Below are 142,542 nucleotides of genomic sequence, written 5' to 3'. Positions count from 1 at the left end.
CCCCCCACCAAAAGTGCCCCGCCCTGCTGCCAGCTCCCCTGTGGAGCATGTGGCTTGAAGTGGCCCTCAAGAGACTACTGACCTTCAGAGAAGGTGGGGATCCTTGACCTGGTCTGAGAAAGAGCCGGGACCTGCTAGCCAAGCACAGCCGTGAGCTCCAGGCCTGGCCCTGCACCCCTGGGGCCCCGGGAAACATCTCAGCCTTGGGCCTCTGTCCCTGTGTGACACGGGGCCACCGATGCCCTTGGCCAGGGTGGGGGGAGGGGGAGCCCCCGATAAAGAATATTCCGCACATAACGCACTCAGCCGCGGTCCTCTGGGCGCCGACTCGGAGCCAGGCCCTGCGCTACTCGGGGGAAAGCAGGGCAGGACCAGGAAGAGCTGAGAAGGCCACGCAGCTGGACTGACTCCGGCTCGAGCCTCCGCAGGGGGTCGCGCGAGAACTGGGCTCCGGAGGAGAATGTGGTTGTCGCATCCCAAGGGGACGGGGGTCCTGGACCGAGGACAGAGGCCACACAAGCTCTAGGGGCCACGTGGGTGGGAGGGTGCCAGGCAGAGCCGGGGAGGAAATCTAGGTCCCCAGGGAGACTGGACATTACTGAGATGTGACCCCCGAGAGCTGCAGGCAGAGTGAGACGTCCTGCTTGGGCCAGGGTGGCTCACCTGGTGGAGAAACAAACAGGAAAAAGGGAGGGAAATGTCATCCAGTTGTTCCCCCGACACACTGACGGGGCTCCCACCGTGTGTGCTCCTGCGACGTCGCCCCCTGTCTGTCAACTGACTCGAGAGCTTGAAGGCGATTAAAGATCAATCTGCGCAGCACGTGGCGGGGTAGCTGTTTCTCTCTGCACAGCCTAGCAGGCCGCTGCGGTTATAGTTTCTTCTTCACAGGTCTGAGGTCAGAAAGGAGCAGCGTCCTGGCATCAGGGACAAATGGATCCGCTTTTCTCCCGCCCCACCGGGAACTCACAGCCCCGCCGCATTGTCGATGGTCTCTAGCTACGATTTCCAGATCATTCTTGGTTTTCCTCGACTTTCCAGTTGCCTCTCCCTCTTTCCTATTGGGAGAAGAGCATCTGCCTTCCTGAGCCCATCACCGCCGTCACCAGCTCTCCCGTCCCCCCCCCGCCTGTGGCTGGACTCCGCCTCTACCTCCTTTGGGACCTGTTTCCCTGGGTCCCCTGACGGCTTGGCTGCTCTGGGTGCGGCTCCCAGGGCTGCTGCAGGCCGGCCTCTTGGCTCCTGAGCTGCGCCGTCTCTCATCCCACACACCTCCTCCTCATCCTTGGGTTTCCCCTTCCTCACCTGGAGGAAGTCCCTCACAACCTCAGGAAGGACGCACGGAGAGGCACTTCCCAGAGCCCTTTGTGCGACAGAAAATGCCTTTATTTCGTCTTAACATGTATTTGGTCTTAATTCACCTGCTACTGAGATGGGGATTATATGATTTTGCTCAGACCTGCGAAGGCACCCTCCTTGTGTGCTGGCCCCAGGGTCAGCTAGAGCGCTGATGCCAGCCTGACCCTAGTCCCTTTGTGGATAATTGGTTTTTCCCACTCTCTCTCTCTCTCTGTCTCTGTCTGTCTCTCTCTCTCTGTCTCTCTCTGTCTCTCTTGCTCTACGGTTTCCACATCTGGATATGAATTTCATCTATTCCATGGGGCTCCGTGGACCTCCCTTCAGCTCTGACAATTATGCTCCCATTATTTCCGTCCCCTCTGTTTCTTGTTTTCTTTTCCTTTTTTTTTTGCACTGATCCTCTAAACTCCCTAAAATCTTTGTCTTTTTCTGTGTTCCGAGAGAGTCCTTTCTTTACCTTCCAGTCTCCTTACCGAGTGGGTGAGTGAGGCCATGAATGTGCCCTGTGGGATGAATCACAGGAGGGCAGGAACGGAGGAAGAGAGGCCTTTTCGGTAGCCAGGTGAGGGGTGGGCGGTGCTGCTAGGAAGGTGGCCATGAACATAGAGAAGGGTGAGCAGAGCTGGGATACATTTTGAGAGAATCAATAGTACTTGCAGGTGGATTATCTGGGAGGAGAGAAAGATAAGGAAAAAATCAAAAAATACTCCAAGCTTTGGTCCTTGGCAACTAAGTGAATAATTTGTTCTTTTCTGGCTGAGAAGGGTTGGAGAAGATTAGGTTTGGGGTAGGGGTGGGACTGGGGTGGGGGGGAGAATCAAGATGCCCTTTGGGGACACACTAAGTTTGAGATGTGTCTTAGCCATAAAGGTGAAGTTTGCCCAGGCATACAGAACTGGAATTTAAGGGGAAGTCCTGGGACAGAAAACATGGGGAGATAGCAGTATATATAGAGTAGTATAAGGCCAAAAGTTCAGGTTCAATATTACATGCTGCGTTGATATCTGGGGGGAACCACGGGGGTTTTGAGTAGCTTACCCACAAGTCCCCTCCCCACTCTGCACCTGCAGGAAAGCCCCCAAACCACCTCCTTACGGAGGGCCAGGTGCCTGCTTATCTCTGAGCAGTGAACTTCAGTCTCCTGCCGGCCTGTGGGGTAGTCAAACAAGCCCATCACATCCTTCCATGGGAGCCAGGATTCACCACCCGCCTTGATACTGTGAGGCCTCCTGGCTGTCCCCTCTATTCCCAAGTGCACAGCATCCCCCCCCCGCCCCGGGCCGTGAGTCTGGGTGACCTCAGTGTCATGTGTCCGGTACTCAGCCATCCCATGACCCTAGGGCAGGGCCCCTCCCTCACCCAGTAGGGGCGATACTTAAAGTGGTAGGGGGTCAGTACTCACCCAGGGAGGGCGTAGCCAGGAGACCTGAGGCCCAGAAACAGTCCCTGCAGCCCCCAAAGTTCAGACAGAGGACGCGGAGCCTGGGGGCTGCTGGAGGGGCACTTTGGAAAGAAGGAAGGAAACAGAGAAAAGGGGACAGAGAAAAGGAGGTGTGTGGGCTTGCTGTTCATCCCCCCACCGTCCAGCACTGATTTCCTGAGAGCCCAGGAGGCCAGAGGGGCTCGTCTCAGGAAGAGACCACGTGCTGGTCAGGCTGCCGCAGGGGCAGGGCCAGGCGAGGGCACAGGAGAGGAGAGGGGTCGCGGCTCTGGGAGCGGCCGGGCCGTGTGGACGAGGTGATGTGTTGGCCACATGTCTGTCTCCACGGGACTGAGTTCACCGTCGGCCGAGGCTGCTTCTTGTTTGCACCCAGACCCCCGCATGCGCCCTCTTGCCAGCCCTCACCAGCGGGGTCACGGTCGCTCCAGGTGTAAAGGGGTAGGTGCGCTGTTCACCCGTGGCCTTCGCAACCCACCTCCGATTGTCCCAGAGAGCGTGTTATGTGTCCACCTGTGTGTCCCACAACCAAGGGCTCTGCAACCGTCAGACACCAGCGGCTCCTGCGAAGGAGCTCAGAGGCCGGGCCGACTCGTCTGCTGGGAGGAAGCTGCAGAAGCCTGCGGTCACGCTCTCAGAAGACCAGTTCTGTCCCAGAGCTGAGGCTGTGTGTGACGCTTCTCCATCCCAGCCTCGATGGTCAGAGCAGATGCGTGACCTGCTGACAGTCCGTCCATCTCCTAAAACGCCGGTGGGCTTGCTCTGTCTGATGGCAATGCGTTCCCAAGTGCCCAGGCGGCCCCCACGGGACACCGGCCATCACCACGGAGCCCAGCACTTGGATCGGCTGGGCCTCACCCCGCGGGGCCCCCGAGAGGCTGAACGCAGCTCCCTTGGGGCTGCCAGGCCAGCGGCACAACCGGCCCGGCCACCCTGCGAAGTCCCAGGAGCAGAGGCCGCCGGGGGCCTCACCCCTGCCCAGCGTCCACAGGGCGGCTGTTGTGCGGCCGGCGATGGGGACGTGGTCGAGGCCTTCTCCACGGGGTCAGGGCAGCTGTGAAAATTCCCTGTGTCTCCGGGCAAAATACCGAGAAGCAGCAAGAAGCCCGATCACCCACTGGCAGGACCTCATCTGCCTGGGCAGAGTCAACTTGTGTGTTTCCTTTAAACCAATCTCGTTTCGACACAAGTATCTCTTGTCGAGCAGGACATGCATCTCGACCACTTGGCCGGGACGCTGGTGGGACCACAAGCCAGGGTTGCCGGGGCACCTGGGGGACCCGCCTCCCAGGAGGAACGTCTGTCAGCCGGGGTCAGGGAGGCTCTGGGCTCCGACGCGCTTGCGTTTGGATTTCCCACCGTGCTGTCTGTCACTGATCCAGGCGTGTCCCGTGAGCGAGACACGAGGCTCTGCAGGTCTGCCCGCCGTGTCTCCTCCCGTGGCACCCAGCGAGGACTCTGGGGCTATGGTTCCCTGGAGCCCACAGGCCCAGCCCAGGGGCATGTTTCTTGCCCCCGTGGGGTTAGTCTCAGCCTCTGGAGCCCGAGGACGTAACTCCTGGGGGCTCCGTCCTGGGCTGTCTCCCTTCCTGCTGCTCCCCGAGCCTGCCCGCCTGCAACCGTGGAGCGTCTTTTATCAGCTGACTGACGGCCCCGCCGATATCTGGCTACAGATTCTTCCCACAGAAGTGCACTCTCTTCCCATGGCTGACATAAGTAATTCTGCTCTGGCAGCCATCACATCTGTCTCGATGGTGGATGGTGGCAGGAAGGGCCAGGCCGTCGCTCTCCTGAACCACAGCCATCCTTCCCGGGGGCCTCGACCCCGCTTCCTGCTCCATCGTCCCGTCTCCTCTGATGCCATCGCCATTCCCATCTCTCAGGCTTGCTGCGTCCATGGCAACACCCTCCGAGGGCCTAGAGAGTCGAGCCTGCCTCCCGGGCCATTGTGAGTGCAGGCATGAGCGGCCTGGGGTCATTCACAGGCCACGCCAGGCCCCTGGTCTCTGCTTTGTGTCCAGGTACAATGTAAATAGAAGCATCTGTTGTTCAAAGAAAAACTTATTCATTCTACCAAATACTGTTTGCTTTCTTGGGATGCACACTTTTTCTATGTCAGAAAAAAACAACTTATTTATCTTCATCCTCAGATGTCCTGACAATGTCTAATTAAACTTCCACTTATGGGAGAAAATGTTTTAAACACATTTCCTTGTGACTCAGGGAGTCGTTGATTATATAAATGTGTTAGGGAATAATTTAAACAAATTAAACAAATCACATGAGGGCAAAGCCGGCCTCTCGGAGGAACAGAGTGGACCCAGGCAGCGGAAGGACAAAGGTGGGTCTGAGACAGGGTCTCGTGGTACAGTTACAGGTGAGGTGGTGGGCGGCCCCCCTCTGTGGTCGGTGCCGTTGCTGGCAATGTCCCCTGACAGCCAAGGGTGTCCCCCCCTGGGCCCCCAGAGGGACCAGAGCAGAGTGGGAACCACTGGAGCTTGTAGAGACCCCGCTGCCCACCGTCCACCTAATCCTGAGCCAGAATGCGAGCCCAGGAACCAGTTTTGTATTTTTCTGGTTTTGAATTTCACTGGCGGATTCTGCTGTCCAGCAGCTTCAGAAAACCAGCTGTTGAAGGTGGGGTCCTTTCCCTTAAGGACCAGACACTAAGTATTTTTGGCTTAGCCCATCACACAGTCTCTTGCAAGGTGGCTGGGTCTCAGTGAGACTACTGACAAAAGAAGCAGCGGCCCCTGGGCTCGGCTCGCTGACCCCTCGCCTCTGGAAGGTGCTTTAAGATGCAGACAGAGGAGAGTAGGGAGAAAGCAGAGGACATGGGACACAGACTCTCCATCCGCAGTATTGACGTCAATACTCTTATTATAACTTTATAATCCTATTTTCATATGTACAAATAGTCAACAATATGACTGTAAAAATGAAACATCTTTGTAAATTAAACACAAACCAAATACAACAGCAACAAAATTCAAATTAAAAATGTAAATCCACTGTAGCAGACGATGCTGTTATGCTGACTTAACTGCTTTGTGGGAACTCAGTCCCATCGCTCTCCTCCTGCCACCCTCCTCCGTGTGGGTGCCTTTGACAGCACACGGCTTCCACTCGGCACACACGTCACGAACACGTCAAGCATGTGTGTGTTCTGAGCACACAGGCCTGTGGTCACGAGAAGAGAGCAGAGCTCAGGCACCGCGTTCACCTGGCGGAGATTGGAGTGGGTGTGCATGTGTGTGGTGTGTGCATGTGTGTTGTATGTGTATGCATGTGTGCATGTTGTGTGTGTGTGTTTGCATGTGTAGTATATGCATGTTGTTGTGTGTGTGTGTGTTGTATGTGTGCATGTGTGTGGTGTGTGCATGTATATTTGCATTAACATCAACATGAAAACAAAACTGCTTTAATTTCCACGGAGAACTGTGCCCAGCCCTGACTACAGCCCAGGGCCCGGTGTTGGGACACCTGCAGAAATTCACTCATTCAAGCCCTACCTGGTCAGACTGGCATCGCTGCCCTCGGGTGTGGACATGGAACTGCAAGTGCTTTGGTGAGGGGCCGTGGGGAAGGTCTGGGTGGGGGTGACAGCCAGGGGCTCCAGTTGGCGTGACAGGGCCACAGGCTGGAAGGACTGCTGGGGCCTTGGGGGCACCCGGACACGGCAGCAACTTCCCCAGGCCACAGGTCCCCAGCGCCCACTTCACTGATTCCCGCCTCGGCTCCCATCGGCAGCTGTGGCGGCAAAGCCATATTCTACTCTCAAAAAACAGAAACCGTGATAGGTCACACGCAGAGAGAGACTGGCAGCCCTCATCCCTCCCTGGGACCCTGGTTTCCCTCTTCGATGCCATCGGCCGCCGGGGTGGCAGCTGAGCCCGGCAGGAGAGCCCCCTTCTCCCTGGGAACCGGGCGCCGAGGTCACAGCGGGGCCGCCCCACCTTGCAGCCACTCCGTGACCCCGGGCAGACATCAGAAACCCCTTGCTTCTCATCTACAAAGTGGGGACAGCGCAGCGTCGCCCAGGCGGGCCACGCCGCCTGCCAGGCCACCGTGCGCCCTGAGCGTGTGGAGCACGTGGGGTCGGGAGGCCCCTGGGGCCCCCAGTGGGTCGTCAGCTCTGTGCTGTGGTGTGTGGGGCTGACAGGGGGTCTGAAGTTCTGAGGTCACCCGACCCTCTCACCTGCACAGCTGTGGGTCCTCAGAGTAAGGGACTCCCCCGTCCTTCTCTCCACCCGAAACCAGCTCACAGCGGCTTGGACAATATTGCAGTGAAAGAGGGAAGGGATTTCCCAAGAAACAGGATTTCTGCGTGGGTTCGTGAGGCACACCTGTCTGGGGTGCCCAGGCTGCGCTGTGCCCACGCACACACACACACGCACGCACACACGCACGCACACACCAGTCCAGCCAGGGGGGACGCTGGGTGGGGCGTCAGAGAGGGGACCCTGGTGCAGGAGCCCCAAGGGACAAGGGGGAGTGGGGAGAAGAGCAGTGTCTGCTGGAATGTGAAACCTGTTGCCATCATGATGGGTATAAATCCCCCAGCCCCTCCCACCAGACCCATCAGAGCGTCTGAGCTGCACACGGTGCCTCCCTGGTCCCTGGGCTCCCAGGACACAGGCAGCCGGACCACAGGCAGAGGTGGTGCTGCTGCAGGGGGAGAGGCTGAGATGGGGCCGAGGGTGGACTCAGCGGAACAGGGTCCCCGGGGGCCCGGGGGCCTCTCAGAGCGGCGTCCGCCCTCCCTGGTTCTCCTCTGGGTCACACACAGCAGCAGGTGGTGAGGAGCCTTGGAACAAGGGACAAGGCAGAGGAAGGCTCAGGACGGTGTCCGAGCTCTGAAGGGGCTACAGGGACCGAGCCGCTCATCCCACGTGACTCCCCCCACAAGGAGGGAGTCCTCCTGTAAATAAGAGCAGGCGCTGCTCTCCAGACTGCTTTTATTATTGGTTTAATTTGTCTTCTCTGATATTGATGTAAATATGTTTTGTCCGTCACCTAGAGACTCAATTATGACAATCACGCCTGGCTTACTGTCAACAGAAGCACCTGAGCGGGGGGACTGCCCCCCCCATCACCCTGGACTGCTGGCCGCCCTGCAGGGTGAGGGGCATTCCCATCAGGGGAGAGCTGTGAGATCACTAGGGAACATCAACGCACCTGTTCCTCAACCTCGGGCGATTCAGTCTCCGAGTCAGCCCCCCATGGAGGTGGAAACTGAGAGGGGGGAGGTCACACAGGGGTCCTGACCCCTGTCCCTCAGGGCATTGCCCGCTGCCCCACTGACCTTGCCTATTTAGGTACCATCCATGGAGGTGACTCCTACAACGGAATCTAAAATCACAGCAATTAAAACCCAGAAGAAAACCCCAGATGCCCTGTCACCATTGTAGAAGTTCTAGCAGTACCATAAAGTGTCCTAGACGTGTAATGTCTAATTACTGCAGAGGAGAAGTTAAAATTAACATGATTTGTCGATGCAATGATGGTATGCCCAGAAGATTCAAGAAAATCAGAGGAAAACCTATGAGAATTCATAAAAGAGTTCTGTAAAGCTGTTGAAAATATGACCATGTAAATAAATCAGTAGTTTTTCTACGTAGTAGCAATAATCAGGTGGGAGGGGAAAATCCCAATACCTTTCATTATAGAGGCAGAAAATATACATTTTTGATAGGATTGTTTCTATAAAATTGAGAGATTTGTTTGTAAGAAAATTATACAAGTTTACTGAGACATATGAAAGAAAAATAATAGAGGCATGCCGTGGGTGGTAGAATAATGCCCCCCCAAAATCCACCTCCTGATCCCCGGAACCCGTGAGTACATGGACTTATGTGGCAAAAGAGATTCTTCAGCTGTGATGAAGTGAAGGATCTGGAGATGTGAGGCTGTCCTGGGTTCCCTGGGTGGGTGTGGTGCCAATCACAAGAGTCCTTCTAAGAGGGAGGCAGGAGACGGGAGTCAGAAAAAGGAACTGAGAGGAGAGAGCAGGGGTCAGAGAGACGGTGAGCTTGGAAAACATACACTTGGGGCTTTGAAGTTGGAGCAGGGGCCGCAAGCCAAGGGATGCAGGGCCTCCAGATGCTGGAAAAGGGGAGGGAACCGATTCTTCCCCAGAGCCTCTGGGAGGAAGCAGCCCCGCCACCCACTTTAGACTTCTACCTCCGGAGCTGTAAAATAATACATGTGTGTTCTTTTAAGGCACCAAGTTTGTGGTAATTTATTACAGTAGCAACAGGAAAAAAAATACATGATTTTTAAGGAAAAGAGCGAAAAGGAAAAATGTATAAAACTGAACTCTTTCCAAAGTTATTTATAGGTTTACCATAATTGAATTAAAATCCAAGCAAGTTTTTGATTAATATGACATGATTATAAAATAATATTGAATAAATAGGTAGAAAGTTGAGAAGACTTTGAAAAGTAAAAAAGCAATAGCGGGGTGCCAGGCCTCCCATTTTAAAGCATATTCTGAAACCCGGATGCTGTACCCGGGATGGTGCTGCTGCAGGGGGGAGGGGGGGGGAGGGGGAGGGGCGGGGGAGGGGAGGGGAGGGGAAGGGACACCCTGCAACGCTCTCCCCTCTGGTGACTGCACAACGAAAAGCAAGTGCATCTGGTTGTCACTGTTCAGGAAACAAAATGCCATCTTTCCTGCCACATCAGTGAAAATGTAAAAAAAAAAAAAAGGAAAAGGAAAAGCGTGCCCCTGCTGCTGTACGGGGTTCCACAAGGAGCCAGCTGTCTGAGGTGCCTGGCGGGGGGAGGAGGAGGGGGTTGCGGGGGGAGGGAGGGCAGCACAGGCTCAGTGGGGCAGGAGGGGCGGCTGTGTCTCGGGAGCCCTCTCTGGGGTGAATTGGGGCTGGAAGTGGGTCCAGGACAGGGTCCTTGCAGGCCCTGGAGAAGGACCTGTGAGGCTGCAGGACCCCGGGGGGCAGCACTGGGGTCTGAGGGGAGTGACGATGATGCTGGCCGCCCCACCTGTGGGTCTGGTAGTCGGGGCATTTGGGATCCAGCTCAGGGTCAGCCAGAGGCTTGGGCGGAGCCCGTGGCCACCCAGGGGAGATGTCCAGGGGGCGGTGGGCTCTGCTGGGAGGAGAGGTGGTGGGTCTGGCGGTAGGGGTGGTCTGTGAACACGACAAGCCTTGGTCATGAGTGGGAGGGCAGAGGGGAGCAAGGCCTGACCCTCAAGGGCGGGCGAGGACACAGCTCGCAGCAGCCAGGACAGCGGAGGAGGGACGCCCACCGCGGGGCACGTGAGGCCCTTGGAGAGAAATAAGACGCCTCTGCTCCTTGCCCCTCAAGTCTTTCAGCAGAAATAAAAGAAGCTTAATTACTTTTTAAAAATTCGGCTGATGCTTTTATATTTAAATGTTAACCAGGAAGGAAGCCAGATCCTTGACATTAAAATGAGCTGTGCCCCCCAAGCAGGGAAATGTCCAAGGTCACCCAGGACTTGAAGGGTTCTGCGTCATCAGGGCCCCAGCACCCTCCTCCCTGCTCACCTGTCTCCGCTGTTTTTCACGGTTTCAGGGCTTTTAGATCAAAGCTGTGGAAAGATTGTCGAGAGCCATGAAGTTCTGGGGTTTGGTTTCAGATCACAGGTAGGAAACGAGGGAGGGGAGCCTGCAGTACCTGGAAAGAGGGTGGACCTGCACGGTCCCCAGCTGCTCCCTGTTCCCAGCACTCCTGTGATGCTGACGCAGACCAAGCCACCACTCCCATCCGCGGAGGCTGTGCTGCCCACCAGGCCCAGTTCTCAGAGCTGGACCACCGCCCTCCCGGCGGCCCTCAGAGGCAGGGAGTCCCAGCACCCGCTCTGCACCGAGAGTCAGAAAGGTGCAGTCACAGCCCGAGGTCAACTGCAGGCGCCTGCGCAGGCGTGGACACCGTGGCCGGGCCAGTGCCTGAGTCCTTGGCCGCTATTCCAGGAAGGAGACCAGTAGGGCCTGAGTCCCCACAGCAGGATCCCACCTGCCCGTAGCAGGTACCTGACGCATTTTCTTGGTCATCAGGGGCACGGACACCTGGAGAGACACGAGGTGGCCTGGGGGTGAGGGGTGCTCTGCTAGCACGTGGGCCTCCGGGCTCCTGCATGCGGACGGGGTGCAGAGAAGCCTCCGCTTTGTAAAGTAGGGAGAAAGGACCCCAGGGGAAGTCCAGACTCATTGGCGACGTGGGTGTGGGTGCCCAGGGGCGAGGAGGGAGCGGAGCCGTCCCACCACCGGGTTGGGGTGTAAGCCTTGTGCTGGCCGTGGACCAAGTTACCGCCGGGCTGAGCAAAGGCGCGAATGCCCACGGACAAACAGAGGCAGTAAATGCCGTTCGCCTTCTTCTGAAAGCTGGGGGGGCTCCACTCAGAATGCTGAGGGGCGGGCTTAGCTCCTCGACTTTGACAGCATGGAACCCTTGGTCCAGGGCTGGGAGGAGAGGCTGAGAGGGTGGGGCTGCAGTTTCAGCATCCAGCGTGAGGGCACGTGTGTTCATGCGTTCATTCAACAAACGTCTACTGCGCTCCTACCTAGGGCTGTGCACGTGGCCGTGACCAAGACACGGCCCCTCCCCGAGGAGCTCACAGGCCAGGACCCCGATGGCAGCCTTGGCATTGCCCGAGCACCAGGGAAGGCCTTTAGCAGCCCCAGGTGCCTGGGAAGACGCCCCATAGGAGGTGACCTTGAGCAAAGGGTGAGGGAGAAGTGAAGCCTGAGCAGCCTCGCCCACTCCCAGGCACCCCCATCGCCACGTCGCCCACAAGCACAACGCCCACCCCCCAGGCACACTCATGGCTGGGACCTGGGACTCCTGGGCGCACCAGGGCTCCCACCTCACTGCCTTCGCACACTGTTTCCTCTGCCAGGAGAGGCCTCCTGTCCCCCTGAGCCTGTCAGATGGGACAGGACGTGAGGGCAACATTTATTTTCATTTCTTTTTAAAACTCTGTATTGGAGTGTAATGTCCATTTATCATCAGTGAGCAACTCAGTGAATTTTCACAAAGCAAACGTTCCCATGTAACAAGCACCCAGATCAAGAGACAGGACCTACCACCACCCACACTCCCCCCCATGTCCCTTCCAGCCACTACCCACTCCCTTCAGGATGACCACCATCCTCAGTTCTAACATCAGAGTGTGGCTTGTTTGGGTTTCTTTTAAAACTTTATTGAGATATAATTAATATACTACAAAATTCACTTTTTTAAGCGTACAATTCAAGGGGGTTGAGTATATTCACAGAGTTGTACAATCATCAGAACTATGTAATTTTAGAACAATTTATCACCCCAAAAAGAAACCTCACACCCTTATCAGTCACTCCCCGTTCTCTTCTCACCCAGCCCCAGCCCCTGGCGATAATCTACTTTCTCTATGGATTTGCCTGTTCTCGACATTTCTTGTAAATAGCTTCACTTTCGTCTTATTCCTGATTTTAAAGGTAAATTACTGACTCTTTCACCATTAGGTATGATACGTTAGCTGTGGGTTTTCCATAAATGGCCTTTATCAGGTGAGACCTTCTGTCCCACTTATAATTTGTTGAATAATTTCGTTATTAAAGGGTATTGGATTTTGTCAAATGATTTTTCTGCATCTATTGAGATAATCATATGGTTTTTGTCCTTTATTCTATTAACATGGTGTATTACATTGACTGATTTTCAGATGTTAAACAAGCCTCGCATTTCTGAGATAAATCTCACTTGGCCATGGAGTACAATCCTCATATGTTTCTAGATTCCACTTGCTATTGTTTTGCTGATGAGTTTTGTGTCTAAATTCATAAGGGATATAGATCTTTAGTTTTCTTTTCTTGTGATGTCCTTGTCTAGTTACGGTGTCTTGGTAATAATAGCATCAGAATGAGTTGTGACGAGTTTCCTCTCCTATATTTTTGAAAGAGTTTGTGGAGAATTTGCACTAATACTTCTTTAAATATTTTGTAGAATTTACCAGAGAACCCAGCTTTTCATTTGTGGAAGTATTTTAATTACCCAATCAATATATTTCTTATAGGCTATAGGTCTTTGTTATAGGTCTTTTTTTATCTTCTATTTCTTCCTGAGTCAATTTTGGTAATTTGTGTCTTTCTAGGAATTTGTCCATTTCATCTCATTTATATAATTAACTGACACACAAGTGTTCGTATTATTCTCTTATAATCCTTTTATTTCTGCAATGTTAATAATAATGTCCCTTCTTTGATCCCTGATTTTAGTAATTTGAGTCTTTTTCTCTTTTTTCTTTTGTTAATTAGTCTAACTAAAGGTTTGTCAACTTTGTTGATCTTTTCAAACAACCAATTTTTGGTTTTGTTGATGTTCTCTGTTCTATATTTTACTTATTTCCATTCTAATTATTACCTCCTCCAATCTGCTTGCATTGGATCTAGTTTGCTCTCCTGATTCTACTTTCTGAAGGTGGAAGGTTAGGTTATTGATTAGAAATCTTCTTTTCTGACATATGTGTTTACAGCTATAAATTTACCCCTAAGCACTGTTTTAGCTGTATCCAATAAGTTTTCGTATGTTTTGTTTTCATTTTCATTCATCTCAAAGTATTTGCTAATTTTCCTTGTGATCTCTTCCTTGACCCAGGGGTTATTTAAAAGGGTTTTGTTTAATTTGCATGTACTTGTGAATTTCAAAAATTTCATTCTCTTACTGATTTCTAGTTTTATTCCATTACAATCAGAGAAGGTACTTTGTATGATTTCAATCTTTCAAATTTTATTGAGGCTGGTTTTGTGGCCTTAACATATGGTCTGTCCTGGAGAAGGTTCCACGTGCACCTGAGAATATGTGTGTGCTGCTGTTTTTGGGGGGGTGGGGATGTCTTATAGACGCCTGTGAGGACTAGTTTATGAATAGAATTGCTTGTGTCTTCTATTTCTTATTTATCTTCTGTCTGGGTTTTTTTTTTTTTTTTTAAAGGATTTTTCTTATTTATTTATTTATTTATTTATTTATTTATTTATTTTTGGCTGTGTTGGGTCCTCGGTTCGTGCGAGGGCTTTCTCCAGTTGCGGCAAGCGGGGGCCACTCTTCATCGCGGTGCGGGGACCGCTCTTCATCGCGGTGCGCGGGCCTTTCTCTATCGCGGCCCCTCCCGTCGCGGGGCACAGGCTCCAGACGCGCAGGCTCAGCAATTGTGGCTCACGGGCCCAGCTGCTCCGCGGCATGTGGGATCCTCCCAGGCCAGGGCTCGAACCCGCGTCCCCTGCATTAGCAGGCAGACTCTCAACCACTGCGCCACCAGGGAAGCCCCTGTCTGGTTTTATATCCAATATTGAAAGTGTGGTAGTCAAGTCTCCAACTATTACTGTTGAATTGTCTATTTCTCCCTTCAGTTATAAATCCGGGATGATCTCATCTCAAGATCCTTAATTTAATTACATCTGCAACGATCCAAATAAGGTCACATTCTCGGGTACCAGGTGGTGTTGTGGAGGGCAGGGGGCCACTGTTCAACCCACTCCAGGAGGGCACTGAACTAAACGCACAGACAATAAGGACCTTGCCCGTCATGGAGCTGTAAGAGGTCATGGGGGCCCCACTACTGGGCCCTCCAGCTGCCTCTCTTGGCTCCACCCACCAGAGCCTTGGGAACAGGTGGCCCATGAGGACCCCCTCCTCCGGTGTCCTACACATGGACCCTTGCTCTCACCTTCAGGGTGGCACAGGCACAAGACTTGGCCGAGTGGCTTAGGTCCCTGCCTCCCCTTCAGTAGTCCCACCTGTTGAGCACAGTGACCGCAGGTGAGGACTCTGCACTTCCCACCTCCCGCTTCCCCTGTGGGCTGGGGGACGTGTATGGGGGACCCATCAGGCCTGGACAGGTACTTATGTGAGCACCTGAGGGTCAGCAGCAAGGGCACTTTGGGATAAAAGACTCTCAGCAATTTTTTTCTCCCCTTTCTGGTCTCCCTTTCCAAAGGCTTAAGCCATCACGACTCCAGGCAGAGGAGTCACCAAAGATCAAGGGCTTGCCCCTGAGCCCCCATCCTCCCAATGTGGTCGAAACTGCATCTACCCAGGAGCCCAGCCCAAGGGTGGGGTCCCCTACTCCCCTAGGCCTTCCTGCCCACCCTCCTTGGCCCAAGCAGACAACCATGGGAAACAGCCAAATTTGACTTCCTCTTCTACTGGCAGTTTCTATTCCAGTTTCCATGGAAACAGATATCTGAATGTGAGCAAGGAAGCAGGGAGCGAGATTCTTGAAAATAATGATAGTTGAAAAACTTTCATGGGCCTGTGTTTCCTGCAACAGGGGTTTCCATGGAAACTCAAGCCAAAGACAGACTAAAACGAGAAGGTGCTCGGTGTCCCCCACCACGGGTAACTGCTCTCGGGGGCAGGCGGCCTCGACCACAGCCCTCCGCCCGAAGGGGATGCCCACCACTCCCCAGCTAGGGTGCAGGAGCGTCCCTCCCACATCACTGACGGGGCCGCGTTCCTCCAGAGCTCACAGCGGAATGGACACGCCCTGAGGGAGGAAAGGAGAGGGGGTGGGGCAACTGCTTCCCGTCCTGAAATAGGACCTGAGGCACCATTCTCCTCCACCCCGGACCACAAGGCCTGCGGCCCACGCTGCACACAAGCAGGAAGGAGAAGGAACTCCGGGATATAGGAGCCCTCCTCCCTGATCTGCATCACGCACACACATATACACACACATGTGATCACACACCCTGGCATCCACCTGCTTGCAGGCTGGCTCACTGATGGGTTGGGGGCCCACTTCACACTCTCTGGCAGTTGCCAGGGGTGGACCTGCGGCCTGGAGGCTGGGAAGGCTCCGGTCAAGGGGCAGATAAAGCCAGACAGCTGAGAATGCGGATGCAACCATGCCCATCTCATGGTCTCGCTTTGAGACGGACGCTTGCTGCTGCCCCAAGACCTTGTCCAGAAGCTTGTCCACTGCGGGGCTGTGGCCGGGCATCTGCAGCAGCAGAGGGCAGACACAGCACGTGGCCCGAGGTCGCAGCTGCCGTGGATGCTTGCGGCCTGATGGCAGTGATTCCCAGTAGGAAGCGGTCACCCTGGGCTCCCCACACCCTCTCAGCATCCTGCCACGAGATTCCGCAGAATGGACGCAGCCTGGGCCTAGCGGCCCTGCCTGGCCTAAAAGTGAAGTGTCCGAAGTTCTCTCCACATCCTCTGGTCTCTCCTTCCGTTAACAAAACACCTTCGAGGCCCTTCTCCTTTAACAAGGTCCCCGTCGTTAAAGCAGCTCCTTGATTTCCAAGCAGTTGAACACTTGGCTTCGCTCCTCTCCGCTTCCCACCACGAAAGTCACGTTGGAAGGCGACCCTACCATCACGAAGCAGTGAGCACGCAGGCTGCATCCACGGGGGTGTTCTGGGCTGTCACTCACCGGCGGTCATGTCTGTGCCCTCCACACGTGCCCCCTCTCAGACTCTCAGCATCCAGAGGCCTCCTGCTGCATCCCCTTGGGACAGAGGAGGACACCAGGCTCTGCGCTCGCTACGTCCACCCCACCCGCCGCGTGGGAGCTACCGCAGAACCGGCGCTTTGTGCCAGCCCCGCCAGACACGCAGAGCAGGAATGCTTTCACTAAAGAAAACATGCCTCGCACTTTCCCTCTTTCATTAACATTTGAAGTAAACATCTGTACTTAGTGCATCAAGCCTCATCTCAGACACTTCACCTTGAGATTTCCATTTGTTGACTGGATGATTTTACAGAATTCTACAAATGAGGAATGAGGCCCCAGGTAGGCCGTTTGCTGGAGATCACAGTGATCGTGTGAGAGACCCATAGACGGCAAAGCTCATGTTCCGATCAACTGCGCGAGGGTTTGTCTCTTCCGGAAGGAATGAACCATGTGAAGACATGTAGCTTCTCAGTCGGGAGATTATTCTGCCCTCAAAATAATCGATATCAAAGCACAGGCCTCAAAGTCACACAGTGAACCGTGGTCGGGATGGACCGTGTGTTCACATGCGTTAGCTCCTGGGCTACTAGCCCAAGGCAACTACAGGTAAGAGTGCAAAAGATGTGGCCTGGTTTCCACGGGAGAATCAGAAGAAACCAGCTCCACGAGCAGGGCTGACGCAGCTGGGCTCCAGGCCTGGAAAGGAAGCGGGCTGGCAGGGCTACTCCTGTCCCAAACAGCCCCAGGGAGGGGGACAGAGCCAGACGCTCGGCCGGGAGGGTCCCCCCCCGCACCGGGGAGCCAGCTGTCTCCACCTGGGGTTTCAGCACTGAGAAACCCACAGGCCAGGATGACCCGAAGCACCATGAGGTCAGGACTCAGCCAGGGTACCTGCCAAACATGGCTCATCGGTGAGGCCCCGAGGGCCACGGTGGCAACTGCAAAGCCAGGCAGAAAAGAGAAACAAAACAAAACAAGGTAGACCCCCCCACACAAATCCTCCCCTTGACAACGAGCCTGTGAAAGTCAGATTCCAGATCAAATGAACAAATCCAACGTTAAGGCATTAAGAAGGACAGCACAGACTACAGTTTCAGCAGATAACCTAGCACTCCCCCCTGAAACCACTGAACACTGGATAAAACATCTTTAATCTCATTTAAATGGATGGCTGGGCTGGGCTGGCACGACAGCCAGGGTTGGACAGAAGCTGAAACTGAAACGAAGTTGCCTCACACGAGGGCGTGTGACGGGCCGAGCCCAGCTCGAGGGCTGTGGGGAGCAGGAGGGGTGCCAAGCGTCTGCCCTCCAAACCAAAGCCATGGAGACCCGGGGACAGATCTGGGCCTCCATGGGTGAGGCCGGCAGCACAGGAGTGAAACGAAAGAAACCCACACTCAGAGGGGCAGGAAGAATACCTGCTGGTCTCAACCCCGGCATTACGGAGAGGGATAAAGCAGTCTCCCCTTGAAGGCCGAGCAGCAGATGGGCCCTCCCGAAGGTCTGTAGTGCAAATACACCCGCTCCAGTGACCCTGGAAACCTAGGGGCAGACGATAACTTAAAGTAGCTGCACGTATAGACCCTGCAAGTAACTGACCAAGCTCACAAATAAATAAATGAATAAATAAACAAGAGAGAGAGGGAAGGAGGAAGGAGGATAGAGCATCCTCTCACGGGAAGACGATTCCCTCAGACAAGGCACACAAGGAGCAAAGGTAGCACGAGTGAGAGAAAAAGTGCACAAATAGACTCAGTGAGACTTCAGATGTTGGAAACACTAGACTGTAATATTTTTCAAATTTTTTATATGTTTTAAAAATTCAGAGGAAGCTTAAAAATACCAGCAGGAAATGAGATGATTTGAGAAACAATAAAACTGCTAGCAGAACAGGAGTGTAACGGCAGCAGGTTAGACAGCGTTCTAGGGGTCCGGGACCCTCCCAGGCCTCTGACCGTCCAGGCTCCCAAGCAGAGCGGCTCCAGTGGCCGAGGGCAGCCCTCCAGCAAAGACACGGGGCCGCCTGTTGCGGGGGAAGGACCCCCGGCTGGGGTGCCCGAGTGGGTAAAGGCTCAGGATGGGGACGGCGGCGGAAGAGGAAAGACAGGCCACACCTGTGGGGGAACCGCGCGGCCGCTGCCACCTCCCAACAGAGCTTCCCACACGCCCTGGGGGTCTCACCCCACTGGGACGGAGGGGAGGACCCAGACCAATGGGCTGCCCACAGGCCCTCGCTAAGAGGACCACTCAAGGACGCACTCCAACAGGAAGAAACGGAAGCGGGTAACCAGAGCCTCGTCAGGCCACATGCATGGCCACTGGAGGAGCCGCTTTTCCAAATCAGCCTTCTCGGGGTCCTTGGACCGCCTTCCCACCCCCCGGGGGGGGGACCGGGGTTTACCATCCCTTCTGGAGGAGGAAGGGCTGACGATCAAGTTGTAAAGCCTCAGTTAAGGATTCTCACCCATGATTCTAGTCTAAATTATGTTAATATGATCCACACAATATTTTGACTTTGTACACACCCCCTCTTACCTGCTGAGACCCTTCAGGTGGTGGCAGCACGGCGCAGGTAGGGCCCTTGGTCAGCGGGCTGCCACTCGGGTGCCCGGTGTCATGACGGGGACCTCGTTTCCTCTCCCAGCTCTGCCTCTCACAGGCTGTGTGACCTTGGGCCAGCTACTTAACCTCTCTGCACCTGTTTTTTAATCTATTAACAGCAGTGCAACTATCCAAGCCCCGTGGGCTGGGGGGAGGGTTAAGGTAATTAACATGTGGAAAGCCCTTACAACAGTGCCTGTAAGCACTCAGGAAGCGTATTACCCATTTGCATCATCAGTATTGTTAACTGTGTGACTGCCAGAATATCCTAAACATGAGTAGGTTTTCCCACAACCAGCAGAGCTAGAAATGGAGCTTCCGCCACTCCTGTCGAGACTTTTGTCCCCCCAGCCAGACTCCAAACATGCTCCTAGCTAACGTCATTCTTGGAATCACCAGTGGGTAAAAGTAATTCAGATTGCTGCCTCTTCATCTCGTTTCTGCCGGCCAAATATCCAGCCCTCGCCCTCCATCCGGGTGGCAGCTGCCCAGCACTTCACCTGCTCTGGAACTCGGCTGCCTGCGTGCCTTCCGCAAACACATCGCTGTTTACGCTGGAGCCGGACGTCTCTTCTGGGGCAACTGTTACTGATCTTGTCACCACAAACTCTGCTTCGCTTTACCAGGTCTGTGCATCAATAATATATTGTCTTTAAAAACTCAAACCTCCACATCAGGAAGCGGTCATCTAAAGGCAGTCATTTAAATCACCTGATTCCATTCACATTCATGCCTCAGTCCTCGGGACCAACACTCTATGTCGATGGAAACAAGGTCACCCCGTGAATTGTGGACCTTCCCCCTCCGGCCCTATGTCTGCTCTGCCACTGGCTTTCCTTCCAAAGAAACTGCCAACTCCTTTGAGCCCAAAGAAAAATAAAACAAACGCACATGCATTAGCCCTTCCATGCGCCGAGTTTTAGATGACCACTGAAAGCCACTGTGTCCTGGGGCCTGCGGTGGACACCCTGGCCAAGAACCTTCGGTCTCCCACCACCAGTCAGAGAGGGTGCCTGCTTACTTTTCGGTAAATATAAGAAACAGTAAGAGAGACATCCAAGGCCCAAGGCAGAGGATCACAAAAGGCAATGCTTGATATTGAAACCATCCTTTTTTTTAAACCATATTTGTTTTTTCTAAGAAAAGTTTTGCAGTGAACCAATGTTGCATCCGTTCCAATCAGAACGTGCAGAACGTGCGCCTTCCATTCCAGCCCCGCCGACCCCTCGGCCTGCTGACCACTGACCGTGGGCACAGCCCCTGCGGAGGCCCAAGGCGAGGCTGGCCCTCCAGCCCTCCACAGTGGCCGTGAGGGTCCCTTCCTTCTAACTGGCTGTGGCCCCCAATTCCTTGATCATTCTTGGAAATTCATCCTAGTCCTGGGATGAGGCTGATTTGATTTTGTTTTAGAGTCAGTTCCATTTAACGTGCACTTATCAGGTGGTTACTGTGTCTCTCCGACACTAATGTTTCTGGAAAGCGCAGGGTCCAAGAACCAGGTCTCTCTAGAGAGGGGAGCAACCAGAAGGTGCTGCGGGTCAAGAATGCCCCCCACAAGGTAATAATACTGAGGTGAGCGCCCACAAATAGCTCCCTCCTGCTTAATGCCCCCCCGCCCCGTCCCCACCCGGAGCCCAGCTTTGCCTGGGAGCTCTGCATATGTAATGATCTGTACATATGTAATGAGCTCTGTGTATGTGTGTAATGAGCTATGCAAATAGAAAGAGTGAGTTGTGCGTATGTGATAAGATTTGCATACATAATGAGTTGTGCATATGTGATAAGGTTAACATATGTAACGAGTGAGTTTTGCATATGTGATAAGGTTTGCATATATAATGAGTGAGTTTTGCATATGAGATGAGGTTTGCATATGTGATGAGTGGGCTGTGCGTATGTAATGAGCTCTGCATATGTGATGACCTGTGCATATGTAACAAGTGAGTTGTGCATATGTGATAAGGTTTGCATCTGTAATGAGTGTTTTGCATATGTGATAAGATTTGCATATGTAACGAGAGGGCTGTGCGTATGTGATGAGCTCTGCATTTGTAAGCAGATTGCACAGCATACATAAATGAGCTCGAGCTCCACCCACACCCCTGCACTAGGGGCCATCATCAGGGTCTCAGTCTACTCGTCTAAGTCTATTCGTATAAACATTTATTCGAGTAATATCATCTGACGCTAGAGGTGGCCTCCATACTGTAAATGTGAAGACTTTTGAAGGCTGGTTTGTAACCCGTTTCAAGTTGTTTACTGCCTTCTAACACAGGGGGTCTATCAAACACGCTTCAGTTCTCTAAGCTAAATGCAAGTCGGCAACTCTTGCGCTGGTGAAAACGCACCGAAGGCCTGGAAAGCCAACACCCGCTGCAGCTCCGCCCTGGTTTCCACAGAACGCCCTCCCGGGGAGCCGTGCGTCTTTCTGTGGGCTGACCGGCGGGCTTGAAGAGATCCCAGGGCCTGGTCCAAACATCTGCAAATTGGTTCATTTTCATGCTCAAAAAATAGAAAAGAGGCGCGTTAATATTAATGAAACTGCTGCTATAAAATCTACAAGGCACTAGTGTGAGTATCGTGACTGAAGTCGACTTGCTTAGAGCAGCCTCAGAGCCTCGCTGGGTGCTGACGCGGTGTTGACCAAAGCAGAGCCTCGCTCTGGCCTCCTCTCCACAATCCACGGAGCTGACCGGGTGTCAGGCCGCCTCCAGCGCGCTCCCTAAACCAGCAGGTCTGTACCGGCAAGCTGTGGGCCTGCCTCTTCTCTGTGATTTGCTGAAATGAATGATTTCTGGCTGTAAAAACCCAAATTACCATTTCACTCGAAGGAACACTTATAGTTTTTGTCTCCCAGATCATGTTAACGTCATTCTCAGTAGCCCTTCGTGGGACACAACCGGCCGGGGATTCCAGGGACAGCCTGCCTACGGGCAGCCTGAGGCAGGGGGAAAAGTGGGTGCTCAGGACCCGAGGGTAACAGGCTGTGGGCTTGGCACCTGCATCCGTGCTTCCAGAGGCCACCATTTCCCCCCTTCCTCCATTACTGCCGGTACCTGTTTGAACGGGACGATTCCATCCTTCATACAAGCCTGGGCTCTGCGTCGCTTTGGCCTTAATGCTGGAATTTGGTTCATGTAAACATTGTTTGCTCTTTCCTTCCTTCTGATGGTCTTCATGGGATCCAGCTATGCTGGGCGCTGGGCTACAGGGCTGGAGGCCCCGTCTCTGTCCCCGGAGCTCACCGAGGTGGGGGTCAGCTCATCGAGGGAGGGGATCTTGGGGGATACAACCAGAGCCCTGAGGAGGCCCGCTGAGCAGAGCTGGGGGACCCCGGCAAGAGGCTTGGGGAGTAGGAGACACAGAGCTGGCCAGGCTGAGGACAGACATGCCATCGAAAAGGCACAGTGGGAGGAAAGGCAAGTATTTCTGGAAAGCAGCAAATACCCAAATACTCAACGAGACAGGTGGTGAAAGGGGGCAGGTGGGAAGCAGGGGAAAGTCTGGCTGTAAAGATGCCTGGGCTCCTGGGGGCCTGAGCCTCGACCCAACCCCTGCCCTGCAGAAGAGCGGGCCACAGAGGGGCCCGGGCAGGGCGGGGGGCTGCCAGGCAATTGGGGCGGCATGCCGGCCAGGGCAGTGCAGCTGGCAGGGGGCCCAGCGGGCCTGCGGCAGGGCCTCGGGACATGCACCCTGGCTGGTCCGAGCGCCAGCTGCAGAGTTGCCCAAGGCAGTGCTCCAGAGTGGCCACTGGCGAGGAGGCCACGGTGCAGGGCAGGAGGCTGGGGTCTCTCGGGTTCCAAGGCCGCAGGGCATGCCGGGGGCCAGCTCAGGAGCTGCAGGGCGTGGGAACCAGGAGGAGGGGAGATTCACAGGCTTAAGCCGCGGAGGGACGGGCAGGCCCAGTGCCCGCCCTGGAGCTTGTGTGGGGCTTCTGGAAGGTGCAAGCTCCCTCCGCCCTGCGAGCCAGGCGCTGTCTACAGGTAAACAGGTGGTAGTCACCTCCCGGCTCCCAGGAATCAGGCAAAGCTCACCAGCTCTGACAAGCAGATCATGGAAATTCTACTTGAAACATCACCAGGGGTGGGGGGTAAGGAATGGAGAGCTCCGGCCCGGAACAGGAGGAGGTCTGCTCGTCGTCCTGCCCCCCTGCGCCTCCTCGGGGCTGCAAGAACTGCTGCTTCTTCCCCCTCTTAGAGAAAACTCACATGCATCTCTCCTGAATGAAAAGTGTTCCGTCTAACCCTGAAGAATGTCTGCTCACGCACACACATGAACACGCACACACATGCACACGCACACACATGCACACACATGCACACGCGTGCACACGCAGACTTTCACGCCAGTACGGACATCACTCACGACCATATCCTAACCTCCTCACACACCCCCCCATGTTTTGGTCCCTGAACCTGTCAAGCAGGCCGCTGTCTACACTGGATTCACCACATCCATCCGCTGGGCTTCATGTAATCTCACGTATATAATCTCAACTCCATCTGGGCAGCGCTTCTTGGAAGACACCAGTTTCATATACAGCCCCCCGACCTCCGCCCAGGAGGAGTAGGGATCCCAATTGTTGCATCTGAGACATTATTTGAAAAGGATTAAACCAGAAGGAAAGACAACCACCCAAGCTGCCTTGGGCTCCCGCAGGGAAGCACCGCTTTCTTGGTTTCTGAGGAGAGAATACAAGCGTGTGACCCAGAAGTTCAACTCCATTTGTTCTGGGAACTCCATTTGTTCTGGGATTTAAAACTCAAAAGCCCGTTGGGAGTTTGAGATAACTTCCAGGAGAGCCTCCAAAACGAAGAAGCTTGTGCTTCTGGAAGAGCCAGGCGACGGAGCATGTTCAGGGGCAGCATAATTAAATTAGCCCATCTGCGGGTGAAATGGCAATATTTTAATAACTTTCCTTGAGAAAATATTGCCATCTTCTCTTCTGGTTCACTGTCAGCCTTGGTTCTGTCCCTCTGGATGGTTCGGCTGAAGGAGTCTGGTTGTAGCCATTGATTCCTCTCTCCCCGCCCCCGCCTCTCCCAGCCCCGCTGCGGGGTCAGATTAGAAATAAAGTTAACCAGGGTCAGACCATGAAGGTGCTTCAAAGGCCATTTGGAGCTCTGGGTTTATATTTTCATCTGAGTGACAAGAAAATGAGACCACTTTTGCAGTTCAATTTGCTTTAAAATAGCTGTAGCAGCAAAAGCACACTTTCCTCACACAGGGGAATGAGCGCACACACATGTACACACACACACGCATACACGTACACACACGCACACATGTACACACACACGTACACATGTGCACACACGCGCGTGTACACGGACACACGCGCACACACATACACATGCGCACATGCGTACACACACGGACACACACACACGCACTTCCCGGACCCGCAGTGAACCTTCCTCCCCACAGGGAACCCGGGCAGGGGCCCCGTGCCCACAGCCAGACACTGCTCTGGGCCCCGCAGCCTGGTCACCAGCTACAGATCAGACATGCAGGGGCCGATGGAGGGAGCAGGGAGGGCCTCCCTGGGCCAGGAGATGGAAACCTTCCCTCCGGAAAGGAGGGACACAGACACCCCCCTCCCCCGCCCCTACCTCCTAAGGTGGGGGGCCTGGGAAGACAGACGATGATTCTTAGGCATCACTTTTGCACCCGTGAGCAACTGCACACCTACGCGCCCACCCCCCATCCAGAAGCGGGGCGGGGATTTTACAAGCCAAACTTCAGACGTCAGAGGCCACGGAGTAAACCCCACAGGTGCTCCTCAACCCTTGCAACGCTCACTGCCCGGGACCTGGCAGCCTCTCCAGAGCCACCCACCCCCAGGTCCTCTCCAGGGACACACAGGGCAGGACACAGCACGGGGAGTGATGTCCCAGCCGTAAGCAGATGGGAAAGGGGGAACAGTCCGCAGTCCCTTGCCCTCCGTGGGCCTCTGGGGATGCCCACTGCCTCCCCATCCCCAGGCCATTGAGCTTGGGGCCCCGGCAATGTCTGCTCACCTTACCAGCTCCTTTCCATTCCATCTCACCCCCCCGCACCTGGCATTCCAGAGATACCCCCCGGCAACAAACACACATCCTGCTCTGGGCCCTGCTTGTGGGGGGCCAGGCCATGACATCCCGGGACTGGCACCTGGCTGGAGAGAACCAACCACGTCATTAACAGCTTGAGGACAGTGGTGCCCACGGCCAGCTTCCGCCTCTGAAGTGACTGCAGGACTAGATGGTGGATAAACCACTGCGTCTGGCCCTTCAGCTCAGGTTCCAAAAGCAAGATCCCTCAGAGACTGGGTGAGCAGAGAGGGGCTAAATGCCCTTTGCCCCCAGAAAGACAAATACTGCATGATGCCACTCACAGGAGGTATTTTAAATCGCCGCATTCCAAAACCAAAAACTGGGGTGGCGGCAGCGGGGGGGGGGGGGGTTGGAGGGGAGGGGGGCACGGTAGAAAGTATCAGTGAAGGAAGACGGAGAAGCTCCGAGATCTGCGGTAGGACCTCGTGCTGCCCTGTGCACTCGAAAACAAGAGGGTAGATCTCGTGTCTCAGTATAATAAAATTCTTTAGGAAAGAATGAAATCAAGAAATATAAACTATAAAACTAGCCTACTTCAAAATGGGTAAAAAAGAAGGAAAGGGGCACATGCCACCTTCCAGGATACATAGTGGGGGGCAGGACATCTGCAGATGGAGGGGGCAGGGCTGGAACAGCATTCGCCCCCAGGGGACAGAAACGCTAAAAGGACGGTGGCCTCTGCAGCACAGAGTTCTGGCTGGGGAGTGAGCTGTCTGCTCCTGGGTGTGGGGACGGGGTAAGAGCGAGGGCTTGAGAAAACGAGATGGGGGTGGTAAGCAGGAGGAGAGAGAGCACCCCCGGAGGCATGCTGGGGGGCCGGCCGCAGTCCCTGGGCAGAATGTGGCCAGGACCCCAAGAGCGGAGCTGGGACCCTCCTCCACGGACCTCGCTGCCCATCTTGCACACGGGTCAGGTCGGCTCCTGGGTGACGGATGGTGTGTGACTCGGGGCCCGTCCCGGGCAGCCCCTGTGCTCAGCAGTTCAAGCGAGCCTCAGCTGCGGCATCTTTCTGAGGACGACACTATTAGAAGAAACCGTTCTCCACAGGAAGGCTTTATCGAGATTTCCGTTCTCTGATTTCCTTCAGGACCGTCAAATATTTCAGAATTATCATTTTGGTACTGTCATTCATAGTTGTTTGGATTGTTCCATAACAATAATGCAAAAAACAAAAAGAAATTCATAACAGGACTTGCAGGAAACTAAAAATAACCAAGAACACATATACCAGCCTTGTCTGAGGCAGAGATAAGAGCTCCGCTGATAATATTTCCTCTACATTTTATTTATTGATTTGTCTCAAAAACAAAGTCATAAACATAGAAAATAACTGACATTATACCCTTAGAGAGGGAAGGAGAATTACAACCAGAACCAGGGACGTAATGGACACAGACCTGTACGTGTCTCTCCCCGACTCCTGACCACACTCCTGCCCAGGGGGCTGGGAGGGCAAGAGCTCACCTCCCTGGTGTTCAGGTTATTCCGTTCCAGGTGGCACTTCTCTGCATCTGTGCCAGGTGAGTGGGGGGGACAGACACAGGGCCCCCAGCCCTGACGCCCTCTGGTTCTGAGACCACCACTCCAGCAACAAAACTCCGCAAACAAGACCTGAGAGGGGCCTGGACGGGGTGGGGGGCGAGGGGATCACCCAGGTCTTGGGACTTGTCAGCCTCTGTAATGCAGGAGCCAATCCCTAATCATGAATCCCCCTATGTCTCCTGTTGGTCTGGTTTCTCTGGAGAACCCTGACTAAAACAGATACCAAGAAAGCAACGCGTACGGCAGTGCATCTTATCAAAGTCCTCAAAAAGTTGACACTCACAGAGAACACCTCTCTCTCTCCCGCTCCCCACCCCGGTACACACAGACCTTCACTGTCTGAGGACCTTTTGCCTGATTTCAGGATCCAGAGGGGGACAAGGAACCAGATGTAGCGATGTTGGGAGGACTATAGGAGGAGACCCTGGGACTTGGAGGTTAAAGTTTTCCACTGCGGTGGTCGCAGTCTGGGCATGGCCTCGATCTGGGCGTGGCCTCGATCTGGGCGTGGCCTTGATCTGGGCGTGGCCTCGATCTGGGCGTGGCCCCTGCTCCTGCAGGCTGGACCCTCCCAGTCACCCCTGGCTCTCCCCGGCCAGCACTCCCAGCCGTCCGGCTCCGTGTGTTCTCCACGTCACCATTTGTTCCATCCTCACAAGCTCTTGGGGATGCCATCTCCATGCGAGCCCATTTACAGAAGCAGCAACTGAGCCCTGGAGGGGCTCGTCCACGTCACACCCCGAGCACGTGTGAGCCACATGCTGCCCAGCCCTCCTCTGCTGGCATGTCTCCCACGGCTCTCCTGCTTCACTGCAGGAGCTGGGCTGGACCAGCTTCCAGAAACGTCACTCTCTGATCACGCTCTGAGCTGCTGCTTCTTCAGTGGCACCTTATGGCCCATTGAGTTAAGCCAAAATCATACCCAAGATCACATAGAAAATTGATAACCTAAGTCATCGGCTTCTACTGGCTACTATTCAAAACAAATATTGGGATAAACAACTCTACAACTTAATATTTACCAGTGACTTATCTTGTTTAATCCTCACAACAGTCCACGAGGCAGACACTGTTATTATCCCCATTTAACAGCTGAAAAAACACGATGCAAAAGTAACCTGCCTGAAGTTGCCCAGCTCACAAGTGTCAGAACCAGCTCTCCACACGGTGGCTGTAACTGCAGCATACATCGTCCTAATTCCCAATGGCTGATGGGAAGGTTAGTGAGTGGGGGAAAAGCCAGGGAGCTTCCGGTCCCTGTGTGACCCACAGAGACAGAGTGCGGCTGTCTCTGCTCCACACGCCAGGCAGGAGCCCGGCTACAGGGCACACCCGCCACGTGCCACCTTGCCCTCCCACCCTGCCCCGTTCACAGTCCACGGCTCTGCCCTCACTTTTCATGTTGAGTCTGCACTTCACAACTTTTAGCCAACTAAAGGCTTGGCTAAAAGGCAACTTTTAGGCACCTACTTTTAGCCCCTTTCCCCTTGCCCTAAGGTCTCACATGTAAGGATAAGTTCTGGGCAAGAGGCACCTTGTTAAGGAGGAATCGTACGGCTCTACGGCTCCATTGCGGCCTACACAACCTGACCTTAGCGTCCAGCACGTGATGCGGCCGGAACCAGGCCCTGCCCCCCACCAGGCCTGCTCTACCCACCAGAGGGCTCCTGTGCTTGTGTTGATAATTCACTCACAAAATCTTTATCAAGCGCTTCCCGCCACATAGTCCCAGGTAGGAACTCATGGGTACGAATGTGTACTTGACAAGGAAACATGAATCTACAAGTGGCTGCAAATGTGGTGTTTTGTTTTTTTTAATAGTTTTTTTGGCTTTGGGTTTTTCTTTTTTCTTTTCTTTTTTTTTTTTTTTTAACCCCACATTTGTTTATTTATTTATTTTATTTTGGCTGTGTTGGGTCTTCGTTTCTGTGCGAGGGCTTTCTCTAGTTGTGGCAAGCAGGGGCCACTCTTCATCGCGGTGCGCGGGCCTCTCACTATCGCGACCTCTCTTGTTGCGGAGCACAGGCTCCAGACGCGCAGGCTCAGTAGTTGTGGCTCACGGGCCTAGTTGCTCCACGGCATGTGGGATCTTCCCAGACCAGGGCTCGAACCCAAGTCCCCTGCATTAGCAGGCAGATTCTCAACCACTGCACCACCAGGGAAGCCCTGCAAATGTGGTTTTTAAGGCCAATGATTCAATGCTTTAAGGACAGCACTGAGTGTGTTTTTTCAAAAGAATATGATTTTTTTTTTCCAACAGAAAATGTGCAGACTTGCATAAGTCTGAACATCTTAGATAACTGATCACCAAGGAACTGTTTAACTGTAAGGTGAGCTTATAGCCTGCCACCAATTGCTCTGCTCTGAGGGTCTTGGTGGTCCCGAGCTGAGCCCCCGCCTGCGGGGAACTTGGTCATTCGGAAACAGCAATGCATCCCATGCCGCCCTGGGGATCGGGGCTCTGCCTTGTCCTGGGCCTTGCCCAGCAGCTGTGGCCAATTCAGTGCACAAGAAAAATCAGCGAAGCCCATAGTTGACAAGTGGCATCCATCAACGGCATTGTACCTATCACAGTTTACAGGTGCCATTCTTTTTTCTCAAATCTATTCACCACTCAGAAGACCAAATCGGCCATTAACTGTGCTGCCACCATGGGTTGCATGTTCCAAAAAGTGAAGTTTACGCCGTGGACCACTGCTGGTGAAATCAGTAAACACATTCTTCCCAGTTATTTAGAAGAAAATAGTAAAATGGGTGAATTTATTCAATGTTAATCCTTCAGGTAACAAGTATAATCTAATGGATTATAGGTCATGGATACTTTGAAGAATCCAATAAGATTTAGGAGTTTCTCTCCAAGGAAACGTACACACACGCACCTTCAAAAAATGTCTCATGCAGCTTGGAAGGAGTGTGATGCAGAATGAAAAATATTTGTTTTAAGGAAAATATCTAGAAATTGACCTTATCAGATGACTGCACATCAAAAGATCCTGATAACAGTGAAAAAAGAACTAGTGGCTATGATCCCCTGTGAGTTTTTTAAGTCACACCAAATGCATCTTTGTTCTATTTTGTTGTTAATAGACAAAGGTATATATAGGAGATATAGATATAGATATATACAGAGAGAGAATAAACCCATTAAGTATTTGTATGTTATGTGTATTTATTCCTATCAAACCTATATTTTATATAATTATTGAGCACAACAATAAATTTAATCCCATGTGATAGTTATCACATAGTGGGCTGGCCACTGGGCCAGGTGCGGGATGCTCAGAGATTTAAGATCCAGTTCCTGCCCACAAGAGACGCACAGCCTGGCAAGGAAAATGGATGTATCTATAACGACTATAATCTGATACTATGAGTGTTTATGCAAAAAGCGCTGCGGGAGCAGAGGACAGAACCATTTTTTCTATCTGGTTTGAGGAGGTAGGAATGAGGGAAAGGTAGAGAGAAAATTTTCCACCAAAGCTGGGGAAAGAGGAGGCGGGGACCCGGTCCGGGTGAGAGGCCGTTGTTCTGAGCAGAGGGGCTGCACCAGGGGAAGCTCAGGGGCGCCAATGCCCAGCTGTAAAGACCAAACAGTGTCCCCTTGGGTGTGGACTGGTCACTTATCTGACCACCTGGTATCATTAGACCCTTAGGATCATTCCACTTTTTTATTTTTAAAATGCTGTGATTAATATCATTTTTTACAATTTTCCCCAAATTCTTTGTGAGGAGATGATTCATAAAGTATAAGTGTAAGCGTTCCTTGCCCTAAGACTATTCACAAGCATAATTGCAATCTTATTGGCCATTGAGTTGTTCACAGCCCAGAATTAAAGTCCCATAAAATGACACTGGGCGGTTCTAGAAGAGAGAAAAGTCCCTTGAAATAGCTCGAACAACGTATTCGGATCAGAATAATTTTCACCATGAAATAAAATTTAATTTTTCATTCATATGATAAAAGATTGTATCAGATTTCTCATTTCTTGGAAAATCAGAGAGAACTTAATAACAAATACCATAATTATCTGCAAAGACCGAACCGTGATTAAATTATCAGGAGGCAGTTCCTACTAAAACTATTTCTTTAATTAGCTAAAGCTGGCAATATATATGAATATTTCCAAAGATATTTGCATACACTCACAACAGGCTAACCAGATATTAGCTGAAATATAATTTTTCTAATATTATATTAGAAATACTTTTACGATTAAATCATATCATCATGTTTCTTCTATGATTATTAGGGTAGACGCTCTTGATTTATTACCATAAATTCTCTAATTTAGAAGCTGAAAAAGCTTCTCCTTTTCCTTGATGATTTTTCCAATTCCATTTACAGATAGCGGGAGGCTCTCTTGACCACCAAGATCTGCTCCGTAGAATGTGATGAACCGTCCTCGTGCCCGAGCTGCTCACACGCGGTCGGAGCAAAGTCCGCCCAGATGCGCAGCCGGCCGACCCTGCTCCTCAGCCCGTCTGGGCGGGCGCAGGACCGGCCACGGGCACCTCGGGGCCGGCGAGCAGGTGGCGCCGGGTTCCCACCTGAGGAAGAGGGCGCGCCCACAGGGACGGAGCCCCAGTGAAGCCGAGCCCTGCCGGCAGGTGCGCGGAGCCGCTCGGAGGAGGGGGCACCCTCGGATCCGGACAAGCCCGTTTCTGAAAGGCATCGGCCGCAGGTGCGGGGAGGCCTCGCCGGCTCCCCGCGCACTGCCCGGCACCACCGCCGGAGGGCGCCACCGAGCAGGCAGGGGTCGGCGCCAGCGGGCCGTGGGGGGCTGGGGGATGGACCCCGCTCCCGCCTGGCTCCCCCGACCAGACCCAGCACAAGCCAGCGGCCCACAGGGGTAGCCCCCCGCCCGCCAGGCCGGCATCCAGGCCCGAAAGGGGGCGACCAGCGAGGCCCACGGAGGCACTGGACGCCCAGTGACTGCGTCTCGGCGTGGAGACCGGGGCCCCCACCTGGGGAGACCCACGCGCAGGGACCCGAGGCCAGGGCTCCCTGCAGCGGCACCGGCCACCTGCTCACGGGAGGACTTTCTTCTTTGGGTCGGGGGAGGCCGGGGGAGGGGTGACACAGGAAGACGTCGGGCCCTGGGAGCTGCCTCCACCCCCAGAGGCCGGCGCCCGGCGGGGTCCTTAGCTCCAGGCCGGCTCCAGCCGGATGCTGGGCTCAGTTCTGCGAGTTTACCTGGTGGACCCCTGGCACCAATGGTGGCGGGAAGAGGAAGGCAGGGATGGGATGAAGCCCATCTTGTTGGTCCCCCAGAAGCGTCAGGAGGAAACACTGTTACTGCAGCTCCTCATCTGATGCTTGCCTTCAAGTGGCATTTGGATGACATCTGTGAGCCAGCAGCCCCTGACTCAGGCAGGGGTGGCCGCTGGGCAAGGGCGCCGCTGGGACCCCCACCAGGAGAAGCCTGCCCCAGGAGGAAGGAAGGGACACCACCTCCGGAGGCATCGCCTGCCCAGGACCATGAGGAGGCTTGGTCTCTAACCCTTGTCCCACTCCCACCTCCTCCTCCCGACAGACCGCAGGGGAACGTCGTGGCTTAGAACTCCTCGCTGGAGAGGAACAATTTCTTTGGCCTTTGCCAGCATGTCACGACGCTTGCAGATGTTCAGCGCCCTGTGGAGGCCCCGGGCTGAGGCTCAGGTTTGTGTCCGCCTCAGAGGCTGACCGTCCGGCGCACCCTTTTCCTGTAGGAGGACGTGTCTGAGCCCGGGGCCCGGTGGAGTGGACGCACAGCTGCCCACGGGATGTAGGGGCCGGCGGGCCTGCAGGGCCACCCAGAGTCCCCTGGGCCACAGGGTGCTGCAGAGCCCCTTCGAGGCAGACACATCCATCGCAGAAAGTCTGCTGGCTCAGAACAAACATGTGTCCCCGAAAAGATACTTTTCCCCTCTCCAAAGACTGCGAAAAATATTTTAGGAATTAAAATGCAGTAAATTCAAATTAAAGTCTATCCAAATCATGATACTAAAAAGGAAATGTAATATTCATACTCAACTTGTCATCTTAATTAATTTGTCTGTATTATTTCAGAAGTTCTAAAAAAACAGGGTTGTCATCAAGAGCAAACAGCAGTATAAATAAAGCAAATCAGTTAATTCACTATCCATCTAAGCAGATTCATGGAAGGAAAACCTTTCCACTAGGAGGAAAAGTGGGCTAGACAAAACACCCCCAGAGAAAGATGTTTGAGAACAATTGCTTTATAATGTGTGACTTTTTAAAGTGATATACGATATTATCCAATCTGAAATTTCAGCATGCTTTTTTTTCTGGGATTTTTTATCAATAAACTTTATTTTTTAAGAGGAGTTTTCACAGCAAAACTGAGTGGAAGGTACTGAAATTTCCTATATACCTCCTACCCCTCCACACACGTGCACAGCTTCCTTCACTATCAGAACCCCCCCCCAGAATGGTCATTTGTTTCAATTAATGTGTCCACATGACACATCGTAATCACCCAAAATCCATAGTGTACATTGGGCTTCGCTCCTGGTGTTGTACGTTCTGTGAGTTTGGACAAACGCATAATGACACGTCTCCATCAGTACAGTGTCCGACGGAGTATTATCACTGCCCTAAAAATCCTCTGTGCCCCGCCTCTTCATCTCCCCCCAAAACCCTGGCCACCACTGATCATCTTACTGTCTCCGTAGTTTTGCCTTTTCCAGAATGTCATAGAGTTGGAATCACACCTATGCAGTCTTTTCAGACTGGCTTCTTTCACTTAGCAATATGAATTTATGGTTCCTCCATGCCTCTTCATGGCTTGGTAGCTCCTTTCTCTGCAACATTGAATAATATTCCATTGTCTGGATGCACCACAGTTTATTCATCTGTTCACCTACTCAAAGACATCTTGGTTGCTTCCAAGTTTGGGCAATTATGAATAAAGCTGCTATAAACATCTGTGTGCAGGTTTTTGCATGAAAGGAAGGTTTTAGTTCATTTGGGTAAAATACCAAGGAATGTGACTGATGGATCACAGTATTGTAAGAAACCGCCAAAGTGTCTTCCAAAATGGCTCTACCGTTTTGAACTCTCAAAAGCAATAACTGAGACTTCCTGCTGCTCCACACCCTCACCAGCACGTGGTATTGTCAGTGTTTTGGGTTTTGCCATTCTGATGTGTATGTAGTGGTATCGCATTGTTATTTTAATTTGCAATTCCGTATCACAAATGATGTTGAGAATCTTTCCATATGCTTACTTGCCATCCATATAAGTCATTTGATGAGGTGTCTGTTTAAATCTTTTGGCCAACTTTAAATCATGTTGTTTGTTTTCTTATTGTTGGGTTTTAAGAGCGCTTTGTATATCTTGGATAACAGTCCTTTATCAGATGTGTTTTTTGCAAATGTTTTTCCAAATCTGTGACTTGTCTTCTCATTCTCTTCACACTGTCTTTCGCAGAGCATAAGTTTTTAATTTTGATTAAGTTAAGCTTATCCATTATTTCTTTCATGGTGTCTGTCTTTGGTGTTGTATCTAAAAAGTCACTGCCATACCGAAGGTTATTTAGGTTTTCTCTTATGTTATCTTCTAGGAGTTTTATACTTTTGCATTTTACATTTAGATCTATGATCCATTTTGAGTTAATTTTTGTGATAGGTGTAAGGTCTGTGTCTAGCATTTGTTGAAAAGACTATCTTTGCTCCATTGTGTTGCCTTTGCTCCTTTGTCAAAAATCAATTGACTATATTTATGTGGGTGTCCTTCTGGACTCTCCATTCTGTTCCATTGATTTATCAGTGCGGCACTGTCTTTATTACTGTGGCTGTATAGTAAGTCTTGAAGTTGAATAGTGTCATTCCTCCAACTTTGTCCTTCTTCGATATTGTGTTGGCTATTCTGAGTTTTGTGCCCTTCCATATAAACTTTAGAATCAGTTTGTCAACATCTACAAAATAACTTGCTGGGACTTTGCAAAATTGCAAAAATGGGAGCCGATACAAGTTCTACAAAGTTAGAAATTAAACGACTGTTCTTTTTCTGAGACATATGTTAAGCTAATAGCTCATTAATCTTCTTTCTGCTCTAAGCCTGAAACAACCTGGCTACTAAATCTTTAAGTCACTGAATCATTACTCTTTTATAATCCCCAGCGCAGGGGCTCGGAGGGAAGTTCATCTTTCTTAAAGCATTCCAAGAGAAGCCGGTTCAGACGGGGCGGAGCGGGATACAGCCGGATAGGTTGGCCTGATGGCTGTCGGGGAGAAAGGTGCATCGCAGGGGCTGTGGGCCGAGGCCAGAGCGGAACCGCTGACCAGCAGCACCTGACCTGGTGAACAGAGATGGGGCACGAGAACAGCACACAGGGGAGGGTGATAGAATCTTTACACACTCATTGGGGGTTACGCAGAAACGCCCACAGAAGAAAGCAAAAGCCCCTCTCAATCAAAGCTTTTGGAGAGAAAGCTGGTTTCTCTACTCCAGGGGTTAAACTCTGGCCCGAGGGCCAAATCCGGGCCCTCCTGTTACTGTCTGTCTTTCCTGAAAGTATCCCAGCGCATTTTCACATCAGAACCCCTGCCTCACAGCTCTCAGGCACGGCTTCCTCTGACACAAAATAAAGAACCCTCCTCTGTTCCCCTGTCCCCTGGGGATCTCTTAGAGGGGCCTCCTGCTTGTTGCTCCTTCCCTGCCTGCAGATACCCTGTGCGTGCCCCTGCCCGCTCCCTGCCTGCTGCTGGACAGCGCACACTTGATCTCTGTGCCCAGTGGTCCTGCAGAGGGTCCCAGCATGGTTTTGGTTTTTCCTACCTGCATAGACAGTCAGCTGATATATCAATGTTCACAACATCACTTACCAGTTTCCTAGTAATGAACGTTGAAGTGGCTTCTACTTTTTCATTATTATAAGTATTTTAATTACTATCCTATGCAAAAATTACATCTAATAATTTCTCCAGGATCAACCTCTGGATTTGAACCTACTGGATGGGAAAGTTTGCCCTTCTTAAAGCTCTTGCCACTGACAGCCCTCCAGAGGCTCGGACCCCGAGCCTGCCTTCCCCAGTCCCACCCACCCTAGGCTGCATTCTTTGCCAGGATCACAGTTAATGATAAACAGGTGAAACGTGGTATCGCTTTATTTTCATTTCATTTGCTTGACTGCTAATGAAGTCAACATTTTCTCAGGAACGTGGATTTGGGTTTCTTTAACTTGGGCTGTTAGTAGCTGGGGGAAGTTGAACCCACCGACCAAGACCACCATCAAATTCGTGGTTTGTCTTCCATTTATCTGTCCCTCCATCACCCACACTCCTCCCTTATCTCAGCCCCCTCAGCTCCGACAATTAGTAAACACAACCGTTACCAAGGCTACCGGGTAGGGGATGCTCCCAAACCATCCTCTCGGCCACAGGCAAATGCCAGGGGGCGACCTGGGCATGCTCCCCACCCCCCACCCTGCCTTAGATTTACTGTTGTTGTTGCTACCTTGTTATTAACAAAGGGAAACCTCCTGGAAAATCATGCTGCCTAACCCACTTAACATTTAATAAGGTGAGAATACCAGGTACCTGTGAGATGCAACTAGGATTCCCAGGGTGTTCATTCCTTAGGTAATGAATCCCCAGATTCTTACATTTATTTTATTTTATTTATTTATTTTTGGCTGCATTGGGTCTTCATTGCTGCACGTGGGCTTTCTCTAGTTGCGGCGAGTGGGGGCTACTCTTCGTTGTGGTGCGCGGGCTGCTCATTGCAGTGGCTTCTCTTGTTGCGGAGCACGGGCTCTAGGGCACACGGACTTCAGTAGTTGTGGCACGCGGGCTTCAGTAGTTGTGGCTCGCAGGCTCTAGAGCGCAGGCTCAGTAGTTGTGGTACACGGGCTTAGCTGCTCCGCGGCATGTGGGATCTTCCCGGACCAGGGCTCGAACCCGTGTCCCCTGCATTGGCAGGTGGATTCTTAACCACTGCGCCACCAGGGAAGCCCATGAATCCCCAGGTTCTGACTTTGTCTCTACATCCCAGGACACAGAAAGCCAAGGACAGAGGCTATTGATAGAGACTTGAGTATCTCAGAGGGAAATGAAAGTCAATACAATTGCTCTGCAATCTTTATTTATATTCTCGGAACCAGCTTCAAGTGGAAATACAGATAATGAGAAGACACTGATTAAATTGTCCATATGAATATTCATCAAATCACCTGGATGTTCGTGTAATTTTATTCTTTCTCCCACCGCTGTCTCTGAATAACAAAGCTTCCTACCTTCTCCAAGGAAGGGAGTTCAGAGCTGATTAGAAAACAAAGGGAAAAACTGAGTTTGAATTTCTGGTAGAAAAAAACAGTCTTTAGTAAACAATGTCATCAGTTTCAGGGTCTAAACTGATATTTTAATTTAAGTTCCACCTTCAAAATCTAACCTGATCTATTGTATCTTCATACAATAAATACAAGAAATAAGAGTTACAGTCAGCCCTCAGTATCGAGGGTTCTGCATCCTTGGGGTCAATCGCTGAGGATCAAGAATATTCAGAAAAAAATTCCAGAAAGCTACAAAAAGCAAAACTTGAATTTGCCACTCAATGCCAACTACTCACCTAACATTTCCACTGTATTTACAATTATTTACATAGAATTTACATTGTATTAGGTATTTAAGTAATCTAGAGGTGATTTAAAGTGTACGAAGGATGTACATAGGTTATATGCAAATACTTTGCCACTTTCTATAAGGGATTTTGGTGTCCTTGTGAGTCCTGGAACCAACCCCCCATGCATATGGAGGGATGACTGTATATCATATGAATGGACGTATATTTCATGAGCGTGGTGAGAATATTATATTTTAAAGGATTGTCATATTACCCTATAGTGCTAGAGTTTCCTTGATAAATGTTAAACCAGTGTCCACGTTTGACCAAATATTTAAAGGGGGAAAACTCCTGAAACTTTTTTAAGCTGAATATTTGAATGCACCTGGATTTTGATGGAACTTCCATGTCCAAGCAGATGTCTGATCTAACCCTCACCTCCGCTTTGGGGGCTTCTCATCAGTCACTGGGGAGGGGGGTGCAGTCGCCAGGTGCACTTTGGACTCTCATCCCTCCTGTGAACTTGTGTTCAAAACAGCACCCCCAAATCCCCCTTCTCCCTGTTCTCCGGACTTGCCCGGAGTTGGCCATAGTTTGCTTGTCCTGAATTGCAGTTCCTCAGCAATTCCCCAATCAACTTGATTTTGCTGGCTGAATCACGTACCTTTTTCTTTTAAAAGGTTGATGGGGTAAAGATGAAAAGAGCCCAGGTGAGGCCGGCCCATCAACAGCTGCGCCACTGTGCGTGTTCCCCGGACCTGTGCCGTCCTGGAGGGCGCAGAGCAACAGACCCCACGGTGATGTCATCATGGGGCTCAGAACGGGGTCCTGAGTCAAGGGCCCTGTGAGTTAGAAGGGAGCCGGTGACTTGGGAACTTGGCTAGCACACCTGCTCTGCACTCGGGGGCCAAGGAGCTCCGCAGGTGAGCAGCCCTGGATAAAACAGTCCTGACCAGGTTGCCCCATGTGGTGCTGTTAGGCTGATGTCCATGTGGGTCTGCTTAGCTGGCTTCCTCCTAAACAGTCAGAGGCAGGGCTGGGGACAGGTGGCTTCCCAGGGGGCTGACAGTAAAAAGTAGCAGGATTGCCAGAAGGAGGGAGATCAGCCAGAGGTCCTGTTCTCCAGTCAATGCTGTGGCCAATGGCCAATTCCGAGGGGCTCTCGGGAATGTGCCGAATTCTGCCAGATGTCGCCCGGGCGTTGGCCAGCTGGGCACTGACCACCCACTGGGCACAAGGCCATGCGAGCTCGCCACCCCTCCAGGCTGTGCTGTGCACTCAGCCAACCAAGACACTCGGGACTGAAGCAAAGTGAAGGGCCGGTCGTCACGGTAAGTCCCGTGTGAGGGAGGACAGACAGACCTGACAGACCAAACGCCATCACTCAGAGGGGACACTCGGCCAGTTATCACAGGGGTCCCGGTGACAGTGTGGACCCTGCCTGCAGAGAGGGAGGGTGAGGTCGGAGGGTGGTACAGCCAGTCGTGTGAACACATAACCCAGGCTCACGCCATAATTGTCACATCTTTATTTGTTTTTTATATCAGACTATCATGTCTATGCAGTAGTAATTATCCATCTTAATTATGAATAATTACTTCCAACTTTTAAGACCCATAGAAGCAATACATTTAATTTATTAAAATTTGGGATGAAAGGATCGCCTTGAGTTACATTTCCAAACAGTTAGAAAAGGCGACCTCCTGTCCTCGACACCGTGAGCGGAGCCCCTGGCATAGCACCATCCGTACCCCACCCCACCCCCGGTTTCTACATGCTGGTCCAGCTGCCCGGCTGCCCCCTGAATCCCCGCTCTGCCCACGCACGTGCCAGGTGGCCAGTGCCCGAGCTGACACCGCAGCAGCCCTCAGCCAACGGTGACGCAGTGGGGCAGGGAGTCCCCAGCCCCTCACTCCTGGAGAGGGGCTGGCTCTGAGGTGCACGGTCCACAGTGGCTCAGAATCCCCTTCCCTGCTGGGCCCCAGGTGTCCACACAGCTCACTGCCCGGTCATGGACCCTTGTCCACACTCCTCCCTGCTCACTTCCCCGCCCGGCTCCTGTTTCCTGGTGTCAGCTCCCGTCCCTGCGGCAGAATCTGCTGCTGTTTATTCCAATAAAGTGCAGCCATGACCTGCTGCGTCGTCCACTCAGCCTGTGTTTGGAAGCGGAAGAGCCCTTCCATGTAGCGGCAAGATGGTGACTATTTTAAAGTGACCTTGAAACAGAAAATGATGAAGAAGGCACAAATTGCTCTCAGCATTTCCCGCTCCAGAGGATGCCACTTCCACCCCCATCAGGTGAGATGACAAAGCACGTCGGCCACCCCCAGAAAGCCGTGACGGGGACGATGGCTAGAACAGGGGCACGGGGGGGGTGGTCCTGGTGTCCTGCCCGTGGAATCAATTCACGGAAAGGGCCCAGGAGTCCTGACGACAGACTGGCTGGGGTGCCTCAGCGGGGGTGTCCACTGACGTCATGGGTGTGGCGGGTCCCCAGGGAGAAGGGAACCACACTAGCCGGGAGATGGGAAGAGGCCCCAGAAGGCGGGAGCGATCGCTAACCAGTGCCCGGAAGCAGGGTCCTTGGAACCCTCTCTGCTCCCCACAGCACGCATACGGCCTATGCCAGTCCTGAGCCCCCCTTTCTCATCAAAAACTGGGGACGGTAATATTTCCCCAGGTTGGTGCGATCAACGGGATAATGGGGACCCAGCACAGCAGCTAGAGAGTGGCCAACACGGGATGGGTACCAACTGAGGCAGATGGGGCTCACCCCAGCAGACTGAGACGGTGCCCGGGGGGCAGGACAGTGCTGGGGAGCCCCTGGGAAGGGAGGGAAGAACGGGGTTAGCAGAGGGGCCTGGAGCTGAGACGCGGAGCCCCCGGGGGCTCTGGAGCTGCAGTGGCTGTGGGAGTCACCCCGAGCTGGGCCACGCAGGCCAGGGCCCACACCCACGCACACCTGGAAGGACGTGACCTTGGAGGTCCCTGCAGCCCCGCCCTTCCGGCTGGCCACCTCTGGGCCCCCCGCCCTGTTGTCTGTGGGAACACCCGGGCTGCACGCAGCCGGGGGGAGAGCGGGGAGGGGAGCTGAAGTCCACATGGGACCAAACATTCCCCCAGGCATTCTCCATCCCTGAAAACGCAGCAGAAAAGATGGAGCACCTTGGAGCCCGGTAGGGGCCCCTGGGAGTGAAATAAACTTTTGTTGGGTGAGAAGCATTCTGGAAACACATCGGAGACATCTCTCTGGGCCACAGACTGGCCAAGGTGGACGAGGATGATCGATAAGGCGGATGGATGGTGTGATTAGGAGCGAACACAGAAGACAGACGGCTGGCCCGGTGCGCCTCAGTCACAGCCGAGGCACTCCCGGAGGGCGATGGCTAGGGGTTCGGCTCCGATGCTCCAGAGACTGCCGCCCCTGGAGGTTGCTCGTGGGTCCCCACGGAAGTGCGCCTGGTGCCTGGACTCGGCCGGGTCTCGCCCTCTCTCTCCCTTGTTTCATCGTAGACGCATCTTCAGAGAGTGGTTCCTGCAGGACGCAGCCAACGAGCATCGCATCCATCAGCCGACGACCGGCACTCCTCTCCTCCAGGCGGGGGGCCCACCTCCTCCCCGAGGAGAGCCTTCCCGCAAGAACCGTGTCCTGGGTGTGCGAGAGGGGCTGCAGGCAGCCTGGTCAGAGGTGCGGGGAGGCGGGCAGGGGTCCTCGGGGTGCAGCCTGCTGGACTCCCATATCCCGGGGGCTCATTAAAACGGAAGCAAAGAGAGTGCACGTTCGTGCATGTACGTGTGTGTGCATGTGTGTGACCCAGGGGCTCGGCAGTGGGCGGGAGAGAGGAGGCCCAGCTCAGGCAGAGGCAGACAGCCCCTCCCCCCCACCTTTCCTTCCACTCGGCCTGGGTGGGTAGGATTCTGTCCACCCTGGAGAGGGCCATCTTCGCTACCGGTCACTGAACCAACGCCAGTCACCTTCGGAAACACCCCACAGACACACCCAGGAGCGGTTGACCAGCCACCCGGGCACCCTGAACCCCATCATGTTGACACATAAAATGAACCATCACGATGAGTAACATCAGGACGGGGTCCTTGCGGGAGGGATGCAGGGGCAGCAGAGCAGACGGAAAAGAGATTGGAGCTGCCAGGCGGCCAGCTTTGAAAGCGGGGGGCTGGGCCCCCGAGCCAGGGAACGCCGGGTATTCTAGAAGGAAGAAGGCGAGGAAACGGGCTCACTCCAGAGCCTCCGGAAGGAACCAGCTCTGCCCACACCTGACCTCAGGCCACTGAGACTCACTTCAGGCTTCCGACCCCCAGAACTGTAAGATAATCCATTTGTATTGTTTTAAGACGCTGAGTTCATAATAATTTGTTACAGAGTAAAAGGCACAGTACACCAGCTTCACACCATTACCTCAAAGTTCCCTTTTTTCTGACATTCTTATTTTTTTACTCGACCTTTGTTGGAGTGTAATTGTCCGTATTAGCTGTCAGAGCCGTGGGGGGTATCTCAGGACATTTTGCTTGCAGTTCACTAGACTTTTCTTTTCCTAAACAAAATTATGTCCCTGCTTTGTCTAAAGGAACATCCTCCCAGGCTGATCTAAATTCTGAGGAGGTGGATCAATCTTAGTAAACTTCACAGTAACAGGCGGGTCTCAGTGATGAAAGTCATTTAAATTAAATTATTTATGCAGATTTATGAAACCTAATGGAATTTCATGACCGCGGTATTAGAGGCTGGAGGCGTGGACAGCATGGGGCCCTCGGACACCAGGGGAGCTCGGGCGTCACCCTTGCGGGTGCAGTGCTACCCCCATGGGATGCCAGGCACAGCGTGGGGAGGGGATAGTGGGGGGCCTTTGAGGTCCCTGATGTTACCAGAACAGCGAGCCCTAATTTTACATCTCACACCTCGTGTCCTTCTCCTCCCTCCTCTCCTAGGCCACCTCCCCCCAGACCCCACACAAAGATCAAAGTCCAAGTTTTCCTCCTATGGAACCAGTTTAGGAGACAATCAATTAGCTCTTTATTTGGCTGATTTAAAGCAAGTCTAATATGCGGTGCTTCACTTGATATTATAGACTTTTGGCACACCTCTGAGAGGAAGAGGATGATGGAATGTTAATGACAACCAGAGATCGGAATCAAACACTGGATGCTGTGATTACTTCAGAGTTCAAATTTTTGTCAAATACTAGAAAATGCGTATTTCTTAATCCTGTGCTAGACATGGTATCCCAAGTCAGATTACTGCTATGCGCATGCGCTGAGTAGCTCGCTTTCATGCAAGACTCCGATTGCCACTTTTGGGCAAACAAGTCCCTCTGGTCTAATTACAGGACGACCCCCAGGTGTCCAGGGGGCTCGCATCCACAACACTTTGCCCCCCCCGGGAGCAAAGGGGGGACATTTTCCCTCGACTCTGGAGGCAGAGACCCCATGTCCCAGGACCTGGGGGTAATTTTCAGCTAAGTCATTGAGCTGTGAATCTCTTGAGGCTTTTGATCATTTGAAGCTCACATCTTCTCAAATGGCTGAAGATGTAGATGTGTTTCCTGAAAGAAGAAATTCTGCTCTCCAAAGAGTAGAGAATAGTCACGAAAATAGTTTACGATAAATAAGTAAACAAAGCATTCCGTAATGAAGTCCTGGACTTCAGTGCTTCTCCAGTTCCATTTAAAAAGCAGGAACTCACGAACTGCACGGCAGAGCCTGCCAGCTCTCTAGAGAGTTTCCTGAGCCATCTCAGCTCAACACTTCAATCCTTTCCCCGGGTGACTCGCCCCTTAAATAAATAAAAACAGGTCAGATCCTGAAGCAAATAGAAACCATCGATCTCGTTGAGCTGGAGTAACAAAGCGTTTTCTCAGAGACGTTTCTCTGCACATCCCCGAATGGCCAGGTCGTGAGCCAAGTTGCTCCAAATAAAAATGTCCACTGACTCAGACTGACCCTGGGGAGGAAGCTGGACTCGAGACTCTGCAGGTCCCCCAGAGGTTCTGCAAACAGCTCTCCAACACCGGGAACACCTCAGCCCCGGGCCGACCTCTGTCTGGCCCTCCCAGTGTCTCTGAGGAACGTTAACTCACACTGGGGCACAGTTGCTTCTTCAGTTTGCTGAGTCTGCTGGGCGGGAAGCCCCGTCTCCAAGGAGCAAAACGGAGATGCCCTTCCTGCCAACACCGCTCCGTCCACCGTAAGGGAAGGGCAGCCACTTGTTACGTTCACAGGTGAGACAGAAGAGCTCTCGGCCTCAACTGACCCCCTGAACGTGGGCTTCTCCCCAGGTCCTATATTCCTTCCACCGACACGCGTTATTCTTCTAACAAGTAAAACTTCCTTTGGTTTCTTGTTTGCACGATTTAAAGAATCTCCCACAGCGGTACCTCCACCCTGGTGGTTGTAGAAGTGTTTTTTGTGTTTAAGCCATAACCAGGGCCAGAGGGTGAAACGCACTTGGAGATGCAAGGATGGAAAAGTCAGGGTTGCATTTAGCCTGAAATTACCTACAGCGTCATTGCCTCTCGTGAATCTCTACGTGGGAACGTTAAGGGGTCTCTTGGAGACGTCCAGTCCCCAGAGGACTGCTGGGTTGTGGGCAGCAGCTGGGAACCCAGGTGTGCCCTGAATATCACATGACTTTGTTTTCCCTTCTTCAAATCAGATCTGACTCCAGACACCCCCCCAGGCTGGTGGGAGAGTGGACCTCAGACAAAAGTAGTGGCAAGTCTTCCTCCCGGTCTTCCTCCCGGTGGGCACCACGCAGGTGCCACGGTAAGAGCGTGAAAAGCTGGGAAGGCACTGGGTACCTTAGGCCAGCCTGGCCCCAGAATCTCCACGGGGCTGCAGTCTTGGCCGCCTGGGCCAGTACGCCCACCTTGCACTCTCCCGGGTCTGAAGCTTCCACGTGTCTGGGGAACAGGTGAACGGCTTCGGGCCAGGTGAACCAGATCCAAATGAAGGGTAGCCATGGTGCAGCCTCTCTGGAGAACAGGTGGGCAGTTTCATGCAAAGTTAAGCATAGACGTGCCCACCACCCAGCAGTCTCACGCCTGGGTACCCGCCCTGGAGAATGGAGACCAGGGTTCACATGCCTCCACATGGCTGCTTACAGCAGCTTTATTTCTAACGGCCAAACTGGAAACAACCCCAAGTTCTACAGGTGCGTGGATAAATAGTTCCATCGTACCATGGAACACGGCTCAGGACAAAGGAGTGACCCATCACCGTGCATCCCCTCGGGTGAATCCCGGCGACAGCGGCTAAGTGAGGAAGCCGGCCTCCAGCCCCGTCCTGCAGGGCTCACGTGCAGACATCCTCAGAAAGACACACTGTCGCCCTGGAAACACGTCCCTGTTGGCCTGGGTCAGGCCCGGGGACAGTGTGACCGTAAAGGGATGGTCACCATTCTGAGGCCCTAGCCGTGTCCAAATGCACAGACCTGCCACCAAAAGCAGAAAAGGCAACTCGACCAGGTGTTCACTTTAAATATAAAGTATTTCTTAGAAAGAACAACTCAAAGGAGAGGGTTGGTGAAAAGAATGTGAAATGCCCAAGATAGCAAAACCTCCAAGGAACATGAGGGGCTGCTATGGGGTACGATCCTGTTCCCATAACCTTTGACACCAGCAGACGCTTCACATCTCGCCGGGTCCCGAGGCCACACCCGCCAGCCTCCTCTGTGCTGGCACTGTCCCTCCGACCTCATCCCCCAGTCAGGGCAGTCCCTTGGCCGGGGGCCACCAAGACTCCCTCTGTCCCTACCAGACAAGACTGGGCATCACCACTGATGGCCAGCATCTCTGGGGGACCACGGAGGTGGCCCCAGGGGATGCCCTGCCCCTACCGGACACACCGCCCAGAATCTGCTTTTCCACCAGCGCCCCTCGGCTGCCTTCCCACGCCAGCACTCAGCCACAGCTTCTTGTCCCATGGGGTGGAAGCCCCTGCTCAACTCCACAGATGGGCAGAGGCCTGTGGTCAGGGTTACAAACAGCAATCACCACACGTGTGCAGAGGTAGGGACGTTTCTTCAGAGACCACGCTGCTCAGAGAAGCTGCAGTCTCTGGCAATGTCGGAATTATTCTCAGAAACTGGAATCATGATCCTCCCGATATTCTGACATCGGAATTTGTGGTGGAAAAGTAGAACCAACCTAAGTGCCCAGGACAGGAGCCGTGGGGGACAAGCGGTGCACTCCACGCTGGACATGACACGCCACTACAGCAAACAAGCAGCGGGACGGACCCCGGGCATGAGTCTCAGAACAGAAACAAGCGAAAGAGCAGGAGGTGGAGCGCCGTGTGTGCCACTCATCACGGTAGAGAAACCGCAGAAAGCGCAGAATAAGTCCACACCCTGCTCATGCATACGTACATACTGTTAAAAGTGCTTTGTAAGTGTGCATTCGAATGATAAGCACCAAAGTAAGAGCCTGGGTTCCCTCCCGGGAAGCTCCCGGGACTCCCAGGGAACGTCGGGTGTGCTTGTTACGCTGTATTTCTTAAGCTGATCTGCAGGGAGCGGCACTGGTGTATTATTCCCTATTTTTATATACTTTAAATATTTCATTAGTAAACAGAGCCGAGTACAGAACAATAAGCAACACACTGTCGTTTATAGACTTCACAAAATGGACGTGTACTTATATTTGCACGCATCGTCCAGACGATTCCAGGGAGGCCCGTGAAGGTGAGGACAGCGGTGCCGGATGCGGTGGTACCCGGAGCTGGGACGAGAGGACGGTGCTCGTTTCCTGTCATCAGAGGGGGTGTAGATCCGTGTTACTAGGTGCACATAGTATGTTTTCAACTTATAACAGAAGATTTAAATATTTAAAAAGAACATTTTAAGAGAACGAGCGCCCTCACTCCTTCTCTCTATCTCCTGCTGTCACTCCCACCCTCGGCCTCCACCTGGGGCTCCAGGCAGGGCCCCCCCTGCGACGCGACCACAGCTGAGGACCCCACTCGTGCTCTCCTTGGCCCACCAGCCTCTTCCCCTGCCCGCCTGCAGCCGCACGTGCCCCAGAGAAAGTGACCAGGCAGCTGCGCCCGCTGGCCCAGGCCCACTACCCGCCCACCCCCCGCACCCTGACCGCTAACCCCACGAATCTGAACCAAGGAGAGCGGGTGACTCGTTTCCTTCCTGAAGATTTAAGAGCTTACCTTCGGAAAAATTTGAATTATGCATGGCTTGGGAATGACCATATTTCCTCCATAAAATATTGATTTGATTCTTTTAAAACAAATAAAATGCAGGCAAGTGATGCCCAGAAAGTTCAGCTGTGGTGCAGACAGAAGCTCCCGGGACTCAGCTCTACCCCAGCGAGAAAGCCCAGCGATTAACAACTACTGGCATGGATTTCATTTACCAGAAACACGTATTTTATTTATCCACATAAGCCTCACGCTCCCAACGGTGGTAGAAGCCATTGCCTGAGCTGTTCCTACAGAATAAACACAAACCATCAAAGACACGGTCCGGATGACGGGGAGATGTTCCCTCCATCAGCGCACCTGTCTGCCTGTTCTGTCCTCCTGCACCCCCAATCCCCCCACTGTTCCTGTAATGCATCAGGCCCCTTCCCCCCTTTGCCCCTGCCGGTCCCACTTCTCTCTACCTCCCTGACATCCACAGGGCCCCTTCCCACACACCCCCCTCTGCCACTCTGTCTCTCGGGTCAGCGTCATATTGGGGGCGGGAGGTAGCTGCCCAGCTCAGCGGGAGGGGTCTGGCGAGGGTCCCCATGCCCCACCCCCAGTGCAGACACGGGCCTCCCTGGGAAAGCCGAGCAGACCAGACCGCAGTCTGTGTATAAGACACACCCCGCTTTCTTCCCGATCGGAATTGGACCGGCTCACAGAAAACGTCCGCAGACAGTAAGTCACTTAAAATGGAAATGGAGCCAACAGGCTTGAAGGGAAGGAAGGGCTTTCTCAGTGGTTCTGCCCTGGCTGCCCACACACCTGGGCCAGCTGGTCGGGAAGGAATCCGATCTTTTAGCTAAACGCATTCCTGAGGTATTTCCAGGAATCTCCGAACAAAGACGGCAGAACTACCTCCACCCACCAGAAGTGCTTCTGTTTCCCCAGAAGTTACCAAGACGCCTCACCACAGGGAGAGAACAGCAGTCCCAGCCAGGCCCCTGCGGCAGCTCCTGGAAATAATCACTTCCCAGAGACGGTTTCTCACTGAGAGGCATCTCCCGGCTTAGGGGAGAGTCCTTCCAAGACAATATTCAAGTAAACGCAGCTGAGCCCCAGGGAGGAGGAGGAGACCTCAGCATCACACTGCCTCACCCCCGGGGCTCCGGCCTCCGGAGAGACTCCAGGGAGGAACGGGTCTCACCCCCTGATGATGCCTCAGCCAGACTGGCAGCTGACCCGCGGCCTCCTGGACCTGCTCAGCCTCCCAGGACCCTTCTGAGCTGGGAGCTTGGCCGGGGGCCTGCTCTTCCGTCGGGGGTGCAGACGGAACCACAACCACATAGACCCACGGGCTGGAGTCCAGCATCTCTCAGCCCCCAGCCTTGGACCAGGGTTGACATCAGAACACAGGCAACCGTGACCTTGGGGCCACCGACCCTAACTGGTGAGACTTCTCTCTGCAAGCACTTCAGTCCGATTGTGACGCACAAGCCACCAGCCGTTACCGGGTAAAACACATAATTAGCAAGGCCAGCAAGCATCTTCATTCTCCACAGAGATTCAGTTAATCTCTTCCCTCCTCGGTTACAGGGAGAGCTTTATTTAAGCGCCCCAAGTGAACCAGAGTCCACGGATGTGTACCGGCACTAGCAGGGCTGTCCCAGGCACTGTCCCTAACCCGCTGCGACAGGGGCGCCTGTGCCCTCCTTTGTGGGTGAACAGTGTGGCTCGGGCAGGGACACCACAGACCACCTGAGAGGAGGCTGCCCGTGGCCCAGAAGGCTGACACGCAGGGCCATGGGGTCCTGTTCGAGGTCCCGGCCGCGTGGAGGGTCAGGGTGGGAAGATGTCGTCCGTCCTGAGAGCCCGCAGCCCGCCGAGGGGCTCGAGCAGGAGGCAGCCCCGGCTTGCTCTGCAGACCCAGGTTTTTCCACGTGGCTCTGAGAACCTGTCAGCTTCCCCCACCCCCGTCACTCTGCTTCACCTCAGAATGGAAGGGAGACCCCAGTACTCTGAATCAGGGCCGGTGGACCAGAGAGCCACTACAAAGAACTGAAGAAAATCTATTCTGGGGATCCTTTCGGTGATTTGGAGACTTTCTGTTATTGTTTAAGTTCAGTAAAATCCACTCTATTTGGTGTACACTTCTGTGCGTCTCGACAAACACATAACATGGTGAAACCAACAACACAACACAAAGGACCGTTCTGTCATCCCCCCAAATCACTCCTACCGTGCCTTCACGGTCGAGCCCTTCCTCCAGCCCGGCCCCCAGCAACCACTCACCTGCCCTTGGCCCTTTTCATCTTTTCTGGACTATGACGTAAGTCGAATCACGCCCTGCATGCGTAGCCTTGCGAGGCCTGGCTTCCTGCACTTAGAGTGCCACCTCTGAAGGGGACTCCCGCTGTGTGTCAGGAGTCCACACCCGTCTACCACAGAGGAGGGTCCATCATCCCAATGCACCACAGCTTTCGTATCCACTCACCTGTTGGTGGAGATCTGTGTTGTTTCCAGTTCTGAGTCATGATAAATAAAGTGGCTGTAATCATTCACAAAGAGGTATTTGTGTTAACATAAGCTTCCGTCTCCCTTGGGTAAACACCTAGTCCTGAGATTGCCGGATCACGTGATACGTGTATGTATATAAAGAACCTCCAGGCTGGTTTCCGAGGTCGTCTGCTGCACCACTTTGCACCCCTGCCAGCAGCCTGAGAGCTCCAGTTGCTCCAAATCCTCACCAGCACTTGATGTTGCCCGTTATCGTTGTTCTGTCTGTTTGTGTGTTACCCATTTCTACAGGTGTGAAGTGATGTTTCAATGTGGCTTTGATTTGCATTTCCCTAGTGACTGATGGTGTTGAGTATTTTTCCATGTGCTCATTTGCCATCTGTGTATCCACTTTGGTGCAGTGTCTGTTCAAATTTCTTGCCCATTTTTTAAGCTGGGTCTTTATTTTCCTACTGTTGAGTTTGAGTGTTCCTTGTACATTCTGACTACAATCCCTTTGACAAATATGTGATTTGCATTTGTCTTTTCATTCTCTGGGCAATCTATCTTGAAGAGCAAAATTCTTAATTTTGATAAAATTTAATTTCTTAATTTGTTATGGATCATGCTTTGGGCATCACATCTAAGAACGCTCGCTTGACCCAAGTTTACAAATTCTCTCCTTTGTTCCTCTGGAAGTTCTGTGGATTAGGCTTCACATTTAGGTCTATGATGCATTTGAGTTAATTTTTTTTATTTTTATTTTATATTGGAGTATAGCTAATTTACAATGTCATGTTAGTTTCAGGTGTACAGCAAAGTGATTCAGTTATACATATACATATATGTATATAACTTTTCAGATTCTTTTCAGTTATGTATATAACTTTTTCAGTTATGTATATAACTTTTCAGATTCTTTTCCCATATAGGTTATTACAGAATAGCAAGTAGAGTTCCCTGTGCTATACAGTAGGTTCTTGTTGATTATCTATTTTTATATATGGAACTGTGTATATGTTAATCCCAAACACATATGAGTTAATTTTTGTTTATGGTGCAAAGACTGGGTTGAGATTCATTTTGTTTGTTTGTTTTTTTGCATCTGGATATACAATTATTCAACACTATTTACAAAAATACTCTTCTTTCTCTATTTAATACCCTTTGCACTTAGAGGGATTGTTAGGATCAAATGACACACCGTGTGGAAATGTTTGGTGCCTGGGAATACTCAAAGTGCTTGACGAACAGTAGCTTAAAAATCCCACATTCTCTGCGTCCCAGAAGTTTGCGTGACAGGCAGGATCCAGCTCGTCTCAGAAAAGTTCTGGAAGCATCCCCTGCTTCATGGGGTGTGGTGAGGCACAGATAGTGCTGTGAGGTACAGGCCCTGGCGGGGACTTGGGTGCAGATAGCAATTCTGAAAACCTTCCTGCAGGGTGATTAAGGAGAGGTAATTACAGTGCCTGACCCCCCCAAAATATTTATTATGTAAAGTGCTTTCTAAACCTCAGATCTTACTGTTAGCACCCAGACAACCATATTTAGAGATGCTTTCCTTAGAAAATGTTTATTAATAATTGATTGGGTGATTACTTTTCACTTTGCCCACTGAAGACATTATTTGATTTATGTAAGGCACAACTGACTTTGTAAACAGAGCATATTTAAACATAACTTGACAACAGTGATGATTTATTTGATGTTATCCTTTGAAATGATGTTTATCAAGCCATAGCTCTCTGGCATTTGTTATAGCTTCAGCCAAACAAAATCACCATGAGTCAGGCCAGCCTCCCAGCAGGCATATAACTCAAAGGATCATGTGACAAAGGCCGCACCTCCCCACAAGGCCACCCCAGATATCACCTGGGGTCGGGGTTCTGGGTGCACCGAGTGTGCCCCCCGGACAGTGCGTCCCTCCAGGTCACCCTCCCAGCACCCTGAGGAGCGGGAGTTAAGATCCGCATTCCAGAGAGAGCCGTGTGTCTGAGAGGTCAGCCGGCACGCCTAAGGTCCAGGGGCCAACTCCGAACCACTCTCCACTCCCCGTTCTCCCCAGTGACTCCCTGCAAAGAGCCAGGCTCCAAGGACAGTGGCTCTCAGCACAGTGTCCCCTCCATGTCGCCCTGAGAGGTTCTGGCCCAGATGATGGGGTCCAGGCCTCCAGTGCCCCCCAAGCCAGGCCAGTCTGATGCCTGGGGGGGTTGGGTCCTCAGTCTTTTCAATGCTCCTGTGGAGGTGGACATTCCCAGCCACGTCCAGGAGTCGCAGTGTCCCTGCAGCACGTCTGGGATTCCTGGTAAGTGGGCCCCGGGGTCCTCAGGGCCTGGCTTTCTGATGCCTCCCTCGGTGGCCCACTCAGGCAGCCCGCGCCAACTGTGCTCGCCCTGGTGCCTTTGCCTCCCTCGCTCCAACTCCAGGGCGGGACTCACCCCTTTCCATGCATCTGTGTCTGCAGAGGGGTGGGGCTCTGCCAGAGCTGCCCACGCGCTAACTCCCCAGGGCTGAGGCTCTCCGGGGGCTGAATCCCTTCCTTCCCCCCAGCACTTCCTCCACGCTCCCTCCCCGGGCCCCTGGCGATGACTCCAGGTGCTGGGTGCCCTCCCTTCCTGCGTGGACTAGCTCAGCCCTGCTCACTCAGCACCTCCCTGCTCCGCAAACCCGGAAGCTCACAAGGGGCCGGCTCAGAAAGAGGCTGAGGGTCTCACTGAGGGTCCACTGTGGGTCTCACCTGTGAGCAGCTCGAACGCCCTCAGAGGCGTCAGACTCTCTCATCATCATCTCCGTGGAGAGCTGCCCCCTGCCCCGCACTCACCTGTCCTGTGCAGGTGCAGGGAGACAGACACCTAGGTCACTTCTAGAAGCCATGCCATTGGCCCTTCTCACCAAACTGCCCCAAAGGCCCCGGCACCCCAGGCTCCCCGAACCCCACAGAGATGCATCTCTCCCTGACCCCTCTGCCCCAGTTACCTCCAAATTCCACCCAGAACCCACTCAATCCCTCCAGCTCCACGGCCCACCCAGCCCAGACCTCCACCACCACCCGCCGCCTGCCCCACCTCACAGCCCGCTCTCTGCTGCCCAAGCAATTGCCCACAAATGTGCTTCGGGTTGGGTCCCCAGTAAGCTTCTCTCGCAACTCCTCACCGCCTGAACCCCAGCTGCCCTGTTTCTCTCAGTTCTTGGGGACCACTGACCTCTCTTCTGCCTCGGGCCTGGCACAAGCAGTCCCGCTGCCCACAGGCCACCTCCGCCTTCATCCCGGCCCACCCTGCCCGCGGCCTCTCACCTAACACCTCCTACTCTGAAGGTCCTCCCAGCTCCCTGCCGGGCGCTCAGACACGGCTCCACCCGCGCTCGGCCCGTTTTGGAACTGCCTGATGTTTTGTTACCTGTAGACTGTGGCCCGTAGGGCAGGAGCTCATCACCTCCACACACGCGTCAGGTGAGCAAGCGGACAGACGCGCCCTCCCCAGCACTCAGAGCAATTCCGCCCAGATTCGTTGGCTTGCATTTAGTTGGTACGGCAATTTCCCCTTCCTCTCACTAACTGCTTTCTGGATACCTCATCTCCCCAGAGGGCAGTGGTGCCTGAGTAGCTGAGGCTCTTTGCACCAGGGGAGACGTTCTGTGCTCCCAGGGCCTTTGCACAGCCCCTCTGCCCCCGCAGCAGCCTTCCCAGGTGGCCTCAGGGACCAGGACACTGCAGGTGCTGCAGGGTCCCTGCCAACCGGCCCTGTGCTCACAAGGCCAGGAAGTGGTGGGTAAAATCATCACTGCAGACCTTCTCAGGGCCTTCACCAAACACTGCAACCTCCCAGCGAGAACAGGGCCCAGGTCCTTGGTGTGTGGACTCCATCTGTTGTGAAACGCTCCTTCATCTCTTAACAACTTGGTGAAAGGAAACCACGAAGTCACAGCGACAGGGTTGTAGCTCTGGTTCAGGGGACTCACCGCCCTGGACGGCCCGAGACCGAGGACTTCCCAGGGGTGGGAAAACCAGGAACTTCCAGGGCAAGCGGGAACAGCCGGGAACGCTCGCTGCAGCCCGACGTGAGGACATTAAAATGCCGGGGGCAGGGGACGTTACACCTGGAAACCTGCAGGCCCCCGGCTCACACCCGAATCATTTCGAGGAGCCCCTCCCTGGCTACCGGGGAGCAGCCTCGGGGGATGACTAAGACTGCTCTGTCCTCACTCACACCCGGGACCCAGGCCCCGGGCCCAGGGCGTGTCACAAGGTTTGCCGTGAGCGCAACGCACGTCAGGCCAGCCAGTTCACCCTGTCACTTGCTCCGTGAAGACCTTTACCACTTGGTGACGTAGGAGAGATGTGTGTCCCCAGGGAGGGGCGAGGGGGAAGCTGGCGAGGGTGTGCGGCCCGCCGTGCACTCAGCCGCCAGGAGCGGGATGGGGCCATCGCTGTGAACCTCCTGGGGACCCAAATCAGCTTCACCGCTGCAGATTTAATCATCTACATTTTTGAGGAGGAGGATTTTTTTTTTTTTTTTTTTTTGGCCACGCAGCATGGCTTGTGGGATCTCAGTTCCACCCGCACCACCTAGGCTCCCCACAACCCGCGAAGCCGGCCCTCCCACGGCCGGGGGGCCCTGCCCTTGGGCCACCATGCGACGCTTCCAATGCCTCCCAACAGGCAGGGGCTGCGCCTCCCCAGCAAAGCCCAAGCTTGCTCTGCACAGATGCTGAGCCCAGCGTCCCGGGAAACCAAAGCATGAGTAACCCGAACGAGGTCGAGAAGCTCGCGGCTCTGACGCGGCTTCAACTGCGGCATCACGGTGAAAAGAAGCGTGACTCCTCTTTGCAATTCAGTCAGGCCTCGGCCTCGCCGGGAATATCAAGGCTCTGAGACCCCTGCAGGCTCCGCGCAGCCTCTGCGAAACGTCCGTCCCAAGTGCCCGCGCGGAGCCCACCTCCACGTGCAGGCCACGCGCTTATACTGTAGAACGTATACTACAGAGTGTAGTAGATAGAGATTGTCCAGCTGCTGGCAGACCACAGTGTCTTCCTTACGTACGTGTCCATCAAAAGAAAACTAAAGCGCCAAAGCTGGCCGATGACTATTATGGGAAATCGATCCTAACATTAGCCAAAGAAACCCATCTAATTGTGGATATTATGAAGAACTTATTATTAAGTGGGTTCAAGAAATAATAACTGTCCTCTGCTTTCAGAGGTACTGATCCCTATGAGAAAATATAGATGTATTTATTCTGTCTCCCCAGGTCTAGCTGTGAACCAGCACTTCCTGGCTAATGTGGACATCAGTCAAAATGTGGGCTTTAGCATAAGGCACACACACCAGTTGCCCCCTGAACATGAAAACCTGAAGCCCCAGATAGAGAGCGAGAGAGACCGCTTCAGGGAAAGTCACTGCCTGCGGTGAGGTGGTGGCCCGCCTGGGGAGGGGACACAGGGCTGCAGAGCTGGCTGCCTGAAGGTCGACGCCGCATCCACGCCGGGGCCCTTGCTCTGGCCCGCTGCCCCAGCGGGTGCAATGACACCCACCGTGCACGAGAGCGTGGCCCTCAGCTCACACTCCTCTGCTTCCCTCTGCCCTGCCAAGAGCCACAGCCATGACCACCAGCCCTCTCAGGGCCTCCGCTCTGTCTACGTCCGTAGCAGGTCTCAAACGCACACGCTTAAAAATTCTGGGGTGGGGGGAGAGCTCCAAAGAGCTTCTGTTTACAAGGCTTAGTTCTGTCTACTTACATCGTAGTACAAGTTAAAGCTGAGAGAATTTTAAATACTTATCAATTGATTCATTTAAAAATAACAATCACAAACCCAGTGTATGTTAACGTACATAACATATTTTCATGAAAAAAAAATAGATTTTCAAAATCAAAAAAAGTGTACTGAGAAGGGCAATGTTTTACATTCGTTCATCTCTTGAATGTCTGGCTGATAGAGGACAGTTAGACTCTCATAACTGCTTCTGCATTCCGTCTTTCATGCTATGTTATTTTGTCTGTAATTATCAAAGAAAATGCAACCCCACACAAATAAGTGGGTAGAAAGGAGAGAAGTGTGTAAAAGGCTTTTCAGAGACTTGCGATCTTCTTCGATACTGCACCCAACTGGAGAAGTGGGAGTTTGTGAGAGGTTGGCAGCGGCATCTGACCCCAGATAGGTACCTCCTGCCCCGTGCATGGAGCTTCACAAGAGTGTCCTGCCCCCTGAGTGGGTCTTCTGCTGACGTGATGAATTTCATACGTAACGTCAGGCCCTGGCCATCGGGAAACACTGGTTCCATGAGTTGTGCAGACCTTCCAGATGTGGACCCATTCCATTGTCCAGTGTCCAAATATCACATTTGCTCAAATCACCACTAACCCCACTAGGAAAGTTGCTAAACATTGGGAAGCCATCAGACTCAGGGTGACAGACACCAGTTTTCCAAAATTCTAATTTTTGCCTGAAACCTGAAATTTCATCATTGGCAACAAATACTGCCCACTGTTTTCCTCAAAGAGGCAAGTTTACTGTGTTCCTTTGGAGAAAAAATCTGTGAAGTATCAAAGCCAGAATAACTGCAGTTTGCCTGTTGGTCTTTCCTTCAAGTATAAGTGGTGCTTCATTTTCAAAAAGGGAAGAAAAAAAAGCAGTTAGTTCAACTCACAGCTCAAACCACAGCCCCGCAGCAGACGCCCTCTGCACGCACATCCCACTTTGTGGGACAGACAGACCAGGAACACGACAAGTCCTCAAACATGGAGATTGCAAAAGGTGATAATACTTTTGCTCCATCGAGGGCATTCTGAGAAGGGGCCAGTTCCGTGTGACCGCGTGTGTCACCAGGGGCCGCGGCCTGATTCCTGTTGAGGCTCCAAGTTTCCCCATCAGGGCAACGTCAGCACGTGAGGATGGGAAATAGTGTCTCTGTGCGATTATCAGTACAGTTTTTACCTTCCAGACCCCCGAGAGGGTCTGGGGCCCCCAGTGTCTGTGTCCACACCCTGAGAAGGGCTGGTCTGGGGACACCCCCCTCCCCAGGCCCTGCCCCAGAGCTGGCTGAGGAGGAGGGTGCACCTAAGAGAAAAACCACCAGGTTTATAACTGCAAGGAAGGGAGCCTGGCACTGCCACGCTCACCACACAAACCACCCGCGACAGTGGCACATACAGGGAGCAGAGGCGATGGCCCTGGAGGGCAGCCTGCACAGTTCTACCCAGAGGACCTGGCACTGGCCACCCAGCTGGGGCCGTCCAGCTTCCCTCCAGCCTGAGCGCCCGGGCATCTCTTTTAGATGGCGCTTGACGCCCAGGCAGCCCATCCTGCTGGGTTTCCTGTTTTCATGTTGCCTTGGCACAGACTTTTTATCTTGCTCCAAAACACTAGCCTCAGATCAGCTCATTGACGCCTCTTCGTATCTTCCCGCTGGCACCCAGGAGCAGCTGGGCTGCCCTACGGAAGTTTCCCGATGGTCCACAAAGCCCCCTGAACTTACGCTGCATCTGGGAGCACTTCAGACCTGAAATTGCCCCTGCGAGAAGTTGTCATCCGGCAGCCCCTATGCAGAACGAAAGCAGAAGTTCAAACTGAAAAGCGTGCGACCTCGCCCCATGCCAGAGCTCGGCGTCATCAGGACCAGCGAACAAAACACAAATATTCAGAAAGAAAAGTGCTTCCCTGAGGGGAGGAAAAGCACTTTCACGGTTACAAAATATTGCCCCCAAATTTATTCAGACTGACATTCTATATTGGAAAACATGGAAGTGACAAGATATGTTGTGTAAGTTATTTGAAAGAGAGCTGTCTTTTGGTTTAATACATCACGGTGACCAGTGAGGGACTTTAGAACCTGGAGTCCACCCAGGAGGAAGAGGGCTTATCTCCGTCCCCGCAGCCCCGCCATGTTAGGCTTCAGCTCTGCTTCCCCACAGTGCATCCTGCCCCTGGTCATCTTTACCCCTCCCAACCCCTCCCAAACCCTCGTGCGTCTGAAAAGTTCCCTTGACAAGAGCAGCCTCGTGCTGAACTCAGATAAAAAGCGGGAGAGGGTTTCCCTCGTGGCGCAGTGGTTGAGAGTCTGCCTGCCAATGCAGGGGACACGGGTTCGAGCCCTGGTCTGGGAAGATCCCACATGCCGCGGAGCAACTGGGCCCGTGAGCCACAACTACTGAGCCTGCGCGTCTGGAGCTCGTGCTCTGCAACAAGAGAGGCCGCGATAGTGAGAGGCCCGCGCACCGCGATGAAGAGTGGCCCCCGCTCGCCGCAACTAGAGAAAGCCCTCGCACAGAAACGAAGACTCAACACAGTCATAAATAATAAATAAATAAATAAATAAATAAATAAATAAATAAATAAAAACTATTTAAAAAAAAAAAAAGCAGGAGAGGTGGTGAACGCATGGTCGCTAATTGGCTCCAAGGGTGATCTGGGTGGGAATGAGCTTCGCTCCGCAGCCTGCACGTGGGGGAGACTGACAAGGACTCGCCTCGGGCACTGGCTGCTGACAGATCACCTCGTCTGGGCAGGAGCGGCACTTGAGCGACTGTAAAGATCCATTTTCCAGCAGGATTCGCAAACCCCTCTCAGGGCACCTGCCATCACCATGATCCCCAGGAATCCTGGCAGGTGTCACCTCCGGGGTCCATCGTGGAGAAAAGCACTCTTGCTGTTCAGAAAGCAGAGCCCTTCAGCCCCGCTGAGGCAAGTTTAGCTACAGAGGCTAGAAACGTGCCCAAGTGTGTGAGCCCAGCAGGGTCTCGCTGCCCAGACGGTGCCCGGGGACAGGTAGGACCCTGCCCAGGCCGCCTCCGCCTGCCCACCTCCCCACGGCCCAGCCCTGTGCCGACAAGGGTGAGCAGGCCTCACCGGTGCCTTCACCTGATGGGAGCAGGTGGGACCCCTGGGCCAGGGAGCACTGGCCTCTGGAGGAGTGCACGCACCCCTGGCCACACGAGCGCCCCCTCGAGCCACATGTCCCATACAGAGCAGGGAGACGGTGGGCAGCCAGTGTGATGGGTGGGGACCCCGCCGCAACCACACGGGCGACAGGAGTCCCGACTCTGCCACTGGCTGGTTCTGGGTCTCTCTGAGCCTCAGTTTCCCCTCTGCGAAAGGGAGATGGTAACAAGACCTGGCCATGGGAGGGTCGCAGGACTGAATGCGTCAACACGCACGAAGCGCTCAGCGCGGTTCCAGGCTCGCAGTGAGCGCGATTTTTGTGCTTTCTAAATAAACGGGTGTTATCCGGGCTCCATCACTAGGTAGCCTCGGTTGCAGTTTCCCATTCCTGAGTCTGTGCTGCGCCCTTTCTGAAAACACAGCGATGGACTCAGTCTACTTGCGCACAGGAACCTGTGTCCGCTGCTCAGGTGTCAGAAAGGGCTCGGCTTGTTCTGTTGACACAAAGTTTCATTCTCATTCTGTGGTGGCAGCAATTCTCCAGGTCCAAGCAGCAGACGTTTTCTCCGAAGTCACACAGGTAAACAAGGAAAAGCCAGAGGTCTTCTCCTCGCAAATTATTTCTACTTCGCAAACACGGAAATAAGAACGAGGGGAAAGTCTACAGCTGTGAAAGTAAATAAGCCAGCTGAGGTGGCAAACTTGAAAGCCAAGCTACACAGACTGCTCTGCCGGATGCAGCTCGGATGCCTGGTGGGTCACGCGGGTGCCAGGCCTCCCCGGGGGGTGGGGACAGCCCGGGTTCCCTCCCAGAGTCAGGAAGCTGAAGGCACAGGGGGCTTAGGGTGAGGGGTGGCCTTCTGCCTCAGAGACCACCGGGACAGTGTGGGGACGCAGGGCGTGGAGGTGGGGAGGCCCCGGCCTGGATAATGGGGAGGGGAAGGCTGAGTGTGAGCCCGAGAGCCCACCCCGGGGAGTGGACAGCATCTAGGGACGTTGAAAATGCCAGTCCTCTGGCCTCACCTCCCCCTCCCCTCCGCCAGGGGTGGGGGCAGGAATCCGAGTGTAACACTCCCCACGGTGACACTGGTTCTGAGACAGCACACAGACCAGGCTGCAGGACCAGGACATTCGTGCAGTTCCCTGGTGGAAGTCTTTGCCGCCCCTCGATGAAGCTGCGCTTCTGTCAGGAAGCAACAGCAGCAGGACAGCTTTGGGATGATGCAGGGTGCAGACACCTCGTCTACGTCCACCGAGCTGAGTGACCGCTGACCCCTCTGTCAGACCAGCCCTCAGCACCCACGGCTGCTGCGTGTGGCCTGGAGGCTACCCAGAGGGGCTCCCTAAACCTCACAGCTGGCCCCAAGCCATGTCCCGGAAATCTGAGGGAGGAGAGGAAAGGGGGAGAGCCAGGCTGGGGCCGGAACTTCACACCACGTCCCACCTCAGCAGCCACACGAGATCCACCACCCTTGGCCAAACTGTGGGTCCCGCCCTGTATCAGCCGGTCCCCTGGGAGTCCCCGTCCTCAGCTCTGCCTACAGGACCCCCCAGGCAGTCCACCTGGTGACTCAGATCCCCCTAATGAGGGGTTCAGCCTTTGCAGGCAGATGGCACCGCTGAGAGAGAATTTACAATGACACTTGGTAATTGAACCCCCAGGGGCTGATTCCACTCCTGTTAGAAGTTTGGGAAGCTGTCTCTATCGTTAACAAGGCCAGGCACCCATGTCTCAGGAGCTCATCCTTCGTGTGGAAGAGGCTGCTCGCACGACACTCCAAGTCGTTCAACGGTGCTAGAGAAGAGATGGGAACAGGAACCCTGTCAGGGGACCGGTCGTGCCCGAAACCATGAAAACAGGCCACAAACCTGGGCTGAGTGTCAAAGCCTGTCTCAGCCCGGCCACAGCATCCCCAGCGCAGGGGACAGCCTGGTCCAGGGCCCTCGGATCCCAAGAGATGGAGGGTGGGGGTGCCCCAGGAGGGAGCCCCCTGCATCTGGCTGCAAGTTCAGGGAAAGTTGGAGGCAAAGGGGCCCAGGCAATGACATTGGGCAGAGGTGCACGCACTTTGTCCACAATGTTTAGTTGAAAGCAATTTTTTTTAAAGAAACTTGGTCAGTGTATTTGAATCAAAGCAAAGTTGGTAAATCAGACAATTTTAAGAAGTGATGAAAAATGAGAAGCTTCTAATTCTGGTTAAGATGGAGTTAGCACACTATACACATCTCCTCCACTGATTACAGGTAAAAACACCAGGCAGAAAACATAAGGCAACCATCTGAGAACATTGAAAAGTAAATAGCAACAGAAGATTGGAGCTGGAAATCAAATGTCAAAGGGAGATTAGACGGCAGAAATTTCCTGGTTTATTTCCTCCCATTTTCCCAGGTTAGACTCCAGGCAGCTTGGATTCCTCAGTCTTTTAAAAGAATAATACATCACAATCAACTGGGGTTTGTTCTGAGAATGCAAGGTTGATGCACATTTGTAAATTGATCAATGGAATCCACCAGGTTAATAGACTGAAACAAAAACCACATGATCATATAGGTTGAAGTAAGAAAAACATTTGACAAAATTTGACAACCTTTCTTTCTCAACAGGAAAAGAACTTCTTTATCCTGATAAAGAGCACTGACCAGAAAAACTAGAACAAAAAACAAACCAAAAAAACCAACTATGAATAGCATCATACTTAATGACAAAAGACTAACTACTTTTGCTATAATATTAGGAACAAGGCAAAGATGTCTTCTCTTTCTTTTGCCATTCCTATTCAACATCCTACTAAGTCCTAGCCAATGTAGTAAGAAAAGAAAATGAAATAAAAAGGCATAGGATATAAAGGAAGGAAAAAAACTGTCCCTATGCACAGATAACACGATTACGTATGCAGAAAATCCCAAGGGATCTACAAAAGTTTTAGAACCAACACATGAGTTATGAAACTCCTCACAGAATACAAGGTCAACATACAAAAATCAACTATTTTTCTATATACTAGCAATGAATAATTAGAAAAGAAAATTTTCTAAATAACACCATTTACTATAGCTCTAAAAAATGAAATGTGTAGGCATAAATCTAATAAAAGGGAAAGATTATTGGCTAAAAACTGTAAAATGCTGGTGTAAGGAATCAAAGAAGTCCTAAATAAATGGAAAGACATACCATGTTCATGGAATAGAACACTCAATTTAGTTAAGATGTTAATTCTCCCCAAAAATCATCTATAAATTTAACACAATCCAAAAAAAACTCACAGAAGGATTTCCTTAATAGACATGCTTATTCTAAAATTTATATGGAAAGGCAAAGGAAGTGCAATAGACAAAAATATTTTTGAAAAAGAATAAAATTGGCAGACTCATGTTGCTAGATTTTACTTACCCTAAACCTGCTATGATTAAGATAGTGTAATATTGGTGAAAGGATAGACACAGATCAACGGAACAGAAGAGAGAGATGAGAAATAGATTCACAACAATATGATCAATCAATCTTTGACAAAAGTGCAAAGGCCTCAGTAGAGAAAGAATTACCTTTTCAAGAAATATTTCTGGAACAATTAGACATACATATGCAAAAAAAAAAAAATGGACCTCAACCTGTACCTCACACATTATAGAAAAATTAATTCAAAAGAGACCACCAGCATAAATGTAATATGAAAAGTTATAACACTCTTCAAGAAAACATAGGGAAAAAATCTAACTCTTTGGGTTAGGCAAAAAGTCCTTGAATGGGACACCAAAAGCATGATCCATAAGAAAAACTTGATAAATTAGCCTTCACCAAAATTAAGAATATCTACTCTTTAAAAGACACTGTTAAGGGAACAAAAAGACAAGTCATAGACCAATAGAAAATATTTAAAATCCTATATCTGGTAAGGGACTTATATTCAGAATATATAAATAATTGTCTAAAGCATAGGAAATCTAACGACCATATACTTTGAACATATACTTTGCCTAAAAAGAAATATGGGGCTTCCCTGGTGGTGCAGTGGTTGAGAATCTGCCTGCCAATGCAGGGGACACGGGTTCGAGCCCTGGTCTGGGAAGATCCCACATGCCACGGAGCGACTGGGCCCGTGAGCCACAACTACTGAGCCTGCGCGTCTGGAGCCTGTGCCCCGCAACGGGAGGGGCCGCGATAGTGAAAGGCCCGCGCACCGCGATGAAGAGCGGCCCCCGCACCGCGATGAAGAGTGGCCCCCACTTGCCGCAACTAGAGAAAGCCCTCACACGAAAGAAAAAAAAAAAAAAGAAATATGGATGGCAAATAAGCTCATGGAATGCGATGGTTTTTCTTGCTCTTTCACTGGAAACTGCCCTCCTGGGGCCTCCTAGGCAGTCACACGGTCTGCGGGTACCTGTCCTGAGCAGCCTCCCAGCCACCTGGGTCCCCCGCATCTGTCCCTGCGTGTTGGCCCTGGCACAAGGCTCCTGGCAGCGGTCGTAATGGGGAAGATTTACAGCGAGTCAAGCACGTGGCACACGAGCGTATCAGACAAATGACTAAGACGGCACTTTCCTCCTTGGCCTTTTCTCTGATGAGCAGGATTTACGAGCTTTGGTAATGGGCCGTAGCAAGAAGGCCAAGTTTGTAAAACACAGTTCCTTTGTCGAAGGGCACGGGCTGTCCAAACTTCCAACTCTCCAGACGTCACACTCGTGCGCCCAGCCCTGGAGCACACTGTAGAGGTTAAAGGCAGCCCTGGGTGACAGCTAACGTAGATCCCCACCCTCTGTCCAGGTGCAGCTGCCGCCACGTGTGGATCTCCAGCCTCGGCCCGCTGTGGTCTGATGGCACAGGTTGGCTAGCAGCCGGCACGGGGACCTAAATCATATTTAGCTTTGGCTCAAGCTCCCAGATCCCCACAAAGCCAGCAGGCAGCAGGACGCCAGGTCTGGGCCAACCTTCCCTGACAAATCAGCCACCAAGTGGCAGCTGTGCCCAGACCACCAGTTATCAGCAAGGGTTTTCAGCACTCCTGTGGCTCGTGAACACACACACACACACACACACACACACACACACACACACACAGAGTCCCTATGCCCACAGGTGTGTGAGGCCGTCCCAGGCAGGCAAAGGGGCTTGACCTTCACCGCGGGGGCAGTCGAGTCTCAGGCTTGTGGTCAGCACAGAGTCCCTTCGTGCCACCTCTCAGCCTGGCCAACTCTGAGGCCAGTCGCCAAGGACAGAACCATCCTTTGGTGCCAGGCCACACCTCCAGTCACAGCCAGCCAATGGACCAGGCCCACGTCCACCGCAAAGTGCTGATGGGCTGCCCAGCAGGCTGGGCAGGGGCGGGTGCAGGCGGGGAGGGAGGAGGCCCCGCTCAGGGCTAGCTCACGCTCAGCCCCACCACCTCCGCCGGAACTCCGGTGTTTATGCCACATCGTCACGGCCCTCGTGAGCGCCACCTTCCTGTCTGCCGGCAGGGCTGACGTTCAGCCGGGATGTGTCCCTGCATTTGCTCCGGTGTCTGCGCAGCCCCTGCGGGGTCAGCGCCCGGTCACTTAGACTCACCCTCGGCTCTGATCACTCTCCAGGCCAAACTCCCCCAGGTGAGCCTGCGGGGGGAAGAGCCCCACAAGTGACCGGAGACCCAGCTGGCACGGCGAGACAACTCGTGCATTTGCCTCATCTCCCGTGGTCCACGCTGGGAACTCGCTCACCCTCATACGGAAATCTCAGCCTGCGCACCCCGATTCCTGGAGCCTGACGCTAGGGTCCACGTCTTCTGTAAACCACCCGACACCGCATCACCCTCGTAAAACCCCCAGGCGCCAGAGAAGAAAATGTCTACGTTAGCAAGAGAGGCCTTGAGAACGGGCCCCCCGGTGGGCGGTACCATCTACAGGCTAGAGCTGCATTTCCCAGGGGCCCCTCCCTGTGGGCTTCCAGGTTGGGGTTGGCCACAGGCAAGCTCTGTGAGGTCGTGGAAGGCAGAGGTGAAGCAGGTGACTTCTGAGGCTGGGTCACAAAAGGCGGTGTCACTTCCCCTTGCTCACCGCCCACTGGTGCCTGGCCGTGCGCCACCTCGGGCCGCCCTGCCGTGAGGAAGCCAGGCCACCTGGAGAGGCCCCCTCGGCAGTCCTAGGTTTCTGGTCATCCAGACAGCGCCCAAGCCTCCAGATGATCCCAGCACCCAGCTGTGCTGTCACCCCCCGCCTTCCAGCTTTCCCAGCTGAGGTCCAGACACTGTGGGGCAGACACAAGCCATCCTCTTTTCCCTGTCCAACCCCCGGACCTTCTGAACCCGTAGGCACAATGAAACGACTGTTAACTCCTAGGGTAACTTGTTACACAGCAGTAGTGACCGGAATGCTGCCTGTGTCAGCCACAGTTTAAATTGTCATTTGCACCCAAGAGATTCAAAGCTTTGGGCAAAAGGGAGGCGTCCCAGAGAAGTAATCCCACAAAATATCTTCTGTCTTCTCATGCTGATGAGGAAATACTTTTCTGGTCTGAGCGCACGGGTCTATAGCTCTCCTCGTCCATGTTACGAAAGAGGAGCATTGACGGCACTTACCAGGGAGTTTCCATCCCTTTGCCCAGCCTGGCTGAGCCCGGCAGGGGCCTAGCCCTGGTCAACCTTCTCAGTCGAAGGCCATTCTGGACTCATTAATCCCAGGCTGCTGGGTGACACCAAAACCTCTTTGGTGGGTTTTCTCAGGTTCCTGCTATTTTTCGCCCTCCTGATCTGTGGGCGCCTCAGGCAGGTCTGCATTGACGAGCCCAGTCTGCCCCTGAACTTGACACCTCATTCCGTGCAGGGAAGGACGGTGTGTGTGCAGAGCAGAGCAGATCTGCAGCTGGCATTCAATTTAGAGAATGTTTGTTGCAGTAAACACACCAAGATATGTTTCTTCAAGGGTGTTTGACAGACCATCTCTGGAGGCCATCTTCCCACACCATTTTTCTAGCAAAAAACATGGTCTTTATGTTTTTATTCTAGAAGGAGATTTACTTCCCTAATAATGGGAATCCTGATATCGGTGGATTCATCACGTGCTAGAGTTAATGTTTGCCTTTGCAGTGCCATTTCCACTGTGAGAGAGGTTTAATTGACAACTTGAGATTTAACATAGCGAAGCTATGAAACATCTGGGAAACTGGAGAAACGCATGTTTTTATAGCCTGAAGGCTACCAGCAATTTGATAAACATAAGACGTGGATAATTTAAATGTTTAAGCATTTAATTACTAGTAAATGGGGATGTTTCGTTTTATGTTGTGTAGCTTATTATTTCATAAGTTTTCATCTAAGGATCCGCGAACAGGAGCCAACTTTCTGTCTTAAAGTCTCTCTCTTCCTCGCCGTTCTTCTTCTGAAAGCAGTGCCCTGGGGAAGCCTGGACAGGCTCCAGAGCGGAATCCTACTCTCTGCCTCCAGCATCTTAAACAAGACTTGCTCCCTCTCTCCTTGCGGCCCCCAAGAGCAGCCGTGCCCACAGAGGCCGAGGCCACGACCCTGAGACGGAGCTCCCCGGCTGCTGCCAACAGCTGAGAGACGCTGTGCTGAGACCCGCAGGGAGAGACGGGACCAGCCTGTCCTGCAAGGCACAGACCTGACCCTCAATCAATCCACACAGCAAATCTACCAGCCACATGGGCTTTTAAATGTCTTTATACAGGTATCCACAGATGTACAGTTTAACAAAATTGCATGTGTGTGCTGGCTCATATGAACTCTACTTTAAAGCCTAGCCATTTTCCTCTCCACTTTTTTACCTGTTTTTACCTGCTGACTGCTCCACCGCCCCTCCCAGTTCTCCCACCTGCCCCCAGGTAACCATGTTGAAAATGTCATATGAATGTGTCTGTATTTTTCTCTTCAATCACATAGACATAAAGGTACAGCTATTTAGGCAAATATACATTTAGAGTGGGTTTGCCTTGTTTGCACTACAAAAATAAGAACATGATATGCACATTTTTCTGAGACTCGCTTTTCTCCTAAGGAACTCCAAGACACCCTGCTGAGCCCCACTTAGTTCTTGGTATTAGTTTGCTAATCTTCCGTGTCTGCGCCCCCTCTGCCTGGGCTCGCCAGGTGCTCCCAGGGCTTCGTCTCCATGAACGGGTACCAGTCAGCATCCTGGAACAGGAGACCTGGGTTCACGAGTTTTCCTTGTAGAAGGTAGATACCCAGTGAAATTACTGGGTCACAGGAAACGTGGATTTTCAATGTTAATAGTTGATACAAGATAAAGCCATCATATGAGCAAGTGTGATGGGAGGAGCCCACGTGCAAACACTGTCACTATGGTGATGGGAGGAGCCCTCGTGCAAATAGTCACTATGGTGATGTGAGGAGCCCACATGCAAACACTGTCACTATGGCAAGAGTGACAGCCAAGGGCAAAGGGGGTGGCAGAGCCCCCCCAGTGCACCCCGTTGCAGCCCCCACTTTCAACTCTCATACTCTGGCTGTTGACACTAAATTCTCCACGTGGGAAAAGGAGTGAAAGGTAAGGTTCACACTCAGCGCAGAAGTTAGGTGCTGTACTCCCCCCGTTATTCCAGAACCTGAATAGACTCACAAGCCCCGGCCAAGCTGCCAGCTTCCAGCTCTGGCTCTCGCAACCACTGCCTTGCCACACTGCACCCGGGGCTGCCCCAGCGGCGCCTGTACCTCACCCGCTCCCCCAGGCCTCACGGGCCAAGTCTGCGTGCTGGGCAGACTCCATCGGCCTCTGTGCGCCTGACCTGCCCACAACTGCAGCCTGATGTCTTCCAGGGCGGTGCCCAGAGTAGGGCGGCCACCCATCCCCCAGGGCAGACACCCCAGTCCACCACCACCTGCTTGTTGAGTGACAGACACTCTGAGGCAGACACTGGGCTGTGCTGGGTTGCGGGGGTGTCATGCGATGAGAGCTGGGAAGGTGACGGTGATGATCCGCCCGTCGTCGGGGGCAGGAAGGGCAGGCTGCCCAGGCTGGGGCAGGCCTCCCAAGGGAGGGGAAGAGGAAGGGACAGACCATTTCAGCCAGCACGTGGGTCCACCAAATGGGGGAAGCCCAGGTGGCTGGCGCTCAGAGGGGCGAGGCCGGGACAGCACGTGCAGGGCGTGGTGGCATGTGGGTGTTCAGCCAGAGTGACGGGTCCCCCGAGGTACCCCAGCTCTCAAACAGGTGACAAAGGCCCTGCCTGGCCAATTTCCAGTCACCAAGCACGGGAGGAGCTGGAGGGGGACCACAGCGCCACCACAGCCCCGCGCGCGCTCCAGACTCACCCCAATTCAGAACCGACCTGCATCAGTCTGAACACTGCACTAACTCTTAAATCTGGTTACCGGCACGAAATTACGGTCAACGCAGAGAGAGCACAGTTGTTGAGAACAAGGTCGCGGTGCTGGCGGGGTGGAGGCCTTCTGACTCTCACCCCGGATTATCTACGACTTCAGACTGAAGAGCAGCTTCCGGTTATTTACAGCAAAACTTAATCCTCCAAACTCCCCAGGGAAGCCGCTCAGCACCAGTGACAGAGTCCACGCTCCACGATGGAGGCCCCTGTGTGGCGGGGTCACGTAATCGGTGCAGGACACTGAGGAGAAGCCAGTTCACAGCGCTGTTAACACAGCTGGAGAAGAGGCTCATTAGGGACATGAATGGAAAATGGAAAAGCCCACAGTCATGCTTAAATTATTTTCAACTCTGCACAATTTTGGTGGCATTTGAGGTGCAGAAGGGCCAGGTGAAAGTGCAGGCAGAAAGATGGGCTGTGTCCAGCCTGCACCGCCCAGCTTGGCTGGGGGCCTGGGCCTCTCCCTTGTCTGTCCCAGGTAGACAACCCAGGACGGCCAAGGGGAGCAGACGGGGGGCCCTTCGAACCCCTGCACCTTCATCTTCATAACGAGGCTGGTAGCAGACACCTCCCAGCAGGCGACAGCACCCGGGGACCTTCCTGGGGTGCAGCGGGCGTGCTCCCCTCCTTCCCGCGCCCACCCCCCAGGATCTCCCCCCCCACCACCAGTCACCTAAAACAAGTCATTCTAATCCAGCTCATTCTAAGATGAACAAATATGCGTCTGGTTTTTAAAGATTTGGCATCGTCAAGTTAAAACGTTACCTAATCCCCTTGGAAGATGTGTTTCATTCTAGCCCTCTGAGTTCTGTAAACATTTGGGAGCACCCTAAATATAGAGCAGCTCCAAACTGAAACCAACAATGTGAAGGCAGGAAAATCCATGTGCGATATTTATTCCATCCAGGTCACTGGTTCCCCCAAAGCAGAAAAACACGAAAGGTGGTCTTTAGTTTGAATTTTAGATCATCAGACAAAATAAATGGCTTTTCTACACTCTATGACTCATTTTATTGCCCCGTAACAAACCCTATGCGAGGTAAACTAGTAATGCTAAACAATTAATGCCCACACGTGATGCCTAAGTTGCCCATGAAGACGTTACCTCTTCAGATGATGCAGGAGGACGTCAATCCAGCTATGATTCACCAGACCTGAAGCTGCCTGGGCACCAGGGCCACCAGGCACGTCCATACTCACCAGTCCAGGTAGGAGGGGCAGGGACGGACTAGCGAGCCACTGGTTCCAGAGCAGCCCTTCCACTGCAGCACCCACCACTCCCCCCAGAGATGCCCCTGCCCCCCTGCATGGAAGCCAGGTGGAGATGGGGGAATGGGAGGCACGGGGTGCGCTGGGGGAACCCCCTCCCCAGAACCAGCCCCGCTGCTGCAGCAGGAACAGGACCTGGGCAGTCCTGTAAATCGTCGTAGATCCCACACCAGAGGCGGGAAGCAGAGCCCCCAAGGCGGCCTGACTGCATCAGTCCCCTCTGTCCTCCCTAAAACACCCCTAAAACCAGGGACCCTAACAATGATGGTGTGCCCACGTCATGCCCTGCCCCTGCCCCAGGGCCTCTCCACGCCTACTTGCTCCTTGAGATTTTAGAGGCCGGTGCCTCTCGCTCTCCCGAAAACAAAAGGATGTAAGGCATTTGCCTTCAAAAGGCACATTCCCCAGAGTCCCAGGGGGGCTGGCAGGTGGTTCGGGCTGCCCCTTCACCCTCTGTTAGGAGTGAGGTGCACACGGGTAGCCGGGCTGTGGAGCTGATGCCCAGCATCTAGTGCCGGGTGACAACCATCGACCACAGGAAGGTTGTCCCATCCCACGGGGGCTGAGCGGGGCTGAAGCGGGGGAAGCCGGAGCCACTTTCCCCTCGAAGCGACCCCCTCTGGCTCTCTCCAGCAGGCCCCCTGCCCCCTGCAGGAGCACAGGGACCCCCTGCGCTGGGGCCCGCCCCCGCCTTCCCTCCCCATCTGTCTCCCATGGACGTGGCAGGTTCCGGGACCACTGTGGAAGACAGGCCTATTTAAAACACCAAACACAAGCCCCAGCTTTAAGAAGCACATGCGGGCTTCCCTGGTGGCACAGTGGTTGAGAGTCTGCCTGCCAATGCAGGGGACACGGGTTCGAGCCCTGGTCTGGGAAGATCCCACATGCCGCAGAGCAACTGGGCCCGTGAGCCACAACTACTGAGCCTGCGCGTCTGGAGCCTGTGCTCCGCAACAAGAGAGGCCGCGACAGTGAGAGGCCCGCGCACCGCAATGAAGAGTGGCCCCCACTTGCCGCAACTGGAGAAAGCCCTCGCACAGAAACGAAGACCCAACACAGCCAAAAATAAATAAATAAATAAATAAAATTTAAAAAAATTAAAAAGAAGCACATGCCACACACAAATGCATAAAACCTCGGGGGAGAATCCATCAGGAAGGTGTCTTGTGCACCTGAGAAGACGAGGGGGACGGGCAGCTGCCGCTCTTGTGTTACAGTGAGTGGTGCTGGGGGAGGGGGTCGGACCCCGCAGCGCCCTCGGGTCCCCAGGGGGCCCGCAGTCGTACTCCCTAGCGAGCGCGGAGGGAGCCCGGCTCCCCGGGGGTCAGGCCACGCTGGAGGCCAGCACGCCGGAGCCTCCACCGTCCAAGCCGTCCCCCTCCACCCCCGCCCGAGGCCACGCCCCCGGTAGCACGCGGGGGCCCTGGTGGCTCTCTGGAGCTCACAGGGACTGAGCGAGTTCGGGGGAGGCCAGACCTGGGCCGGGGTGCAGGCAGCCACGGGGAGCCCACCACTGACCCCGACATTCTGCCTGGCTGGGCTGGCAGTGAGGAGGTCCACTTGAACAGCTCAAGGGCGAGCCCAGGTCAGGCCCTGCTGCGGAGGACCCCAGACCCCAGACCCTGAGCTGGGCGGTTGCAGAGAGCAGGGCCAGGCTGCCCCTCTCCAGCCTCCTCCCGAGAGCCGCCCCGGCCCCTCGCGGTTTCCGCTCCACCGGCTCTGACCCTCAGCCTCGCTTCTACCCCAGGGTCATTGCCCAGGTGACCAGTGCTTTCTGCCTCGCTTACATCAAAGCCATAAGGTCTAGACCACCTGGCCGGCTAGACCTTTTCCACTGAACCTGGGGTCAGAGGTCACTGACGATCCTGGCACCCTTGACCCCCACCTGTGACCAGGGTCCCCAGCACGGCTGCTGTGCCCAGTAGAAGCTGCGGGAAGGACGTCTTCCTCAGAAGTGAGAGCTCAGAGCTCGGCCAGCCCCAGGTTGTAATGTGATCACCCCCCACCCTAGCAGTTTGCCATGAAAACAAAAGGGAATGAAAAGAAATGGGGGAGGTGCAGCGTGGTGTCCCACTCCCCAGTCTCGGCCTCATGGGACGCTTGCTGTGTCTGGCGGTGCCTTGACCCCGGAACAGGCGCTCCTGAGAGCCAGCTGCAGCCGCGCCCAGAGCCCAGGGCAGCGGGCAGGTGCCGCCAGGGGCCAGCACCCAGCCCTCCTCTCCTCCCCGGGAGCGGCCCCCCGGAGAGCCGCGCACCGATGAGGCCGAGGTGCCAGCCAGCTCCCCCTGGACCACTAGTGCCTCCGGGTGCCCCGTGGCACCCCGGCTGGGGACGGGCGTCAGACCCTCTGGGTAGCTCGAAGTGGTTCCCGTTTAGTGATCCAAGAGGGCTGTGGGGCTGAGACGGTTCAGAAAGCCCAGACCACAGAGGAAAACAAACACTTGACTTTAAACACGCGGTTTTTCTGAACGAGTGGCTATTTTCCTTGAAAGCATTAGCACGGTCTAACCCCATGACACGCACGCAAATAGACCTCAGGACAAGGCATCCTGCTGGCCGCACGCCCGGCTCACAAGGCCTTCACTACAGGAGAAACCATTCATTTCATTCCTTTGAGATGCCTTGACACGTAAAACACCTGCCCATGACACAGCCCCTCCGCCCAAGGAAGGGCTGCCGTTTGCGGAATGGCCACGGCCTGCTGGCCTGTGTGGCAGTGACGTGGTCCCCGGGCCTGAGAGCCACCGTCGCTCACCCGGCCCCGCTCGGGAGGAGCAGAGCATCCGGAACTGGCCCAGCTGGAGCCCGGCCCTGCGGGGCCCAGAGAGAGGTCACCTGAAAGAGGTCACCCCCGACCCCCCTGGGCAGAGGCCTGAGAGCTCGCGCTCCCGCCATCCCCGTGAGCAGATCAGGCTCGGCCCTGCTCCTAGGGGTCCCCCCAGCGCTCCCCGCGTGTCCTGCTGTGACCCTTTCCGCCCCAGATGCCGCAACCCTACCCCCCAGCCAGAGCTACGCAGCCCATCCCCCAAGCAGCTGCAAAGAACAGGAACCATACGCGGAACACAGGGACCCCGAGAGGAAAACGGTGGGGACAGAGATGCTGCATCGAAAGCCGGAAATTGTTCCTGCTTTTTACCCACAGCCCACTGCTGAGACCTTATCTTGAGGCACAAAAGGGGGTTTCTCTTCAAACAAAGGCGTACGGCCATCCCGTCCAAAGACCCCCTGAAATGACAGAAGAAATGTTTTGTAAATGTGAACCCACAGGCACAGGAGGCCACCGGAGAGAGATGGCGGAAAAGTTTCCGGAGAGCCGCAGGGGGCTGGGCAACGTGGGAGCTCTAAGCGTTAAGCTCAGCCCCCAGGTGAGGTGGGGGTCGTCAGGGGCCACGCTGAGGAGACCCACAGGTGTAGGAATTGGAGCCCAGCCCCCAGTGTCCAGGGAGGCCCCCCAGCAAGGCCTCTTCGGGGACCCTCTTGTCCCTCTCACTTGCCTCACTCTGACACTGATGGGCCACCAAGACCAGAAGATGCTTGAGAAAAAGCCTGTTAAATTAAAAGAAGAAGTATGGTGGGGGACCAGAGAAAGTGCAGGGTACCGAAGGAAACTGTTTAAAGTTATAATTATTCCTGACATTGATAAGAAACAATACTGCATCTGTGAAAAATCCAAAGGGTCCCCTCTGGGGAGAAGCGGGGCGCAAGGAATAGGGTTTTTGTTGCCCTACAGAACCACCACAGTCAAAATACAGGACATTTCCATCACCCCGAAAATTTCCTCCTGCGGAGTCTTTAATCAACCCTCTGCCCACCTTCAACCCCTGGCAACCACTGGTCTAATTTCTGTTCCTCTTGATTTTTCTTTTCCTGGATGTCGTATGAATAGAATCATTGCATTTTTAATCTGGTTTCTTTCGGTTCACGTGACATCCTTCGGGTTTGTCCATGGCGCTGTGTGGCTTCGGTCTGTCGCCCTTTCCTGCTGTGTGACGGTCCTTCGCACAGACAGGCCACAGTCTGCTCATCCGCTCGCCAGTCGAAGGGCATTTGGGTTGTTCCTTGTTTGGGGCAGTTACGAATAAAACCACTCTAAATATTCGTGGACAGGTTAAGTGAAGGTAACTTTTTCAGATACATGATTTGAAAAGATTTTTTTTCCCAGTTTGTGGCTTGCTTTTTCCTTTTCTTAACAGCATCTTTCACAGAGAAGAAGTTTTTAATTTTGATGAAGTTCACTTTACTGGCCTTTTTCTTTTATGGTCTGTGATTTTCATATCGTACCTAAGAAGTTTTTACCAAATCCAAGGTCATAAAGATATCCTCCTATGTTTTCAACTGGAAAGTTTTCTGTTATTCCAATAGGTATTTAAAATTAAATTTGAGAGCTTGTTGGGACAAAAGAAGCAATGAAGGAAATAAAATGGGGGGGGCGGATAAATTAGCCATTATCAAGTAGGAAAGAACTGGAAAATCACGTAAATTTTCTGGATGGATTATCTCGTGGATATGCCTGTCGTAGTACTAGGAAAATGCAATTAAAGCCGAATACATAAAATCGTTCCTATAGGGCAGATATAGTCAGAAAATCAGAAAACAAATCAATAAAATTACAAAATTTCTTTAAGCCACTGAAAACGAGGGGCAGGTATTGGAATACATTAGCAAAGTAGCCAATCTAGACACCTACCATTAACTGTATTAGGTACGTTTTTAGTCTGAGTATTTTACTGGCAGGGAAATATACAAAGTGATCTTTCACGGTACTTTCTAGCACAGATGCTTTCCAGAGCACAGGTGGGAAACTTCCTTTCTTCATCAAAGGAAACCTTCTCTCAGGAAAGTGCCAACCGTGACGGTTGCACACGTGTGAACAGCAACTTGGTGCTTTAAAAAAAAGTTCTGAGTCGGAGGCCAAAAAATAAAGTACATAAATACATTGTTTTAAAGTTTAAATCACAAAAGGGGGGGAAAAAATCTCATTTGACAACCACTTCCTAGAGAAAAGGAACCAGTTCCACGTTGTAATAAATGCAGGGATTTAAAATGTGGGGCAGAGGGAGGGGAGAGAGATAGGAAGAAAAATCCCCGGCAAAGAGGATGTGAAGATGAATGAGAAGAATGAGGAAGAGGAGTTGAAGACCAGCCAGAAGGAGGGAGAGAGGAAGGGAAGGACAGAGCTCGGCGCTCGCGTCAGACTTTGGGGAAAGTTGTCCCTTCCATCAGTGCTGAAGATGTAGCCATTTTCTTGGCAATTTATTATGGATTATCCATGTGTGAAATAGATTTAGGTTTTACAAATTTATTTTGCAAGCGCATGTGTCAGTCAGGTCTGGACAGATGTCCTTGGGTGATCCGCACTTAACCCATCGCACGATGCCTGATTTCGGGGGTCCTCATTCCAAAAGGAGACGGCTTCATTCCTCAGCGTCTGAAGGTTGGGCTGGAAACCTATATTCATGTCAGGTATGAAACGACTTTTCCACTTCACATCAAGCTTTGATTTAGTTAAGGGACGTTCAGGGAACACGTGTACTGAGAACCTCTCCCCTCCAGCTCTGACCCAGAGCAGTTAACAGAGCGAAGCCGGCCTGGTCGCGGGAGCTCCCGCCATCCGCGTCGGAACATTGCCCTCTGCTGCCCACGGGGCGAACGGCAGGCCGTCCCCAAAGCCCAGGAGGGGCAGGACCCTCAGGGTCCCACACCCACCCCGAGGCCGCCCTCATCCGCCAGGAGCCGCCAGGAGCCCACGCCCGCGGCCCAAGAGGCCGGTGCAGGATCCCAGCACCCCGCCCAGACAAGAGGGTGCGATGCCTGGGCCCTGCTTCCCTCCCCCTCCGGGCTGTCCCCCTGGTCTGACGGTTCCCTGTAAGGTGGGAATGAATGAGTGAATGAATGAACGAATGAGTTAACAGAATGATGTGAAGCAAAGGCCCCCGTGACCCCTCCCCTGGTACCTGGCACTAAAAGAAAGAGGAGTTTCAAATTCAAGCAAGATTTAAGAAAAAACAACCTCCATTGACCCATTTCTTGCATTACCGAGAATGAAATCTAAAGAACTGACGCTAAATATTCACAATGTTTTTGCATAAATATATCCCTATACTGACGCGTGGGGACCCGGGGAACACTGGGGGCCGCTCAAGTGCCCTCCGATGGGGCAGGAGCAGGACATTAGGCTGTTGTTGAAAACGATGATCAAAAAGATTTTTAAAATATGGGGGAAAGCAGGATTCAAAGTTGTATCTATAATTTAAAGAAATTAAATTAAAATTACGCATGAAAATTAGCTAAGCTGACCGCTTAGGAAGGCGGGAGGGTAGGGTTGTCCTCCTGTGGATGGCAGCTTCCCAGCTACTGCAGTAACTCATCTGTGTAGACGTGCAGTTGGGGATGTTGATAAATAAATGTCTTTAAGATACGTGGCCCCCAGGCAGGTTACAGCCAGGACCGAGCCTTCGGCTACAAGGCCAGGGAGTCGCGCCCATTCTGGAGAGGGGCAGAGGGACAGCTCAGTGTCCCCAGGAGGCTGAGCTGCCTCTGATTCTCTGAAGCTGGCTGTCACTGATACACACACACAGGACACCACTGCGACCCTTGTGTCCCGAGGCCAAGAAGGAGCAGAGGCCACTCCCCAGCTCTGTGGACGATGGGAGCCAGGAAGGCACTGCTGTCAGGGCTGTGCGGCTGGGAGGACCCTGGGTAGGCCGGGAGCCCGGGGCAGCCTTCCATGCAGCTGGCACGGGCACCCTGCCTGTTACCCAAGTCACCACCTCAGTACGCACCTGCCAGGTGGGGGGGCCCGAGGAGAGGGCCAGCATCCTCCAGCCGTGGAAGGAGCCCCTGCCTTCCATCTGGAGGGTGACTTGAGTCTGTAACAGGGCTGATAAGGACACAGAAGAGTCACTCTCTGAAATGGCTTCTCTCCGAATCCACCAAAAAACACCTACGGGCTTCCATTCTTGCTCAAGTGTCGCCAAAAGACACTGATAAGATTCAGTCTTTTCAAAAAAATAACCTTCCCCCCAAAATAAATAACCTTCCCGACTGAAGCTGCTCTGTTGGAAGGCGTTTGTGAAGTCTGGGCTCCCGCGATCCCCCTTCCTCCAGGGCCACGCCATGCGGCCTGGCTGAATGGCGACTGGCTGACCAAGACACTGAGCCAGGGGCTCCCTCCATCCTTCTCTCTTGGGGAAAGGCTTGTGGGAAGCATGGGGGGGGGGGGTGGCCTCCAGGCTGTGTCTTCTGTGGGTACTCGTCGGGCACCCCACGGTGGCCACAGGGGAGGGGCGAGCTGGGCAGAGCCAGGAGGATGACAAAGAGGGGACCACACTTGAGGTCTCGTCGGCCACCCGACCTGGAGGAGGGGCCAGGCTGCCTGTGCGTCCCCGGCCCTCGGGCCCAGGTCCTGGGCAGGCCTCACGGGGCCAGGCTGGCCGAGGCACCCACCCCCAGGCGTTGGGGAGTGTCAAACGGAATGTATGGGAGAGGGCTTCCTCAATCGCCAAGAACTAAATAAACATTGGGGTGATTATTATCACTATTCCTTATCAAATTAACCACCCGTATTCCATAATTGCAAAGTGCTTCTGAGCAGAGCAGGTCGGGATGCCAGAGCTCATTAAAAACTCCAGGTGACTTTACATCGTTTTGCTGACCTTTGCATGAATTCTTGCCTTTTCGGTCCTCGTTAAATCCTCTTCCTGGAGCTGTTATTAGCTCCCCAGTCTCTCCCCCAGTTAAATAATGACCCAGGATCACTCGTTTCAGTGTTCCCCATTTTCATTCCCCGCCAGCCCACGGTACCCCCACTTTGGATACGTCCGGGTTGCCGTGGGCGCTGGCCGGTTAGGCGGGCATCTCTCCATCACCCCCATTTGTGTGCACGGACTGTGCCTCTCACACCAATTATTAAAAGCTGGCTATTTTCAGGGGAAAAAATCACTTTTACAAATAATTAGGTTGGGATTTGATCTTCCCCGCAGTAAAAGGACACCAATGACTCCCATTCCATCAGCCAAATGCTTTTCTTGAAGTTTGGGACACTACAGGAAGTTATCCTCTCTGACTGCAGAGAGGAGGCCTTTCTGGTTTCTTCTTCTGAACAGAGCCAGGCCACCTCGTTAGCCTGAGGCCAAGCATCCACACAATCTGTGACAGAGTATCTGTCCTCAAACAGCCCCAGCCCTTGTTACTCCCCAAGTATTTATCGACTTAAATGAGAAATACTGGCCCTGATTTCTTACTGGTGCAAGGACTACAGTGTAGGTTTCCAAGTGGGTTTGGAGTTTAAGGTGGGTCGACAACAAAAAAACTACACAAACCAATTCAAAAGTGAGCAAAAGTCTCAAATAGACATTTCTCCAAAAAAAAAAGATAGACCAATAGCAAATAAGTACATGAAAGGATGCTCAACATCACTCATTATTAGGGAAATGCAAATCAAAGCCACGATGAGATACTCATTAGAATGGCTATAATAAAAAAAAAAAAAAGACAGAAAACAAGTTTTAGCAGGTGTGGCAAAATTGGAACCTTTGTGCATTATTGTCAAGAATGTAAAATTGTGCAGCCGCCTTGGAAAACAGTAGGGCAGTTATTCAAAAAAATCAAAAATGGAATTACCATATGAACCAGCAGCTCCACTTCTGAGTATAGACCCAAAAGGATTGAAAGCAAAGACTCAAACAGGTATTGGGTTGGCCAAAAATTTTGTTCAGGTTTTTCTGTAAGATGTTACGGAAAAACCCAAACAAACTGTTTGGCCAACCCAATATTTGTAGACTCATGTTCATAGTGGCATGATTCACACTCACCAAAAGGTGGAAAGAATCCAATCCATCAATGGATGAGCAGAGAAGCAAAATGTGGTCCATCCACGTAATAGAATGTTATTCAGCCTCTAAAGGAAGGAGATTCTGACACAGGCTACAACATGGATGAACCTGGAGAACATCAAGCTAAATGAGTTCAGCCAGTGATAATGTGTGATTACACTTATATAAGGTACACAGATTAGCCAGATTCATAGAGATAGAAAAGTAGATTTGAGGTTGCCAGGGGCTCAGGGAAGGGGTAGGGAGTTAGTGTTTAATGCGGACAGAGTTTCTGTTTGGGACGATGAGAAAGTTCCCAAGATGGAGGGTGGCAATGGTTATACAACATTATGAATATACTTTAATGCCACTGAACTGTACACTTGAAAAGAGTTAAAATGGTAAGTTTTATGTTACACATATTCACCACAATTTTTAAAAAGTAAAAGTAAAAATAAAATGTACTTTTAAAAAGTTCAAGGTAGGTTCCTTGACAGCCCCTAGACCAGCCTGGACAGACTGAGACAGGCTGGGACCTGGGACCATTTGCTGCAGTGCTTGCACCTGGACAAACCTCTCCTAGAGCAACAAAATACAAAAAAACTATAAGGGACTAAAAATAACTGCGTCACGTGCAGTTGGGGCAAATTCTGGACAAAAGGTACAAAAAGACCAAAAAAGCCCAACTGCCACTTCTGAAGAGCTGGGCGCAAAAGCAGGGGGTCAGGAGCAAAAACAGGGTCCTGCGCATGCCCCCTGCACACAGCACCAAAGGGATGGGCAGACCACCGACGCCACCCCTCCGGCCCGACCCCTGGACACAGCCCTACCCTCGCCGCATATGAGGAAGCAGCTCGCCCCGCCTTGGGCGGCGAGCAAGGGAACCTGTCATTCTCACTCTGCCCTGCTGCAGCAGGGGCCCCAATAAAGCCTTGTCTGAATTTCTTGTCTGGCCTCTTATCAATTTCTATTGATTGGGGAAGGCCAAGAATGCTGTCAGTATCAAGACAGCAGCCCAACTAGTCTGACAAGACAAATACAGAAGCTCAGAAGGCTGTGAGCGGCACTGCCCGGGCCTGGGAAGGGAGGATGCCTGGAGGCGTGGGTCATCATAGGCTGTGCCCAAACCCCCTGAGACCTGAGAAAGCACTTTTCAAGCTGACCACGGGAAAGAATGAATATCATTTTATGCTCTAACAATAATAAACTAAAATTTTAACTTGATTATACTGAAACTGTCCCAAATTTATAACCCACCACATTTTGAGATTGAGGCAAAACAGACTCTGTGAGAGCTTTTGCTCTGTGACTCAGCAGATCCTGTGTCCTTTAAGGCCACAGAGCAGACCTAGAGCCCCAAGGCCCAGGGCGGGGCCCAGGTTGCCCTTTTACACAAGGGGACAGGGGGTGTTTTGGGATCTGAAAAAGTCTCTCTCTGAGAGGTTGAAGAGGTTCTGTACTCAGCCTGAAGATCTAAGCAGGAGACTCATTTGGACTCTTTAAAGACCTTTACCATAAGTGATATAAAAATAGACGAACAGCAAAAAGCCTTCCAAGGAGGTCTTTGAGTCCTAAGGCCTGGTAGATGGATTGGCTTCCCCATCTTCCCACACAGAGCAGCGCCATTGCTACCCTGAGGCTTGGGGAAGAAAGGGCTCTGGGTTTCTTGAGAAGCTGAGGACAAATGGGGATAGGCGTCCCCAGAGGCTCCCTGATAATAATCATTGTGAATTCTGTCCTAAACCTACATTAATGGTCGTGAGAAGATTTAGGGGAGGGGCGGACAACAGGAGAAAGACGGGCTTGCCAAGAGGGGGCGGCAGCCATACGGTGCCACCTGACCCCCGCGAACCCTTCAGGGCAGCCGGATTCTCCCAGCATGCCCCAGGCGGCCTCGGCATGCACAGCGATGGCCTGACCCTCCCGTGATCCTGGGATTCTCCCAGCAGGCACAGCAGTGGCTGGACCCTCACTGGAGGTGGAAATGCAGACCAGCTGCCCCAGAGGCTCCTTGCCCTTCTGTAAAGAGAGGGATGAGCTCTAGGCCACCTACTAGAGTATATCACCCAATACGGTAACCATTAGACACATAAGCTAGTTCACTTAAATTAGCTAAAATTAAATAAAATTTAAAACTCAGTTCTTCAGCCACACTAGCCACATTTCAATAACACCATTTCAACAGTCGCTAGTGGCAACTGTACTGGACAGTGCAGACCTAGAACATTCCATCTTGGCATGAAATTCTATTTACAGAGTTCTCCTAGGTGTAAAACTCTGATTCTCACCTCCAGGCCACACCCTCCCAGTCTGGGTATCAAGGTCACCTCAAGGATCAATTACTTCACATCTACTCAGTGGCCCCTAAGAATTGAGCAATTCCAGAAGCAAGAGGAAAAACTCCAGAGAGCTCCCCCTTTCTGCCCACATGCTCAGGGGATGTTTCTGGAATATCCCCCAGTGTGTAAGCAGCGAATGAAACCATAGCCATGTTGGTGTCCCAGGAAAACAGAGGGCAGCTTGAGAAGGCTGGCCGGAGAGAATGACACTTCCGCCCCCCTGCTGGGGCGTACGCTCAGATGACATAAATCCACATCTACTAAATAAAGCTGCAGCATTATCCATTTAAGGCATGGAGTTGACTTTTCACCTCCTAAAGCCTTCATAATTGCTTTTATTATTATGCCAGAATTCTATCTCAGTTGAAATTTTCTGTTTTTGCCTCCTATTAAAAGTGTTAATAAGCTGTATTTAAGACCTTACCTTGCAATTATGTTGTACAGACTAAATAAATCAACACGGGCCCTTAGTCCATTCAAGGGAAAAAACTGAACTGCTGCTAATTTAACAAATATTTTAGAAGTCAGAGCTGATGAACATTTAATGCTGTCCAAAGCATATTTGATCTCTGGTGATATACATGGGGGGCCATTACCTGCAAAGCCCTGTGCCAGGGGGGTAGGGGAGGTAAGTGGATGGGCCTCACGCTAGACCCCGGGGTGGGAGAGAAGGAGGGGGTCGCAGAAAGGGGAAAGACAACACGGTGATTTGACAGGTCCCGGGGTTCTGAGGCTCGGGTGTCCATGTCCATCTTTCCTATTGATGACCAGCGGGCTCATCTGAGAGCAGCATTTTTAAAGAGCTGCCCTCCCCCCCTTCAATCAGCCATGTCCCCGAGAGGTCCAGGGTGGGGAGCTCTGCAGGGGCCCCTCGGGTCTCCAGGGTGCAGCTCGCCGGGCTCTTTCCACAGCTCTGTTCATTCTCAATAATACTGCTTCTCTCTTCCCCCATATATGACACGGAGATCATTGTTAAGAGGTAAAAATGAGCCCTAAGACTAAAATCCAAACCAATTCCCAGACAAAAGTTCCAACACACTCAGGCAGTCACATCTCCAAATAGCACCACCAAAGGCCTGAGTGGCTGAACCCGGGGACTTCCTCCTGGCTGGTGGGAGGGAAGGAGAGGGGCAGGGGCAGGGGCAGGCCCGCCCGGCGCAGGGCCCACGACCGCCCAGGGAGAAATGACAGGGCCCATACCAGGGAGACCACGCCAGGTAGAATGGCACCTAACCCAGGGCTGCTTGAACTTTCTCCAAATTCAGAGGCAAGTGAACTCACCACGCCAGCAGCGATCTGGGGTGTGACCTGGGACTGCCCGCCGCGCACAGAAAGTATCGTACAAGTTTTATTCACGGTTTTTTAATTCCGATACCGTATTTCACTCTGTGTATAATATGCTCATTCACCTTCATATAGAAACACTGCTAAGTGAGTTACCATGGAGTAAGATGGTGGTCCAGCGGGTTGTGTGCTTGGGGACCCCAGCACGGAGGGAAGCAGTCAGGCTGAGAAGCAGAGACAGAAGCGCTGCCCAGCAGGTGGAGACCTGGCCAAGGACGATCGCTCTTCACGAACACTTGCGCTCTTAAGGATGAGGCGGAGCAACTCCCAACATCAGAGCGTTTGGACTCACCTGCACCTTCCCGTGTCCGCAGGCAAACTCCGCTGCTGTTGAACGTGTGGCCGGTCAAGTGGCCCAACGGCCCAGACTCAGCACACCAGCCGCCTTGGACACTTGTAATTATGTGTCCAACTAACGGCAACGATGGGACGCCATTCCCAGCCAGCACGCGAGTGCTCTGTATTCTACAAATGTACCCAAATTACTCATGTATTGTTATTTATATTATTTACGGAGTCTCGTTTTTCCAAATCAATTACTGAATATTTTCCCCTCCACTCTGATATACTGATCTAAAAATCACAAGCGTTAAAATGTTGAACACAAACTGAGATCCAAATTACAGAGAAATGAACCTTCAGGTCCTGTGATAGACATTTCTGAAGCCTATTTGAAAACTGTGTATTTGGAATATCAGATGACTGAGAGATGGTAGAGGAAGGTAGTAAAATGTAAGGAGCTATGGCTTCATCACAGGAACTCTGGTGAGATTACAGAGCGCTCGCGGGCATCACGTGTTTATGACGTGGGACATCCATCACTCGATCACTCGTTCAGCTGCAGAGGTTAAAGCTCCTCACAGGCCAAGTCTAACCAAGGCGAGGTCCAGTGGGTGGGCAGATAAGCCCACCAAACGTCACCGCCGTTCACAGCTCAGCCTCTGGGCCCAGGGTCCGTGCAAGGCTCGCTCCTGTCCCCCAGTGTTTTATGACCACCTTCCACACGCCAAGCCCAGGGGAGACTGTGGGACTCCAGGCCCACAGGCGGGGCCTTACTTAGGGGTCCTCTGTACCCACCAGCACAGAAGTGGAGAAACAAGGGCCCACTGGCCCCTCAAGCTGCTCACGGTCTGGAGGAAAACACCAGACTCTGTGCTTGGACTCGGGATGTAACAGCCATCACTTCACATCTAGTTGCCCAAATGATGTCTTTCCTGGGCCCCTGGCATCTCCACCTGGGGCTGCCAGTGCCCCTCCCTTAAATCCCACCTGGGAGAACCTAAGAGGCGTGGTTTCTAAATCCGCCTGCTACTGCCCCCTGCTGCTACCAGGTGTCACTGCAGCGACAAGGCCCAGGGTCCACTGTAGCCCGTGGAGCCCTCTATCTCGTGCCCAGGTGCCCAGGCTGTGAGGTTCACAGGTGTCCAGCCTCGGCTTCTCCAGTCCTCGCTGACCATCAGCCATTTCCCACGGCCCGCCATGTCACCACACTGCCCAGGCCAGCCTCCTCCTCGGATGGCCCAGGTCCTTCCTGCCTGGGAATCTAAGTGGGGGGTCCCATGCACTGAGAACCCCCAAGGCTGAGCCTCACAAACCTGACCCTTGGCTGCCAGGAGCCCACCTCCACGTGGGGAGGGGGAGGGTCGGCCTTGGGGGTCCCCTGACCCCCCTCCATTAGTGTGACAAGGAGTCTGGTCGTGGACTCGACTCAGCTCAGAAGGGTGACCCTCGTCTCATCCACCGGACAGTGGTGAGCTCCGCGGCCTCCCAGCTCTGGCGGTCCCAGTGGCTTCATCCCGAGCCAGGGTGGCGGGGCTGCGGGAGAAGGAGCCCAGGCCTGGGACACACGGGGGCCCTGCCCCGGTCGCCAGGTGAGGGCAAGGGGCTGGCTTGGGACCGCCAATCCCCCCAAGAGGAACTGCCTCTTCGTGGCTGATCCTGGCCAGTCTCTACCCAGTGTCCCTCCTCCATCCTAGGAAGCAGCTTTGATGCTCTCGGGGGCCGTAGATCTGGATGAAATGTGGGCCGAACCTGGTGGACAGGTGGTTCCTGCAGGCGGTGAGGGCCCAAGGCCCGGCCCTTCACAGCTGGGTGTGTCCAGCGTGGCTCTGGCTCAGCTGTGACCCAGGACCCTGGGGACCAGGGTGGGAGGTGCCCATCGTCCCGTCCACAGTCGCGCGGGTGGCTTGGCCTCTTTCCTCTTGCCTTATGGAGCCTGATTTGTGACACGGATCGGGAAGGAAAGCTCTAAGCCCCGGGAAGAGTCACCGAGGACAGTTTCCTGGCACCCTTGGCTCAGAGCGCTGGCGGAACCCCTCCACGGGGGCGACGGCGCAGCCGGGGCGGTTTCACCCACGTTCCCTTCGGGGAGCTGTGTTTCCCGCGTCCACCCCAGCGGAGGGACTAGTGCCCGAGGGAGTCCTGAGAAAAGGGCATCTTCCTCCAGGGGGGGCCAGGCAAGGCCTGTGTCCTCATCTCTAAAGCAGGGACAGTTACAAGACGATGAAGATTGGGGGATGGGGGAATAACCTTGGAAAATATAACCGGGAAGTCCTAGTGAACTCAACAGCACTGTGTCTCATCTCACACGTCCTCTCGTTTTCCGCAAATTAGCAGAAGTCCGGCAAAACTGAAGGCACTAGAACAGAGGCCGCGGGCGCCCACCCCTTAAATGAGGTGCAAGGGCGCCACCCTGTGGCAGCTTTCTCTCAGCTGGTTTGCAGCCGCTTTCTAGGTTCCGGCTCTGATACGGTGCGTTCTGCATCTTCCCTCTTTAATTTTATTTATTTGGGTGCCTGGGACGTCCACACACCCCACCCAGCATGTACAGTCCCACATCCTGCCGGAAGGCCCGGGGGAGCCAGATGGTCAGCGGACAGCCTCCTGGCAGCTCCCTGCCTTCTTTCTGCCCCGGGAGTCGGGACCCTGCCCCACCCTGGCCCAGGGGGTGTCTCCTGAGAGTGTGTCCCTGGATATCTCCCCAAGTGGTATGCGCAGAGCTCCAACCACAGAGCCTGGAGGATAAACAGAGAAGGGGGCTCAGCCGTGGGTGGGGCTTTCTTCCCCCAGGAGAGGCGGGTACCAAGTCAGGGAGTGTGTCATGAATCCAGGTTAACTTAGGGCTGGTCACACAACCCAGAAAGGATGCTTTGTCTCTTTGGGGGGCAGGCCAAGCGCAGGGATGGATGCCAGACTTTGTCTCCTATCCCCAGCTGTTGGCCTGACCCCAACCCCAATCCTCCAGACCCCCGTGGTCACCTCCACCCAGCAGCTTCCCTCCTCCTATAGCAGCCGCGGACCTCTGCCGGAAGCCGTCAGCAGAGGCTGTGTGACTCCACCGGGGACCCGGGTCAACGGCACCGTGCCCTCGCCCCAGCCCCAGGGTCAGTGACGGGGGACGCCTTCCCGGATGGCCTTGAGACCCAGGAGATGAGGGGGCAAAGCCTGCAGGGAGGGGCTGGCTGGGGAAGAACACTCCCCTTCTGGCCGCCTAGGAGCAGGGCTGCTGGGCCCCAGGGTAGCCAGTTCTGGGCCAGAGTCCTGGGCCCCAGGCCCGAGGGTGGAGCCTAAGGGGTTGAAGTGGGTCCCCCTTCCCACGGTGGGAGGAGACACTGCTCCCACTCATAGCCTCTAGTGCAGAGCCGGGCTCAGAGCACGGCAGGGGCTGAGCTGACGTGTGGAAGTGGGACAAGCACCCCAATTCCCGCCATCACCTGCTTCAGAAGGCGGTCACAGGGTCGCCCAGGGAGGGGCCCGCCTCTGTTCTCCCCAGCGGGCTCCTGGGCCGGAGGAGGAGTCCGGGGTGGGTAGGAGGGCCCGGCTGGGGCAGAGGCTGACTGGGGACTGGGAGACGGGGGTAGGGTGTGAGCGGCCCTGGCGGAGAGCTTTGCGGGGACAGCAGATCAGCCAGGAAGCCTGGGGTCCTCAGGTCTCTGCCGCCCTCGGAGGGGGGTGATGGTCCCTCCCCCTCCCCATACTCCCACTGCCACCGGTGCCCACCGGTGCCCACCCTCTGAGGCCTGAAGGACCCCACGCAGGGGTGCCACTGCCCCCACTCAGGGGCCGGGTCAGCACCCTGGACCCAACCGTCCCTGCCTCCTGAGCTTTGGCCACATGAGCCCATCAGCTCTTACCTTCCTGGCCCCAGCTGGCCGGCGGGGGGGAGGGGTTTCATCGGCCCCAGGAGGTCACCCCTGTGTCCTGGGCCTCCCTGCAGACCGGCCTCGTGGCGGGAGCTCACCTGCATCTGCCTCAGTTTTTGTGACTCTTCAAATGAAGGTTTTCCAAATACATCCTCATCTTCAAGATGTCTAAGTTCCACAGTGCATTTAGAAGAAATGCAGCACAGAAATGGGGCTGACATCCAAAAGGAATAAGAAACCATTTAAAGTCTTCACTGCGGCTGCTCAGAAAGCATCAAGGTGGACTGCCCCACAGGAGTCCTCGCTGTCTGCCTCTCTGTTGCCCGTGGGGCCTCTTTCCAGGCTTCGCCCCAACTCTTCACTCAGCCGGGTAGCTGCAGTCTACTTGCTCCCCCTGGGTGTCTGCATCTGTCATTGTCTCCTCCGTGCTGACCCTTCCTGCTGCTGACTGCTCAGAGATATGGGTCCAGGTCCTAATCCCTGGAACCTGTGAAAATGACCTTATTTGGAAAAAAAGGGATTTTGCAGGTGTCGTTAAGCTAAGGATCTTGAGACAAGACCATCCTGGATTATCTGGGGGGCCCTAAATGCCATCACAAGTGTCCTTATGAGGGAGGCAGAGGGAGACAGATGCACGGGGTTGGGGGGGCCATGTGAGACGCAGGCAGAGGTTGGAGTGATGCTGCCACAAGTCAAGGGATGCCAGCAGCCACTGGAGCTGGAGAAGGCAAGGAACAGAGTCTCCCCTCCAGCCTCCAGAAGGAGCATGGCCCGGCCAGCATCTTGATTTCGTCCCAGTGGTACTGATTTTGGACCTGTGGGCTCCGGAACTGTGAGAGAACAAATTTCTGCTGTTTTAAGCCACCACATCTGTGGTGATTTGTTACAGCAGTCACAGGAAACTCATACTCCACCCTATCTAATTTCTCTGGACTCCTCTGTATATTTTGGATACAAGTCCTTTATCATATGTTCCTTTTGCAAATATGTTCTCCCAGTCTGTGACTTGTCTTTTTATTCTCGTAATAGCGTTTTTCACAGGGCAGAAGTTTTTTAATTCTAGTGAAGTATAACTTATACATTTTTCTTTCTTGGATTGTGCCCTTGGTGCTGCATCTAAAAACTCATCTGCAAACCCAAGGTCACTGGTATTTTCTCCTATGTTATTTTCTAGAAGTTTGCATTTTGCATTTAGGTCTGTGATCCCCTTTGAGTTAATTTTTGTGAAGGCGTAAGGTCTGTGCCTAGATTTGTTTTTTTTTTTTTTTTAGATTCGTTCTTTTGCAGGTAGATGTCCAGGTGGCCTAGAACCACTTGTTGAAGACTATCTGCTCCATTGACTGCCTTTGCTCCCTTGTCAAAGATTAGCCAACTATATTTATGCGAGTCTGGTTCTGGGCTCTCTAGTCTGTTTCACTGGTCTATTCGTCCCTTCTCTCACTGTGCCCATTACCACAGCTTTGTATTAAGTCTCGAAGTTGAGGAGCGTCAATCCTCAGCTTTGTTCTTTGTTCTCCTTCAGTATTGTTCTGGCTATTCTCAGTCTTTTGCCTCTACATATAAACCTTAGAATCAGTTCACTGATATCCACAAGACAACTTGGTGGGATTTTGAAAGAGCTTGCATTGAATCTATAGGTCAAGTCGGGAAGAACTGACATCTTGACAATACTGAGTCTCCCTATCCATGAACATCGACTATCTCTCCATTTATTTAATTATTCTTTGACTTCTTTCATCAAAGTTTTGTCATTTTCCTAATATAGATCTTGTATATATCTGTTAAATTTATACCTCAGTGTTTCTCTTTTTATGTGCTACTGTAAATAGTGTTATGTTTTTAATCTCAAATCCCACTTGTCATTGATGTTATATAGAAAAGCAATTGACTTTTTATTGAAGTATAGTTGATCTACAATTATGTGTAGTTTCAAGTGTACAACAAGGTGATTCAGTTATACATATATATATTCTTTCTCATACTCTTTTTCATTACAGGCTATTATAAGATACTGAATATAGTTCCCTGTGCTATACAGTAGGTCCTTGTTGGTTATCTATTTTACATATAGTAGTGTGTATCTGCTAATCCCAAACTCCTAATTTATCTCCCCCTGCTCCCACTTTCCCCTTTGGTAACCATAGTTTGTTTTCTATGTCGGTGAATCTATTTCTGTTTTTGTAAATAAGTTTACTTGTATCTTTTTTTTTAGATTCCACATATAAGTGATATCATATTATATTTGTCTTTCTCTGTCTGACTTCACTTAGTATGATAATCTCTAGTTGCACCCATATTGCTGCAAATGGCATTATTTCCTTCTTTTTTATGGTTGAGTAGTATTCCTTTGTGTATATATACCACATCTTCTTTATCCATTCTTCTGTCTATGGGTGTTTAGGTTGCTTCCATGTCTTGGCTATTGTGAATAGTGCTGCTATGAACATTAGGATGCAGGTATCTTTTCAAATTAGAGTTTTCACTTTTTCCAGATATATGCCCAGGAGTGGGACTGCTGGATCATATGGTAGTTTTTAGTTTTTTAAGGAACGTCCATATTGTTTTCCATAATGGTTACACCAGTTTACACTCCCACCAACAGTGGAGGAGGGTTCCCTTTTCTCCACACCCTCCCCAGCATTTATTGTTTGTAGACTTTCTTTTTTTTTTTTTTGGCCCCAAGTATTGTGGGATCCTAGTTCCCCAACGAGAGATCAAACCTGAGCCCCCTGCAGTGGAAATGCAGAGTCATAACCACTGGACCACCAGGGAATTCCCTGTAGAATTTTTTAATGATGGCCATTCTGATTGGTGTGAGGTGGTACCTCATTGTGGTTTTGATTTGCATTTCTCTAATAATTAGCGATGTTGAGCATCTTTTCATGTGCCTGTTGGTCACCTGTATGTCTTCTTTGGAAAAATGTCTATTTAGGTCTTCTGCCCATTTTTTGATTGGGTTGTGTTTTGTTGTCATTGTTGTTGTTGTTATTGAGTTGTATGAGCTGTTTGTATATTAATATTTTGGAAATTAAGCCCTTGTTGATCACCTCATTGGCAAATATTTTTCCCATTCCATAGGTTGTCTTTTCGTTTTGTTTATGGTTTCCTTTGCTGTGCAAAAGCTTGTAAGTTTGATTAGGTCCCATTTGTTTATTTTTGTTTTTTTTCTATTGCCTTGGGAGACTGATCTAAGAAAACATTGCTACAATCTATGTCAGAGAATATTTTGCCTATGTTCTCTTCTAGGAGCTTTATGGTGTCATGTCTTATATTTAAGTCTTTAAGCCATTTTGAGTTTATTTTTGTATATGGTGTGAGGGAGTGTTCTAACTTCATTGATTTACATGCAGCTGTCCAGATTTCCCAATACCACTTGCCAAAGAGACTGTCTTTTCTCCATTGTATATTCTTGCATTCTTTGTCATAGATTAATCGACCACATGTGTATGGGTTTATTTTTGGGCTCTCCATTCTGTTCCATTGATTCATATGCCTGTTTCTGTGCCAATACCAAGCTGTTTTGATTACTGTAGCTTTGTAATATTGTCTGAAGTCTGAGAGGGTTATGCCTCCAGCTTTGTTCTTTTTTCCTCAGGATTGCTTTGGCAATTCTGGGTCTTTTGTGATTCCATATAAATTTTAGGATTATGTGTCCTAGCTCTGTGAAAAATGTCATGCGTAATTTGATAGGGATCACACTAAATCTGTAGATTGCTTTGGGTGGCATGGCCATTTTAATAATATTAATTCTTCCAATCCAAGAGCATGGGATATGGAAAGCAGTTGACTTTTGCATGTTAACCTTGCATCCTGCAACCTGGCTATAATTGCTTATTAGTTCCAGGAGGGTTTTCTTTGTCAATTCTTTCAAGTTCTCTACATAGACAGTCATGCCATCTGTGACCAAAGAGAGTTTTGTGTCTTCCTTCCCAATCTGGATCCCTTTATCTTTTTTTCTTGGCTTTAGGCATTAGCTAGGACTTTCAGAATGATGTTGAAAAGGAGTGATGAGAGGGCACATTCTTGCTTGTTTCTGATCTTAGAGGGAAAGCTTCTAGTTTCTCACCATCAAGTACGACTTTAACTGTAAGGTCTTTGCAGATGTTCTTTATCAAGTTAGGGAAGTTCCACTCTATTAAACATTTACTAAGTTACTGTGTATGTGTGTGTGTGTGTGTAAGACCACATTCATAATGATACAACTTGACTCTTCTCAGGTTTCCATTTATAGTCTTTGGTTGAAATTTGCGTCTCTCACATTGAAAGCCCTGGTTCTTACCAACTTGGCCAAATGGCTCATCTGCTTCATCCCACAAGGATGGGCTGTGGTGAACGCTGGATTCTGGCTCTGCTCCCTGGCAGGGATGACCAGGAGGGGAGCTGGTGTCCCAGAAGGTGGGCAGCCAGCATCCCTGGCTTCCTAGAGAGAGCAGGGTTTGGGGGCAGAACCCTCCCGACGGGCCGTGGAAGTCATTCCCGGCCGTGGTTTGGCCTGGGTCCTGGGGCAGCACGGGTGGCACTAAAGCGACCCGGGTCTGGCTCCCCTCTGCCCCCCTCAGCCTGAGCCCTGAGCCTCGCACAGGGCAGGGCAACTCGTGCCTTCTACCTCTTGGAGTCTGCACTTTATTTTTTAAATTCAAATAAAAATAAATCAAAGGATGCGTTTCCTCCCAGGATGCATCACATTCATCAAAGCATCAAACTCACACTCGGCAAGACAGCGGCCGTGGGGCAGCCGTGGCCTCCGAGCAGAGGCTGTATTTCAAGAGCCACACGCTTGAAACCAGTGGCCTGAGGACCAGCTCCGCCTCCCAAGGGGGCCAGCCACAGCCCTGTTCACGGGGACCCGTGTCGAATGAGGGCTGTGCTTCTGCTTTGCTAATGGTGGTTTGGCACAGGTCGGATGAACTGTCCACCCCCAGGCGGTCCTGGTCGCCACCACGAGGCAAGTGCATGCTAACACGCAGCCCCGTGCTCCTCCCCTCCACGTAGGACGCAGACACAGAGGGCTCTGTATCTGCTGCTGCCCCTCCACGGTGCTCACCCACCCAGAACGCTGAGCCTCCCACGTGGCCCCCGCCCCGAAGGTCCCCCCATTTCCAAGATGCGTTTGTGGGCACAGTGCCCAACTCCGGGAGCACCCGCTCGCCTGTCCCCAAAGCGCCTTCGCACTTCCCCGCGCGGCCAGCAGAGGGCAGCAGGCAGCCGAGGAAAGGTGGGCAGGGCCTGGGTCCAGCCAGGGCGGCCGCTGGTGGGGCAGCCAGAGCCCCTCGGCCACATCCTCCAACCTCGCCCCCGCTTTGGCAGTAAGCGCTGGGGGCCGTAGCATGATTCCCCTCCTCTCTAAAGCTCAGCGACAAAAATCACCCACATTTAGACACAGGCGACAGTTTTCAGAGATCTTGTCTCTTTTCTTGTGACTGCGTGACCTCCTGTGGCCCAGCGGGGATGGCCGATGCTCCTGTCTGCCAAGGATGAGGAGACAAACTCGGGCCCGGGATCCCTAAGAGCCTGCGGCTGGAGGAGCAGAGCGGGATTTGGAAACTTGTGACCCAGAGTCCAAGCGCCTCGGTGCCCACGTCCCCCGGAGGGGCGTGTGGACACTGGCACCCACCCGGGGCTGAGCACTCTGGCCACCACGCTCCCAAAACAGGGGCCGCCTGGGGCGCGCGTCCATCCCAACTGCGCGCGCCCACTTTAGAGCAATTCCCAGGGGCTGCTGTAACGGGGTCCACACCCCCAAGTTCACGCCCACGTGCTGGGACTTGTTTTTAGAGCTCAAATTGAGCTCCTGGGAACCAGCACCATCCAAGGTTGGGGCAGATGGGAAGGGCACACCCTTGCACTTTGCATTTTCAGTTGATTCTGGAACTCTGTCTGAACTTGGGGGCATGAGACCCAGTAGCGTGTCCCAGTGAACCCCTAGGTGTAATGGGTGTTTTGCACCTCACGAGGCCAGTGTCTGAAGCTGACGGTCGCCGCAGGCAGAAAGAGTTCAAGAAAAGGGGTCTCATCACAAGGCATATCTGAGCTGATGCAGGAGACGGAGGACAAAGGTGTGGGTTCTGGAGCGCAGCTGGGGCGGGTGGGCCCTTTCCTCCGGGGGCCTCCTGCAGCCTCTCAAAGTCACCTGATCAGTCAGGCTGACTCATCTCCCTCAGAAGGCTGGGAGACTCAGATTGCCAAGGAACCTTTGAAGAACAAAGATCTTTTTCAATATACAGAATTCCTAAGTTACTAAGATAAATGGGGGAAGATGTGACATTTCTCGCACATAATTTAAAATTCAAATCTGCTCCCAGTAAAGGAAAATTACAAGATATTCTGAACTGCGATTCAGATCCTTTTGCTGACATGAGGGCTCGAAGCTGCTTTAGATCTGCCTTAATTTCTATAATCTAGAGAACAAAACCACGTTATGGAATATCATGAAGTTAATGTTTTTATGTTTGAAAGGAAGTTATTCTGGATCCTTTCATTCTGCGTAAATTTCTGAGAGTCACCCCTGTTGCTTGTATCTGTAGCTGCTTCCCTGTTATTACTGAGAAGTATTCTCTTGTGTGAATAACAGTAAGCTAGACTCTAATATGCACCAGGCATTTCACAATTTGGCCATGAGATCTACAAATAATAAAACAAGAAAAACGCTTTGCGATACCCAGTGACTTGTAAACACCAATTAGAATCCAGAGTAACTCACTGGATATTTAAAGTTCACTGGCATTATGCAACAGAATGGTTTAAAATCTCTTGATATCAGCTGAGGCACACTGGGACACAAAGGAGGCAGCTCTCTTTTCAGGAATATGTTCCTTTTGTGTTATTTTAAGATTTTAATTTAATGGTAGCTAATTAACCAAAAAATGCAGTCTAAACTAAAATCAATTCTCTTGCTATCACTTCCAAAGACCTGTCTTTTTTTTTTTTTTTTTTTTTTTTTTATTAATTTGTTTATTTATTTTTGGCTCTGTTGGGTCTTCGTTTCTGTGTGAGGGCTTTCTCTCGTTGCGGCAAGCGGGGGCCACTCCTCATCGCCGTGCGCGGGCCTCTCACCATCGCGGCCTCTCTTGCTGCGGAGCACAGGCTCCAGACGCGCAGGCTCAGTAGTTGTGGCTCACGGGCCTAGTTGCTCCGCGGCATGTGGGATCTTCCCAGATCAGGGCTCGAACCCGTGTCCCCTGCATTGGCAGGCAGATTCCCAACCACTGCGCCACCAGGGAAGCCCCAAAGACCTGTCTTTAACACACATTAAAGCAATTGCATATAAGAGAGTCTGAGAGTTAACCTGGGTTTTCAACAGCTCAGGGCAAGACCAGCTAAGTCTATCAGTAAAAAAGGAGATTACAGCCCCACTTCTCCACTCCTCTTCACAACAAAGGATTGTTGCCCCTCACTTCCTCCACTCCCATCTTACTTTCTCTTCAAGCCTCTCAAGCAGGATGCATCGGCCACTCCACAGTGACTGCTCCTGTCCAGGTCAGTAAGGGCGTCCCAGCTGCTACCACCAAATGGTCCCTCCTTGGAGCTCCTCCCACAGAGCTTGAGAGCAGACTCCTTCCTGCCCTGTCTTCATGGGCCCGGGACCCCACGTGCTCCTGGTTCTCCAGCCCGCCTCCCACGTGGCTCCTCCTCAGCCTCCTCCTGGGCTCTGTCCCAGGCCCTCTTCCCCACCTACCCTCCCTCCTGGGGTGAGCTCACCCGGTCTCTTCTGGCTTGAAATGCCTCTCGATGCTGGTGCCTCCAGAATCTACAGCTCCAGGTCCCGACTTCCCCAAGTGCTCCAGGTCTGGACGTGCAGCTACCTTTGCAACCGCTGCGCAAGTTCACAACCAATCTCTCAATCGGCCTGCACCCCTCCACCGGCCCAGCCATTCTTCCTGCAGCCGTTCCCATCTCGGCGCCAGGAAACTCCCTTGTACCGGGTGCTCAGACCACGGATGCAGTCATCCCCGAGTCCCTTCTCTCTCACACCGCATCCACTTCACGGTCAGCCCCGGGGCGCTGCGCCTTCAAAATGCCTATCTCTGAAGCCTGACCAGTTCTCAAGCCCTCTCCCCAGGACCACCACATCCATGACCACTCGACCGTCATCCCTCTGCCTGGACGACCTTGGCTCCGTACAGTTCATTCTCAGCAGAGCAGCCACAGTGGCCCCGTTCAAGGCCAAGTCAGCCGTGACCCCTCCCTGCTCATGGTCCCATAGCTTCCTATCTCACCTGGACTCCATCCTGCTTCCCAGCACAGCCTCCTCCCGATGTCCGCGCAGCTCCCTCACCTCCTCGAGGTCTTCTCCAGTCACCCTGTTTAAAACTGCAACACTCCCTAGATGCACTCCCTTGCCCTCCTTCCTTGCTTTATTTTTCTATCCAACTTCATCTGACTTACTACGTACTTTGCTTACTCCTGCTATTTTCTTTTCTCTTATATATAAATTTATTTATTTATTTATTTTATTTATTTTTGGCTGTGTTGGGTCTTTGTTGCTGTGCGGGCTTTCTCTAGTTGCGGTGAGCGGGGGCTACTCTTCGTTGTGGTGCGTGGGCTTCTCGTTGTCGTGGCTTCTCTTGCTGCGGAGCATGGGGTCTAGGCACGCAGGCTTCAGTAGTTGTGGCATGCGGGCTCAGTAGTTGTGGCTCTCAGACTCCAGAGTGCAGGCTCAGTAGTTGTGGCACACGGGCTTAGTTGCTCCACGGCATGTGGGATCTTCCCGGACCAGGGCTCGAACCCGTGTCCCCTGCATTGGCAGGCGGATTCTTAACCACTGCACCACCAGGGGAGCCCACTCCTGCTATTTTCTGGATCCCTAAACTGAGATGTAAGCTCCCTGAGGGTAGGCATTTGCTCTGTTTACCCCCGCATCTCCTGGGCCGTGAACAGTGTGGCACATAGCAAGAGCTGATCAAAAAATAATATTTGTTAAGCGGACAAATGTTCCTGATTTGGAATGATCATCTTCTAGAGGTGCCACATGGTAACTACCAACTTCACAATATCACTGAAAGAAGTTATGATTTCGGACACATAAACCCCACAAATGAATAATCCCTCCGTAGGCCACAGAAAACACACCCAGGAATGAAGGGACGATGGGCACGCTGTACTGCAACACCATTTCCCTAAGATTGTACACTGATGGGGGCTCAAGGAGCCCTGGTAGACAACGTGAGCTCTGTGCAGGGCTGCCGTCAAAGGTGGACGCCGATTACCAGGGCTCCAGCTGTGTCCGAGGAGAGTGATTTGCAGGGCGGCCAGGGGCGGTGGGCCGGCATGATGCTCTCAGGTGCGGGACGCTCCAGGTGCGGCCCGGCCCCGAAGCTCCGCCCACCGGCCACTGAGCGCGCTCTCCATTGGCTGCTCCGCCGAAGGATCGCGCTCCCATTGGCCAAAGACTCTAGGGACGGGCCCGGCTCGGGCTAGGGTCCGGAGCAGTCTCGCGGCCTCCAAAACTCCCCAGAGGGGCGAACGGCCGGCAGCAACCCCGCGGCTGATATTCAGGGGAGCACCAAGCTCCGGGCTCACAGCCGCCTGCCGGCCGGGGTGTTTCCGGCGGCCCTGAAGCCCCGTTCCCAGGGGGCGGGGCGCAGCGCAGGTCGCGCAGGCGCAGTCGGCGCACCGGGAGGCACCCCCCCCCCCCCCCGCGGCCTGCGTCCCGCCCCGACCCGCTCAGAGGAGACTCCCGGCGGCCCCGCCCCCGCCCACGGCCGTCGGAGGCGGCGGGGGATGACGTCATCGAGCGGGACGACGGGCATTGGGCGCCATTTTGAAAAGGGAAAAAAAATCCGCCGGTGGCGGCGGCGGCGGCGGCGGCGGCAGCCGGGCTGAGGTGCTTGGGCGGCAGCTGCGCGGGGGCCGCCTCCTACGTCCGCCGCCGCCTCGGCGCCCGGCCACCCCCGGCTGCGCGCCGGCCGACCGGCCATGGCAGGTGAGGGCCCGCGCGGGGCGGGGTCGGGGGCGGGCGAGGGGCTAGGGGCGCGAGCCTGACGCGCCCGATGTGTCCGCAGGAGCCGGAGGCGGCGGCTGCCCTGCGGGCGGCAACGACTTGCAGTGGTGTTTCTCGCAGGTCAAGGGGGCTGTGGACGAGGACGTGGCGGAAGGTAAGGCCGCGCACCTGGGCGCCCCCGGGGCCCGGCTGGGCCGCTCCTGGCCGGGGCGCGGGGCGGGCGCGCGCTCGGAGGTCCGGTCCGCCGGGGAGGCGACGCCTGCCCGGTCCCTAGGGGAGGCGGCCCCGGGGGTTATGTCAGGGGCCCAAGGTCGCGGAGCGCGCAGATGTCGGGTCTCCCGAGTGGATTCTGGGTTCTTTCCGCTGCAAGTGGCTGCCTCCTGCGTTTGCTGGAGCTCCGGAAGTAACTGCAGAAGCCGGGGACTGGAGAAACGTAAGCTTGGGGTAACTGCAGGCTGGCAGGAGTCGGGTGGGGAATCGCCCCGGCCTGGGTCAGGTCGGGGGCCTCTGTCCAGTCACCTGTGCGATGGGGGCATCCTGTCCGGCCTCAGTTTCTTCTTTAAAAACAGGCTCGGACCCCTTGGTGCTTTAGATTGCTTTCTGAGGTTCCGAAGTTTTTCAGTTTTCTTATCAGCTCTTTCTCCTTCCCCGGCGGCGTGTTTTAAGGTTCCTGCTGCAGATTGCACTTGTGAACTTTGCGGTGTTGAGGTTGGCTGGTCTTTTCCGTAACGGTGGTCGCAGGGGGGTGGGGGGGCGGGGGCGCTTCCCACGGCGCCGCCTGTCGTCCTGAAGGAAGAACGCCTAGACTCGTGCCTGTGCGCGCGGTGCAGCGACTCGGGAGGGTAAAGTCAGGCACTGACTCTTTTGCTGTTGTTCATCCGTCTTACTCAACATGATGAGCCTTTAACCCTCTCTTGAAAAGTATTTGTGTTTGCGTGAGCTACACCTTCTCTGCCCCAAGTAACCAGCAGCCTCTGGCCAGGTGTGCTGCGCCTTTCCCCCACCGCGCCCGCTCGCGTGACCTTTGGCTCCGTCCTCCTTCGCTCTGCACCTCCCCCTGGCAGAGTGACATCTGGAGATCCTCTGACATCTGGAGACAAACAGTGCCCAGATCAGTAAGCAGGTAAAACGGTGCTCAAGAAATTTGTGAAGATGTATCTGATTTGAGATTGAGGTTTTTCTTTATATTCACATAAGGTACGTTTTTTTTCACTTTGCAGTGCCAAGTGGGTGACCGTTCAGCTTACTCAGAATTTCTATCGGGGATAAAGCAAAACCCGTTTACTCACGGGTAGGAAGGTGGGAGAGCTTAATGCCTGTCTTAACTTCTGGTTTCTTTCCCTTTTTATAAGAAGGTTTAGTTGATAAGCCGAATGAATTAAAATGTAAGTCTAACTAAAATGGTGTATTTTAAGTGTGATGTTACACTTCGAAAATGGTATTCTTTACTTTTAAAAAATCTTGACAGAAATATTTTGTTCTCTGAGTTAAACTGGAACTTTTTGCAGTTTTACTCCCTACTTTAAGTAAAATTTTGACTATATCTAAAAGTTTGGTATTTTGAGTTACGTATTTTGTAAGATCGCTTTGTGGTCATTACCCACGTGTTTTTTTGATCGTGTGTATTCACAGCTCTCTGTCTTAGTCCATACTTAATCGTCTATCAGGGTTAACACATTTATAACATTCATTATTTCGTCAAGCAGTCGTGATACTACCTGTTTGAATTGTACTATTTCCATAAAAGTCCATGAGAAAGAAGGAAAAAGTAATTGCTAACAGCTAGCGACGGTTAAGCAACGAGAATAAAGAAGCTGGTGGTGAAGCTTGTTGTGCCCAGACTCAACCTTGGTGAAGGAGTGCTGATAAGAGATAATTAACGGGAGATGTAATTGAAGGGAGGTTACTGGACGTCGATACTTGGACTGTAGGGCTAGAGGTATAGTAAGTTTATTTGTTCGGATTTGTGGCTCGTGAGGCGTTTCGTTCTTGAAGGTTTTGTTCTATTCCAAGTTCCGCTTTGCAGAGTTCGCTGGTAACCCTAAATTTTGTACCGTCTTTCTGCTTTCCGCTGCTGTGAGTGATCAGAAAGTGACTGAGGTGGGCCTCTCCTTGCCTGAGTATGGACGTGAGGGGTACAGGGGCAAGTGTGGTCTCCCCTGACTTTTGAAGGCTGAGGGAGGAGTGGGTATAGTGGAGAGAGGCTTTTGATTTCCTTGTTTTTAAAGCTAATAGAGTTTGGGGGGACACCTGAAGAAAGTATTTTAATGTGTAAAATTTGATGATGGCTTTTTTTTTAATAAAATATATCTTTATTAGAGTATAATTTTTTTTTTTTTAGAAACAACAGGGTTTTGCCTGTGGGTCAGGTCAGCCCATCGTGCTACCAGGGATTTCCCATCTCCCTGCAAATAGGGATAGAGGTGGGCTCAAGAGGAAACTAGTAATTGTCCTGCTGGTGACAAGATGTGTGCGTGACAGTCCCTGGTGACTTGCCCCCTCTTCTTCCCCTGGGACAAGCTGGCCAGGCTGGTAGGCATCAACCCGAAGGTGGAATCGGTGGGCTTTTATGCCTAGATGAACAAAGAGCCAAAATAGTAAAACCAGGGGGAGGCTTCCAGAAGGAAGTGAGAAAGTACTTGTTAGCCTGTACCTCCAAATACTTATGCTCTAAACAATGACTACTCTTTGGAAGTTGTTAAATATTTATACAGATTTTTCACGCGTGATGTTTAGTCACCATCACCCAGCCCCTACGCCCTTTCCTTGGGCAACTTTCACTGCATGAACATCTTTTGCGGGTGACACACGGTATTACAGACCTTCGGTTGTCTGTCTTCAGCAGTGTGAGCTCTACTTAGAGCTGGAGGGCTACGTGCCCCTCCCTCACCCCACAGCCTTGTAGAAGACCCAGCCTGGAGGTAAAGATGGTTAAGTCTTATTATGTTCCCGAGATTGCTTCAAGTTACTTGTGCCGATTAATTCAGTCTTCACACAACCCTGGAAAGGAGGAACTCTTGTTCTTCCCAGTTTTAGATGTGGAAGCCAAGGCCCAGAGGACAGGTGACTTGGTCAGCAGAGTGGCCAAGCCAGCGTTGGAAGCTGGGCCAGCTGGCTCCAGGGCCCGTGCATGCTGTGCTGCATCAGTGACCGTTTGTGGCCAGTAGTGTTGAAGCCCCGCAGTGTGGGGTGTGGGTCCCCAGCCGTGGGATTGCTCTGTCCTTCCGAAGCTCAGGAGCGGTCTCACTACCCAGGATTACCGGAGACGACCTCGGAAAGCAAGTGAAAATGAGCTGTCTTTAAAGGGAGTGCCTATCAAAATGATACAAGATTAGTGACAAGGGTTTCAGAACGGCCATTCTCAAAGTATTTGAAGAGTAGATAGTACAGAGACAGTAAGCAGCGGGAACACCTGGGTGTCCAGTGAGTGAGCCGGTGGCCTTGCCTGCCGAGTTACTCTCCCAGGACCTCAGCTGCCCGCTCGCAGGGAAGCTCTGGGCCTGCTGCTTTTGTACATTCATTGCTCTTCTGATTTTCTGGAGGAACAGGGGGAACGGGTTAGAGGAGGGAAGGGCTTGTCATGAACTACTGCCTGCATTGGCATAGTTTTTTGCATAGCTTGAGAGCAGCTGGTTCTTTTCATCTCAGAGTGTGTAGGTTTAAGTGTCTAGACTTTCTATTTGATGATTTTGTTTTAACCAGTTTCTTCATCCACCATCTAATCTATTGCTTTGAATTAGACATTAATCTTTTTCTAAAGACATAGTGCTTAACAAAACTAAAGGTTCATCTGCTTAATTCAAGCTAGAGTCTGGGAAGTTGTGTAAATAATGTAGGTTTCTGGGTAATCTGGTATGGCCAGCCTTTCTGAAAGGGTTTGCATAGATGTTATGAAAGAAAGAAACATTTAAATTGGTGAAGGGTAACAAATTAAGAGCACTTGGGCGTCAGTAGCAGGAAGTTATTGTGCTTCATTGAATGTAAGATACATGTGATGTCAAAGATGTGAAAATGAGGGAAAATGTGCTTCTTAGAATCAATGAAATACCATATTTGTGAATGCAAAACTTTTCAGTCATAGTCATTATTTCTAGAGTACTGTGATAGTTTTTTCCTGTGGAGATTCTGCCTTAAAGAAATCAGATGTGTATGGTTTTTTTTAAGATTAATGCTTTCAGTGTACTTACTGAGCACAGCTACATTGTAGTGTCTCTGAAATCAGGCTGTGCATTCGAGAAGCTGGACTGATCTTAGTTAGATAATCGGGTGCAGGTTTATGGTAGTATCAAATCATGCTCCTTGATTTTTTTATTCCTTGATTTAAAAAATCTGTTGTTTTGATGGGAAGTTCTGGGTTCAGTTCATGTCTGCTGTTTATCAAGCCTGAAGGCCCTTTCTGAACCTCAACTTGCTTATCTAGAAATCACATCATAAGATTTTTGTTGCGATAAAACAGTGCTGTGCTTTTGAACCTGTAAAGTGTTGTTGAAGTGTTAGGTACAACTGTTCACTAATTCTCATGTATTTTAAGGTGTTTGGGTTTAGTTGTAGCTATATTTAAATGTGAAAGTAGCAGTCTCTTAGTTTTTCCTGACCTCCCTCAATCTCTCCACTCACCCCAGATCCCTTCCATAGGGCCTGACCTCTTGGTTCTTCCATCATTATTCAGTGATCTTCCCATGCCTTGATCTTGGCTCATATTTCTTTCCCAACGTAGAATACAGCTTTCCCCTGCTATCCTATCTGGAAGCAGAGCATTCCTACAAAACCTTTCGTAAGCTGAAATGGTGTAAAGGGAGAAGCAATAATTACCTTAGCCACAGGTGTCAATTACCCTACGACACATCTTCCTAACGGAGACACAGAAGGAGTTATGATAAAGCCCAGACGCTCAGACACAGTTCAAAGCCCTGACAGCTTGATGCTGAGATGCTCAGTGTAGCTCCTGGAGAAGGAGCTTGGTGGGGCCCCTCTCACTGCGCAGGGTGCACTACCTGTATAATCATTTCCTGCAAAACAAATGCTGAAGGCGTTTTTTGCCCTTTTTATTTTTCCAAAAGTGAAATCTTCAGATTTCAGTTAGCAAGCTGTAGGTCTTTGGTAAAAGCGAAGTGACGTACAGCGAGCTTTCAAAAAGTGGGGGATTTCTCAGGAATTCTCTGGTAGTCCAGTGGTTAGGATGCCGGGCTTTCACTGCCCAGGGCCTGGGTTCGATCCCTGGTCGGGGAACTAAAATCCCGCAAGCCATGCGGGGCGGCCAAAAAAAAAAAAAAGGTGGGGAATTTCTATATTCTTTTAGTTTCCTCTCCTCCTTCCACACCTAGTCATCCATCTACATCCATCTCAGATTCCACTTTCTTTATGAAACACTGCTCAGCCACTCAACATCCTTTCCTGTCACTTAGCATGTCATGGTGTTAGCATTGGCTGAGATCCTGCTTGTTCCCTAGTTTTATCACGTGGGTTAGGCTTGCTCTTCAACTTGATGTTAATCAAGATACTGAAAGATTCTGGTACAAACTCCACTTCAGCCCTCTTACTAGCTTTGTGTTAACATGACAGTTACTTACCTTCTGTTCCTCAGCTGTAAAACAGGGTGCTATTTCCTGTGACCATTACAGGTTGTTAGAAAGATTCCAGGTAATGCAGGAAAAGCTTTGGCAAACTGGCTTACAGTAACTGATAACTGTTAAAATGCTGGTGTCTTTTTTTTTTTTTTAATTTTTCATACAATTTTTAAAGGTTACTTTCCATTTACAGTTATTACAAAATATTGGCTCTATTCCCCATGCTGTATAGTACATCCTTGAGCCTATCTTATACCCAATAGTTTGTACCTCCCATTTCCCCACCCCTATATACCCCCCACCCCATAACCACAAGTTTGTTCTCTATATCTGTTAGTCTGCTTCTTTTTTGTCATATTCACTAGTTTGTTGTGTTTTTTAGGTTGAACATATAGGTGATATCATACAGGGTTTGTCTTTGACTTCACTTAGCATAATGCCCTCCAGGTCCCTCCATGTCGTTGCAAATGGCATTATTTCATTCTTCTTTATGGCTGGGTAGTATTCCATTGTGTAGATGTTCCACATCTTCTCTATCCATTCATCTGTCGATGGACACTTAGGTTGCTTCCATATCTTGGCTATTGTAAATGGTGCTGCCATGGACATTGGGGCGCATATATCTTTTCAAATGAGTGTTTTTGTTTATTTTTCGAATATATACCCAGGAGTGGAATTGCTGGATCATATATGATAACTCCATTTTTAGTTTTTTGAGAAACTGCCACACTGTTTTCCACAGTGGCTGCACCAGTTTACATTCCCACCAACAGTGGAGGAGGGTTCCCTTTTCTCCACATCCTTGACAACAGTTGTTGTTTGTGTTCTCTTTGATGATAGCAAAATGTTGATGTCTTAAGAGACCCTCTTGCATAGGAGAGTAACTTACTCTGTGTTGCTCCAGCGAGCCACCTTAAGAAAATGAAGGGTGTTACGGGGGCTAGCTTTCAGCTTAGTTCATCTAAAAAGTTCGCAACCGCGTCCTGAAGGTCTGCTCGTGCTGAATGTTGCAGTGGAGAAACCCAGTTTCTGCCTCACGAAACCCTGTGTTTAGACAGCGACTGGCAAGCAGTTGGGTCCTGGCACCATTGTGAGAGCAGGGTATGTGGAGGGAATGTGATAGAGTGCCCAGTACACAAGACTTGGGTGGGGAGGGAAGGGAAGGAAATCAGGGTGTAGGAAGAGGGAGGAAGGAAAGGGAGAAGAATGTTCCAGATTGAGGGGGCTTGGAGTGGAGATTGCAGAGAGCATGGTGCATTCTGGGAAACCAGAGTACTTGATGTGTTTGTCTGGCAAAGAAGGGGAAGGCCCGAGATGCGGGGCCGGCTGGCGGGGACCAGAGTGATGAGTAAAAGCCTTGAATACCGTGCTGAGCACCTTGAATTGTGTCTCGAAGTAAATGTGATCATAAACGTTTAAGATTCTCAGGGCTTCCCTGGTGGCGCAGTGGTTGAGAGTCTGCCTGCCAATGCAGGGGACACGGGTTCGAGCCCTGGTCTGGGAAGATCCCACATGCCGCAGAGCAGCTAGGCCCGTGAGCCACAATTACTGAGCCTGCGCGTCTGGAGCCTGTGCTCCGCAACAAGAGAGGCCGCGACAGTGAGAGGCCTGCGCACCGCAATGAGGAGTGGCCCCCGCTTGCCACAACTAGAGAAAGCCCTCGCACAGAAACGAAGACCCAACACAGCCATAAATAAAATAAATAAATAAATAAATAAATAAAACTTAAAAAAAAAAAAAAGATTCTCAGTAGAGGAGTGACATCAACTTTACGGAAAGTCACTCTGGCCTTTGGAAAATGGGTGGTGACAGGGTACGAGTGGAGACAGAAATGCCAGCTGCTCAGCTACTACAACAACAAAGGCTGGCAATGTGAGCTTACACTAAATCAGAGGTTTTCGGATTCTTTTTAAAGGGCCCAATAGTAAATATTTCGGACTTTGCAGGCCAGTCTTGTCTCATCTACTCAACTCAGCTGTGCCTTTGCAGCAGGAAAGCAGCCAGAGACCCCAGGAACATAAGGGTGTGACAGTGGGCCAGTACCACTATTTACAAATTAGCAAGGGCCAGATTTTGATTTCACATGGTTGCCTGCCCTGTGCTAAGCCAGTGGTTCTCAAAGCCTTTTGGTTCCAAAACCTCTTGGTTTTATACTCTTAATAATTTTTGAGGACCAGAGAGCTTTTTGTTCGTGAGGGTTATGTCTATCAATATTTACTGTATTGGAAATTAGGACAACTGAAACTATTTATTATTTCACTTTAATAATAAATCTATTACATGTTATCATAACATTTTTAATGAAAAACAACTTTACCAAAACCAAAAAAGATTGAGAAGAGTGCCATTGTTTTATACTTTGCAAGTGTTTTAAGTGTAGGGCTTAATAGGAGACAGGTGGATTCCCAGATCTGCTTCTACATTCAATCAGTTACAATTGTTTTATCGAAATATATGAAGAAAATTTGGCCTCATACTTACATGTAGTTAGAACAGGGAGAGGTGATTTAATAGCCTTTTCATGTAATTGTAGATATTCCACTTTAATACTACAACAGAACTGCACACGTGGTGGTTTATACATATTGGTACACTGAGTTATTCGGATCTTCTAAATGTTGATACATTTCATTGTACAAGATCAAGAAAATCACCACTGATCTCATTAGAAAAGTCTTAAAGTGGGAAGCTGTCAAATTAATAGTAGTAGAAACAAGTTTTCCAAAATTCTGATTTCTCTTGAAAGCTTGGATTTTATCATTGGCAACAAATAGTGTCAGTTGTTTTCTGTGTAGTGAGTGGCTCACTTTGTTTCTTTTTAAGAAAATTTCTGCCAGATGTCAAAATCTAAACAACCATAGTGGGTCAGTTGTTCTTTCAGATAACAGTGGCATTCCATGAAAGTGGCTGGTTCAACCTGCAGCACTAACAACCGTGCACGTGCTTTTCCTTGAGACAGTCGCTGTACTCGGGGGTACGGCAAACCTGCTGTGTGCCTAGCGCCCATCTTACCACAAAGCATATTGAAAAGACTCATACTGGGGGCTTCCCTGGTGGCGCAGTGGTTAAGAATCCGCCTGCCAATGCAGGGGACATGGGTTCGAGCCCTGGTCCAGGAAGATCCCCACATGCCGCGGAGCAATTAAGCCAGTGCGCCACAGCTACTGAGCCTGCGCTCTAGAGCCCGCAAGCCACAACTACTGAGCCCATGCACCACAACTACTAAAGCCTGCGCACCTAGAACCCGTGCTCCACAACAAGAGAAGCCACCGCAGTGAGAAGCCCACACACCGCAACGAAGACCCAACGCAGCCAAAAATAAATAAACTTAAAAAAAAAGAAAAGACTCATACTAATGGGTTGGGTTTGAGTAAAAATAATTCGTTTGATGGTTCATCAAGGATATTCCTCAGTAAAACTGGCTTTTTTCCTTTCTTTTCTTCCTGCCCGCGCGTGGTGTGAACAGCAGGACTGCTGGTGCAGTTCCATGCTGCTGAGTGACGTGTGCTGGACACCAGCAGTTTCAGCCACCTTGCTTTTGCTCTTTCATGCAGATGACAACACAGTGAAAATGGCAACGCGATGTTCGTATTATTGTGAAAATAGTTTTGACCTTGTGGTCCTCGAAGAGGTTCTTGGGTACCCGCAGGGGTCCACAGACCACACTTTGAGAACTACTGCTTTAAAGCTAGCTACTAGCAATAGGAATAACAGAACAGGGCAGATTTTAAGATTAACTGTCCCCTCTCATCTTTACTGGATTTTGCTGTTTTTGTCTCAGAATACAAAAGGAGAGCATTCATTATTTAAAGTAACTCAAATGATGCAGATGTAAAAAGAGTAAAAGCAAAAGTTCTTCTTCGTTCCTCCCCAGAGGTAATGACACTTAGCAGTGTGTGTATGTTTTTTAGACCATTTCCTATTCATTTATCTATGTACTTCTGTTTTAAAATTTAGTTTGCATGTAAGCAGCAGTTTTTAAATCCCGTGCAAAGTGTGAATCCTATTATAAATGTTGTTTGCTTGCTTGTTTGCATCAGCAGTGTGTAATTTGAGATCGCACAGTGACCCGGGCTTTCTGCTGATCTGTGCATACACTTGAGCCTGTTTGACCCTGAATGTAGCCCCTGGGGATGTCAGTGCTCCTGTTACTTGTGTTTACAAATGAGCACATTGAATCTCAGAAGAGGTAGGCACTTGCCCAAGGACACAGAGCTTGTGGGTGCTGAGGTCAGGATTTCAGCCCAGGTGTTCTGGGTCCAGAGCCCATACGTCGGTATTTTTAACCGTGCTGCCTTCTTGCATAGCTCGATTTGATCCTTTTTGATGGCTACAGAGTATATCGTTCTACGGATTACTCATTTATTTAACAAGTCCTCTGTTGGTGGGTTTCAAGTTTTGCTATTACTAAAGATGCTGCAGTAAAGAGACTTGTCTATCCATCTGCCTGGGGCAGGCATTCCTGTGGCTAGAGTCCTAGAAACAGACACACTCAAAGGCCTCCAACATTTACCTTTTTAGGCTGCCAAATTGTCCTGCAAAAGACGGTGCTGACTTACACCTTCCCCAAACTTTTCCTTCATCCACTCATGCTGGGAATATCAAACTTTTTAATTTTAGCTATTTTAATGTCAATTTTAATGTCGTAGTTTGCATCTCCTTACAGTTAGGCAATTGAGATTTTTTTAATCAACTATTTCTATTTCTTCCGTGAATTGTCAGGTTGTATCTCTTGTCCATTTTTCTACTGAGGTTTTTAGAAATCAATTTTAAAAGCTTTTTAATACATTATAAGTACTAATCTCTGAATATTTTTTATTAACCTTGAGTTTTAATTTTTCAGTTATGTCCACTGTATGTGTGTCTTCTATAGGCAGTTTTTTTGTTGCCGTTGCCACTGTCGGGAATTAAGAAAAAGCTGAGATCTTTGTTCGGTCAGTAGTGGTGTGGAAGAGGAGCAGCGCGGGACAACAGGAGTGATTCATAGGTTGAACTCAGTATTGAGAGCCGGAGCTCAGAGAGTGACCGTGAAAACAGAAGAGCTTGGAAAATTCACAGAGAGCTTAGTAAGGCTGTTAGACTTACACAGACTGGGGAACAGACTTTAGCCTATTTTATCTAGATCTCCAGAGATAAAGTCACAACTAAAACGCAGGTGTATGAATTCTATATCTTGTGCTATACGTAGCACAGTGCTGGCACATAGGAAGTATTTTAATAAATTGTGAATTCTTAGTCATGATACCTGCCCCACAGGTATTAAGTTCCCTGATAATGATGTGGAAAATTTGGGTGTCAAAAAGGAACAAACGATGAGTACTCATTTTTAACCTTATCTGTAAACGTGTCATTCATTTTTAAAAAGGGGTAAGAGAGTTTATATAAATCATCAAAGAAAGGGCATTAATGAGCAAAGACTTCTTTTTGAATTTATTTTATTTTTATTTATTTTTGGCTGCGTTGGGTCTTTGTTGCTGCACATGGGCTGCTCTTCATTGCGGTGCGTGGGCTTCTCATCGCGGTGGCTTCTCCTGTTGCGGAGCACGGGCTCCAGGCACGCAGGCTTCAGTAGTTGTGGCTCGCGGGCTCAGTAGTTGTGGCGCACGGGCTTAGTTGCTCGCGGCATGTGGGACCTTCCAGGAACAGGGCTCGAACCCGTGTCCCCTGCATTGGCAGGCGGATTCTTAACCACTGCGCCACCAGGGAAGCCCGCAAAGATGTTTTAATTAAAGCAGTGGTGAGGTTTTATTTTTGCTTTACATTTCTGGAAAGAGTATCTCTACACTCATTTTTCTGGAGGGCAATTTCACATGTATCTATCAAACCTTAAACAAGGGTTGGGAGCCTATGATTCATTCCACTTACAGGAATATGCCAGCTTTTTTTTTTTTTTGATTTATTTATTTTTTTCGCTGCATTGGGTCTTTGTCTCTGCGCACGGGCTTTCTCTAGTTGTGGCGAGCAGGGGCTGCTCTTCGTTGCGGAACACGGACTGTAGGCACGCCAGCTTCAGTAGTTGTGGCACGCAGGCTTGGTAGTTGTGGCTCGTGGGCCCTAGAGCGCAGGCTCAGTAGTCATGGCGCACAGGCTTAGTTGCTCCGTGGCATATGGGATCTTCCCGGACCAGGGCTCAAACCCATGCCCCCTGCATTGGCAGGCAGATTCTTAACCACTGCGCCACCAGGGAAGTCCTGTGCCAGCATTTCATGAAGATGTATTTACAGAGTTGTGCATTGCAGCAATAAAATACCAGGAAAAAAATGCCCAAAAGTAGTGAAGTGATTAAATGCATTGTGGTGCACCCATATTGTGGATTAAAGGGGTCTGTGCCTGCTGGAGAGAAGTTTGTGACGTGTTAGGTGAAAAAAAGCAATTCACAGAACAGTGATCGCATGTAAAACTGAGTGGGGTTGTAAATGTCTGGAAGATGCAGGATGGCTAACATCAGTGGGGACCAGGGTTAGTGAGGGGTCAGATTTGCATCAGAGGGACTTTGGCCTTTATTCTACACGCTTCTGTATTATTTAATGTTCCACACCAAGGCAGCACTGTTTTTGTGATGATAAAAAGAAAAAGACCAGTTAAGAAAAGGAAAAGACTAGCTTTATAACAACGGAGGAATGTTTCCCTTCCTGCTACTTAATGAACACCTGCTGTTTAGGCTGCCACTTGAAAACACCCTAAACATCTTTTGTAAGGTCTTTTGTTTCTTAGGGGTTTTTTGGAGTATAGTTGAGTTACAATATTGTGTTACTTTCAGGTACAGCAAAGTGAATCAGTTCTATGTATATTTTTTCCAGATTATTTTCTACTGTAGGTTATTACTGTACTATAAGATACAAGACGCTGATTATAGTTCCCTGTGCCATACAGTAAATCCTATTGCTTATCTGTTTTGTGTGCTTTGTATCAACCCCATTTTTCCGAGTTTTAATTGCTCTGCTCCAGGTATCTGTGGTGACAAAATAGATATCCATAAGAATACATATTACTGAAGCTCTAGTATTTGTAACTAGATGTAAAACAAAGCAAAGTGACAGCCCAGCTGATGATGATTGTCGAAAGGGGGGCCTTCAGTGCCTGGTACATCAGTGCGTTTGTAAATGGACCTAACTGTCCATCTCATGGGGGCTGCTTGTGGCTTGGTTTCGGCCATTTGCAGTGACCTGTGTATCTGCATGTTCTAAAGAAATGTCATAATTTCATTTTTTTTTTTTTGGATACACCTTACATATAGGAGAAATATTTTATTTATTTATTTTTTATTTTATTATTTACGTTTTGGCCGCGCTGTGTGGCATGTGGGATCTTAGTTCCCCTACTGGGGATAGAACCCACGCCCCCTGTGGTGGAAGTGCAGAGTCTTAACCACTGGACTGCCAGGGAAGTCCCTAGGAGAAATACTTTAAATCTTGAGACAACCATTTGCCACCTCACTTTTTTTTTTTTTTTTCTTAACAATATCTGTTTTTTCCTCTATAGCTTTTTTTTTTCTTTTTTCTTTTTTTTGGTCCTCTGGGTCTTAGTTGCGGCTCATGGGCTTCTTAGTTGCAGCTTGCCAGCTCCTTAGTTGTGGCAGGCAGGCTCCTTAGTTGTGGCATGTGAACTCTTAGTTGCAGCATGCATGTGGGATATAGTTCCCTTACCAGGGATCGAACCCTGGCCGCCTGCATTGGGAGCACAGAGTCTTAACCACTGTGCCACCAGGGAAGTCCCTGCCACCTCACATGTTGATAAACTTTATAGTTTTTCTTTAAAATAAGTAGTAATATTCATATTCTTAACATAATATCAATAATTATTATATAATTATTAATTATACAGTTACATATAAATGTAAGGTATATTTATTTATTAAAATATATATAATATTATATGCTAATTGTAAACACCCATGTTCTCAACATTTGGTCATATTTGTTTCCGATTTAAGATGTAAAAGTTACAGCTGAAGTTCTCTCTCTCTTTTTTTAACTCCCCAATTCCATTTCCTGTACTTTTCTCTCCTTCCTTCACCAGTGGCAACTTCTACCATGAAGTTGGCCTATAAATTCCCTGCTTCTGAATTTTTATTGAAATAGATGTACTGCTGCTGCTTTTTCTCCAGTTGTCTTGCTTTTGTTAGACCTTAAGGATCTAATTGAATGTTAGAGGTCAACATTTCTTAGATTTTGACTTTGGTTATGATAACAAAAAGCATGTATCTGTCAGTTGTTGAAGTCATCTGAAATATCAGAGATAGTTCTTGAAGTAGTATTAGCCACAGTGATCATTAATTTTTTTCTGCCATCAAGCCCTGGTTATGTTCTGGTATATAGTAGTGATATCAATCTGAAGATGAGAGAATGCAAAAAATCTTTATTTTAACCATTCTCAGTTTACTTAATGTCCATTAAAGCACAGTAGAATTCAGTAGGAGAAGGAGAAATTGATTGGAATTATGAAATTATCCACTTAGGACTTTCTGTGTGCTTTTTAAAGTACTGTTCAGGGTAAAATGTGTTCCTAAGTAAAATAATATAATTGTATGAATTGTTGTTTTAGAAATCCATTGAAAGTTTACCTTTGGGGGAATTCCCTAGTGGTCTAGTGGTTAAGACTCTGCACTGTCACTGCTGAGGGCCCAGGGAAGAGCCCAGGTTCAATCCCTGGTCGGGAAACTAAAATCCCACAAGCTGTGTGTGGCACGACCAAAAAACAAAAATTTACCTTTGGGGTTGCTGGCTGTGCAGGCCTGGTGGTGGCCGGCAGAGGGCAGGCTGGGTTTAGGGAGAACAGGTGCCCTCACCTTTCAGACTTGGCTCCTGAGGTTGCATCTCGTTGTTTCATTTGACCTACAGAGAAAAAAATAACACTCAGTGGATTTGGCTTTTTTTTTTAAAGGTTTGGGAATTTTTTTTAATTGTGATAAACTATACATAGCTTAATATTGATCATTTTAATTATTCCTACGTGTACAACTCAGTGGCATTAATTACATTCACAGTATTGTGTGACCACCACTGCCTATACCCAAAACTTCTTCATCATCTCCAACGAAAACTCCACACCTGTTACATAACAACTCCCTCTTCTGTCCTCCCTGCAGCCCCTGGTAATCTCTATTCTGCTTTCTGTCTCTGTATATGTTCGTATTCCAGGAACTGCATATAAAACTGGAATTATACAATATTTGTCCGTCTGTATCTGCTTTATTTCACTACAAATAATGTTTTCAAGATCTACCCAAGTTGTAGCATGTATCAGAATTTTTTAAAGATTTTATTGTTCTGGAGCTATTTTAGGTTCACAGCGAAATTAAGAGGAAGGTACAACAATTGCCCATATACCACCCTCCCCCTTCAACCTCCCCCGCGGTCAGCACCCCCTGCCGTCACAGCCTGTTACTCGTGTTGCGAAGAGCCAAGGCCGGCACGTCGTCATCACCCGTGGTCCATAGCTGACCTCAGGGCTCACTCTTGATGTTGTGCGTTCTGTGGGTTTGCACAAATGTGTAATGACACGTCTCCATCTGTAGAGTCTCATACAGAGTCGCTTCCCTGCCCTCAGACTCCTCTTTGCTCAGCCTGTTCACCCCTCCCTTCCCCCCCACCCCCCCCACCCCCGCCAGCAACCACTGATTGTTTTTTTTACTGTCTCCATAGTTCTGCCTTTCCCAGAATATCATAGAGTTGGAATCATACAGTAGGCAGCCTTTTCAGATTGGCTTCTTTCACTTTGTGATAAGCATTTAAAGTTCTTCCCTGTCTTTCATGGCTTGGTGGCTCGTTTCTTTGTACGCTGAATAATATTCCAGTGTCTGGATGGACCACAGTTTATTAACCCGTTCACCTACGGAAGGACATCTTGGTTGCTTCCAGGTTTTGGCAGTTATGAATAAAGCTGCTACAAACATTTGTGTGCAGGTTTTTGCGTGGATGTACATTGTCAGCTCCTTTGGGTAAATACCAAGGAACAAAATTGCTGGATGGATCGTATGGTAAGAGGATGTTTATTTTTGTTAGAAAACATCAAACTCTCTCCTGCAGTGGCTGCGCTGTTTTGCGTTCCCACCAGCGATGTGAGAGAGATCCTGCTGCCCCTCGTCCTCTCTAGCACTCCGTGTTGTCAGTGTTTTTGGATTTTGACCATTCTAATAGGTGTGTAGCGGTATTGTGTGTTACTTTACATTTTCTGATGACATATGCTGTGGAGCATCTTTTCATATGCTTGTTTGCCATCTGTATATCTTATTTGGTGAGGTGTCTGTTAAGGTCTTTTGCCCATTTTGTAATTGGGTTGTTTTCTTATTGTTGAGTTTTAAGAGTTCTTTTGTATATTTGGATACCAGTTCTTTATCAGAAGTGTCTTTTGCAAATGTTTTCTCCCTGTCTGTAGCTTGTCTTCTCATTCTCTTGAATGTATCAGAATTTCATTCCATTTTATGGCAGAATTAGATATGGATTTTTTGAAATAGAAATGATACGTTTCTAACCTCGTTTTTTATGTTGTTTTTGGTCATTGAATGCACTTTTTAAATTTTTACCCTTAAACAATAAATGTATTCCTGAAAAGGTGTTTGGAAATTGGATTATTTATATGCATTGAGTGAAATGACTGGTCAAAAATAGCTTGTTACATGTTTTTTCTATAGTAAAAAATCACAAAGTGGGGGTGGGTAATTGCTTAAAGTTTGGTAAACTCTGACTTGTTTTATCATTCACCTGGGAAAGTTCTCACTTACTTGATAATCTTGCCTATTTTAGGGTTTCTCTAACTTAGATATCTGTGAGTTCTTTCATGTGTGTTTAAATATACTTAACTTTGTACTTAGTTCTAAGGAAGAATCTCAGGTCTGTGTGGGTTCCTAACAGATGCTAACAGAAGTTGGCGTTGAAGGAGAAACATTAGCAGCCGTGTTTTTCTACTGTGATGGACTAGGTTCACGTGTAGACAGAGGTTAGTCTTGTTTTGGTACCAGCTCCTCAAGGTAGTGACCTTTTTACTGTAGATGACAGGAGTGCTAGTCACTGTCTTCTTGCTGGCTTGACTGAGTCTGAAATTCCAGTGAGGGGCTGTGTGGTGTTACATGTCTGGGTATGCAGCAGGGGGGAGGGGCCGAAAGAAGAAACCTTGCTGAGAGTAGTAAGTGACCCAAGGCAATAAATGAACTTTGACCTCCTCATTCTTTTGCTTCTTGTGCATCCATCCATGGTGTGGAAGGTACCCTGAGCCAAGCACTGCTCTTCAACAGACATGGTCCTAGGAGGGAAGCAATTAACTAGTGAACCGCCACTGTGATGAGGGCTCCAGAAGGAGTCAGAGGGGTTCCCTGGGCAGCGGCCCTTTGAGCTCTAAAGTGAAGGATGGATGGGCATGGACTGGGTTGAGGGATGGGAGGAGTGGTCCAGGCAGAGTAGAACGTGGAGGAGGGCTTGAAACAGGGAGAATTATGACTAGGTCAGGAAACTGAAAGAGGCCTGGGTGATCAGACCATAGAAAAAGCAAAGGGGAGAAGGAACGAGGATTTTGATCTTTCTCCGAAGGGCCGTGGGGATTCACGTTGTGTGTCTTAGTGGGAAAATAGCACAATCGCATTTGTGTTTAAAAATAAAAATTGCTCCAGATGCAGTGTGCAGAGGTGGGCTGGAATCATTTTAGGGCAAGATGCTGCTTTTTAATTTTCAAAAGAGTCTAGTAAGTATGTTGATGATTGTGTTACAGAGACATTGCCTTGTCCTTCATAGTTACAGGGTGCTTTGGCTTGCTTTGGATCAGGCTTCTGCCGTGGACCACACAGTTCTAATTTACCGAAAGAATTACTAAGCATGAAATTAAGCATAAAATCTCCTAGCTGTAATTCAAGTGTGGGAGAAAGGTTAATATGGACAGTCAGATAGCCTTTTGGGTTAAAACTTTCTAATTTTTAGCATGTAGTGGGGGGAATAGAATGGAATATTCTGTATGAATTGGATTTTCCTTGAAAAGAGTGATTAATTTTCCAGTGGGCTTTAATTTTAATAACAGGTTAAATGTGGTTTCCTAAGTTTTGAAGTCTACTGAAATTCATTAGGCAAGACACCTAGTTAGGGAATGATGTAAACACTAATTTTCCTGATAAACAACAGTAAAAGATGCACCATATCCTTCTGCTGCCTTTATCTCCTTATGCACATGCTTTGCAAGAAGTAACCAAAAAAACAGAACAAAACCAAAAGCAAGGGATCTTTAGGTTTAAATGGAAGGAGGATTAAAAATAGTGTTTTGTTGAAAAATTCATAGCAGGGTTTTGTTTAGAAAAACTTGAAATAATGTAGTCTACTTTTAGAATATAACCGAGAAAGATTACAAGTCGCGAAGACCCTTTTAATGACTTGATCCAGTCATTTTATGGTGTACTTCAAAAAACAGCTTTATTGAGATATAATTCACATAGCATGAAACTCATCCTTTTAAAGTGTACAGTTCAGTGTTTTTAGTGTGTTCACAGAGTTGTGCAGCCATCACCACTAGCTAATTTTAGAACATTTTCATCACTCCCAAAAGAAACTCACTAGCAGTCCCTTCTCAATCTTTCCTCCCCCACCTCCTGGCAACCACTGACCTACTTTGTTTCTATGGATTTGCCTGTTCTGCACATTTCATTTAAATGAAGTCATATAATAGGTGGCTGCCTGCCACTCTGACAGGTGCAAGGGAGCGTGAGATAAATGGCCACACCCTCAGTTCACGTCTTACACGTTCATGCACGGGGAAAGTTGACTGGTTTGGTGATGGTGGCAGAGGAGCTGGGTGGGTTGAAATAGGTGCACTTGCCAAGTGGTGGGAGCAGACAGTCCTTAGAGGGGGCTCAGGAGAGAGTGGAGGCAGTGAGTGCAGTGAGCCAGCCAGCTCGGCTTTAGGAGGACCGAGGTGCGGCAGAGGCCAGAAGAGGGGTGGGGCCGCTTCCTTCCTTAAGATGAGCGATTGCAGCGCCCCTGTTTGAAAATGGGAGCAGCCTGTTAGAGGGGAGAGGAGGGATGGTTGGCGGGGGAGCACAGCCCTCGAGGAGGCCAAGTAGCACAGGGCCTCCCGCTTTGGTTGGTCCCAGCTAGAAGCAGCGGCTGCTCCCGTTGCCGCAGGGAAGGGGGGATCAGCCCCCGCAGGCGCCATATTTGTTCGTGGGTGTGTGCGGACGATCTCTTCTGGGCACTTCGGTTCTTCAGAGAAATACACAGAATTATTAACAGAAAGTGAGGTGTGGGTGGCTGAGGTGCTGGATGTTTGAGAGGAACAGGTGTGAAGGGGGTGTTGTGAAGTAGGGGGGATCAGTGGTCTGGGAGCATCAGACGGAAATCTGTGCGCGGGTGTTGGGGAGCAAACAGCCGCCACCGGAGAGGGCTTTGGGGGAACTCAGGGATCGGCATGTCTCAGAGCAAAAAGATGGAGGGAGCGTTCCAAGGAGAGGCTGAGACTGTAGTCAGAGAGAGGCTCGGGGAGGGTGGACTCTCGAGTCGGGCTGGGGAAGCACAGGGCCAAATGCGGAGAAGATGGATAGAAGTAAACAGGACACAGGAGATGCCCAAGTGTGCAGCACAGCGGTGTTCACAAATGCAAACATCCTGGGAAATGACCCAGATCAAGAAAGCACCCTACCCTTACCCGCAGCCCTATTCCACCCCAGCTGCTGACATTATGGATTCCATTCCCCTGTTTCTGAACTTAATATAAATAGGATCGTGGTGTAAGTACTCCTTAGTATTTTCTTCATGAAACTAATCCGTATTGTTATGTGCAGTGCTTGTTTGTTCACTTCCACTGCTGTGTGGTACTCCACCATGTGAACATTCCACAATTTATGCATCCTTTCTACTGTTGATGGACATTTGAGTCGTTTCTCTTGCAAACATGCTACTGTGAACATTCTTGTAAGTGCTTTAATGGTACACGTATGTGTTTCTGGTGGCTGTGCATCTAGAGTGAGATTTCTGGGTCCTAGGATGTGTGGGCGTTTAGCTTTTGTGGATATTGCCAGTTTTCACTCCCACAAGTGGTGTGTGAGAGTTCCTGTTGTTCCCTATCCTTGCGAACACTTGGAACAGTCTTTAATTTCAGCCATTTCCCTGGGCATGTAGTGGTGTCTCAGTGTGGTTTTTACTTGCCTTCTTTCCCTGACGGCTGAAGAGGTTGAACACCATTTCCTATTTTACTGGCCTAGGATTAGTTTTGATGATACCTTAGTGGGGAGTAGATGACTGATTTTAATAGTGACCACTTTCTGGGACTGATCCTCATGCAGTTCCTAGTAGTGAGGAAGGGGGGTAGTGGTCTCATGAGGGACATGCAGACATTAATCCTGCTGATGGCTGTGTAGGTCAGCAGAGCTGTGTTCCTTATCAGGAACACACTGTGATCACAGGCTGGGAGGTGGTGTTTAAATAGCCCTGCACATCTTGAACTAGAGGAGAAGGGGAGGGAGAAAATGAAACAAACTGCTGGAAACTGCATCTCCCGTCTAATTGTTGTTGTGGGTTCATTTTGATTGGGAAAGTTGAGTATTGATAGGGTTTTAAGCAGGGTGGTAATGTGACTTATTCCTTTAAACACATCCCTCCATGTGCCTTGTGGAGATTGGACTCGAAGGGGCAAGGTGGGGGGAGGGGACGCTTAGGAGGCTGTCACAATAATTCAGCCAGAGATTATGGTCACTTTGGACATAAGACAGTGGCAGTGAGACTGATGAAAGTAGAGGAAATGAAATACTCACATCTGTATGTTTTCGTTTTGAAAAGCTTAAAAACTTGGAAAAGTACAAGAATAATATAACAAACACTTGTATACTTCCCCCCAGAATCTGCCACCACAGCTGCCTGTCTTCCCTCATTTCTGTGGCTTTGTATCTGTGTAAGTGATCTGTCGGTGGTTCTAGGCTCCGGGATCCAGTGGCGTGGTTCTAGATCTCCTCGGTGCTGCCCCATCTGAGCTGGTCCATAACCCTGTGCGTCCTGGTCGTCACCAGCTGTACTACTTCTGAAATCTTAGTTTAAGGTGCTTCTCCCCTGGGGTTTCTGCCTCCCTCCCATGCTTCCAGCTCAGCTGGGCTCCTGCCCCCATTGCACCTTCCTCAGTACTGTCTGTCCCTGTCCCTTACCCTTCTCCCTGCTCTGCTCCCTCCCCTCGGCTGGGTTCCAGGGTCTAATGCTGTGTTACTTCTGGCTCGCTCTTAACCTTCTGGCCTCTCTCAGCCCCTGGGTTCATACTCCTGGTAAAACCCCAAACCTAGTTGAACCAAGCATCTGCCTACTCTCAGCCTGCACCCGAGGCACCGGGCAGGGTGGAAACACGCGGCTGCAGGAGCTGTGCTGGTTATGATTCATTCACAAAAGTGTCCATCCCAGCAGGGCAGGGACTTGGCCTTGTTCGTTGTGTCCCCAGTTCCTGTGCAGCACCGGCTTATAGTAGTCATTCTGGACGTTTGCTGGATTTAGAAAACTACTGCCCTCAAATCTCACATGGGCATTGATGCTGTGAGACAGACCTGTGTTTCCCTAGTGCGGTCGCTCCTGACTTTCTGAGAAGACCTCCTTCACATGTTCTCCCAGATCGCCTGTACCTCCCACTTTGACTCTTAGCAGCCCCGCCCCCACCCTTCACCACCACCCCACACCCCCAACCCCCGGCTCACGCTCTGCATCTCCGTCCCTGCCTGCTTGTCCTGTAACCCTGTTCTCACTCCTGCACCGTCCGTGTCTGCCCCCGCTGCCACATTATGCCCATGGCACACGGACATGACTTTATATCCTCTGTCCTTTAAAAACCCCAGTGACTGCATTTCCCCTTCGAGTCCTCCCCCTCCCCATTTCTTGTCCCTGCTTCCTTGTGGCGCAGTAATGGTATCTGACATCCAGTGCCTCTTTCCTTACCAACTGCCCCCTCCCAGCATCCTTAGCAGCCTCTGAGGAATGTCAGACACTGCTAGCTTTTGATCTGTGAGTCTGAACACTGAGTACTGACTTCCTGTTCATCGTAACTGATGATTTAGCTTTTTTGCTAACATCACCTTCCACCCACACATCCTCGCCTCCTCCCCTAAAGAGAGGCTTTAAGAGAATTCTCTTGCGAGTCTTGGTTACATCAGTATTATGCTGACTTTGTAAATGTTGTTCATCACGGAACTAAAGTGTACATTTTCGTTTTCATACGAGTTTTCATTTTGTCTAGAGCTAATGATTGCCTAATTTTTTCATATGCTTAGTTCTTTGTCTTTAGTGCTGTTTTAAAAAACAGTCACTTCAGCAAATCTGTCAGATACCTAGCAGTGACTTTACCCAAACCCAGCAGATAATCCCGAGCCCTTCTTTCCTTGCCCCAGACGACCTCTCCTGGCCGCAGTCTCCTTCAGGCTGGACTGTTCTCTCCAGGCCTGTCGACCGCATGGCTCCAGTCTTGGGACCCCCTTCGCCACTGTTGAGGTGTCAGATCCCCATCTTCCTGCCTCTTGGTTTATTCTCATTTTGCCACATTGCGTCTTCCAGTGGTTTCCTGATAAAGGGATTTCGTTGTTTTTGCTCTTTGCATGTTTGAAAACATCTCTACTCCTCCCTCAAACTTGTTTCAAAATTTGGCTAGGTTTAGAATTTTAGGTTGAAAATTTTTTCTTAGAATTTGAGGGTAGATGGTCTTCCATTCACCATTCTCCTGCCTCCTGTGGGATGCCATCTGATTCCTCTCTTGTGTGACCTGTTTTCTCTGGAGAATTTTGGAATCTCCCTTTTGTCCTTGGTGTTTTACATTTCAGAGAGACGGGTCTTGGGCCAGGCCTGTTCATTCGTAGTGCTGGGCCCGCCTTGTGCCCTGTCAGCCTGGGAATGTACTTGCTGCTGTTTAAGGGAACGCTTGTCTTACTCCTTTGATGATATTTCCCTTCCTTTTTTCTGTCATCTTTCTGGAACTTGGTAACTGGGTAATGGGCCACCTAAACCTATTCTCTCATTATCTTTTCTTTCTTATTGTCCACTTCTTTGTCTTTTTGTTCTACCTTTTGGAAGAGGTCTTGAGTTTCTAAATTATTATTATTACCCTTTGAATTTCCAGGAGCACTTCCGTGTTTTTCCTTTCTCGTGGCGTGCTGCTGTCTTCCAAGGACCCCGCTGGATGTGCGGGCACCCTGCACTGTGGGATGCAGATACCGTGCCCAGCGCCTGCCCCGTAGGCGGTGGTGAGGCCCCCTGGGTTAGTCCAGGCGAGTGCTTCCTCGAGGAGCGCCTGGCACCTCAACAGGCGCGAGGCCCACGTTCTGACGTCATCGCGCTCCTTAGGGATTAGCTCGCTGCCCAGGGTAGTTGTCGTTTCGTTGATCTTGTGTTGGTGCGCTGTCCCTCTTCCCTCCGCGTGCCCCCTTTGTTGTGACGTTTTCTCTCACAGGTCTTTCGACCCTGAGCTCTTGGTTCTTGTTTGAGTGGAGCCGCTGTGGAGCAGAGAGGCAGGTCTGTGAGCAGGTGGGCTTTTCAGCTGGAGGGCTTTCCTGTGGTTGGCCATTTCTTTAAGGACCTCAGGCGATTGAATCTTGAGGCCTTTTCTCTCAGGCTTTGGTGGTTTGGAGAGGAACCCTTGTGGAAACGGTCCACTCCTGGCAGCCAGCATTCGGGAAACCGGAAGTGGGAGTAGCCGTGTGCTCCTGCCTCACCGGATGGGGCCCGGCTTGGGGACCCAGCAGGTCAGCAGAGCAGACAGGCCTCCCGCCATCTCGGGGCCCAGCGTCTGGCAGGGAGCCTGCCCCAGGCCGCGGATGCACACTTAGACTCCCCCGCCGTCGTCCACAGCGCTTAGGGAACTCCCCGGCCATCATCCACAGCGCTTAGGGAAGCCCGCTCACACTGGCGGCCTGGCAGAGGACGCCTTTCCGTTTCCTCCTGGTGCCTTGGGGTGGGGGGCCCCTGTGCCCTGCCCCCACGCTTGACTGCAAGTCTCAGATGCTCCTCAGGGGCTGCTGGGCCTTGTGCATGGTTTTCGCATCCTCCAGGCGGCCACCCTGCAGCAAAGGGCGTCATCGCCGCTCTTCGTGCCATCGCGAAGGCACTGCACTCTCGCCACGCGAGGCGCTGCGGGGCACTGGGGCAGAACAAGTGGCAGAATTGAGTCGCTGCACAGTCCGTGGTGCTTTTGAAATGCCCAACTGGGTGCCCTCAGTCAGGACCACATTTATGCTATGGCATCAGTAATACCCATTGGATTAAATTCATGCTGGTGATTTAAATTTTATTGGTTGTGCAATTTTAGTATTTAGTTTGTCTGTTTATTTTGATTTTAGAGCTCTTCTAAATTCTACAGAGGGTATTTCTAATTTTAGGTTCATACATATTTACATAGCCTAATGAAAATAATTTCTCACCACTGGCAGTCATGCAGTTTTTCTTAAAAGATTCACTCCATTTTAATGAAGTTTGAAAATCACTGACAGGGACTTCCTGGTGACGCCGTAGTTAAGAATCCTGCCAATGCAGGGAACACAGGTTCGAACCCTGGTCCGGGAAGATCCCACATGCCACGGAGCAACTAAGCCCGTGTGCCACAACTACTGAGCCTGCGCTCCAGAGCCCGCGAGCCACAACTACTGAAGTCCACGTGCCTGGAGCCCGTGCTCCTCAACAAGAGAAGCCACTGCAATGAGAAGCCCGTGCACGGCAACGGAGTAGCCCTTGCTCGCCGCAACTAGAGAAAGCCCGCGTGCAGCAACGAAGACCTAACGCAGCCATAAATGAATAAATGGATGAATGAATGAAAGAAAATCACTGACAGAGCTAGAATACCATTAATTATATTATATTGTGCACCCCCTGGGTATAAATGACATAAATTTTTAGTTCCTTTTAGTCCAATACAGAATATTTTAGTTTCATTTAAGCAAATCAGGTTATTTCAGGTAATTTAATTTAAAAAGTGACACTTCTAACAAGAAGCCTAATCCTTTCCCCAAGACTTACTGAAGATTTAAGAAAAGAAAAAAGAAAAAAAGAAATCCCAGGCGGTAGAATTCGGTGTGCTCTTAAATGTCAGTAAACCATACCAATGCAGTAAGAACTTATTTTGCAGGAAGGATATCGTATATTTATATTTTTTTCAATAAATTTATTTATTTATTTATTTTTGGCTGTGTTGGGTCTTCGTTTCTGTGCAAGGGCTTTCTCCAGTTGCGGCGAGCGGGGGCCACTCTTCATCACGGTGCGCGGGCCTCTCACTGTCGCGGCCTCTCCCGTTGCGGAGCACAGGCTCCAGACGCGCAGGCTCAGTAGTTGTGGCTCACGGGCCTAGCCGCTCCGCGGCATGTGGGATCTTCCCGGACCGGGGCACGAACCCGTGTCCCCTGCGTTGGCAGGCGGATTCCTAACCACTGCACCACCAGGGAAGCCCAGGATATTGTATATTAACCAATAAATGTATGTGCAGACCTTTAAGAATCGCAGTATATTATGACCACTTTTCGGAAGCATTCTTCAAGTAGTTTCAACTTTGCGGTCCATTTCTCATTAGTAGGTAGGTCGTTTATTACAGCTGTTTAGTGCTATTTGTGTGTAAACACTTAACGACCTCAATGATGCTGGGGCCCTGGCACCCCAGAGAGGTCACTCTCAGTTGCTGGTAGGATATGCCCTTTGAGCTGGGGCCCCGGCAGCGGGGACGGGTCTGTAGTGATGCATCCCTTCCTCGGAGCAGCCAGAGAGGAGATTTTCTGCGGCAGCCAAGGTGAAGCGTCCAGTTGTAGTCAGAAAACAAGCTCACAGCAGCCGCTTGGGAGACCAGAGCCGTACCTTTGTCTGATTCTTAGTGCTCAGCAAGTCTGAACTATGGAGAAAGTGGTTTTCCCCTAAAGCCCAGCCTGGGATATTCTTCCTGATTCAGTAGTCTGTGTCGTAAATCCAGATCCGTTTCCTCTACCTGAAGTATTAACCTTAGGACACCTGAGACTTTTCCAGGCTTGACTTTGTTTTTGTACCTTGTGGCCTTTACCCCTTGTGAGCTGATGTCCAGATCTTGGTGTTGATGGTGTAGAAATCTCGGTGTCTGACCAGCAGTGTCTCACTAGGTAACGATGTCATCGCTATCAATGGCAGTGACTTTACCCAGACAGTAAGCTAGAACTTGTACTGTCTGTAATGTTATTTTGTACAGAAGCCAACCAGTCACTGTGTTAATGTAATGTAAGAATCAGGTTTATTTTTAAAGGTAATTCAGGCATGCATTATGAAGTTAGGCAGCAGTCTTCTAGAGCCAACTTTTATCTGTTTCTGTTTTTTTTCAAAATTAATTTCCTAAATTACTACCCTATATCTTATATCAAGACAACCCAGTCTAGATAAATGCTGGTGTGCCTGAGACCAGGCATTGGATCAGTGACCCATAAATCCACATGGGCTCTGGGCGCCAGAACCAAGAAGTGGCTGCTTGGTAATTATAAGTTTCCCATGAAAATTTTGCTTTATCCTTGGAGGTAATTTTTTATGTGTGTATCTTTCTTTTGATCCTTTTTATTGATTTTTTTAATATTTATCACAACCCCTTTCAGAATCATAAACTGGTAAATTGCTTCTGTTGTTTGACAGCTGATGTCATCTCAACTGTGGAATTTAGTCACTCTGGAGATCTTCTTGCAACAGGAGACAAGGGCGGCAGAGTGGTTATTTTTCAGCGTGAACAAGAGGTCAGTAATTTACAGTCCACAAACCAAGTGAAATCATTCAACACTTCTCACATCACTTATAAGGAAGGAAGCACAATTATTTTCTCAGTGTCTGATTTCATTTGATTCCATTATATCACATTCACCATGTAGCACCTTCATTCAGAAATTATCTCGGGGCGAACAAGAAGACCTATGTTTCCGCTCACGGACGTACAGCCCCCAAGTCCCGTTAAGCCCCCAGTGCCCTCATCTGTAGGGCGGGCGGAGAGTCCTTTCCCCGCCCCAGGTTGTCACAGGCGGCGGTGCGGACCAAGTGAAGGGTGTAGGCTGCTGGGGTTCTGGATCTGTCTGCTCTCATCCCGGAGCGAGTGAAACCCCTTCACCGGCCGTGGAGGTGCTGGCCTCCAGCCCCAGGGTCTGCTGGCTGGTGCGGGCGCTCTGAGTGCCCCGCAGCGCTGGCCGCACCCTCGAGGGCCGGGGCCTCAGAGCGCAGGCCTTGGAGGGGCCGCAGAGGAGCCTCACTCGCGAACACTGGCTACCGGGTCCTTCCCGTCCGGGGACAAGGGGAGAGGGGCGCTGCTTTGTCAGTGACACGGAAGAGGAGAAGGGGAGCTCTCGCCAGGCCTTGCCAGCCCCTGTCGTCTCTCGTTTCTGGCGAGCGGGCCTCGCCGAGTGCCCAGTAAGGCAGGACGAGGCTCTGCTGCGCGGGTGCCCCAGGCGGGAGCCTCGGCGCAGCCAGGCCCGGGGGTTCCGTGAGGTGCCCGCCTTGCCTTTTCCCGACAGAGCGCCCTTCCTGCCTGCTTCCTAGCTGGTCAGCGTGCAGTTGCTCTTCATCTCCAATTTCTGCCCTCTAACTTCTTGTGGTAAAACAACTGTGGTGTCAAGGCGGGTGGGCCCTTGCTCCCTTCCTTGTGGCAGGGAGTGCCAGCCCTGCACTGCAGAGGGGCACTTGGTGGCGTCTGTAGGGGGCAAGCCCTGGGCCCCCAACATCTCCTGGTTAAAATATACCTGTTGCAGCTCCAATGTTGATTAAAAATTTTTTAATTGTATTTTTTCTGGTTTGGGATGGTGAGAATTCTTTTGTGAATATCATATATATTATCATGAATCTTTCTAAATCTTCACACACAATTTGATAAGTTTATAATTAGATTATATAATCTTGGAGGTGGATCATCACACAGTGCTACTTAAAAAGAACTATATACTTTACCCTTTTCAACAGAAGTAAAAGTCGGTGGTGGTGTTTGAATAATACTTTTAGCAGAAGGATTATTTAACAGATTACTTAGCCATAGCTATCTTAAACTTAAGAGTTCACTTTTAGCTCCGTAAAGTCTGCCATTTGAATGATGTCCTTATAGAAAATGAAGTTTTTTCTTGTTTTGGGGGGTCATTGTTTAAACCCAAAAATAGGCTAGCTTCAAATACGAAAGATTATGATAAAACTCAAGCATCTTGCTATAAAATGTGTTAAGTATTTTAGTTTTGAGAAGCTATCATATTGTGTTCAGTGAAGATGTATTAAGTCCATGTTGCCACAGATTTGTACAGTAGCAGGTCCCTAAAGTTGTTTAAATTTGATAAGCCCAACCAACTGTAACTTCAGAAATCCTGGGCAACATTTTTCCCCATCTTTTTCTTCGTATTTTGGTTAATATAAAAAGAGGTTTTGTATCCCATCTGCCTTTCAGATATTTTAGTGGTTGCTGTATAATCCTCATTGCGGACTTGAGTGTTTCCAGTGTGGGTAAGACTCTGTCTTCATCCATCATCAAAGGGATAGTTGATGATATCGCAGCACCACTGGGGTGAGGCGGGGCTGCCTGTCCAACTGCAGCAGCTCTGGATCGGAAACTGCAGCAAGCCTCCAGAGGTGTCAGAACACGTGCTTTAGAATCCGTGAAGCGCACAGGGTTCCTGGAGGAGAGAGCAGCACCCCGCTTGGTTGGGGAAGGTGCAGGACGTTCAGTCAAGAGGGAGCCATTGGAAACTCGGTGGCAACGTGGTTTTCGAGCTTTTTTTCCATGTTAGTGGTGGAGCCCTCTGTTCAAGGGACCCTAGTGTGTCAGTCTGGGGCGAGCAGAGTTTGTGGACGTGGCCCCACAGCTCCCACCCCTCTGCAGAATGCCTTCCCTCTGCGTGGTCCATCCAGTAACGTCAGAACTGTAACTAGGGATCAGCATGTCCCAAAACAAAGCGAGGCCCACCTTCTCCCTCTCCTCGTCGTCCCCGTGTCCCCAGCAGCCAGACCGGCGGTCTCAGCCGCTTCAGCTCCGCCCTCCTGCTCGGCGTGCAGTCACTGTGCCCTGCGAGCCTTCCTCAGAGTCCCTTCCTCTCCCCTGGTCTGTTCCTCCCTCTCCCTGGACAGGCCCTCGGGCGCTGATGCGAGGTCTCGGGGTGGAGGACAAGGCCAGGGGGTTAGCAGGGGCCTTGGGTTTCAGGAGTTGAGGGCAGAGATCAGGGCAGTTAGTGGCAGTGTTAGAGGCAGGGAGGGCGCTGTTCCCGGAGAGAATGGCCCGGGAAGGACGGGCAGCACCGTGATGGGTGCTTTTCTTTGGAGATTCACGTCTGAAGCATGGGACTGACCGATTCCACAGATTTTCCCTTTTTAAATATTTCAATCTCGGTTTGTTCATTTGAGAGTTAGAAGTATCCGTTGGTGTATTAGACTTTTTCATAGAGAGCGTGCGGGCCACGAAGAAGGAGAGAAGTGTGAATAGCATAAGCCTCTAATCCAGCACACCCGTGGGACACGTGGTAGGGGTTTCCGCGGTCCTGCTGAGGAATGCTTGATCGCAAGGGGTGTGCAGCACTTACTTACCGGGGCAGCGCGGTAGACAGATGTAGGTGGTTTGGGGAGATTTTTCTCATAATACATGATCTTGATTCAGAAACGTAAAGGGGTGTCTATCTAGACATGAAGGTTATTTGTTTAGTTCAGTTTATTTGACACACACACTAATGTGTTAAAAATGTAAGATTTTAGATACTGGTTATAGAACAAGAATTAAAATACTGGTCTCCTTGATTTTTAATTATGAAATATTTACTATTTCATAGAAAATGTCATTTTGGACATGCAGAAGATTTCAGGGATTAATATAAATATACTTACGAACCCACCACTCAGGCTTTTATTCCTTTAGAAAAGGAAACCCTGGGCATGTAGGTGAAGCACGCGCTGTGTCCCTCCCCCATTCTATCTTTCCATGTTACTTCCACATCTTATTTTATTATCCCTCTACCTCCTCCGAGTTGGCCATAGCTTGTTCTTTTGTTTTTACTGCAATGTGTAGAATTGTTTTGTGTGTGTTAAAATTTTGCATAAGAGGTATCTTACTATGGGTGTGTTCACGCAACTTGCTTCTCACGTGCTGCAGGATTTGCCCTCGTTGGTTCCTTTGCCATAACTGCTCATTCGTGACTCTGCCAATTAGCAGTCCCCTTCCCTGGTGGCGCGGGTGTGTGTTGGCTGGCTGTCACAGGTGATGGGGAAGTGTGCGTCCCCGTGGCTCACCCCTGGAGGACTTGGGCCAGCTCAGCCGACTCTCCACGGGGCCAGATTGCAGCCGCTGCCACCTCTATGGGCCCTTCGGCCTCTCTCAAAGCTGCTCCGGTAGCGCAGAGGCGGCCAGAGCCAGTGTACACGCAGGGGAGCTCGACTCCAGACCCTGCCCTAGAGCAGATGCCCAGAAGTGGAAGAGAAGGCTGGGGAGTCGGCTCTCTTATTTGTTTCTTCCAAGTAAAGTAATTCTGAGCGTCATCTGTTTGACATTTTTTTGACCCAGGATTTTTATTAACTTTTAAAAATGTGTGTGGTCATTTGATATTCAAATTGGGAGAACTGAACGTTTCTCTGCACTGTGCTTTGTTCATTAAAATGGCTTCATGTTTCCTTGCAGAATAAAAGCCGCCCTCATTCCAGGGGGGAATACAACGTTTACAGTACCTTTCAAAGTCACGAACCAGAGTTTGACTATTTGAAGAGTCTAGAAATTGAAGAAAAAATCAATAAAATTAGGTGGTTACCACGACAGAGTGCTGCTCGTTTCCTGCTCTCGACAAACGGTAAGAGCTGTTTTCCTGACTCGGCCGTTTGAGCTGAGGCTGTGTTTTTAATTTTCTGCGTGTAGATTCTTTTTGATTTTAACCCTTCTGGAGGTTATCTCTGCTTTAAACTTAGGGGGAGGGTAAAGTATTAGGTAGGCAGGAAGTGACAGGTTGAAAACTCAAAGTACGCAGACGCACACACACTCGCAGTGTTACATTTCTCAACTCTGCAGACGTTTCTACATCTTTACTTAGTGTAGGAAACAAAATGTTCATATACAACTGGAAGTTCTAATGTTCAGATACTCCTAGCTTATAAACCAGCATAGAGCCACAGAGTTTTCTTGTATGATACTCAGCTAATAGTGGTGCATGATATGTGGTTTTTCTTTTAATATGGAGAATGAGGTTTTTATTTTCAGATAAAACTATTAAATTATGGAAAATAAGTGAACGGGATAAAAGAGCAGAAGGCTGTAACTTACAAGATGAAGACGGGCGACTTCGAGATCCGTCTAGCGTCACGGCACTGCGGGTACACGTCACGTTTTCTTTCACCTAGCCGGTACTTGTCATAGATTAATCAGTAACGATGCTTAAGTCAGCTGTTTAGAGAGTACTGTTAAATAGAAATACTGTGGGGTCTGTCTTCTTGATCTTGAAAGTTATTTGTAATCATTTTTATGTATACTTGTTACAATGGGAGTCCTCATAGTCTCACAAAAACAAAAACGTCACACATCTTCAGAAAATGTACTACTACTAAAGAAAAGACTCCGGTTTAATTCCATAACAAATCTTTCTAAGTACATCCACTGCCTTTCACTGTGAAGGTTCAGAGTAGCCCATTGGTGAGGTTGGAGCAGCTGGAACTCAGCACACGTCCCCGGAGGAAGCGGCGTGGGTTGCAGATAGAGAGATGACCTGTGGACCAGCAGGATGGCCTTCGTTGGATTTCCTCTGAGTTATTAGCTAAGGCAGATTCTGACCAGAATTCTTTACCCATCAATCCATGAGCAGCATTACTTCTTCTTTTTCTTTTTTTTTAAATAAGTTCTTCACTCCCTCTTTGGTGCCCCTAGGTACAGCATGAAATGACTGTGTTTTATCAATTCTAATATCTCGATTTTTTTCACATTTTAACATCTTTGAAATTGAGTACAATTTAAAATCTAGTGTCCTGGGGTGGTGCCTTTAATTAAATGGAGTATGAGAAGGAGGTTAAACAAGCTTGAGTCCTGCCCAGATGCGCCCTGGTAAGACCCCGGCGTGCTGCCGATGGGCCAGGCCGCAGCGGAGACCAGCGGTGACTCAGGCGCTCCCCGAACTGACCACCTGGTTCATTAGAAAGTTGTTGGCCGGTTGGTTGGTGTTTCAGCGAGGTTTAAACCCTTTGCAGAAGTGTGATCTATCAGGTGAAGACCTAGTGAGTGGACACATTGTATTAGTAGCTGAGGAGCTACAGAGGAGGGCACGGAATTGCAGGAAGCTCCCCATCCCGCGCCCCGCAGGGCCCCAGCGCAGGGTGCGTGTGGTGGGTTTCGATCTCTTTCCCCGTGCTCTGCTGGCCGCGTGCACGCAGGTGCTGGGGCAGCGGGCGCACAGCACGGAGTCGCAGCCCCGCGTGCAGGGGGTGCTCCCGACAGGAGCACAGTGGGTGTAACAGGTAAGCACTGCCGAGGAGAAGGGTGGGGTGGGACCTCGTAGGTCAGTGGTATCGCCCTGTTTCCAGGGAGTTGAGGCCAAGAAAGCTATGTAATTTGCTCAAATCTAAACCCTAATTTGAACCAAGATGTTCTGATCCAAGCGGTGGTTTCTCTGTGCCATGCTGCTGCTTTCCCACCCGTGAATTAGTAACAGTTTGTAGGTAAATCACTGTTGGTGACAGTAACACTAGTTTTACAGTTTCCACCATGTAAACTGCTCCTTGGAAACTGTAAGTGCACTGGAAGGATGAGGCCTGGGGTGCCCTGTGGGTGCACCGATTCTGTCTCGGCCGCCTCTCCCCTGCACCCGGCCCGGCACGCTCCCCCTCTCCAGGGAGCCCCCTGCCTCCCAGCCAGGCCTGCTTCTCCACCGTGATGCTCACGTCCGTCCCGGCTGTGGGAAGTCTGTAAGGGCTTCTGAGGCCCAGTCTTCGCTCTGGTCAAGGCTGCTGTTCTACAATTAGCCTAACCAAGCTGGTCTCGTCGGGGGCCGTGGCGAAGCATGTGACAGGTGTGAGGTCATCACAGTTGCAGGGTGGGGTGCAGTGGGGGAGAGATCGCAGGCCAGGTCACTCTGTATGTGGATTTACCTTTGTGAGTTCACGGACTCCTTTGAACTTTAAGAGGAAAACAAAATTTTGAAAGGGGAACAGAAATTTTGTTCTCCTCTTAAATTATTTTGGTGCCGGAAAGGGGCTCTTTCTGTCATCCGTATTACAGTTGTCTCGCATTTTGCTGAATGAGAGGCTTGCTGGAGGGCGTGACGGGTCTGTCCTGCCGCGTGGAGCCGACAGCTCCCGCACCAGAGGAGGGAAGCGTGTGCTCAGCACCTGGCTGGTTTACAGCGAGGGGAGTGTTTTTATACGTGTTTCCCCAAGTTCATTCTTACAGCGTTTTGGCGGGAGAAAACTAAATTAAGAGATTCTCTCCTACCCTTTCTAGGTACGCTCCTTGGGTTTTTAATTTAAAAAATAGCACACTTTAGTTTTTTGTTTTGATTTTAAAGCTTCTCTAGATGTCAGTGATGTTGGGCCTTTTTTTCTTTTTTTCTCACATGTGACACCGTCACCCACGATTGTGCCTTTGGCTGTGGCCACTCCTGTGCTGGCTCCTCCCTCGTCCTTCGCCCGGCTGACCTCTCCTCCCTTTGCCTTTCTGTGTAGACGTCCCCTTCCCTGTCTGTGTAGACGTCCCCTTCCCTGGGAGCCCTCCTGACCACAGCACTCATCGCAGTCGGGGTTTCTGTGCCTTTTTTAAAAAGCCTTTTATTGAAGTATAACGTACGTACCCGACATGCCTCTGCCGTCTAAGTGAGCAGCTCTGCTGCCGTCTGCAGGCTGAACGTGCCGCGTCGCGGGCGCCAGGTCAGGAGAGGCCTCTCCTGTGCTCCCCCGCCCAGTCCCTGCACCCCGCACGCCCAGCCCTGTTGCAGGGCGCGGGGGTGGGGGGGCGACGAGGCGACGCGCCTGCGCTCTCTCTGGAGGCCGTGGCTGCGAGGCCAGAGGAGGAAGGGGGCCTCGACTCAGGCCCCGCATCAGGCATCAGTGTCGGGGGCCATCTGCTTACCGAGCAGCCAGAAGCTGTTGCTTGTTTGGAGTATTGTCTGTACATACTGCTGCTTAACTGTGCATACAGATTTGTTCCTTTTTGTTACCTACTGTAAGTGTTCTGATTTTATGCTGCTGGGATCTTTGTTTTGAATTCCTATTTCCTTCCATTTTTAGGTCCCAATATTGAAGCCCATGGACCTTATGGTAGAAGCAAATCCACGACGAATTTTTGCAAATGCTCACACATATCATATAAATTCCATTTCAGTAAATAGTGATCATGAAACATATCTTTCTGCAGATGACCTGAGAATTAATCTATGGCATTTAGAAATCACAGATAGAAGTTTTAGTATCCTTCATCAGATGGATATCGCAACATTTTTATAGGATTGTTCTTGGATAGGTCATTCTCATCTTCATTATACCCCTTTGTCTCAGAGTCTGTCCTTTGTCACTTTTTTCTCCTGTCGGAACCTCACGTTTTCTCTCAATGATTTGTGAGGACTCTAATTCATGAAGGGTTCATTTATGCAGTCGTATCTTTCCTGGTTTTCTTAAAGATTTTGTCCCACCGTCATGCTTCAGATGCCCTTCATTGCAACTGAGATCATACAGCATAGAAACAGGCATGTGCTTTCTGCTGTCTATTAGCACTTTTATATATATACATATATATAATGTTTTTTTGGTTTTGTTTTTTTTATTTTGGGCTGCGTTGGGGCTCTGTTGCTGCACAGGGGCTTTCTCTAGTTGCGGCAAGCGGGGGCTACTCTTCGTTGCGGTGCGGTGCCTTCTCTTGTTGCGGAGCACGGGCTCAAGGCACGCGGGCTTCAGTAGTTGTGGCTCGTGGGCTCTGGAGCGCAGACTCAGTAGTCATGGCGCATGGGCTTAGTTGCACCGCGGCATGTGGGATCTTCCTGGACCAGGGCTCAAACCCGTAGGACGTCCCCTGCGTTGGCAGGCAGATTCTTAACCACTGCGCCACCAGGGAAGTCCCTATCTGTTAGCACTTTAAAAACACCTTGGATCCACTCACAGGGGCCAGTTGGTGCCCTCATGGCTCCTCACCTCCCACTTCGCTTTCAGCCCAGCTTTGCTCTTTGGTGAGCTCTCGCAGGAGCTGGGGTGCCGTCCTCTCATCTGTGGGCGTGGCTCCTTCCCCGCTGGGCAGTGTCCTCACAGGCCTTTGCTGACCGGTCCTCCAGAGCCTGTTGGCCACTCTTCTCGGGCACTCGGCCCTGCGTGCCTCGTATGCTTCCGCGGGCTCAGCCTGGTGCCCACTCTGCCCGGTGGCCTGGAGACAGCCATGACGGCGTGCCGGGCAGTGTAGGGCTCCAGTCCCTCCAGGGTCCCTGCCCACGCTGTCTGATGTCTGGAGACGTGAGCTGTAGTGTCACCAAGTTTTTTAGCTTCCTTAGTTGTGATCTGTTTCTGCTATCCTATCTTGGCCCAAAGCCAAATTGTACACTTCCTTGTTTTTTCAGTTGAGTGATTTCTGTATTTGGCAACCTACCATGTGACATTGTTCTGACTACTTAGAGCAAGCTCTTGGTGTCAGATACTTAACAAAGCAGAATCTTTTGGAACCTGGCAATACTCGTGTGTCTGTGTCATTTTTGTGGATGTTAGTATGGGACTTTTGTGCAGATGGGCACTTGCTTCCTTATCTTTTAATGTGTTTTATGTTGCTGGGAAAGTCTCTTCCTCGAATGCTAGCAGTAGCAGCGAGATGAAGGCAGCCCTTGTGTCTGCGTGGATGTAGCCCCTGTCGGGCACGTTACTGGAGTCTGATTAGTGTATTAACGTAGATCCTCTTACCGGTGTGCTCGTCCGGCATACAGTACGTGTAATCGCCTCCTGCACACCTAATCTCTGAAACCTCGTCACGTGGGTCATCTCACGCCTGCGAGCGCCCTGCCTTAACTGTGCGCTTCAGACATCGTGGACATCAAGCCGGCCAACATGGAAGAGCTGACGGAGGTGATCACGGCGGCCGAGTTCCACCCGCACCAGTGTAACGTGCTCGTCTACAGCAGCAGCAAGGGGACCATCAGGCTGTGCGACATGCGCTCCTCCGCCCTGTGCGACCGACACTCCAAGTGTAAGTGCCGGGCGTGTATATAAACGTCCCGTCCAGGGCCCGTGTTGTCTGGGTGCTGAGCCACCTCTGAAGACTTAGAGGTGCTTCTTGTCACGCGTGTGCCTGCGCGAGCAGAGGCCCGGCCTTGGTCCTCGCAGCGCTGCTGGCGGGATGCAGAGCGACAGGCCCGCTTCTGTGGTGCCGCAGTGGAGCCCGCAGGTCGCTCCTGCCAGCGCTTCCATGCGGCGTCCGACTCCCTGGGTGGGCCCAGTGAGAGCCCCTTGTCGCCTCCACCTCTGCACACTAGGACCTCTGCTGAGGCTGGAGACGCAGGCCACCTGTGACCTTGCTCGGCTCTCGGAACAGGCTCTGTTCCCGGAGAGCTTCGCTGAACCTGAAGCCAGTTCCCTCAGGTGAAAGTCTAGGCTTTCATCCACTGAGTCTTGAAGTCCTTCTAGGTGAGGAGAGCTTTGGTTTTGTTTTTATTTTTAGCCATAACCAACAGGCCCTACTTTGTAGAAAACCAGAAATCTGTGTGTCACAAGACATACAGAGTGTGTCCTGGGAACCTTGCCAACACGCTCCCAAGTACTGAGCAGTGACGCCACCCCGGCCCAGAGCGCCACGGGTTGTCGTGTTCTGGACACTTGGTCCTGCGGCGAAGTCAGTGTATCGGTCAGTCTGTCCACAGTGTCTCCCGTCGTAAAGTGGGGCAGCTCCAGCAGAGCCTGATGGGAGGTATCCTTGATGACTGGTTCTTAGGAGCCTTTTTGCCTCGTTCTGTCTCTTTTTGAGGCTAAAGTGTAGGGGGAGGGGGGTTTTCTTGCAGTTTTATTTTTTGGTTTTGGGGGTTTGTGGTTTTCTTTTTTTTTTTTTTTGGCCACACTGTGTGGTATGTGGGATCTTCCCCAGTCCGGGATCGAACCCATGCCCCTTGCAGTGGAAGCGCAGAGTCTTAACCACTGGACTGCCAGGGAAGTCCACTATAGTGTGTTTTTTTGTTTTGGGGGGTTTTTTTAATAAATTTATTTATTTTAATTATTTATTTTTGGCTGTGTTGGGTCTTCGTTGCTGCTTGCGGGCCTTCTTTAGTTGCGGCGAGCAGGGGCCACTCTCCATTGCGTGTGCGGGCCTCTCATGGTGGTGGCTTTTCCTGTTGCGGAGCACGGGCTCTAGGCCTGCGGGCTTCAGTCGTTGCAGCACGTGGGCTCTAGAGCACAGGCTCAGCAGTTGTGGCACACAGGCTTAGTTGCTCCGCGGCATGTGGGATCTTCCTGGACCAGGGCTCGAACCCGTGTCCCCTGCATTGTCAGGCGGATTCTCAACCGCTGCACCACCAGGGAAGCCCCTATAGTGTGTTTTAAAAGAACTTTGTACTTTAGTAGAATTCCTGCAATGAAAAATGAGTCTTTTCTAATGTTTGGCCTATGTTTTCAAGACAACACTCGTGAATAACAATTTTAGATTCCAAGAGTAGTTTTATTTGTCAGCAAAGTTACTTATTTGAGTAAATGCTCAGTATTGCCACCAGCTTGCTTATAATCAACTTCAAATGCAGACTCAACAAACATAGGTTCCTACATTAAAAAAAGAAAATCATAAGCCACTGCAAATGAAAGGAAGTACAGAAATCCTCACCCAAAGTTCACCAAGCCACAGGCTCGACAGTGCGCTGGGGGCTCTGGGGTCTGGCGCACGGGCAGGGGGCGAGTGAGGGGGCACTCGAGTTACTGCTGAGAAAGCAGAAGTGTCAGGGAAAGAAAGGTCTGCCAAGGAAGCCTGTAGAATCTTTCTGAAACTAGTAGTTTGGTTTTGTTAACCTAAGTCTGGACTATTGAATAGTGAAGGAAAACCCGCTTTCCTGACGGGCTTTGGCGGCTGGGACTGTTCCGGTGTTAAATCTGACCCAGGCGTTCGCGGCTAAGGGCCGGGCCCTGCAGCGCACTCGCAGCTGCTCGGGGCATCGTGTCGGCATCTCCTGTAGCACCCTTTGCGTCTTTCTGAGCCAGGGACGGGATGGGACGCGGTTTGCTAGGGACTGGCGTTCCGAGGATCTGCAGGGAAGCGTCAGGTTAATGCAGAGCCCTCAGCGGGCCGCACTCAGAGCGCCCGAGCAGCGTTCTGGGTTGCAGGCCAGGGCCTGGGTGAGCCTGGGGCCTGTGCTTCAGGAAGATGGGAGGCCGCAGCGGTGCCAGGGCAGGGCCCAAGTCTCGCTTGGACTTTAAAATGATTTGTTCTCTGGTTTTTAAACAGAAGCTGAAAACATTGTATTTTCCAGTTTTTGAAGAGCCGGAAGATCCCAGCAGTAGGTCCTTCTTCTCAGAAATAATCTCTTCTGTGTCCGACGTGAAATTCAGCCACAGCGGTCGGTACATGATGACCCGAGACTACCTGTCGGTGAAGGTGTGGGACCTCAACATGGAGAGCCGGCCTGTCGAGACCCACCAGGTGAGGCCACGGCATGGACCCTGCCACGCCTTGCACGCGACCGTCCCTCTGACCTTCCTGTACTTTCATTAAGGTCCACGAGTACCTTCGAAGCAAGCTGTGTTCCCTGTACGAAAATGACTGCATCTTTGACAAGTTTGAGTGCTGCTGGAACGGCTGCGACAGGTGAGCCCTGCGTCGTGACCAGGCCCGAAGCACGCTGATGTCCTCAGAGGCGGGCCGGGCTGCCAGGAAGAGTCCCGATGGGCTTGGTTCTCTAGGCCGTCTGGGAGGTGGCCGCAGCAAGATGGAAACATGGGGTGTCTGAGCACACTTCTCACCTTGCTTACAATTCCACCTGTATTTAAACAGCAAGCGTAGTACGAGGTTCATATTGGCTGTTTTTAAAACGCTTAGTGGATGATAATTTCTTATTTTTTGTTATTTCCAAGATGAGTGAAAGGAAGACGGTGGGGAGGTTAGTTACTGTGGCGTGTGTGGGGTGGCCATGTTGCAGTTTGCCTTCGGGGACAAGTGGAGGACGAGACCTCAGAGCCGCTGCTGTGCTTGGACAGAGTGGCGGTGGCTGGTGTGAGTCCGTGGTCTGCCTCGTGATGAGGCGGCCTGAGGCCTCCGCCACCTGGCTGTGCACATCCTGAAGGTGACGGCGGTGCTGCCGAGAGGTCTGTGTTTCGTGTTCTACGGAATGCCACGCTTCACGTGATGGAAGGAGATGCACTTGCATCGTCTGTGATGGATTCTGTGCCGGGTGCTGCTTGTCAAGGGTGTCAGTGAGCAGAGGACCTCGCCACTTTCGGTGAGGGACTGACGGACATTCTGAGAAACACTTTGGCACCAACACCTAGAAACATCAGATGTCACGCCACAAATCTCTTCGTGGGTGTAGATGAGCTCACAACCAGTAAGGCCAGGAGTGAAGAGGGAGCGGGAACCAGAAGGAGGCCCTCGCTGGCCTCAGGGCACCAGCTGGAACCAGGAACCTGCAGCCCAGGAGGGTACAAGAGCTGTGGCCCTGGACCCACACAGGGTTGGCAGTTGAAACTGGGACCCTCGGGGTTATGGAAAAGGCATCCACCTACGTTCAGATGGGTCCCAAGGGAAATGTATCTGTCTGAGACCTTGGATTGGAGTGGATGAAGTCCCCTGACCTTTGTGACCGTAAGCCTCCCCCCCCCAAGGACGTGTGTTTGTATTTGCACTGACCTGGAGAAGCTCACTGAGGGTAAGCCCCGGCAGACAGGCAGCCCCGGGCATCCGCACTGTTCGCAGGCTGCCGTGCCACCTGTTAGTGTCTCCTGCTGCAGACACGGGGCCCCTGGGCGGCAGGGGACTTCACTCCTCACAGCACAGCGGAGCAGCATGAGCTTGGTCACAGTGCCCTGGGGGTGACACAAGGGGCCCGGGCAGAGGCCGCTCACGCAGCGGGCTTGGCCTCACACCAGCACACACTCAGCTTGGGGCTCCACCGCTTTTACAGAGAGTGGTAAACAAGGCTGCAGCCCTGAGATGTGGCCCAGGTAGAGAGCACTGAAGAAACGCATTCTTGGCAAACCCACTGAAAACACGTAGGGGTGCCCGGCACCCATGGCGGACTTGTCTTTCCCAGTGCTCCAGGGCTCAGGATTTCCCCAGATTAAAATCAGTTAAACAGGAGCTCACAGGTGAAAACCACCGAGCACGTGAAGGAAAGCCAGTGGGAGCAAGCCAGCAGAAACAACCACAGAACTGTGACCTCTGAGAAATCAGGTACTGAAATCATACGCCACAGAATATAAAATGAGAATGTGGAAATACAGGTTAAAGGACGGAACCAGAACCTGAACATGGAACCATAAGTCCATTAAAAACCACCCAGGACATTTGGAAAAGAATCATGCAGGACTTCTAGAAATGAAAACTGTGGTAGTTGAAAAATCACTGTGTGAATTTAGCACACCCCGTGAAGCTGAAAAGATCTTGAATTAGTGAACTGAAGATGAGAAATATTTTAAGAAGAAAGATCAGGAGAGATTATCCAGGATGCAGCTCCGAGAGCCAAAGAGGCAGAAAAAACATGGAAGCTTGGAAAACACGGAGGGTCAGATAAGGTCCGACGTAACCTAAGTGGAGAGAAGTGTCCAAATTGGAGGATTGTGGAGAAGTAGCAGTTAAGGTGTCAACGGCCAGGAATTTTCTATAACTGATGAAAGACTGAATACACAGATTCAAGAAGCACAGAAATCCACATCCAGATCATAATGAAGTTACAGGGCACCAAAAACAAAGAGAAGATCTTAAAAGCAGCCAGGGGAGAAAAGACCCGTTGCCTTCGGAGAAAGGGTGTTCAGACTGCGAGCAGACTTCTTGGCCCGGCAGTGAAAGCCGGAAGGTACTTTGATGCAGTGTGTCGTGATCCCTTCTGACTCGCTTCCTAAAATTGTGTCCTGAGATAAATGATCATGCAGGAATATGCCTTAGACAAGGCCCCAAACCCAGACAAAGAAATCCAACTACATTAAGACTTTAAACTTCTTTGTATCATAATGAAACAATGGAAATAAAACCCACAAAAGCACATAAAATTAACAAAGAGATAAATATCCAGAATATGTGAAGAATCGTAAGTCAGTGAGAAAGTCCTAACAACTCATGAATGGGAATTAACAGAAATGGGGGGGAAATGAATAAAAACAGTCATCCTCATTAGTAATCAGCAGATCAAAGCAACAGGGACGTCCCTTCACATCCATCAGAGTGACGGAAATGTTGGGGTGCGTGGAGGTGGAGGCCAGTGGGCATGACCACTGCCCCTGCCCTTCTTCTGAGGCTCTCTGGCAGTGGCCGGGTGGGCTGGGAACCTCTCGAATATATAGACAAGAAAACACGTTCCAAGACGTGCCCTGGAGGCAGCTGACCCATGCCGGGGTTCCTCCCTGGGCGCGCGGACGCGCGGACGAGGAATCGTCCTCTGTTCATGGTGTGGACCAGACGCAGTGAAAGCCAGGGTTACAGCTGAACAGACCTGTACACGATCACACAAGTGACTCATCTGATGTCTAGAGCATGCAAGACGGTTTTGTTTTTAAGACCGTGTAACTGTTCAAAGGACAACCGTGTACAAGAATGTTCCCTGCACGGTTCTTTATGCTTCGCGGTAGATCTGAGATATTGCAAAATACGTTTAAATTACCCATCCCCAGCACATCCAGAAGCTTTCTGGTGGCGCCTGCCTGTTCCCTCGCTCCTGCCAACATGCCCTGCCTTCCTGCCTGGAAGCTTGTGTGGAGTTGGGGGCAGGGGCAGGGCTAGGTTTTTGCCACCATCCCAGTCACTCTGCCTGGGACGGCGCTGCCCGGCAGTTAAGTTTTGCCCCCCTTTGTCGTGCTCCTGTGTTTCGCGGTGTTCCCACCTAGGCAGCACCTGGCCAGGTGCCGGGGAAGGCTCTCATTCCCGCCGTGTGGAGCAGCGGGCCGGGGGGACGTCCACGCCCACGCAGGTGCCGTCAGGACTACTGAATAATAGTAATAATTGCAGTAAACGGCATGAAGGTTGGTCTGCTTTTATTTCTGTCACGCACCAGCACCTGTAATCAACATTGATAATAAAATACTCCTTCCCTTTCATTGGTCTCTCTGTTCTGAATAATTGCTGCCGTTAAGTTTTTTTATATATATATATATTTATTTATTTATTTATGGCTGGCTGTGGTGGGTCTTCGTTGCTGTGCACGTGGGCTTTCTCTAGTTGCGGCGAGCGGGGGCTACTCTTGTTGCGGTGCGCGGGCTTCTCATTGCGGTGACTTCTCTTGTTGCAGAGCACGGGCTCTAGGCACGCGGGCTTTAGTAGTTGTGGCGCACGGGCTCTGAGGAGCAGGCTTGCGGGCTCTAGAGCGCGGGCTTCAATAGTTGTGGTGCACAGGCTTAGTTGCTCCGCGGCATGTGGGGTCTTCCCAGACCAGGGCTCAAACCTGTGTCCCCTGCATTGGCAGGCAGATTCCTAACCACTGCGCCACCAGGGAAGTCCCTGCGGTTAAGTTTTAATAACACAAATGTAAGCTTCAGATCAGCACGTTTGTTGCTTATCCTTTTGTGAACATCGTGTTCTGTGTGGAAATTAATGTGGGCAAGTGCCAGTTGCTGGCGGCCCTCCTGGGCCCCACTGTGTGGCCCTGCTGCGTCCACCGCCACACGGGCCCCTCCGTCCCTGAGGCGTGTGCATTCCAGGCTTCAACAGTACAGGTGAGATAAGCCAGGAGAGCTTATCTTTTTTTGTGGTGTGAGGTTGTAGATGAGGTTAATCCGACGCTGAAGGATTTGCACAGTCGGCTCAGCCCTGCACTGTGTGAATGAGGCAGCACGTGTCTCGTGGGGCCTCAAGACCCGCCCCTGACGATTCGGGGATGGCCCGGGATCCCAAGGTGCCAAGGAGGAGGCTGCAGGACACTCTAGTCTTACCCCGCCCGACAGGCCCGCTGAGGCAGGGGCTGGACGCATGCGGAAGCATTTGCCGGCAACCAGCCACTCTCCTCTTAGCTGTGTAGAGAGACCAGAAGTTTCCACCAGTGTGATAGAAGCGCGTCACGGTGCTGTGTGCTTCAGTGGAGACGTGGGAAGCCGCCAGAGCCAGCCCGGAAGGGAAAAGACCACGGGCGCTGCTGCAGCATCTGGAGTGTCGGGAAAGAAGGCCCCGGCTGTCTCGCCCACTGACCCCGTGTCTGAGGCCCCTCCTAACTATTTATATACCTGTTACTTCACGAGAAAAACGCTTTTAAGATTAAAATGAACTTTAAAACCTTGTCTGGTCAGTCGTGAGCGAAGATGGTGACAGAGCTCACGAATGTCTTTTGAGCACGTGTGGAGCCCTACTGAATCAGGGACAAGGCGCAGGAGGTTAATGAGACCGTCCCCCAAGCCTGCGGCAGTGACTGTGTCGGGGTTTTTACCTTGTTTGAAAACACATTAATGTAATTAAAACTATAAATCCATTACTTTTTTCCGTTGTATTTATTTTTACGGATAGGATTATGTATACGAAGTTTAGGAAGAAATTCTCACTGCATCTCTCTCCTGACCATTATGATTTTTCATTTCTTATTTGTAAAAATGACCCTGCTGTGTAGAATTGGGGGTAGGAGAGGTAAGCAGCTCTATCCACGCGTCCAGGGCCGGGCTGGGCTGGGGGTTGGGGGTGGCCACTTAGAAGTCTTCCTCTCCTTGTTTTGAGCAGTGCAATCATGACTGGGTCCTACAACAACTTCTTCAGAATGTTCGATAGGACTACATGGAGGGATGTTACGCTGGAAGCTTCCAGGGAGAACAGCAAGCCTCGCGCCAGCTTGAAGCCTCGCAGAGTGTGTGCAGGTGGGAAGAGAAAGAAGGACGAGGTGAGCGTGGACAGCCTGGACTTCAGCAAGAAGATTCTGCACACGGCCTGGCACCCAGCGGAGAACATCATTGCCGTGGCTGCCACCAATAACCTGTACATATTCCAGGACAAGGCCAACTAAGGAGGCAGCGGGACCCGCGTCTCGTGCAGAATCGCACCTGGTCGTTCGGTGCCAGAGGACAGGCGACATCCTCTCCGTGAAGAGCAGGGACGCCCTCCTGCCTCCGGACAGACTGCACGGGCTGGCCGCGCGGGTGCCCGCGGGCTTCTGCTTCAGCAAGGTGAGCCCTGGGTGTCGCTGCTCAGGTGAGAAGCCCGCTCGAAGCAGAGTGATGGACAGGACTCAAAAGAGGCCATTGCTAAAATAAACGTATTTATTGAAGTCTGAGCCTTCCTTCCAATTTATAGACCAAAAATTAACATCCAGGAGGAAAGTTGTCAGATTCAGTGTCTCCTCCTGTCCAGCTCTCCTCCTCCTCCGCTGTCATCCTGGGGCCTCCACGTGCACGGCTGCTGCCCGCCTTCCCTTGGCCCCTCTCTGCCCAGGCGGGGCCTCGGCCGGCGCGGAGATTCGGCCGAGCGGGCTCAGGCCGCTTTACTCCCATCACGCCTCTGGTGTAACCGCCTAATAAAAGCAACACACTCTAAAAAGTGTTTTTAAGTCCAAAATAAGTATCGTCTTTTTATTTGATTTAATTGCATATAATGAAATTATGCAGAATTCAACTTTAAAAATCTTTTGTCCTTCGTTAACAGAGTGGTGGAACGTGTGCAGTACTTCAAACTCTGAACGTATGTATCCACAAACTTCCATAACTTTTTTGTTTCTGTAGAAATGGTACATCTGACACACCAGGTAAGGTCTGGAAAAAGCCTTAACTGCATCTGCCTCTGAGAAAGAAAATCCCAAGGAGTAGTAACAGGATCGCTGCTGAAAAAGTAACACGTGGCTTAAAGTATGCCTCAAATTCACTGCAATTGAAAACTTACGTGCTTTTTAAACCTTTTAAAAAGTACTTTGGGAGAAGGGTAACATACTTTTTTAAAACTGCTGGAATTATATGCATGCCGAATTTCATACTGCATTTCAAGCCAGCAAAAATTAAACAATTTTAATTATTATGTAATGCCACCAGTACCTTGGTGGTTTACTTTAAAAGTAGGTTGATATCAGAAATCAAGATTTCCTAAGACAAAAAAATACAGAGGCAACAACACTAAGTGATTGGAGCTTGCGGCCGCGAAATTTCACACAGGAGCCCGAGACCCAGTCCTCCAGGGGACGGGACAGCTGGGCTCACGTGCTGCTCTTGAAATTAAGGTGTATTTTGGTCACTGGTGATATGGAGATGCAAGAACAAATGTCTTGTCAACTCATTCCCCTGAATTCATGTTAACAGGGTGCCACGTTAGCTCACGTTACATTGGAAATAGAGAATCAACAAGTATATTTATTTTCATTTAAAGGTAATTGTTTTACTGCGTATTGGTTGACGCAGTTCACAAACCTGAGATGTGGAACAGAGTTGTCTAAGTATCAGTCAACCCTGGCCCTTAAGGTAAAGCAGTTCTAGTAAGATGGGGTTGTATTTACTTGTTCAGCTTTTTTGACTAAAAAGTTTAATAAATTTCAGATGTTTAACCAGATTTGTACTATGTAACTGGACGACTTTTTTCCATCTTTCCTTTAAGACATATTTCCTATCAAACAGGAAACCAGCCTTCTGCCTCTCAGGCGGCCCCGGGCAGGAGGCGCGTGCGTGGTGGCTGCTGCCGGCCGGGCGGGGGTCCCTGTGTCCCTGGGCTCTTCTCCCCCGAGTCGGGCAGACGCCCCTCAGAGATGCTGTTGAGAAACGTGTAACTTAAGAGTGTCCAGCAGTTTCTTCCGTGTCTTTTCCATTAGACACTTCTGATTCCATTTAAGCCTTTTTCCCCTCCTGATGAGGTAAAAATCCTATGGGTTTCAAACTTGACGTTTATTTCTTCTTTATATTCTTTGTTTAAAAAGTATCTGTTGTATTTCTTGTTCTTCCAAAGCTTACCCCTTTTCTCCCGTTTAAAGCTAGAAAAAGGTAGAGAAATTTTATCTGTTCCTGAAAGGTAATTCTGTGAGTTTTCATCGTTCCTTAGAATTCTGTGCTCCTGTTTTTCCTGTAGCTTTAATGCTGTCTAGGTTGATGGCCTGGGTTGGATGAATACGCTTTATTCGTGTGTGGATTTAGACGTGCACTTTTTAAAGAACAGTGGCGCTTCTAGAAGCCAGTACAGAACAGGACTCAGTGTCTGATTTTAAACCGTCCCCCAGTCGTGGGCGTTCTCAGGATGAGCAGCAAACTCCCTTCCCCGTGGAGCTGAGTAGCCGTGGCCTCACAGCCGGGAGCCAGCCCAGACTGTCCCCTGGTCAGCGTGGTGGGGTCCAGGCCCCGCGGGCCGAGCCCAGGGCTCTGGTGCTGCGTGGCCGTCTGAGGAGGAACCGTCTGCACGCTTTTGTCAAAGGGGGTCCAGGGTTGGCGCTGAGGCTTTTTCTTTTGAGCCGTCCGGCGCCCGCGGGCAGAGGCGGGTGCGCAGACCGAGCCGGGGCAGGCCGGGCCGGGCCGCGCCCCTCATGGGGAGGACGGCGCTCCGCGCTCCGAGTCCCGGTCTGAGACCAGGTGCTGCCCCAGGGTCATGATGGGGCGGCGGGGGACAGTCCTCCCATCAGGAACTGCCCACTGGGTGCTGTGCCGGGAGAAGCTTCCGCAGGCGCTGGGGGGACCGGAGAGGGAGGGAGGGGACGCCGCATGGGGCCCACCCCGCCAGGGCTTCTCCATGGGGGTGTGGACGGGGTGGGGACAGCGGGGGGTCAGGTGGGGCCTGATGGGTGCGGCCCACGGGGCTGGTGACAGCCCTCCTGTACCGGGCGGGCCACAGGCAGGCACCCGGCACGGGCTCCCCAGAACCAACCCAGCGGTGCTCGCAGATGGACACGCCACAGCGCGGGGTCACCGGGGTCCGTGTCCCACCCGAGCCCTTGGTGGAGAGCTGGTGAGCAGGGGGGTGGAGTGCCACCTTGATCTGCTAGGAACCGTGCCAGCCCTGACATCACGGGGAAGGGGGAATTGGAGACCTCAGGGTCTCTGCTCAGCTGTCGCCCCTCTCGTCCGGCAGCCCCTCCCTTCACGCCACCAGCTGAGTCCCGCGAGGGGCAGAGTCACGGCGGCGGGACGGGGGGTGGGGGACGGGCAGCTGAGATCACAGGAGTCCCGGCCGGGGGGGGTGGGGGTCCTGAAGCATCCAAGGCGACAGCCGCGGCCCAGCCTGACCCCCGCCTCTGCGCCCCCCCAGGACCCGCAGAGCCCGTCCCGGGAAGGTTTCCCTCAGCTGCCCCGCGTCTGAGAGTGAGGGCTGGGGCCCACGATCTCCTGCGACCCCCGTCAGCGCCCGGTGAGCAACTGAGAGGACTTGCTGGTCCCATTTCCCTGCTCACCCTCCGGACGGTGACGCCCGCACCCGGAACCTCGGGTGAGTCTGCATCCTGGGCACATCTACAGGGTCCCTGGCACCCCAGGCAGGACACGGGACCTTGGCTGAGGCCAGGGCTCCGGGCGGGACCCCGGCTCCTGTGGTGCTGGTTGCGGAGGCCGACCGTCACCAGGCTGCTCTGTGTTCCTTTGGGGTTTCGTGTGTGTCCTGAGACGACTCACTTGTAACTGCCCCAGAGTTTATTAGCAGTAAATTATCTTTGTGTATCTTGGGACATCTTTAAAAGATGTGTGTTCTGGGGACTTCCCTGGTGGCACAGTGGTTAAGAATCCGCCTGCCAATGCAGGGGTCATGTGTTCAAGCCCTGGTCCGGGAAGATCCCACATGCCATGGAGCAACTAAGCCCGTGCGCCACAGCTACTGAGCCTGCGTTCTAGAGCCCACAAGCCACAACTGCTGAGCCCATGTGCCACAACTACTGAGCCTGCGCTCTAGAGCCCGTGAGCAGAGCTCCTGAGCCCGCACGCCTAGAGCCCGTGCTCTGCAACAAGAGAAGCCACTGCAATGAGAAGCCTGCGCACCGCAACGAAGAGGAGCCCCGCTCGGCGCAACTAAAAGAAAGCCCATGCACAGCTACGAGGACCCAACACAGCCAAAAATTAAATAAATAAATACATTTATTAAAAAAAAAGATGTGTGTTCCGTAAGGATGGGAAGCTAATTTGTTATTCCAAGAACTAACTTTCAGGAAAAATTTGTTTTCTAAAATCTAATTATCTGAATGCAGTGTAACTCTACAGTTCTTATGAGAAATGTTGTGAGGTTGTTTTTGGTTTTCTTTTTTGAGGTGTAACTGACACAACTATATGAGTTTAAGGTGTACAACATAATGATTCAGTATTTGTGTATGTTGTGAAGTGATCACCACAGTGAGTCTAGATAACTTCTGTCACCACACAGGAA

The 142,542-nt window shown here is 51.2% G+C and overlaps 1 protein-coding gene across 5 annotated transcripts; it reads left to right on the top strand.

Annotated features, from left to right (window-relative positions):
* Nucleotides 1-94,505: 94,505 nt before the first annotated feature.
* Nucleotides 94,506-142,237, top strand: PPP2R2D (protein phosphatase 2 regulatory subunit Bdelta). Of its 5 annotated transcripts, XR_009005668.1 has the most exons (13): nt 94,507-94,690; nt 94,770-94,862; nt 120,834-120,931; nt 124,819-124,984; nt 125,389-125,501; nt 128,397-128,574; nt 130,162-130,326; nt 132,584-132,753; nt 132,827-132,918; nt 137,959-138,398; nt 138,874-140,062; nt 141,442-141,618; nt 141,926-142,237. XR_009005668.1 is itself a non-coding variant. In XM_057531055.1 (10 exons), exons 1-10 carry the CDS (start codon nt 94,684-94,686, stop codon nt 138,236-138,238), a joined length of 1,362 nt encoding a protein of 453 aa, XP_057387038.1. In that variant the 5' UTR covers nt 94,621-94,683; the 3' UTR covers nt 138,239-138,844. The 5 variants fall into 5 exon arrangements, 4 of the variants coding, with proteins under 4 accessions (XP_057387036.1, XP_057387038.1, XP_057387039.1 ...); XM_057531055.1 differs by lacking the exons at nt 138,874-140,062; nt 141,442-141,618; nt 141,926-142,237 and having other exon boundaries at nt 94,621-94,690; nt 137,959-138,844; XM_057531053.1 differs by lacking the exons at nt 125,389-125,501; nt 138,874-140,062; nt 141,442-141,618; nt 141,926-142,237 and having other exon boundaries at nt 94,506-94,690; nt 128,524-128,574; nt 137,959-138,845.
* The last annotated feature ends 305 nt before the right edge of the window (nt 142,238-142,542 follow it).

The sequence above is a fragment of the Balaenoptera acutorostrata genome, chromosome 16, assembly GCF_949987535.1.
Source record: "Balaenoptera acutorostrata chromosome 16, mBalAcu1.1, whole genome shotgun sequence".
Lineage (NCBI taxonomy): Eukaryota > Metazoa > Chordata > Mammalia > Artiodactyla > Balaenopteridae > Balaenoptera > Balaenoptera acutorostrata.
This window is presented reverse-complemented; position numbering and strand designations above follow the sequence as displayed.

Excerpts from the sequence above, each read along its gene's own strand:
- PPP2R2D (XM_057531055.1), top strand. Across the intron at positions 94,863-120,833 it reads GGACGAGGACGTGGCGGAAG|CTGATGTCATCTCAACTGTG; the intron begins GTAAGGCCGCGC and ends GTTGTTTGACAG. Across the intron at positions 124,985-125,388 it reads TTTCCTGCTCTCGACAAACG|ATAAAACTATTAAATTATGG; the intron begins GTAAGAGCTGTT and ends TTTTATTTTCAG.